The sequence below is a fragment of the Elgaria multicarinata genome, chromosome 4, assembly GCF_023053635.1.
Source record: "Elgaria multicarinata webbii isolate HBS135686 ecotype San Diego chromosome 4, rElgMul1.1.pri, whole genome shotgun sequence".
In the NCBI taxonomy this organism is placed as follows: domain Eukaryota; kingdom Metazoa; phylum Chordata; class Lepidosauria; order Squamata; family Anguidae; genus Elgaria; species Elgaria multicarinata.
The window spans coordinates 124,718,616-124,862,794 of record NC_086174.1 but is presented as its reverse complement, the minus strand read 5'-3'; the positions used below and the strand labels follow the sequence as shown (position 1 = coordinate 124,862,794).

The 144,179-nt window shown below is 43.1% G+C and overlaps 1 long non-coding RNA gene across 2 annotated transcripts; it reads right to left on the bottom strand.

Annotated features, from left to right (window-relative positions):
* Window positions 1-77,895: 77,895 nt before the first annotated feature.
* Window positions 77,896-116,338, bottom strand: LOC134398002 (uncharacterized). Of its 2 annotated transcripts, none has more exons than XR_010025395.1 (4): window positions 116,178-116,338; window positions 87,230-87,367; window positions 84,954-85,082; window positions 77,896-79,536 (listed from the first exon to the last, which is right to left on the bottom strand). It is a non-coding gene; the product is annotated as an uncharacterized LOC134398002 (long non-coding RNA). The 2 variants fall into 2 exon arrangements; XR_010025394.1 differs by lacking the exon at window positions 116,178-116,338 and adding an exon at window positions 89,088-89,160.
* Window positions 116,339-144,179: the final 27,841 nt, after the last annotated feature.

Genomic DNA, 144,179 nt, shown 5'->3' with positions numbered 1-144,179 from the left:
CAGCCCGTTGAGACGTATGGGGGAATGAGTATGAGCAAAGTGGGGTTAAACAAAGCTTAGAACAACCTTGCGTCATGGGCAAATATGACCATTTAATCAGAAGAATGAGCAGGAGTTGAAGGTCAGTTTACACTCGAAAGCTAAGATTTACTAGCCCATAATTGCCCGTTGATGTCACTGTTCACAGTGCTTCCTGAGTGTGTGTATGTGAATGCAATACAGGTAAATGTTTCTATTCGTTGAATCAAAGTTACTTGTTGTTGTTTTTTGTTGCTGCTGCTTTTTTATTTTATTTTATTTTTAAAAAATGCTTTCAATTATTTATTTTTAGCTGTTTCTGTTTTCCTATCTTGATTTTTGTCCCCCTGATTACAGTTACAGCTAAGTGCACAGAGTTTGGGCAAAAGGGGTCATTGGTTTAATGGCAGACATATAAGCATTGCTTTATGTCAATACGAGCCTATTGATCTAAATTCCTTCCCCTGTGTGCCTCAGTTAGTTTAAGTGAAGCTGCACCAGGACTAGGTTGACCTGACTGTTTCTAAGCAACAAAGCAAGCATGTCATGAAATTTACTGACTATAGATTATCTTTCTCCTTTAATGACATACAGTTATTGGAATTTCATTTCAAAGCAAACACATACTTCCTTTTTTTAAAAAAAAAAAACACCTATTTGGTCCTTGTTTGTATGGATCACAAGGTAACACTCCCCAAATTCTAGGAACCCACTCTATTTACAGTTTCTAAGAAAGCTAGCCAATATCTTGCATTTCCCCCCTTCTATTCAGGACCAGCAGTGAAGCACTGTTCCCTGCAAAGGTGCCACTCCAACAGTTTGTGTGAGAAGTCTCTAAGAAATGGGATGCCTCTGTAGCTAATCCCAGCGTTGGCGATATTTCTTCATGCACAGCTAAATGGACTAAGGTGAACAGGCGGCATGTGCTGCTCCATTCTAAATGAAATTAGACTTTCCCCTCTAGATTGTTGGATCACAACTCCCATCATCCCCAGGAAGCATGGCGAGTGGCAGACCAACAGAGCACCAGCTTGGTGAAGGGCTGTGTTATACCGTTGTTTCTTTCTCTCACCCCCAGAGGCAAGCTGGCTTCTGAAAAGACATGTGTGCTATTCACATGTTACATTGTCTGCCAAGAACCAACAGCCGGGAAGCACAACAAGGAACTCCACATTGAGAAAATGCCAACCCTGCCTTCCCATTGATGTCCTCTGCCCTGCCATAACCCTTTTTTCCAGCACATATCTCCTTAAACGAATCTTACCTCCATTTCAATGTGTTGTGTATAATGTGCTATGTTGAAAGGGGGGAAGATGGGTTTTGTGAAACTTCCCCTCCCTGCACAATAAACTGCCCCCCCTTTGGTGACTTTTTGTATCCCCTATCAAACTATTCACATGGATGTGAAGGAAACAAAGAATACAGAGGTGTTGCAGTCAAAGCACCTGATTGATGCTCCCACATCCAAATGCAATAGAATAATATGGACTGGAGGTGTGTTTGTCTCTGATCCAGGACATAATGGGCATGTCTACACCAGCCATTAAGTCCAGGCTGGTCTCATGTGGGTCCCTGTGCATCCCAGGGACAAGAAGGGAACACCACGGGCTTTCTGCTGGATATAAGGAACCGCGGAAAGCCCAGTTTCCCACCGTTCCGGGAGCATCCCACAAACGGTGTGGCCACCACTGGGTGGGGAAAATGTAGGAAAAAAATTCTGGGAGATAGGGTGGGGAAAATGTGGAAGAAAATTTCTTCACAACACTATATATAACCTCTGACTTTCCTTCTTAGAACAAGGAAGAGGCAGGTGCAACCTGGAGTGCACAGAATTTTCCACAGCAGCAGGACCCCAAGATTAGATCGCTCCTAATCTTAAATAAATGAGTTGTCATTCCCTTAAAAAAATATGATCACATCCCTGAAAGGGAAAGGTGGGCTTCAACAATTATACATAGTAGAATAGAATCAGGCAGTGCCATATTCTTCTTGATAGGAGCTGTGTATATTCAAATGAGCTTCTTGCTTCACACTCCATTCTCTGGATTATTACACAAATATTTTATGCTCTGGTCATTTTACAAGTGCATTAGCTCTTAGGAAGTGCAGTAGTTTTATTACTGTTCCATGAGACTGTTATAAAGAAAGCCACCTGGGAGGTTTAAATTTTATATTTTCAGCTGCACTAATTATTCTCCAAGGGATTAATTAGGGCAACTTTTTCTAGCTTTTCAACAAGTTTATGCTCACATTCAAGACTGATTTAAGAATCAATTTGAACTGTAATCACACACACCAATAACAACAACAACAAAATCCCCTTTCTCATTTCTTTAATGTAGAAAAGTGCTGATAAGGTAGTACAGGTGTCACAATTAAACTAAACCTAGGTATTGACACAGATTTTCTCTCTCTCTCTCTCTCTCTCTCTTAAAAAAGAGGTTCTCTCTTTTTCATTCGTTTTCTACTCTCATGGAAGGCTGACAGGAATAATTGTAGGTAAACATTCCGTGAATAAGATTAACATGATGGAGGTCAGAGCTATTTGTGAAGTGTTTCATTTAAGCATATCAGGTTAACTCCACGTGTGATGCCAGAGTGCATGTTCCCAAAGGGAATTTTTAAAATCTTAATTTCTGCATTTATTTAATCATGCCAAGGACCTAGCATACATTACAAGCATACAATTGTAACTAAAACTTGGCAACTGCTTAGAAATGAAGGGGGGACGCTGTTGATGGGGGGGGGGATGGAGTGGGTGCTTAACCCTTTTCCGGCCACACATTTCCCACTCTAAATCATCCCCATCTGCTTAACCCCAGCCTCCAGTTTCCAGGCACAGGTTTGCCTTTGCAAACGGAGACTGGAAGCCTGCAGGCAGAAAGCAGCTTGGGAGAAATGGAGCCAAGGTGATGGTTAAGAGTGTTGGACTAGGGACTCGGGAAATCTGAGTTCTAGTCCCCACTTGGCCATGAAGCTCATTGGGTGACTTTGCATCGTATAACTGATGTCGCGCCACAACACACCCACCCCAGGGATTTCTAAGCGTTTAGACAGTGCCACAGTAAAAAAAAATGAATACAAATACAGCATGATCTAAAATTAGGTGAGAGTAATTCAAAGAATAAATAAAATCTTGCAGAAACCGGGAATTTCCTGCAGAGAATATTCCACAATATGCTACCACCAAGAAGGACCAGGGGAAATCTACACTATAAGTTAAAACGTTATTGTTAGCCATTGTTCCATTATTAATTCTAACGTTTCTATTTTTAACTGAGCTCACTAACGTTACTTACCTTTTTCTGTAACGTTATTCTGGAGCACACTGTTTGGTTGCCCCGTTGCCTGATCCTTGATTCGGTCCTTTCTATGATCCTCCCAATGCCCAGACTGTCTCTTCTATGATCCTCCCACTTCCATTTTTGGTGATTTTGGTTGGATGATGGCACAGAGAGGAAGCTGTCCCAACCAGGAAGTTGTCCCAAACAGGAAGGAGAGTGGAGGATCACATGCCATTGCATTTACAACGCAACAGGGAATACAGTGATAGAAGACTGCACATTGAAAGCTAACAACGGTGCAGAAGGGTTATAACGGTAAGGTAAAACGGAACATAATTCACCTATAAAATGTTATAACTAATGAGTCATGTGACCAATGACACAATCAAAGCCCTATGTACCATTATAGGTACAGTAGTGTAGATTCCCCCCAGTCTGTAGTACCTATCAATCAGATCTGTCCTAATGATGGGCCTGAGAGCAGGGTCTCCGAAGCCTATCTTAAGATGTAGGTAAGTTCATATTGGTGAAGCTGGTCCTTAAAATAACTGTCCTAAAACATTTTTATTTTAAAGGTAGAATGATCATCATCAATGCAGTATAAATCGAACCTGGGGCTTTGCTAGACCTACCAGGTGTTCCGTCATTGAGGAGCGGTGAAAGCGGATTTTCCCATTCAGCCGTGACGCCTCATGCTCCACACCTGCCTTCGATTTGTGGTGGAAGTTTGCGCCGGTTGTGCTGCTGCCGCCGCGAGCACGGTTGCGCAGCCACACCGGCCTGATTGCCGCTGCTTTTTTTTTCGCTCGCTGCACGGTTTGCGCACGTCCGAAAGACCGCAAACTTGGGCAGCCGTCAGCGATGCCGGCCCCGGCGGCGGCGGCGGCAGTGGCAGTGCCAGCTGAAGTGCTGCTGGTGCTGTTGAGGGTCAACATTGATGCGCTCACTTCCTGATGGGGGTCGTGGCGGGTGTAATATGACCCGAGGTCAATCGTCTGCATGGGCACTCTGTGCCTACATCTCCCATCATGCCTCTGAGGTGTCGGCAGCGATGACCACCTCTGTGCCCTGTGCCCCATCCCAAGGAGCCAACCCACATCTGGCTGTAGCCATGGCAGCAGCCCACAAACAGCTCTGCCCTCTGCCAGCCTGGTACCCACACTAACAGGCAGCGTACAGCACCGCCATTATGCGGCCACGGTAGCTGTCCACCGCAAGGAGTCACCAGCCACTTTTCCATTCCTCCGTTCCTGCGCAAACTGTCACTGGGGGGATAAAAAAAAAAAACCACTAGAACAGGCGCACATCCCCCACCCATCCCCCACACACCCCAGCAGCACACTAGCCACTTTTCCGTTCCTCCGTTCCTGCGCAAACTGTCACTGGGGGAGTAAAAAAAAAAAGCCGCTCCGCTGCGCTGCCCCAGTTGGTGGACTGCGCGCAAATGGCGGAGGCGGCTTGACCAAAGCCGCTGACCACTCCCCCTTAGCACACCTTTTCCTGCCCAGTGCGGACCGCAGTGACCTCACATCCTCCCACACGTACTCCGAATTACTGCGGGACGGCAGGAAAAGGCGCACTAGAACTCACTTTTTTAAAGTCGGGAGAAAGAGTCTTCACCGCAGGATAACGGCGGATCCTCGTGAACGTCATCTGGAAGCCTCGACGTGACTGCGAAAGGTAACGCGCACTACAGCCTCATCTAGTAACGCCCTTGGAATCAAACTGGCAACCAATATGACTGGTGCAGAACAGGTGTAATATCATCTGATCATATTGCCCCTACAAGTATCCTGAGGTGGGCAGTGGAGCTGCCAGCCAACCAGGCACTACCAGCCAATCATTTCTGCAGAAAATTCATTCATGAACAAAAAGTTCAATGGCATGGATATTACATCATTGTTTTTGCATTAGATATAAGCCTATGATGATAGTAGGCTTATATCCAATTTAGTTCTCATCATATACACATATAAATTATTGTATTTAGCATAACAGGAACTGGGTGCATTCTGGTTTGGGACACATTTATACCAACCATCTAATCAAGCATAGTGAAAAGTGAAACCACACAGGGTTTCAACACTTTGTCCTTTCTCCGTCTTTCTTGTCATGAGCTAATGAGGAAAAATGGGAAACTAATTGTATTAACACGTGATTAATTGTAAGGGAAAGTTTGTTCTTAAAAGCAAATGTTAAAATTGTAAAGTAAAGTTAGCCTGACTGCACACCTTTAAAATTCTCAATAAAATGCAATCATAAAGAGGATGAAAGCCTTGCGTCTTCTAAGTGGAGAAATGATTTGTGTATTATTTTATTATACCATCTATAGTTTAATGTGTGTTGTGAAAGATCAAAGCACTTGTGTGGCAAATAAATGTTATACTCCCCATAATCAGTTGTGTGTGTGTATCTGACTGGTTTTCTGTTTCAATAAATCATCTTTTCTAATAAAAGGAAGATGTAAGAACATATTTGACATGCACTGAAATAAAGCTGGATGGGGACTACAAAGATGATAAATTAGAAAAGGGGAAGGCATTTAAGCCCAAAGTGCAACAGGATAAATTGATAACTCCAGCCATCAAAATTACTTTTCTTACATCTGTAAACTGCTTTGATGTACATTTCAGTATTAAGAACAAAGTGCTTGGTTGTTAGTTCTAACATTCTTTTAGTGGTGGTACATCGTCTTCCAATGATAGTCCAGGGGTTAAGACGCATCATTGCATATGACTACACTGCCTCTCCCTGGCTGCACCCAAAAATGTTGGGCTCCCAGGTGTAACTGTTTGGTTTTTCCCCTGGGGGGTGCTGGGCTGATGCCTTCTCACCTCCCAACCCCAAGAACAATGGCAAGGACAAATCTCAACTAACCAAGGTGGCCAGGACAGGAAAGTGTCTCTAGGACAGCCTTCGTCAACCTGGGGCGCTCCAGATGTGTTGGACTACAACTCCCAGAATGCCCCAGCCAGCTGGCTGGGGCATTCTGGGAGATGCAGTCCAACACATCTGGAGCGCCCCAGATTGAGGAAGGCTGCTCTAGGAGTTCATCTGGACTAAACTGAAACCTACAGTACTGAGGCCATACTGGACTAATATCACCTTAAAGTTACAGACTAATAATTCTGGGAGGGCTTTCCATAGGATTTCAATACCATGGTGCAAGAGTTCTGAAGGATGTTCTGGACCTGGAAGAGATTGTGGCAGGCAGCTAAGATTGTAGAAGAATGCACTCTTGGATGGATGATGGGTCCCTTCAATCCACTTCTCTTGCCCATCTTGGGGTGGTGCCCAAGAAAACATCTGAGGATGTCGCGTGCTGCTGCCCCTTGGGAAAAGAAAAAAATGGCGGGCTCAGCAGCTCTCTACTAGAGTCACCTCGACTGACGTCAAGATGAGGGTGGGATCTCGTGTTATTTACAATGCGAGATCACCCCTCCTCACACCCAGATTTCACAGTAGGTCTAAAAGGCCAAAGAATTTTCCTTCATGTTACCTCAAAGCACTCAGTGAGTTGCTTTTCCAGAGACGCTAGTGAATTTTATTAGGCCAGAGAGGAAAATACCAAATACGAAGGTGGCTCCCAGGTATTAAATATTTACAGTGGCTCATGTCTTCCAACCTAATAGAACTGATAACTTCTGCTTGGGCAGTTAATCAAAATATGCTCACCTCATTCCTGCTTCATGAGATGGTGTGGGAGATTCAGATAATTTCTAAATTGTCATAACAGGATAAGGGGGAAACCTAGAAGAGTTGCCCACCATCCAGCTTATGTCTTGGAAGACAGGGACATAATTGCGTAAATGGGTAATTTTCAAGTAATCTTCCAATGTTCCAGCCACTCACTCTGACTATTGAAGAGTGTCATTACCTCTCGTCCTTCCCGTGGTCTCCCCAACTCCATTCATCTTTTCTTATCTTCGACTGGTGACATTTTTTGAGTTTGAAAAGCAAAGAAAGGGCAGAAGACGAGATCTTTTATTAGACCAACTAGCTGTTTTAAAGTAGGAAGCTTTCCAACCTTATATGCCATGGCATTTAAAGAGTTTTTAAAATCTTATTTTAATCTCACTTTGAACCGTTAGCCAAGACCTTCATTAAGCAACATTAACTTAACATTCATAGCACTTTCAGTTTACAAAGTTCTTTGCAATGTTTTTCTTATGTACAACACAAGCAAGGTCCTTGAGTGGGTGGTTGCAGGCCAGCTCCAGACACTCTTGGATGAGACTGATTATCTGGATCCATTTCAGTCGGGCTTCAGGCCTGGTTTTGGCACAGAAACAGCCTTGGTCGCCCTGTATGATGACCTATGTTGGGAGAAAGACAGGAGAGGGAGTGTGACTCTGTTGATTCTCCTCGACCTCTCAGCGGCTTTCGATACCATTGACCATGGTATTCCTCTGGGACAACTCACTGAGCTGGGAGTGGGAGGTACTGCTCTGCAGTGGTTCCGCTCTTATTTGGCGGGTCGGATACAGAAGATGGTGCTTGGGGAACATTACTCGGCCCCATGGACTCTCAAGTATGGGGTCCTGCAGGGGTCGGTTTTGTCCCCCATGTTGTTTAACATTTACATGAAGCCGCTGGGCGCGGTCATCCGGAGCTTTGGAGTGTGCTGCCATCAGTATGCTGACAACACACAGCTCTATTTCTCCTTTTCATCTTCAGCAGGAGAGGCTGTGGATGTGTTGAACCGGTGCCTGGCTGCGACAATGGACTGGATGAGGGCTAATAAACTGAAACTGAATCCAGACAAGACTGAGATGCTGTTAGTAGGTGATTCCGCTGACAGGATGGGGAGTGTTCTACCGGTTCTGGATGGGATTGCACTCACCCTGAAGGAGGAACAGGTTCGTAGCTTGGGGGTTCTTTTAGATCCATCATTGTCACTTGAGGCTCAGGTGACCTCAGTGGCATGGAGTGCCTTCTACAAACTCTGGTTGGTGACCCAGCTATGCCCCTGTCTAGACAGGGATAACCTGGCTTCAATTGTCCATGCTCTGGTAACCTCCAAGTTAGATTACTGCAATGCACTCTACGTAGGGCTGCCTTTGAAGATGGTTAGGAAGCTGCAGCTCGTGCAAAATGCAGTGGCCAGATTGATTTCAGGAACCAGAAGGTTCGACCATATAACACCTGCTCTGGTCCGCTTGCACTGGCTGCCTGTATGTTTCCGAGCCCAATTCAAGGTGCTGGCTTTGACCTATAAAGCCTTACACGGCTTGGGACCACAATACCTGATGGAACGCCTCTCCCGACATGAATATACCCAGGCACTACATTCAACATCTAAGGTCCTCCTCCGGGTGCCTACTCCGAGAGAGGCTCGGAGTGTGGCAACAAGGGACAGGGCCTTTTCGGTGGTGGCCCCCAGACTATGGAATGATCTCCCTGACGAGGCTCACCTGGCACCAACGCTACTATCTTTCCAGCACCAGGTTAAGACTTTCCTCTTTGCCCAGGCATATGGTGGCACATCTTAATCACCCACATGTTTAGTGTTTTTTTAACGGTTTTTAATGCTTTATGTGTGTATGTTCTGTGTTTTAGAATTTTAAATTTTGTGTACTCGTTTTTATCTTAATTTTAGAATTTCTGTAAACCACCCAGAGAGCCCTGGCTATGGGAGCAGTATATAAGTGCAATAAATAAATAAATAAATAAATAAATAAGCCTAATCTACACCAAGCAGGATATTCCACTATGACAGTGGTATGAAAGCAGTATATAAAAGGCAGGAGCCACACTACTGCTTTATAGCAGTATTGAAGTGCACTCACAACAGTTGGGGCCCATTGACACATACCTTATACTGCTTTCATACCACTTTCATAGAGCTATAACCTACTTGGTGTAGCTCCTGCCTTTTATATACTGCTTTCATAGTGTAATATCCTGCTTGGTGTAGATTAGGACATAGTAAACCTTACTGGGAGCTTCTGTACATGAGCAATTTATTGCATGCTCCTGATTGACCCACTCATAAAAGTTTGTGGGTCCTGTACATGAAGCCACCAACCTCCAGGACATTTCCTGCACTTTCCTCCACTAATTTTGCTTTTTTTAAAAAAAAATGGAGATAATGCAGTATTTTAGATATCGCAGAATGTCCCCAGTGTGAAAAGCCGGTGTAGCGCTATAATCTTGCCTCTGGATGGCACTGTTTCATTGAATAGAATAGCACTACCAAGAGGAGAAGTTTTCAATTCAAAAATCACGTGGTTGCTATATAAAGGCACCAGTCGTAAATGCGGAAAGGCTCCAGAAGAAGAAACGCTGGTAAGGTTGCAGGGATTTTTCCTTAACATCAAGACACCTAGGTGTTCAACGAGACTTGTCCTAGGTAAATAGACATATGATTGTTTGCATAACCTTAGCCTCACAGTCACTTTGGCCTTAGCTAGACCTAAGGTTCATCCCAGGATCGTCCCGGGGTCATCCCTGCCTGCTCCCAGGATATCCTGTGTGTCATTTACATGAACAGGGATGACCCCGGGATGATCCCGGGATAAACCTTAGGTCTAGCTAAGGCCTAAGTGCAGAAGAGAAAGAGAAGTCCAAAGTTACCATTGAGCAGAGTTATAAGAATCTGATATTTCAATAAAAAAAAAACCAACACCCAATATTTAAAGTAGAGCTGAACTAAAATCCCCTCATGTATTCTCAGGCACAGATGCATGCGCAGCTAAAGTGGCATGAACATCTATAAACAAATGAACAAATATTTTAGGTTGGATCAAGGTTTAATCAGACTTAGAGTAGACCAACTGAAATCAATGAGACTTACATTAGTTATGTCTCAGTTAAATCTTAATGATTTCAATTGGTCTACTCTAAGTATGGACCCAACCCACTTATTTCCATTAAAGAGAAGTTACCATATATTAATGGCAAGACAAATACTAAACTACAGTTACATATTTCTAATAATGTAACTGTAATAACAATAAGCCTGTTCATTTTTAAGTAGCTGCAAAGACTTGTCTTTGTTGTTCTAACATTTTTATGAAGTACATGAATGTTGCTAATACAATGAAATTTGTCTCTAATAAAACTGGATTTAAAAAAACACCTAATATAGAACAAAATGAGGAGAAAAACATTCCTGTAATAGAAAAATGGAAACAACTACAAATTCAAGTGATTTCAGGTTGATGACAGAAAATAGTTATGAACAGACATCATGCAGAGCGTACTATTGTCCCCCTGTTATCTCTAGTCAAAGAGGTGATGCAGGTTTTTGAAACACTACAAAAAAGGCAAAACCCATGAACAGAGACAAAAGTAACAGGAGTCTGCAAATCAAGAATAAGTCCACTTTTAATCATTCAGGTGGGGAGAAACTATAGTCTGTCTCCAAAATAAGAATATCTCTTTTATTCTTTTTTTTTATGATTAAAAAGTAAGAGAACTTATTGTTACTTATTTTTGCTGTGGAGAAAATCGGAAGCCCATTTTAAATGTATATGTGTTGTTTTTGTGATGTTTGTTTGCTTGTCTGTTTTTTATGTTTGGAAATAATAAAAAGTTAAACATAAAAAAAGAAAAGAATAAGGCCACTTTTGTTCATTCAGGTGGGGAGAAACTATGGTCTGTCTCCAAAATAAGAAAATGGCTTAGTTTTTATCTTTGAATTCAGTGCAAGTAATGAAATGTAATCCCCCATCATACAATAAACACAAATGAGGGGAGTGTGTGGAACTGCACCAGCCACGGCTCCATGAAATATGTACCAATGGATGTGCATTGATTCAATCAAGATTCCCCCTTGCATTGAATACCAAATGCATGGCGGAGTGTGTGTGTGTGGGGGGGGGGGTATTCCGGTGTGTGTGTCAGCAGTTGGAGTGGGGCTATGAAGCACAATCCTGTGACTGAACTCCTACCCCCTAATATCACTGATTTCTAACTTTGACTTTAGTTCGATAGTTGAACCTGAACCGATCTGTTAAGCCTTCTTTCCTTTGCTAAAGTCCATTTCTCTAGGGATCCACATTCCTGTTCTGTTCCACCTTGTTACCATGTGGCAGCTATTCTCTGGGCCAGGTGGAATGGAGGTGGAGTTTGATGTTCAGGCTGATTTCATGTAGACTTTGTGCTGACAGCCAGTGAGGTGTAGTGGTCACAGTGCTGGACTGGGACTTGGGAGATCTGGATTCTAGTCCTGACTCAGCCATGAAGCCCACCTCAGAAGGTTGCTGTGAGGATAAAATGAACGGGGGAAAGACATGTAGGCAGACTATCATTAAAAATAACTATGTATGAGGATATAAATGTAATAATTAAATAAATAAGTAAATAAATGTTACCCTTTCCAACACTAGACAACACTGGCTTTCATGATCTTCCTTAACATGTTTTGATTAGTGTAATATATTCAAATTTCAGAAAATATCAAAAGGATGTTGTTATTGGCCTTTCAGCAAACCAGTTGACAGGGGAGAAACATCATGCCAAAAGTTTCATTCTGTCAGATGATTCTGAGCTGAGAGACAGAATCTAAACTTGGCCCTGACTCTGGGCCAGTTTAAATAATCACTTGCTGAAAAAGCATTTTCTGCCTGGCAGGCACCTCACGTGGAACTCATGTCTGAAACCTTAGTTACCACATGCATCATCCCACTTTTGATGAAGTGTTTCCAAACCAGGGCCTGCTGCTGCCAAGGATAAGTAGCAGCACTGGTGTGGAGGAGATAGAGCACCAGGGGTGGGTGGGCTGACCACATTAAAGGGGCTTTCAAACTAACATGGAATAACAACCCCCCCTTTTTTTTGGTAGCCTCCACATGGCAGTAGGAAGGTTTAAATTACCTCTAAACGGACATTATTTTAAAGCCATTCCTAGCAGCTCCATCTCGTTTTCATTTTTACTCTAGAGTAGGCTCAGGCCCCCAATACAGGTCTTAAAAGCCCCCTCCTCCCCGCACACACACTAGCATTCTGAGTTGGTTATCCTTCATTCCCCCCCACCTACTCTGGAGTAAAAATAAAAAAGAGATGTAATCGCTTGATACAGATTTAAAGGGAAGTCTGCTGTGGCCCTCTGTTTACTAGGCAGGCAGAGAGTATATATGTAACAAGAATTCTTGCTTTCTTCTTTGTGGAATTGTAAACTCATGCCTACATGTGGCTGTGTTGTTCTAGCATGAATAGCATATGCACCAACAACTTTTTTTAAAAAAAGAAAAAGCTAACAACTCCCACCCTTTGAGCCGCCAACTCCCAATTTTTCAGATTCTACACACCAAAGAAAAACCAAGTGCTGGTTTTGCAGCTCCTCCTGATACTTCAATCCTTAGTTATGAAGTTTCCAATAACGCTGCTGGAGTCCCTAAATCATGTTAAATTTGGGCTCTAAATTGGATTTTCAAACTTCAGAAGAAACGGCTAAGCAGGCTAACGCTCTTTCTTCTTATCTGGGATCACCAATGCTTACACTAATTTCGACAAGAATAATCTCTAAAAAGGCAGAGATTTTGTACATTAGCAACACCATCGCCATCCGTATCCTGCCTTCAGATCCTCTGTAGACTTTGCGTAGAAGGAAAAAGGAAGCCGGCCTGAGGCAGGGAGGCTGGGAAGTGGGACTGTGAGGTAAAGTGAGCAACAACGTATACAAAGTTAAATCTCAGCCTGGAGCACAGAATGTGATGTGAAAATTGATACCAGACTTTTGTTTTAATGAAAAGCCACTTAGGGAGGAGGGTTACAAAAGTCTGTGCCTAAATAAGGCAATAACGTTTTTTATATAACACTTCGGCTGCTGATTTTAACACATCGTTCTAGTTTTTTTATTGGGAGGGGCTGTTGGCTGCAGGCCTTTTATTTCTTTGCTTTTGAGGGACTTTGGGAGGTTTGGGCTTTGTTTTATTTGTGTAAATTATTACCAGTGTCTCTTGTTTCGCCCATTATTTATTGCAAAAGATATATATCCCCCCAACTACACCGAACAAGACAACTCTGCCACCTGGAGCACATACAGCATTGTGCTAACTGTTAAACGCCTGGGTTTTGGTAGTTGTTGTTTTAAAAAACTTCTTGGACAATTGATGCACAGGCAATGTATAACTATATCCCCGGGGGTTGGTAACAGCAAGGCAGCTGGGCTGTTGTGGATGTACAACCACTAATACATAAAATGAATAGTATCTTCCACATTAATACATGTTTGCACACTGCCAAAAGCATTGCTAACATAGTAGCACAATAATCCACACTCTGATAATAAACCTGGTGAGCATCATTCAACAATACCTTTCAATCCCACTTTATCCATAAAGAGATAACCCACCCACCGACCCACCATTCCCAATTTTATTCTCACAAGAACCTGGAGAGATATAAATGGCCCAACATTAACCAGTTGACTTGATGGCTGAGGAGGGATTGTTTTAGCCAAAGTCTTACAAGTTAAAGTAAATGCTCTACAATAGGGGTGTTCAACCTATTTAAACCAGAGGACAGAATTCAATTTTGGAGAAGTTCTATGGTCACATTTTAGTGGTGGCCCTGAAGGAGGACGCAAACACAAAAAGTTTTCTTGTAAAGCAATGATCATATGAAGCATAGTTTGCTTTCAACCTATTACTGGCAGGCAGCTTAACCTGGGAAAAAGAGAACATTGCGAGGAAAAATCTTGCTCAATAAGGTCCACAAGGCCTCAGACAGGGAAATACCACAGAGAACAAGTTGGAAAATTTATATTGAACTCTAAAATAAATACAATATCAGCTGATATGAATAGGCAGGATTAAAAGAGTACAGCAGCCAATCAGAATACAGTAAGGAATCACATATCATGTTCAAGTGTAAAACTATGAGCGTCATCAGACGAGTGTTTATCGCATGCTCATTACTTTCCACTTACGGTTTTTCATGTGACCTTTAGATGTCGCCATCCACCTCCCACATGTCTTTCGCTCCTTCTGGCCTTCGTTCCATCACAAAATAGATGCTAGTGAATCTGATTTATTTATTTTTTGAAACGAAACGTTCTGCCATTTCCTGCTGTGCAGGAAAAGCAGCATGATTAAAAAAACCTGAATGGTAGACATGGTCATTGTTTACTTCCTCTTTCTTCCCCTGTGTGAAGAAAGAGGAAGTACCATGGGGCAGAAGCAGGGAGGAAACCGCTGGTAAGGATATGTGTTTCCTCACCTCCATCTGATGACGCTCCAAAAAAGTAAAGGAAAGATGCTGGCCGGGATTGCTCCTGTGAGGGGGTAACCTCTGCTAGCAGAAAGCTGTGTTGGCAATGTATGCTTGTTTACTATAAGATGCTAGAGAACTTTATGTTATGAGACGGCCAACAAATGTTGTGAATCAATCTTCTTTTTTAACAAGTTCTAGTTATTGCCAACCAGATGTTGCAAAATTTAATGTGATCCTAAGTCCTGGAAGGGAGAACTTTTGAATGTAGATGGTGGATGCTCTGTAATATGAAAGCTCCTGGCAGGATGAATGCTAGGACATCAGAGAGAGGCTAGAAGGTCCCCATCTGACAAGTTGTCCACTGGTAGCCTTTGACATGGGGAAGCATTCAAAGGTAAATGTAGCAGAAATCCCTGCAACACAATATACTACTGCCTCTTTCAGACCATTACCACACATTTTGCTCACCTGTCAAGGCCTGATTTTATTGTTTTGTCTTTTGGAATCCTGGAGCTGAAACGCCATGATAAATAGGCATTTTTGCAGTAACAAAATTGCTCAGCATTAGAGGCTTTATAATTCAGCTAGACAATAATGTGTCTGATAGCAGGACATTATGGAGGATGAATTGCATAACTATGCAACATTATTGAGTCTTTCTAGGTAAGCATAAATGCTTGCAATGTATGATTAAGATCATTAGGAAGTGAATAGACTGGCATGTCAAGTATTATACACGGGATGGTTCCCCCACACTTAATTCAGAAAAAAAATGCAGCATTTAATTTTTTCTAGATATGCGACATGTTTTTATGTTTGTATGCTTTCTTTTCCTGTATGTGATCTACGTATGACTGTGGCTCAATTTACACTACTGCTTTACTTGGACTTCGAAAATGCTTTTGATAAATCCCTCACCAAAGACTCCTGAACAAACTTAGCAGTCATGGAATAAAAGGAGAGGTCTTCTTATGGATCAGTAACTGGTTAAAGAACAGAAAGCAGAGAGTAGGAATAAATGGCAAATTCTCCCGATGGAGGGAAGTAAATAGTGGGGTCCCACAGGGATTCTATTGGGACCAATTCTTGTTACTAGTTCATAAATGATCTGGAATTAGAAGTAAGCAGTGAAGTGGCCAAGTTTGCCAATGACACCAAATTATTTAAGGTTGTTAAAACACAAAGGGATTGTGAAGAGCTCCAAAGGGATCTCTCCAAGCTGGAAGACTAGGCATCTGAGTCCCAGTACTGGGGGGAAAGGTGAGATATAAATCATCATCATCATCATCATCATCATCATCATCATCATCTTAATTTAAAACAGTGATGGCAAAAGCATTTCCCTCAACTGTCAATTAGGGGTGTGCTCCGCTCCCCGGATCCGAAGCAGAGCGGGTCAGTGCGGACCTTCTAAGCCCAGTTCTGGAGTGGATCGGGGGAGGTCCGGATCAGCCCGAAGCGGTTCAGAAAAGTTTGAAGCGATTCGGACCATTCCGAAGCTTCAGAGCCAGGTAAGTGAGGAAGGGCGAGGGGGCTTACTTGGCTCCGCCGCCACAGTCCATGCGGCGTTGGCGGCAGAGCCAGGTAAGTGGGGAGGGGGGGCTTACCTGTCTCCCCCATCCACCGCTGCCATGGTCCATGCAGCAGCTTCAACTGCCACCCACACCCAAGGCTGGAATTTCTGGCCTTAGGTGTGGGTGGCAGTTGAAGCCGCTGCATTGACCGCAGCGGTGGACGACGGAAGGGGGGCTTACCTGGCTCTGTCGCCACCGCAGTCCATGCAGCAACAACGGCGGAGCCAGGGAAGAGAGGAAGGGGGAGGGGGCTTACCTGGCTCCACTGCCGCCGCAGTCCGTGTGGCAACAGCGGCAGAGCCAGTTAAGTGGGGGAGGGGGAAGGGGGCTTACCTGCCTCCAATGCTGCCACTGCCTCAGTCTGTGCGGCGGCTTCGAATGCCGCCTGCACCTAAGGCCAGAAATAGGCCGCGGCCTATTTCCAGCCTTAGGCCTGCGCGGCAGTCAAAGCTGTCACACAGACCATGGCGGTGGCGGATGGCGGAGCCACGTAAGCCATTTTTGGCCCCCATTTTGTCCCCCCTTTCCCACTTACCTGCCTCTGCCGTCCGCCACGGATGCAAGTAAGTGGGGAAGGGGGGACAAAATGGGGGCCGAATATCAATCTGGACCTCCATATCTCACTCTGGATCTGGTTCCAGAGTGGATCGGGGGAAGTCCGGATCGACCCGAACTGGTTCGGGCCCAATCCGGACGATCGGGATCCAAAGCGGTTTGGGGAGGGCGTGCACAGCCCTACTGTCGATACCCAAGAACCAACTGACTTGACTGTCTTCCATGAGCCACATTCCTCTGGCGGGCCACTAGTTATAGCTCCCAACTTCATTGGCTTGCTCTTTCAGTTGTCCAACATGGAATCAAGTGTGTGTTAAAAACAACAGCAACAACAACCACAACAACCTAACTTTGAATGGTGAATGTACTAACCACTTAACACTGAGGCAAATAATTATGGCTGCAACTCAGTTCCATTAAAAGGAATCGGGTTTTCCTGAAAGCTATAAAAAGCAGCCACAATTTGGTTCCATGTGGATGCTAGGAAAACGTTGATTTTACAGGAAGAATTCAAACAGCAAAAAACTGAAAGGTAAGACAGTTAATGTTTATTTGCTCTGTAAGCACTCTAACTTTTCTCTTGTTCTATTTCTGTCACCTTACCAGCCAAACCTGTAAGAGTGGCTGAATCTATTTTCAGCTTTCCCACAGAGACTGTCATAAAAAGTACAGACAAATATGCTACAACAAGTTATGCTGATATATATATATATATAACATAATTTTGTAAGAAGTTCAAAAGTTGGCTTGGAGGACTCCAAAAATTACTCTTCCTGTTCTTGGGTACTGGTCTATCAGATAGATCAGCTTTTCTCAAGCCCCACATAAAGACCCAGTTCACTCAATCACAGAGTGGTTTGTTGTGAGCCGCTGTGCCTGCCAGGCGCAATTTGTTCAGCCTTGGCTTATTGTGTTATCCGAACTCTGTTGGCATAGCTTGTTGGAGGGTTACACAAACCTCAAATAACCCATGAGCTGTTGTAGGGTTGTTTGAGGGTTGTTTAACTCTTCAACAAGCCATGCCTCCTGAGTTTGGACGACATGTGATAGGTTATGATTTATAAACAATACCCTATTTCTTTGATTCTAAGACGCACTTTTTTCGCCCTATAAACATCTCTAAAAATGGAGTGAGTCTTAGAATCGCGGTTGTGTCTTAGGGTGTTTTTTTCCTGTTGGTGGTACTGAAATTAGTGTGCGTCTTACAATCGATGGCGTCTTACAATCGAAGAAATACGGTATGTTTACATAGTTTGAGGCAGTGTAACATAACTTGCCAATGAGAACAAGATATATATACATCTATTTAAACAATTTTTGGCCTTTGCTAGACCTAAGTGAAAATCCGGGGGAGAGGAGGGGAGACCTCGCGTTATGAATAACGTGAGATCTCGCCCTCGTTTACACACGAGGTGTGACGAGCTCAAGAATAGAGCCGTCGCGCCCGCCATTTTTTTAATTCTTAAAGAGGCAGGAGCGGTCCATCGATCCTGTGCAAAGGTAAGTGGTTCTTTTAAATTTTTTACTAACTTTCCCCACTCCCCCCACCCTAGCCCCAATGGGCGCAGCACTCCCGGCTCCACGCGACTAATTGTGCGGAGCTGAGAAAAGCCACAGAAACGGGCCACACGCTTGTGGTCTCAGGCTCAGCCCAAGACTGTGAGAAAAAGCAGGCCCAAAGTATAGGGCTTTATCCCAGGGCCAGGGAGGGATGATCCCTCCCTGAGCCCGGGATCCCCTGCGCATCATCTGGACGCACAGGGGCAATCCTGGGTATCAGCCCAGGATAACCCCTGGTCTTGCAAAGGCCTTTGAGATTGTTTGGTTTTTTTCAGTTTGTGGTTGGAGGGTGTTTCACCCCAGCTTTTGTTGCAGTATTTCCAATCACCGCCTCCCCTTATTTAGGTAACTCTTTAACAAGCCATGCCTCCTGAGTTTGGATGACATGATAAGCTATGGTTGGACTTACTACTGACAAGAGCCCCCTGTTGTGTCTAGGGGGCTGGGACCATTGGAAGTGAGAATCTGGTTCTACACAAAACGTTGGAGATGAGTAGTTTATTTCAGTCTCCCTTCCTTGCATACAGCCTAAGGCAGACTGGCCCTTGGTTTGCCAGTTTAGTATAAATCCTGTGGATTACTTGTGCTTCATTCAGAGCATTGAGAAATCCTAGCCTGGCTTAAGGGATGGACCTATCACCAAGACTACACCTCCTGCTCTTCACCACTGCAACCTGCTTTTTCCTGTGCCCCTTGCTCTGGCCCAGACAATAGTGGTGGTGAGAAGGGGGAGGAAGAGATGCCACTTCCTGCTTGCTCATTGGCTGTCTTCCTGGCAAGCAAGAAAGTGGTAACAATGAGGAGAAGGAGGAAGAGGAGGAGCTGGTGACAATGGTGATAAGAAAGTAGTCCCACTGAGTGGAGGGGGAACCACTCACGCTGTCTTGCTCAAGAACTCTCCAAATCCTGGGAGTCAGCACTGGCCTTAAGGAAGCAGAAGTCTTCTCCACTAGCGCAAAGCCACCGTTGCAGATGACCTCTTGAGCTTTTACTGCATCTTCATATAAACACCAGTATTGCAAGCTGAAAAAGAGGAGCACCCTCAGGTCAGAAAACTGCAAAGATGAAGTTAGACCTAATTTTTTTTGGCACTGACTTAAACGTGGGGGGGGGGAAGGATTTATAAAGTGCATTCTGTATGCTTTAAAAAAAAAACAGTTGAATCAACAAGCCATTTCCTGCATTAATTTCCCAGCTAATGTAATTATATAGCCACAAGCTTTGGCTCCCGATCAGTGAAAAGAACAGCCAAAAACAAAAAAGAAGAAAACAACAACCCCAGAGCCTCAGCCTACCACATATTAATCATCACATCTGATCGAAGGAAATGGGCTTTGTTGTGGTTCCTGCCTTGCAAATCAAACCCGTAACCACAGCTGATGTAGCTGTGTTCTGGTGTTTAAAATATACACTGGTTTTATTTGTATTTCTGTAATGAACTGATATTACAGGCAGATTAGATGCATTCCTATTCACAAAAGGAGTCCTGCTGAACAAAACCTGCCTCTCTCTCTCTCTCTCTCTCTCTCTCTCTCTCTCTCTCTCTCTCTCTCCCTGTATTTTAACAGCATTGTCCATTGCCTTAGCTTTTTGCTTTTGGTATTGTTTTAAATTGTCTTCTTTTCTTTTTTTAACACAGAATGAAAATCATCAGGTTTGTATTCCTCAGATTAAAGAAACCAAAGAATGGCTTCCTTCTGAGCAATTTAGCAGCGGTTTCCATCCCTACCCCAGTAAGAAAATGAGTTTAATGATTTTCTCCCCCTACAATTTCAGTTTGGCTTCAGACATGCATAGCTTTTCTGCACCTGCGATACCAAGAAGCACAGGTTTTAATACAAATACCTCTTGTATTCCCAAGTCATGAAGCAATTACTGGGCAACATTTTGTACTCCTTGCACAATTCAGGTGGAGTGCATATTCAAGGAAATGGCACAGCTGGTGGAAAAAGTTTTGGTGGAGTTGCCATGAGAAACATACATTTTTATTTGCAACAGGTGTTGATTGGCTCAGCATATGCAGTCTGCTGAGTATAGGAATAACAGAAACAAGCCATAGAAATGAGGAAGAAATGCACCAGGATACATTCACATGTACTAATATGCAGTTTATATCATTGTTGTAGTAGTGCTTATTAAGTGCTACAAAGGGTGGAATGATTTATCATCGAAGAGTAGAATGCCAAAATGAGGTTCATCAGACGAGTGTTTTATCGCACACCCGCTACTGCCCACTTATGGATGTGTGCACATCCTTCAGAAGACGTCTGCCACCTGCACGCCTCCTGCTCCATCTGCTCATTTTTCCGTAGCAAAATAGACCCCATTTAATCTGAATTATTTTTTAAAACGGAATGTGCCGCGATCTGCTGTGTGCAGGAAAAGCAGCGTGATAAAACTAAACACTATGAGAGATATAATTCCAATCATCGCTGATCACTTACTGTGCTGGCTGGGGCTGATGAAAGCTGGAGTTCAACATCTGGAGGTCCACAGGTTCCAGCATAGGCTGCTTGCTCTGATCTCAGTGGGGCTGTGAATCTGGTCTGGGTTTTAGTCAGAACTGATCAGAACTCTAAATAGGTTCCACATCTTGGATAACTCCTTTAGAGTTCTGGCAGGTTCTGAGTAAAACCCACACCAGATTCACAGCCCCACTGACATCGGAGCTACCAGCCTTGACTTATAGGTTCCAACCCCTGGTCTAGTTGAACAGAATACATGGCATCATATCACTAGCTGTCCCAGGAACATAGGGAGCTGCCTAATACTGGCTCAGACCATTGGTCCATCTAGCCCAGAATTTTCAACACTGACTGGCAATAGCTCTCCAAAGTTTGAGGACAATTCTTTCTTCTCTACCTGGAGCTACCAGGAATTGGACATAAGACCTTCTGCATGCAGAGCGAGTGGTCTGCCACTGAGCTACGGCCCCTCCTAATCCAGGCAGAGGCCACCATGAGGGAGGAAGCAGCAGCCAGGCACCTCTCCACCGTGCCTGGGTCCAGCTCCAGCTGAGAGCCCCCTCCCTCCTGCTACCAACTGTCACTGCAGAGGCCACCATGAGGGAGGAAGCAGCAGCCAGGCATTTCTCCACCGTGCCTGGGTCCAGCTCCAGCTGGGAGCCCCCTCCCTCCTGCTACCAACTGTCACTGCAGAGGCCACCATGAGGGAGGAAGCAGCAGCCAGGCACCTTTCCACCGTGCCTGGCTCCAGCTCCAGCTGAGAGCCCCCTCCCTCCTGCTACCAACTGTCACTGCAGAGACCACCAGTGAGGGAGGAAGCAGCAGCCAGGCACCTCTCCACCGTGCCTGGGTCCAGCTCCAGCTGAGAGCCCCCTCCCTCCTGCTACCAACTGTCACTGCAGAGACCACCAGTGAGGGAGGAAGCAGCAGCCAGGCACCTCTCCACTGTGCCTGGGTCCAGCTCCAGCTGAGAGCCCCCTCCCTCCTGCTACCAACTGTCACTGCAGAGACCACCAGTGAGGGAGGAAGCAGCAGCCAGGCACCTCTCCACCGTGCCTGGGTCCAGCTCCAGCTGAGAGCCCCCTCCCTCCTGCTGTCCCCTGTAACTGCTGAACTTTCCAACTAAGATTGTAGTGCCTGAATTTGCTTTCCTTTTCCCCCTCCTCCTCCTCCCTCCCAATCCCCTTTCCTTTTGTGTCATGTCTTTTAGATTGTAAGCCTGTGGGCAGGGACTGTCAAGAAATACTTTTGTAAGCCGCCATGAGAGCCTTTTTTGGCTGAATGGCGGCATAAAAATACTTAAATAAATAAAAATAAATAAATAAAAATAAATGCACAGCGTGATGATATCACATCTACAGCATGTCTAGACAAGGCGATATCCCGGGATTGTCCCAGGATCGTCCCTGTGCGTCCACAGGGGATTCCGGGAGCAGGGAGTGATGATCCCTCCCTTTCCCTGGGATATGGCCCTACACTTTAATCCCAGTTTTTCCTGTGGTCTTGGGATGATCCCAAGACTACGGGAGGTTTGGGCCACCATCCCGGTTTGTCCCGGCTTCTCGCAAGTAAACACAAGGAGCCAGGAACTGGGCCCATCAGGGGTGGGGTGGGGTGATCAGGATTGGTTTTTTTTTTAAATGTACCTTTTGCATTCAAGCGCTCATGTGCTCTTTTTTGATAAAAAAAAAAACTAAATGGCGGGCGCAATGTCCTCTTCTTCCTGGGACGTTGCGCACCGCGTGTAGACACAGGGCAATGATCCCTGAAGTAGGTAAGTCCGTGATCGCCCCCTCTCTGGCCCTCTACACCCATAGAGGTTGACATGCCCCTAGTCTAGGAGAAGAAATGATAACTAGAAAGCATGGAGTTTCTACTGTTATAGTTTAGGGATTGGTCAAGGTGACCTCATAGGATTCCATCTGACTTTGTCATTCTTGACTCAAAGATTTCTGAAATCAGAGCCATCAGTGTGGGTGCCCTGGGGCAATATCTCTCAATCACAGAATCATAGAATAGTAGAGTTGGAAGGAGCCTATAAGGCCATCGAGTCCACCCCCCTGCTCAATGCAGGGATCCACCTTAAAGCACACCTGACAGATGGCTTAAAGTGTACCTGATAGCATACCTGACAGATTAAGACCTGATAAATGTTAATAGCTGGTAAGTTTCTGGTAACGTGTTCTAATTTGAGCTAGGATGGCCCAAGAAGGCATAGGTGATGGGCAGAGATAAGCTCATTTCTCTTCCCCTATTAGAGAAACGCCAACGTGGGTGAGTTCTATGTCTGCAGAAGAAAGTTAGTGCTGAAATTGGATCTCAAAAGGAATGAGGGAAATGACTTGACTCCCTGCAGGAAATTCTATGTGTTGAAGCTGTGGGGGAAAAAAACCCGCCCCAATCTTATGCTCAGCCTGCTTATACATGTGAATAAACCTTAGGAACATAGGAATGTACCTTATGCTGAGTCAGTCAGACCCCTGGTCCATCTAGCCTAGTATAGTTTTCATTGACCAGTAGTGGTTCTGCAGGGATTCAGGCAGAATCCTTTCCTGACTTACCTGGAGAAGCTGGGGATTGAACCTGGGACCTTCTGTATGCGAAGCATCTGCTCCATCCACTGAGCTATGGCCTCTCCCTTCTATTAGAGAAATGTTGAGCATCTCTAGTGACCTCCTTCTATGGAAAGTGAACCCTGGGTATGCATGAGCCCCTAAAACTTGGATCGGGTGCATGTGTGTAATAGTATTTTCCTTTGCCTCCAAAATCAGTTTGTAAAGCAAAGGAAATTGCAAATCCCATGTCCCCCAGGTCAAAATGATGCTCCATTTCCAGCAGAGGCCAATGAGTTTTCTCCTGTCTCTAGTGAGCCACCCTCCCTGCTGATGATCACATCCTGCCCCCTTCTCAAAGGTAAGTGGGAAGAGGTTGCTTGGGAAGTAGGAATTTGTAGGGTGGGTGTGTCAGTAACATGGGTGAAGCCCCATTTCAAACTGGAAGAAATTCAGAAGAGCCTGTGTCCAGCTCCAAATACTGTTTTTCAAACCAGGAGAATTCCTATTTCTCACTCTTTTGCTGGTCTGTGACTGTAATAAATAATTGATTGATTGATTGATTGATATTGCTCACTCCCAATTTTACCTCCATCACAAATCACAGTATATGTTCCATCTAGGGATGCATGAGGATTTCATTTTTGCTTCCAAAACATGTGAGCCTGCTCTGTTCAAAGCCCTGAACGTGAGTGTGAGCATGTGTTTGCCAAAAATATTCACAAATTAACAAAATATGCTTGTGTCAGTTAGATCTGCACTACTGCTTTATAGCGGTATTGAAGCGCACTAATAACTCTTGGGGCACAATCCACATTCCATCTACCGCTTTCATATATCCTGCTTTTTATTCCATATTTGACACATCTTTCCTTCATATCATTCAATTCCCAGTTCAATTTGCACAGATTTTCTAATTTAGGTGAATTTCCTCAGTAGACGGACTCAGTCCTGCTATGGAGGACATTTGCACAAATTTGGGGAGATTCACACAAATCTCCCGTTCAAACGCTGCTCGATTTGCGAAAGTTTCCAGTTCGCACAGGGCCAGCAGTGATCGCGAACACGAATGGGAATCAGGCAAGAGACGAGCTGCAAGTTGATGTTCAGAGTATCCTTGAACACTGCTACTATGAAGAATAGGGTGTGAAAGAAATATGAAGCTCTACATCTTTTGTAATGTCTACTTAGTTCAGGGATTGGGAAGCTCTTTCAGCTTGAGGGCCAAATTCTCAGGAGCTGAATTCTAATGGTGGACGGGGCGTAGGCAAAAGGGCCCAGGCTCAAATCACCCCAAAATACCAGCATATGGTAGCTTAATGCTCTTACTGCCAGTAACTAAGCCTTAGGAGAGATATTTCTGTTGGATCCTGGATTGGATCCTGGTTTTTATTTTTCCACTGTTTTTACAATTACCTGAGGACCTGGAAGAAGTGAGGAGTCAGCAGAACATAATCACTTAAAGGTCAACATTTTAGCTGGACACTTATTGAATGATTGAATTATTGTGGGGAATGTATTTTCAGTAATTAATCAATTAGTGATTGCATCAGTGTACAGGTCTGCCTATATAAGTAGCTGTGTTTTGCATGTTTGTTATTCCCTCATCTTACCCCAACTTGATGTATGCTGTATTGATTGATCGTCTATGAGTATTTGTACATGTGCTGCCATAACTAAATTATTACAACTGTCAGTAAAGGATTTACTTTTAACTTACAAGGAATCCTTTGCCTCATTGGTCTTTGCTGCGTCCTAAACTGAGAGCCGCTGCTACTGCTGCTAGTCACTGGTTCAGCCTGTGATTTCCCAACAATTTCAACCTTTCAGAATTGGGGAAAATACAGTGGAAAACCTGGGAAACATTCAAACAATTACTGTTCAGAGGAATGGTGGTGTGGCCATTAGAGGAACCCCCAAATGTTGGATTGGGACCCCAGGAAGGCCAGATTTGGTCTACAGGCTTGAACTTTCCTGCCCCTGACAGGTTCTAATAGATATGAAACAAAAGGAAGAAGGGACCTGGGAGGGAAGCAGAAAATACACGAATACAGGGAGAATTTGTTAAATGCAATATGTTCATTGAAAAAACAGGCAGGCACACAGATGACATCTATCAAATACATAAGGGCACGGTTCACTTACTTGAAAGTCAGTTTTATATACCATTTTCATACCGCTTTCATACCACTATAGCCTGCTTGGTGTGGCTCCTGCCTTTTATATACTGCTTCCATAACACTTCCATAGTGCAATATCCTGCTTGGTGTAGATTAGGCCCTAAAGAGCTACTATCTTGCAGTATTTTTTTGATTCCTTAAACTTTGAACAAGGGGCCTTAATGGCATATCACATTAGAAATTGCCATGGACAATCCCTTCATATTCAAAAGCCATTTGCTATGTGGCAAGGGGGCCGATGGGTGCATGGCACTCCCCCTATAGCTCTTTGGATCCTCTCTTTTGTCTTCATTCACTAAATAAATCAAAAAAATTAAAGAGAGCAGTTTTTCAACCCAGCATCTGTAAAGGTAAAAACAACAAATGCTATATCTAGGCACTTTGTGGAGATCATTACTCACCAAAGCCCTTATGTCTGCGTTTCATGCAATATTGCAAAACACATTCATTTGAAAAGACATACCATGACCCTACAGTCTTTTGTCAACCTAAACGTCTTGTGGGTTTGAGTAGTTGCTATCCTAGCCTAATGTACAGAACTAAGGCTAAGGGAGCACGTATATCAACCAGGCACCACTCATTAGAAGTAGTATAAAAAGTTAATATTTAACAACAGCAAAATATTAAAATAACTATACGCTACATTAAAGAAAGGAAAGGAAACTCTTAAAAGCAACGCTCAAGTAAGCTCAACGATACTCACCCAAAAATGAAGTTGCTACCAAACAATATGTTGTTGTTTTTTACTTTATTTTTTAAAAGCTGTGTTCAGTTTAATTTACTTTGGCATTCTTTCCACACCTATATGTTCTCAAATGTCCAACATCAGGATGATCTGTAGATTATGAGGATCTTGAACTGCGTGTAGCCAAGTACCGGTTGTATGCCAACATTTCCAAAATGAAATACAAACCCGATACGCCAGTGTCTTGAGACACCGGGGAGATCAGTTCTCCTTCACGACCACCCTCCGCCACCTCCAGCCTTCCTTCAGTGGTATCAAGTGCCTCTTCCTCAGGTTCACATTCTCACAGGTTAAGCAGAAACCTGTAAGGTAGACACTTCTTTGTGAAAAGCCTGAAATAAGGAAACAGACATTTTTCCTGGCTGTGTGAGTTGTTGAATGTGTGCCAATACAAGTGACCTGAGAAGCATGAGTAATATTTCTAAGAAGTGATGGCATTGGCCATGTGATTGTCTTTTGCCAACTAACCTTACCAATCCAAATACAAGGGGTTGGATCCAGGATTTGCTTACCGTGAAAGAAGGGACCTTGTGCAAGAGGAAGGCCTCTGCTCCACCTAATTTTGGGGGATCCCACACACACACACACATATCACAGATCATGTCATTTAGCAGGGTCTCCTGAATCTCTATTTATCATTTTCAGGGGGCTGGTAGGAAGGAGGAGGCAGGGAAATCCATTTCATTAACTCAGTTGATCCAGTTTAAAACTGGATCCAACCCAAGGTCAAGAGAACATAAGAACATAAGAAGTTCCCTGCTGGATCAGACCAAGGGTCCATCTAGTCCAGCACTCTGTTCACACAGTGGCCAACCAGCCATCGGCCAGGGATGAACAAGCAGGGCATGGTGCAACAGCACCCTCCCACCCATGTTCCCCAGCAACTGGTGCACACAGGCTTACTGCCTCGAATACTGGAGATAGCACACAACCATCAGGGCTAGTAGCCATTGATAGCCTTTGCCTCCAGGAATTTATCCAACCCCCTTTTCAAGCCGTTCAAATTGGTGGCCATCACTACATCTTGTTTTAATGTTTTAAGAGCACAGTCCTCTAGGACTGACACCTGATATTTATTTATTTATTACTAGCTGTACCCTGCCACACGTTGCTGTGGCTCAGTCTGGTTAAATTGAAAAGAAAGAAAAGACAAAGCGGATGTTTCTAATATGTTTAATTTCACAATGCTTGTGGATATACAATATTTTCAGTTGTTCCATTGTCTGTGTACATATAGAGATTGTCTGGTTTGCCGACTCTAGAACATGCAACATATAATTGTCCATGTGAGAAGCAATCTGTGTCTAGATCTAAACCGCACAATTCTAAAGATTGGCCCTGAGCTTTGTTGATGGTGATTGCAAACGCCAATCGAATTGGGAATTGCAATCTCTTAAATTGAAATGGCATATCTGTTGGAATCATAGGAATGCGAGGAATGAGGACATCTTCACCTTTGAAAGGTCCTGTCAAGATTGTTGCTTCTATGACCTATAAGAGCAAATAAGAGAGAACATGCAAATAGGAGAGGAGGCAGAGGCAGTGGATTGGCCTACTGTTTGGTTTTTAAAAAAGGATGTTTTTATGGTGAGGAAGTTAGTGAAAACTCCTGGCAGTTACCTTTCTTCAGAACGTGTAACTGTCACAGGTGTGATATCTATATTCACTCAGCCAATTGTGAGAGAACATGCAAATAGGAGAGGAGGCAGAGGCAGTGGATTGGCCTACTGGTTGGCGATGTCACAATGATCAGCAGGACTGGTTTCGAGGAGGCCTATTTCTTCAATTTTAAGACAAACTTTTGACCCCATATAGAACATAGTTACATAACAACGCTCGCGTATTCGAATGCAACGTTGTGTCAAAATTTCAAAGCAATCGGTGAAGAACTTTTGGAGATATAATGTCTGTTTCAAACAAACATTTACATTTTTATTTATATAGATTTATTTATTACATTTCTATACCACCCAATAGCTGGAGCTCTCTGGGCGGTTCACAAAAATTAACAACATTCAAAGTATAAAACAACAGTATAAAACCATACTCTAAAATACAATATAAAAGCTCAACCAGATAAAAACAGCAGCAATGCAAAATTACAAATTTAAAACACCAAGTTAAAATTTATTTATAGACTGTTAAAATGCTGGGAGAATAAAATGGAGAATAAGGTGGAGGGTTCCAAAAGCCAGGCAGTGAAGGAGGAGTGACAGAAGCATTTATAGCCTCTCCATACTTCATTTTAGCATTTTGTGCTAGAGAGGCCTCTAAGTCCACGCAGCTGGCTTACCTTCCTGTGAACTGGGACAGGAAAAGAGAGGCTTCTGGACCTAGCAGATCAATGTCCTCTTCTCTCCCCTCCCTACCCATTAGGAAAGTTCTGTAGCATCTCCGTTCCAAAGTTGGTGGTGTCGCAGCCTTGGAAGAGGATGGGGAGGGGAGGGGAGGGGGCATGGCCAGCATGCCCCCTTTCCTCGCCTTCCCATCCTCTTCTAAGGTTGCGACAACAACCTCAGAAAAAGGAGCTGCTACAGAACTTTCCATGGTGGCTAGGAGAGATGGGGGGAATCTGAGTGGTGGGGGTCCTCCCCCCAAGGTTGTAGCTCTGTCCACAGGTTTGGGGTGGGTGGGAATCCACCCTATACTATTGCCCTAGCAACACACTCCCAGAGACCATAGGATTGCTCTCTAAGGCCTTAGCTAGACTAGGCTATATCCCGGGGCGAACCCTGGGATCATCCCTGTGTGTCCACATGTGTGGACCGTTTCTGCGGCTTGACCCCGCTCCGCACAATTACTCATGCAGAGCCAGGAGCCGTGCACAGGGTACAGCGCTCCTCAGGAGTGCTGCGCCCATCAGGGTTAGGGGGGGAGCGGGGAAACAAATTAAATTAAAAAAAACCCACTTACCTTCTGCGCACAAGCGTTCATGCGCTGTCGTCGCTTTAAGAAAATAAAAAATGGTGGGTGCGACACCTCTCTTCCTTAAGTCGTCGCGCCTTACGTGTAAACGGAGGAGGGATCTCGCGTTAATCACAATGTGAGATCTTCACTCCTCCATTGCATGGTAAAAGGTAGGTCTAGCTAAGGCCTTAGTCTCTCCCACACACAAAAATATGCAATTAATATGGATGTGTGTGCATATGGCCAGTGGCTTGACACAGGTGCAGTGTAGGCCAAATTTTATCAGTCCAAAGGACTGTGAAGGCTTCCTGTGAAGTGAAACCCTTGCCGCATATGGGAGAGCTGCACCCAGAACTGCCAGTTTCAAGCAATTTCATTAGATCCTAAAGAACTGTGCTGGGAGTGGAGTAGTTAATCCTGCAAGGCAGGTCCTTCTTTTGTCCCAAAGATTTTCAGATTCAGGACTTCACACTACAAATTAGTGACTCCAGTGACCTGGATCAATTTAAGAGTACCTTCAGGTCAGTAGCTCTGAACATAGGAGACATATGAAAAAGCACAGCTCATTCATGCCTGAAACTCACTTCTAAGTCTGTATGCCATTAGTGATATTTAAAAGGTTTTGGGTTTCCAGCCAGCAATGGAAAGGGGGGGAATGAAATCTTAAGTTAAAAGAATATAAAGAGTCCGGAAGGATTAAAACAAATAAATAAATCTGGTTCTGACTCAGCTTTTGGCTTGTGCTACTCCATAATTGCCATAAATACTAACTTTGAAAGAATGCTAATTTGAACATAATTTGCCTCTTCGTGTTACAGAAGGTCTGGTTTCTAAATACAGAAGTTAATGAAATAAGCAATATATACTTGATGTCCACGGTGAATCTCCAAGTTACATTTGGAAGAATATTTGAAGTCTTTGCTTCCTGGCTGACCGTCTTGCCTTCTAACCAACTCCATATGAAAAATGCTTAGTAATAGAATGAAGGTTTTTCCATTTGCCCATATAGCAGTAGGCTGCAGAAAACTTCAAGGGAAACGCTTCCTTGGTATCAAATTTCAACACAACCTGCAACTATCTTAGAACCACTAAGCTTTGTAAAAGCCCTAAATGTAAAGAGGACAATTCTGGTTTTAGATATTTTTTTTAAAGCACAGTCTTCTCATTTCCACTTCTCAAAGTCATTTAATTACATAATTTTGCCAATCATTAACATAAAATAGGGCCATTTAATGCAAAGCCTCAACTGAGACAAGGATAGTAATGTTAAAAACAGCATATCCAGTTAAATTTAATGAAACTGGATAAAAATATTTATCTCTTGATTAGATGGCTGAAGGTGGCTTTGGAACATACTGGGCACAGTCTATAAGGCACTGCTGTTGTGCAGTCCTCCTTGATTTCAGCAGTCTCTCAGGAAAGTCTTGCACAAACTTCATTGATTGAGAATGGGGCAGCCAGCAGGGCCAGCCGTTCCATGAGGCAGAGTGAAGCAACTACCTCCGGTGGCAGATACTAAGGAAGACAAGGAACAGCGACGAAGCATTTAAAGACAAAGCTGTGTAAGACATGTGGACTGCCGGGTCGCCCTGAACTTCCCTCAAGCCAGATGTACACTTTGGACTCATCTACACCTAGAGCCCTTTTGAGGGGGGGGGGGAGAGATGATCACGAAGTTTTCTGCTTCAGTGATCGTCCCTCACAGGGCACACACCAGCAAGTTTGTCAACCGGACATGGGGCACGTGCCCGTCAGGGCTGGAGTGAGTGGGATGATGATAATGATGACGATGATGATGATGATGATGATGATTTTAAAAACACTCACTTTTCGATGGAGCATTTATATGCTCATTTTCAGTTTTTTTAAAAAGGCAGGTGCAACGTCCTCCTTCCTCCCGGGACGTTGCATGTCGCGTGTGGACTGAGGGGGAGGATCTGGTGATTAGCATTTCGTGAGGTCCTCACCCCTCCCTCCCAGAAAGTCGGGAGGTCTAGACATGCCCTATGAAAGCGGTATATGGAATGTGGATTATGCCCCAACAGTTGTCAGTGCACTTCAATACCACTATAAAACACTAGTCTAAGGCCAGACCTACACCAAGCAGGATATAGCACTATGAACGCAGTATATAAGAGGCAGGAGCCACACTACTGCTTTTATAGCAGTATTGAAGCACACTGACAACTGTTGGGGCCCATTGACGCATACCAGATACTGCTTTCATACCACTTTCATAGTGCGATACACTGCTTGGTGTAGATCCAGCCTACGTCTTGCCTCAGATGCTGTGGTGGATGCTGTTCCATCACAATAATGAAAGTAAAATTCAACTTCCAGACCGGATTCAAACTGTATCTTATCTTATTTACATTGCTGCTGGCTTGTTTCTTTTGCTGTTGTTGCATTGTGTTTTTAATTTGTTTTTATGATATGTTTTAGTAAGAAAGTTTGTTTTTAATTTGGGTTTTATTGTTAGCTGCCTTGAGAGGCATTTGTTGGCAGTAAGGCAGGATATAAATTAAATACAAAAATAATAGAGATTTATGAAAATTTCTTTCAATTTCTTTTTGATCATTTATCCAGTCGGCAACTTCCAGATCAAACACAGACTTGGAAAGTCCATACATTTCTGAGCTTGCAATGTGATTAGCAGAACACACACACACACCAAAATGCATCAACAGCAGGAATACATTTGAAAAATGTGCAGAAATACATTTTTATCAATGAGAGAAAAAATGTATACATTGCAAAGATGCTCACAATGGATGTGTACATTTGGAGAGAAAAATATGCATGAAAATAAACAGATTTTTATACAAAAAGAAAAAAGCCAAAGCCCACTGCTACAGACTTGAGTCAGAATGTGCTTTGAGATGGAATTTGGAGAACGTTGATGATCTCAAGTTTTTCTGATTCACACGTTCAGGCAGCTAAGTGTCTTGGGTAGCTCTGATGGCCAGAATATGCGTTAACACTAACCTGAAAATAATTGGAATTCAGTATTAGAAGCAATGCCTCAACTCTTAACTTTCTTTTGACTGTGATAGGCCAAACTGTACATTATGTTAAATGCATTTTTTGCATTTATCTTGACTGCTTCTTAATTCAAATGAGCAAATGCAAGTGCCCCTGATCAGGATTGGAACATGAGGCAAGGAGGATGAGTTTAGCCTGCTATTTTGTGTTTTTTTTAACAGTCAAGTTAAATACTAAAACACAACATGCATGTAACAGTGGCAAACCTACTAATTGTATTTACTATGGGTTGTTTAACTCACAATTAACCTATAGTATACATGTTCAGATGTCACATAGCAACCTCTGATCAGCTTGTTTAGGGGTTGAATGTTCAAAATGGCTACAGAATACACCCTGTATGCACTAGGGGTGTGATCCGCTCCGATTAGGAGAGTAGAAGCAGTAGCGGATTGGCCTGCTCCGCCTTACCCAGAGGCGGAGTAGGAGTGGACCGCGGACCCCTAGAAGCAAGGCGAAGAGAAGCGTCCATTTTCAGAGCGCTCCGGTTTCCGCGGAGCGCTCCGGTCGCCATCTTGAAAACATTTCGCCATAGGATTGCATTGCGGCAAATAATCGCGGATAACTACATTCTTTTTGAAGCTATCGTTCTGGAAATTCTTGTGCTCAGAGAGTCGTGGATGGGGGTCATTTTGAGACCACTCTCACCTCTCTGCGTCGTGCGGGTCGCATGCTATATTTTTTTGAAAATCGGGTCAACCGCGCAGCTCAAACGGCGTTTTCAGCTTTTCGCCCATAGGATTGCATTGCGGGAAAGACTCGGGCATAACTGGGTTGGTTTTTAAGCTATCGTTCTGAAAATTCTTGTGCACAGAGAGTCGTGGATGGGGGTCATTTTGAGACTACTCTCACCTCTCTGCGTCGTGCGGGTCGCGCGCTAGATTTTTTTAAAAAATCGGCGGGAAAAATACCTTTTTCAAAGGGCTGAGGGGCAGAGTCAACTCCCGGTCATGATCACATGATCCCAAAGTTAGAGGAGGGCATAGGCAAAATGGGTAACTTGGGATTCTGGGAAACTTCTCTTTCTTCATCTGAACGGACTTTTCCCAGTGTTTTTTAACACAGTAGCCCCACCAAATGCACAAACACAACCTGAAATCATATACTAAGCCAAGAATAAGAGATAGAAACACAGCACTGCTACCCACCCTAACTTTGGGGAACAACTGAAAAGATGTGGTGCAAGGGGATGAGCTCCCCTAGGGCATCTCATCGTGGACGTGCCCCCACTCTCTCCTGCACTGGAAGGCCATTAGAGCCTTCCAAAGAGAGTAAAACGGTGGAGCAATGCCTATCATGAGTCGAAGTGAGCGTTCATTTCTTAGTGGTGGAGCGATGCCTATTATGAGTTGAAGTGAGCGTTTACTTCTCAAGCTCAGAGCTGTTGGTGAAGCAATGGCTGTCTTGAGTTGAACTGGCAGCTACTTCCCCCTCCCCCGGGCACGTCCCCCTATTGCTGGTAAAAGACAGATATAGCCTTTTTAAAAAAATTCTTCTTGCTGTTTATTCAGCAACACTGCTGCTTTTAATTCCACCCCTCCTTTGTTTATTTATTGATTTATTCCATTTTATATGCATTACTGGCTTATCCTTGGCTCACTTCCTTTTGCCCCCATAAATGCCAGCTGCATGCCTGCCTGCCTGCCTTCCCTCCCTCCTCCCCTGCCGACCTCGCAGGGATGTTGTGTGTGTGTGGCTTTGACTCAGGGGAGAAGTCCTTCCTACGCTCACTTGGGGTTTTGGAAGTTCCAAATTTTGCAGGTTTAAGCCCCGCCCAAAAACAGGGGATGATGGGACTGCCTTGAGTCTCAGCGTGCGGCATATGTATCCCTGGATAAGCTGTCATGGTGGTGAGTTTGAGGGTTTTTTTTAACGTGCAAAATTGCCGGAGCTATGGAAAGGGGTGTTGGATTTTCATAAATTCCCCAAAAATCAGGGGATGATGGGATTGCCTTGAGTCTCGGCGTGCGTATGTATCCCTGGATAAGCTTTCATGGTGGCGTGTTTGAGGTTTCTAACGTGCAAATTGACGGAGCTATGGAAAGGGGTGTGAATGGGATGCCCGATTTTCAAAAATTCCCCAAAAATCAGGGGATGATGGGATTGCTTTGAAACTTGGCATGCGTGTGTATACCCCCATGAGGTGTCATGGTGCCAAACATGAGGTTTCTAACTTGAACAGAAAAAAAGTTGTATAATTTTTTAGCTTTCAATGCAACCCTATGGGGGGAAAAAACGGAGCTCCGATCCGGATCTGGAGCTCCGAGCGGAGCGGAGCGGAAGTGGGCGGAGCGGGGGCGGGGCGGAGCGGCCCGATCCGGGAAATGGTGGATCTGCAAGTGAAGCGGAGCGGGGGGTCCGTGCACACCCCTAGTATGCACTGCAGCAAATCGTGAGTTATTAATCCATGATTTGCTGTTGCTACATGGAAATCGGATCCACGTGTAGTTTGGCTGTTCATTGCTCCCTGTTCCTGCTTAGTTTACCACCTCCTTATCGACTAGAAACAACAAACTATTATATTATGCCAGGATGCAATATTTTGGCACAAATGTTTCAGATGATTATGTGAATCACCTGCCAGTTCTTCTTTACATAATTCACAAACACAGCATCAGATTGTGGTATGGATATGTGTACATAGCCAAATTCGAGCAAATTTAAAAGTGATTTATGATACATGTGAGTATGTCCCATCAAACTCAATGGAGCCTACTTTTGAGCAGAAATGCACTGGATTGCAATGTTAATAAACTGAAACTCATCCAAACAAGACTGAGATACTGCTAGTGGGTGGTTCTGCTGACTGGATGGGGTTGCACTCCCCATGAAGGAGCAGGTTCGTAGCTTGGGCATTCTCCTAGAACCATCTCTGTCACTTGAGGCTCAGGTGGCTTCAGTGGCACGGAGTGCCTTCTACCAGCTTCGGTTGGTGGCCCATCTACACCCCTATCTGGACAGGGATAACCTAGCTTCAGTCGTCCATGCTCTGGTAACCTCCAAATTAGATTAATGCAATGCGCTCTACGTGGGGCTGCCTTTGAAGACAGTTCGGAAGCTGCAGCTTGTGCAAAATGCAGTGGCCAGACTGATAACTGGTGCAAATCAAATCCGTTGGCTTCCAAATGTGGATTGAACAAAAACTCTAGATTCCTGATGGTATTAGACAGAAAGAGATGCCTTATAAATTGGTCCTTTACTGACTAAAGATTGTTTGTTGAGGATTTTGATTAAACCAGGTTAATGGAAGAATGTTTAGGGCAAAATGAGGAACTTTATGGCCCAATGGTTTCAGCTGGAAATATCTGAGCAAGTGTTTAACTCTCTCTTTTAAAATAAGGTCTGGATCATGACCGTAGGTTTATTTTTTTAGAATTAAACAAACCCTCAGCAGTACAATCCCATGCATGTTAACCCATCAGCAAGTCCTTTCTATTCAATGGGGCTTATTCCCAGAAAGGTGTGCATAGGATTGAAGCATAGCAATGCATCTTTACTTAGAAGTAAGCCCTACTGAATTCAATTGGGCTGGGTAGGATTGCAGCTTAAGAGTGCAATCCTATGCATATCTAGACAGAAAACCATCTGACAACATGCAGAATTCCCCAGCTGGCTTTGCTGGCTGGGAGTTGTCAGGCTTTTTTCTGCTTAAACATGCCTAGGATTGCACCCTAAATGTCCTCAGGCAAGGCTGTATAGGTAAAAGAGAGAAAGCCCAAATCTTAGCATGCTAGATGGTAGAAAGAAAGAGAAAATAAATCTCTTCGAATTAATAAAGATTTTGCTGGGCGAGCAATTTGTGGATCACAGTCAGAGCATTTAAGCGTATTCCAGTGAGGGCCGCATTTCAAAAGAAAATCCTAATGCAAATCATTTAAAGTAATGTTATGTAAATAAGCAGTAAGACTGGCTGCAGTTTCTACCCTAGTACTCTGTAATTTCCTTTGAAAGTCTTCCCTCTTCTCCCCTCCCCGATTTTTTCCTTTGCTTAAAAAAAAAAAAATCATGCACACACCACCGCTTGGAGTTCAATATAACCTCATTATGTCTCGTTGGCACTTTCTCCAGCACAGGCAACAGCTGCATAACTCTGATAAACTTGAGAAAGGCTGAAAAGACATGATGTTGCTTGAGACTGATGAGCAGACAGCTTGTAGGATGCTCTTTCCCTTGGCAACGCTTGCTGCAGTTAAATCTCACCCTGGATCTTACGACGTACAAATGCACTTAACAGACATTACATGCAGCGCTACGAGCAAATCTCTCGGAGGAGATACACTTCCATGCGGATAGACAGTGCGCCTGCTTGTCACAGCTACACCACATTAATAATGATGGAAGCTTAGTGTCCAGAGTGTAAAACTAATTAATAGGAAAAGGTGAACCAAGCTCTCTGAAGCCTAACACATTGTGAATATTTTTCGTCTGGTACAACTAACCACACCATTGCATTTTTCTAATACGGGGGCTGGCCCAAGAAATGTCACTGCCTGAGGTAAACGACAAGCAGTTGTTCAACACTGGCAATGGGACCACATCCTCCACTAGCCCTAAAGGGCAGCACGATAGCTTAGGGGGGGGGGTGTTGCAGGGTAAGCCATGTGGCACACACAACTCAATCATTTGACCCTCACCAGTGTCATTCCCTGTGCTCCATCAGCTACTGCCTGAGATGGAAGCCTCACCATACCTGATGAACACTATTCTCATAAACATCTGTGCTACATCCTCCTCCCTGGAATGCCACCCTAACATTTGATGCAGTTAAGGGATATAAGGAACTGCCTTATAGGGAGTCACAGCATTGGCCCGCTTAGTCTAAGGTCTGAGATAATTTTAATAGAAGATGCTAGAGACTGATCCTGGACCCTAATCCTGCATCCAAAGCATATGCTGCTCTACCACAAAGCCATATCTAATCGTATGTCTCAGACGCAGGGGAGATGATCCCGGACATACCTGCTTCCGCGATCATGACCCTGCATCCAAACAGCCGCATGACGTCCCATACGTCGCACCCATCACGGCTGCAAGCGAAAACTAAGGTAAAACAAATTAAAAGCCCTGCCCCTGCTCCCCCCGACGTGCCTGCATTCCTCCTGACCTGGCTTCTTCCCTCTACTCAAGGGGAGGAGGGTAGAATTTGAGACAGCCGATCCCAAGACCGTGGGAAGAATTGGGTTTTCCCAACCGGGGGGTGGGGGTTATCCCTGGGAAAACCCGTGTCTATCTCCCTCTGCCCCCCCACACCCATCCACCCCCCCCCCACACACACACATACAGGGTCTCAGCCGTGACCAGCCCGGACTATCGGACTGGTGTAGACATGGCTTTACTCATCTCATGCAGCAAATGATTTGGAAACATCTGATGCTGTAGCATTTTCAGTTCCTGGATGCCTTGGAAAAACGGTTCCCATAAGTGAGGAAAAACATCCCTCACATGTCTAACAGGTCAGAATTTGTTTGTTTAACAAAAACACAGTGATTGTAAACTTTATTATTGGCCCAATTCAGATGTAACAATTTCAGGCTGGTAAACCATAATTTCAAATTCTGGTTCGTAAACAAGCAGGGATTAAACCAGAGTTCCTCAGTTCAGATATAAGAGAAAACAATTATTTAAAGTCACCATAATAACAGTGCCATAGCCAGGTGCCCGACGGGAGGAGAGAATGGGCAAGAAGGGAGCATGAGGGAATACAGATCATCCTCAGACCGATAAAACATGGTGGTGGTGTTCTTGTTATGCCTGAACTGGGCCATTGGTATAAGTATTGACTCTTCTAACCCAGTGTTTTGTCTGAAATATCCCTTTTGAAAATGTCTTTTCAAACAAGCCCGTTTACATAAGATTCTAAGAAGCATCCGTGGAGATGTCAAAGTGAACCTTCTGAAAGCAGGAATTGCAGAAGGCAGAGCTTTAATAGCTATAGCATGAAACAAAAACAGAGAGCTGCATCATGTTGACCCGATACAACACTAGAGCTAGCTGAGACTGCTAAGAAGTGTGCACATTTCAAATTAATGGTCAAAAGGGTCATCTTTTTGCCATTCAATTCTTCAGTTGTGACATCATTTAAAATATCAGCTCCTATCAGCAAGGGCTTTATAAGGACCCTGAGAAAAATTCGGTGCAGATTTTTAAGGTCATTTTGACCCGAGGGAAATCTTAGATAGTAAGGTTTCTGGTGCAATCTAACTTTGATTTCTTGAGGGATAGCTGTTGTGAAGTCAGTCTGTTTATTGGAAGCATCAATGCATGTGTTTAAGAAAACACAACAAAGGCATTTTCTAGACTGCTGTATAAGACTGCCAATTTATTGTTTCAGGTGGCTATTAACATATTAAGACATACACCATATTAAACTGTTAATATGTTTAACATCAACTGGAAGCCTCTCTGAATTCAATGGGATTTCCTTCCAAGTAAATCTCTCTGGGCCTAATCTACACTAAGCAGGACATTGCACAATGAAAGCGGTATGAAAGCGGTATATAAGAGGCAGGAGCCACACCAACCAGGATAGCAGTATGAAAGAGGTATATGGTGGTATGTGTCAATGGGCCCCAACAGTTGTCAGTGCACTTCAATGCCATTATAAAGGAGTAGTGTGGCTCCTGCCTTTTATATACCGCTTTCATAGTACAATATCCTGCTTGGTGTAGATTAGGCCTAGGATTGCATTGATACACAAGTAACAGCAACAGTGAATGGCCCTGTTCAGATGGCATGCTAAGCTACGATGGTTAAGTATTTTGAGCTAAATGTTATGGCTTAGTGTGGCATGTGAACCATGTAAACCATGAGTTTGCATGTCATGTGAACCATTCCTAACCATGCTGGCTACATACCCACAGTTTAAACACATTCACTAACCATTTGCTGCAAATGGTTTAGCGACCTAACCATGGCTTAGCTTGTTGTCTGGCATTTCCCAGTTTCCTTAGCAGCTCAATTGTAGAGCACATGCTTTACATGCTAATTACCCAACTGAATGCCTTGCATCTCCTGGTAGGAGCTAGGAAAGACTCCTACCCAAAACCCTGCCAGTCAGTGTGGACATTACTGAGGTAGATGGACCAATGGACTAACTCAATATAAGGCATCTTCCAATCTCATCTGCCATCTTGACTTCCCTTACCGCAGACACAAGGGAGTAAAGCAAGACCTGGAATTGCACCTTGAAAGGTATTAAAAGCCTAGGAGAGTATTGGTGTTTTTTTTAAAAAGTACAGAAAAAGGGGGGGAAAAGAATGAGAAATGCAATTACTTTCATGGAAGCATTGGCTTAAATCCAACATATCATGAGCAGACCAAATTGCCGCACTAGTGGAGTTCTGCTACCTTTTCCCATTATGCAAATAGTTGCACAAGTGCTAGCAGAGAACTTTTGAACCTAAGATCTGTAACCAGTGGCTCAAGTGGAACTTCAGTTGGATTCTCCCCTTCTGCATACTGCAGTTTGAAATTCGGTTTCTGCGAAAGCAACATCGTTTGTGCTAGTGGAATGACACCGCTGGATATAACCATTGACACTGAAGAACAACGCCCTTTAATGAGAAGCAAGAATAACACAATATTGCCACCCAAACTGTTGCATTTTATGTTTGTTAATTATGCAGTCAATGGAGACTGGCCAGTGGCCACCCATTCCTAATGTTGATGGATTATTCATTTTTATAGAAAGCTTATTATGGACAGTGTGTGTGTGTGTGTGTGTGTGTGTGTGTGTATTTGTATGCATGTAAGTTCTTACATTCAAGCAAATTTAAATTCTTCTCTTCATATCAATAGTTTCAAAAATATGTATTTGAGGAAAAACAGTGTAACAACAGAGAACATGATCAATTTTTTATATATAAAATTGTGTATAGGGTGAAGGAAATAGACAAAGAGGACCTTTTCTCCCGCTCCCATAAAATCTGGTATTATTGAATGAATGGATTGGCAATAGATTCAGGACAAACAAAAGAAAGCATTTCTTCATTTGTGGTGAATTAGCTGTTGCAGGATGTGGTGATGGCCACTGTCTTAGGTGGCTGCAGAAAGGGAATTAGAGAAATACATGGATGATCAATCTGTGAATGTGGCTTGCCATGATGAATATATGCAGCCTTTGTATTCACTGGCATTATGCATACATTTCTATGTCGCCCATTAGCCAAAGCACTCGGCTGTCAAGCCCTACTTGTGAGTTGCATGGAGTCATCGGGTTGTCCGCTATGGGAATCAGGATGGTGGACTGGCAAGATCTTGGTCTAATATTCTTAATGAATAACTTGTGTTGTAGAAATAGAATGCAGGCAGTGCCACCCAGCTCCGAGAACTTTGAAGTAATATGAGAGGCTACAATGATCATTAGACATCAGTGACCTGTGTTTCAATTCGACTTTAAATTATTCAAATTGCCAGCTGGAGAGGTTGAGTTTGAGCTCAAGAAATGACCGACAGGAAAAGAATTGAGCAACCTTTCCTGTCTGCCTTCCTCTGTTCTGATGTGACTTGCACAGGTTGCTTTCAGTTAACAAAAACAAGGGAAGAAAGAGCCACAGAATTCTCCGGAATGTTTGATCATAGAATCATAGAATAGTAGAGTTGGAAGGGGCCTATAAGGCCATCGAGTCCAACCCCCTGCTCAATGCAGGAATCCACCTTAAAGCATCCCTGACAGATGGTTGATCCCAAAGCCCTCCATGTTTAGAGTATAATGTCAATGCGAGATGAGGGGGTGTGGCTAGCACTCTCCCCCTCCTCATGTGTGTTTAGCCTATACACTTTATGAACACCTGAATAGAGCTTTAGTGTCTGTTCTTTCTGATGGTTCCAGTGCAGAGATGTATGAGAAGTCCATTTCAGTTTGCAAATCATCAGAATTTGGCCCATCCAAAACCCTGAATGGGAAGGGCAGTGCGTTGTTTGACTAGGGTGACCATATTTGGGAAACCAAAAAAGAGGACACCGTGTGTGGGGGGGGGAAGCAGCTTTCTGAGTCCTGCAGAAAGTATGTTATTCCCCCGCCACCTTAAAGAACCCGATTGGAGTGGAGGAGTGGAAAGGATTTCATTCTGCACCACCACCATCCACTCCAATTGGGGCCTTTTCTATAATGTCCACGAATGACCCACTTTCCCCTTTAAGACCTCAATTGGAGCTTGGGGTGGGGGAATGACGTGCCTCAAGAAAGCATGTCATTCCCTCCTGCCATGCTAATGGCAGCCTTAAAGAGGAAGGTGTGTCATTCCAGGATATTATTGAAAATTATAGAAAATCCCCCCTGACACCATGGAAAGAACAAAAACCAGGACAAATCCGGGGAAATCCTGACAGTTGGTCACCCTATGTTTGACTAAAGCTTTGCACATCCCCAAACTTGTGCTTGTGTTCAAAAAATATATTTTGGGGTGGAAATGTACATATTAAAATGTGCATTTTCAACAACAAAAAAAGCATTGTCATGCTTTAATCAGTGGGGGAAAGTGCACCCTTTTGAAAAATGCACACTGAAATATGCAATTTTCCTGTCCTAAGAAAAAGAAAAAACAGGTTGCAAATAAAAATTGGAGGTGAGCCAAGCTTTGAAGTGGAATTGGGAGCATTTGAATAAGCTTGAGCCTCCCTAGATCTCCCATCCCTATTCCAATGAACAGGAACTCAGCAACACAATAGAGAAATAGCTACCACTCGATCTACTCACTTTGCAAGGTTACCTAAAGAGTTTTCATGGAGCTGGGATCCTCTTTACATCTTTACATTCTCCTTCTCTTAGTTTGGACAAATAAAGTGATCACTTTTCAATATGTAATATGCTAAACTCGGAATCATTTCCCCCCCCCCCGCAGGTTACATAGGAAAGTGCCTTATACTGACTTAGATCATGTCCATTTGGTTCATTACTGTCTACTTTGACCAGCAGTGGCTTTTAGGGGTTTCAGACGAGATTCTTTCCCTGCCCTACCAAAAGATGACAGGGATTGAACGCGGGACCCTTTGCATGCAAAGCTTCATGTGCTCTACCCACTGAGCTATGGCCCATCCCAAAGGCTTCCCACTAGGCCACCAGGGACCTTGTAAACACTGGATGTTCACATGAAGCTCCCCCACCTTTGGGCCTAATCTACACCCAGCAGGATATTTATTGCACTATGAAAGTGGTATATAAAAGGCAGGAGCCACACTACTGCTTTTATAGCAGTACTGAAGTGCACTGACAACTGTTGGGGCCCATTGACACATACCATATACCACTTTCATACCACTATATCCTGCTTGGTGTAGATTAGGCCTTGGATAGGCTCCCCCTGTTGAACTTCCCACACACAAAAAGGTTGTGTACTTTGTCCTACTCATTGAAGTGTCTGGGAACCCCATTCACACAAGAGTTCCATGTGCACTATATACATGAGACTCTTGTTCTGTCTTATTAATATATACACCATTATTTTGTTTGGAAAGTTCAGAGAAAAAAATTATTAATATGACTACAAGGCAGGTAGTCATATTAATAAGTAGGCTGAAACCTACTTAGCTTTATTGACATTGGCAACGTCATGTGGCCTCAGGCTGGGGTGGTGGTGAACCCCACGTTTTTCAATATGCATGAATGGGGGAAGTATGTGATCATAATCACCGGCCCAGCTTTTCCCCCTGTCTGTCCACGGCATTGAAGCTCTGGACAGAACTTGGGACCACATACACACTCTATGCACATATGCTGGATTCAGAGCTTCTAATTAGCAATTGGTCAGGGAGGCAGTGGGCGAAATACAGCCATTCCCCATGCACTCATTCAGAGTCTCACTCATTCTCCATCCACAGCTATCCACATATCCACCACTATGAACAGGGCTAATGCCTGCAGTTCCCTCTTCCAACCAGCATTCTGTACCCATTGAACTCAGTGGGGCTTACTTCTGAGAACAGAGTTGCACTGTACATGATGCAGGAAGAACTACAGTGCCTGACCCATGGTGCCCTATTTTGAACCCCAATGGCACCTGATTGGTGGCCAGTGGCAGAGCAAACCATAAAACTAGGGCTGTGCACCACCTCGGGCTGAGTCAAGGTGGGTCAATGGGCTCCCAGCCGGCCTTGTGCCTGGCTTTCCTGTGTGCTTGCCGCACACCAGCATGACGGGTGCCCAGGAACTCACAAAGGATGACCCATTTTGAGAAGGGGGGCAAACCTCGCTTCCAAAGCAAGGCAGCAAAGCCCCGAAGCACCCCGAGTCAAATCGAGGCCATTTCAGAGGCTCCGAAATGGCCTCTGAGGTGAGTTAGGGGGCTGTGCAGAGCCCTACATAAAACTTATTTTTGGGATCCCAAGAAGGGTTTCGACCTGCTTCCTCCATCAATCCCCCATCCTACTGCACATGGCAAACCTGCTTTTGAAAGGAAAGAAAATGTCAAAAGCAGATCTGACATGGGGCCAGTATTCAAGCAGGATAAACGGTGAAAAAACAGCTTTTTTTCTGTAAGGCTAAAGTAGCACTTTGGATCTTAGCCAGCAGTACCCGTCAGATGAATGGAGGCAACATGCATTTTCTTGCTAACAAAACTAGTGGTGGTACACAGAGGGGGGCGTCTCCGCTCTTACTGGTATGCCTATGTGAGATTGCTTTTAAAAAGACAAAGAAGTACCAGTTTGGCATTAATGGAGCTGGTCACAACATAGTATCCCAAGTGTGGAAAATTGGGCTGCTAATTCCCAGTGGCAAAATTCCAATCAATGAGCAGTGAAGTGGGGAACATGGTCATTTTTTATTTATTTCATAAACACAGCACTAAATTAGATGATTCCTGGGGGACAATTAGGAACAAGCCATATTACTTTTCTTCCCATGTAAAGCCTATTAAGCTTATTACACAAATTCCTTCAAGGCTTTAGGAGCAGAGCCTACACTTGATAGACTAAGGAACTTTCCTCCCAAAGCCGTTTACTCTATTTTAATGAGGCTTGTGAGCTCAGAGAGTTTGATTAGCCTGACGGGTGTTTTTTTTTTTTCTTTTCTTTTTTCCTTCTTCATAGCTTTCCCATTAGCAATTTTATCAGGAGATGAGAGCTACTAGTCACAGACTAACCTAATCATTGATAGACGTAGAGGCCAACACATCGCTAAAGCACAGAATTGGGAATCCGGAGGCATGAACATTATTTCTAGCCGTAACACACAGAGTGAGCAATTCCTAGTGAGATATTCTCCAAATTGTATTTTTAAAGAGCAATACAATAGTAATTATACTCTCACACATAGACTAAATGGAGGAGGCTCCTGGGAAGGCTGCCCATGGAGTGGGTGACTAATGAAAGGAATCAACATCACATGTTAGTTCGTTCAGTGAAGGGCCTGGATGTGAAGCAATTACAGATTTAATGTGGCCTGCACCCTGCCCTTTCAAAAGGAATCATGCGTGAGCATCCATACCGTTCCTCGGTGACTTTTGGTCAAAGACGTTAGGGGGGGAAATATGTAACGTGTTACAAGCGGCAGTTTCCAGTGCAACACTACCCCTAATGTAATTTATATTGCACTGGTGTAAATAACATCTAAGAAAATCTGCCTTACCTGCAAATGCTGTTGGCATTGTGCTGGAGGTCGTTTATGCTAGTACAATGAAAGGGAATCTCAAGAATGTTCCTGGCTACTTGATCAAATAAAAGCAAGCTGATTAAGCACTACAAAAATCATGTCTCCAAAAGACACATAGGTAGAGGTAGAAACAGCAACAGGGGTGCCCAGGTCTTGCCTTTACCTGCCAATCTATTTGGGGGAAAGGACACTTCAGGATTGGCTTCCTGTCAAAGTTCTAGTTGGCCAATTCCAAGGTACCCTCATGGGGTGTCTGGATGGGTGGTGACTCAGTTGTCAGGATGACATTTGTACTCACCTGGGCTCTCCAAGATTCACATATGACAACAGGGCACAGTAGAGGATACACAGGTCAATGAACTTCAATTACAATTAAGGCATATGATAGCCTAATTCACCAATTCCTGTTTCTCCTACCCACCATGAAATCCTTGCTGATGAACATACATATTAGACAAAGTGCTAGGTGATGGCAACAAAATAGGTAAGTATAGATGGCAGGTGTACAAAAGCCATCATTTGGCTCAACTTCTCAGTAACAATATGATTAAGAATGTGGGGGGCAGGCATGCCCACTGCCCCCACTCTCACCATCACGTACCTATCAGTCCTGTCCTCACCCCCATGCTGACCAGGCATAAAGAACAAAAAACCAAAAACTAAAATTAAAATAACAACATTAGAGCTCTTCAATTAGCCCTTAATTATTATTTTTTCGTAACAACTTAAGAAGAGCCCTGCTGGATCAGATCAAGGGTCCATCTAGTCCAGCATTGTGTTCACAGAGTAGCCAACCAGCTATCAATGGGATGGCCTCATGGATGGGCACTGGAATTTGTTCTCTTTGATTCCAGATATCACCATAAATCCAGTGAAACACTAATATACTCAACACAACTGTATAAATCCAGACGCATCCCATTCATTTTGGAAAATGCTTATCAGCCGAGCAGAATGAGTGAAAAAAAACTAAGAGATCTTCCAGGGAGACCCTGTTCTCTGAACCATCAACATCTGATGTGTGTTTGGTAGGAACTTGTGAGCGGTACTTCTCGGTAGCTGCACTCAGACTCCGGAATGTCCTATTGAAGGAATGTCCTATTAACGTTCTTGTTGTTTACCACCAGCAAGTTAAAAACTTTCTTTTTTTCAATAGGCGTTAGGCTAATTTGTTTTATTTTAACCTTAGTTGGTTTTTAACTGGCTGCTTCTATCTGATCTTCTATCTGCTCGTATTTGATTGTCATATTGTTTTTACATTGTTATCATTATTATGTTTGTTGTTATATTGATTGGCTATCTTTTTAACTATGTATTTTATTGTCTTTTATCATTAGCTGCCATGGACAATACATGGAAGGCCAGGGTATAAATTTAACAATAAATAAAAAATAAAAATACAGATTTCCAATATTAATAAGGTAAGGAAGCTATCACATTTAGAGAGTGATTTATCTGCTATTTTAACAGAACTATTTTTATATAGCCAGCCATAAAGAAAAGCATGCATATGATTCTAGAAGATGAAATATTTAAAAGGCTATGCCACAAGTTGTTTACATCAGTATATTTTTTGTCTTAGCTTCCACTCATTGGATAGTGCATGCCTCTGAAATGGTGGCCAGAATTATCCACATGCATTAGCACTATTTTGAGTAACGTTTTAAAACCAAATCCCTAACAGACGTCACAGATGTGTTTTGTGGACCGACTGAATTATAATAGGAATTCAGAATCTCCTCCTAATCATTGTGTAAGTGGTATTGAATTATGGCTAGAAATTACATTCAAAATTACATGGCAGACATATACAGCTTTTTACACCAAAGCAAAATCTTAAAAATGGCTTTTGTACAATTATCTCAAAAAGCCTCTCTTGCCTTCACGTAGGGCACTATTCACTGCCTGTCTTCACTGCCTGTCATATAAAAAAGCAAGGACTGGGGGGGGGGGAGGACATATTCAAGCTCAGATGAGCTGAATAGACTTGAATGGCTATCATCACTGGCCCCAGTGATAACTAGTTTCTTACCTGAGCTCAGCGACAAAGAAATTAGTCACAGTGTTCTTCTTTTCAAGAGGTTTTTTTTAAAAAAAAAAAAGTTCAGCAAGCATCGCTTGTTATAGCATTGCATTGGGTTTACTCATGGAGGTGGGCAAGCAGGAAGGAAAATGATGGTGATCAAGGCAAAAAGCAACAATTTAAAATGCTCATCCCCAACAGAACTTTTGATGCATTATAAAGAGAGAGAGAGAGAGAGAGAGAGAGAGAGAGAGAGAGAGAGAGAGAGAGAGAGAGAGAGAGAGATTAATGACAAAATTATATGTCCATTTTTTTTTGAGCCGAGATTCACAAGATGAGAATTCTTCATTCTTCAGTAGAAAATGGTTGTTTAAATGTAGTGAATTTCAGGAAAAAGAGGCGTTAAAAGACCCCATTTTTATCTGGGAAATGTTGGACAGTAAGTAATCCTGAAGAGGGCTCACAATCTCATTCAAGCATTTAGCTGATGAATCTTCCAAATGTTATTTAACATCAAACTACTGTTGGCCATGTACAAATTAGAGTGGGTGTGATGCATATGTCCAGCTGGATACACTGTCAGTCATTAGTAAAAAAGGTTAGTTGGGAAATTGCATGTATAGTCTCTCTGTGTTGGATTTTACTTTCATTATAAAATATATGTAATAATTGCTGTCATTATTATCTGATTTTATAATGGTAATTAGAAGATAGATAGATAGATAGATAGATAGATAGATAGATAGATAGATAGATAGATAGAATATAGAGATAGAAGATATAGATAGATAGATAGATAGATAGATAGATAGATAGATAGATGATAGACGAGAGAGAGAGAGAGAGAGAGAGAAGATAGATAGAAGATAGAGATAGATGCTAGAGATAGATAGATAGATAGATAGATAGATGATAGAGATAGAAGATATATAGGAGAGAGAGAGAGAAGATAGAAGATAGAGATAGATGCTATATATAGATAGATAGATAGATGATAGAAGATATATAGGAGAGAGAGAGAGACGATAGACAGAAGATAAATAGATGATAGATAGATAGATAGATAGATAGATAGATAGATAGATAGATAGATAGATAATCAGGGATGCAGCAGCTCTGGCCCATGGGCCTAACGTGGCCCGCAGAGGCTCTGCATCTGGCCTGCGGAGCCTTCTTGGGTTACTCCTTGGTGAAATCTCCCCTGGAAGAAGCTCTGCATTTTTCTCCAATCTGAGATCGAGAACGACTGTGGGAATACAAGAGTTGCTAGCACTGGGAAGAGCAGTCACTGTGCCCTGCAAAGCCAGGAACTCGTCTAGCACTGGGTGGAGTGGCCAATATTTCCAGCACTGGCCGAGACTTCCTTCCCACCCCTCTCACTGCACCCGATAGGGAGAGTGGGAAGCATGCATAAAATTATCCGGCTTACCTTTTCTGATGCTTACCTTTATCTGGCTGCCACCTCCAGCCCAGCAACGCTCATCCTCCAGGTTATGAGAAATATAAAATACTGCACTTTACTTCCACTCCCACTCCTCCTCACGTTTCTCCAATGGACTGCCACCCTCCAGGCAGTCTACATTTATTTACGCCTTGAGTTCGCAATAAAAGTCTAGCTATAATATACTCTGCATAGGGATGGAGCAAGGGGTGTGTGCATTTTTAGAAGCATTAGTATTTGTACCAGTAGTAAAATAACAATAACAATGACAATAATTTCACCATTTGTTGGCATTGTTTTATTTTATTTTTCCTAACCTCACAAGTGGGCTAATTCAAAATAAAGAAACAACCATCACAAAAATAGGCAAGAAAAAATAATGTGCACGAGGGAGAAGAAAATGTCTGGTTCAATATTGTCCTGATATTTGCTGTTCCAGAGCATTGCAAATCAAATCCAACTTTCAATAAACGCATTCATCTGTTGTCCATTGGTTGAACTTCTGTGGTATGTTGGTGTTGATCAAATCACAATATTCCATACTCTACCATTCTATTCCGAAATTGATGGGACAACAGTCTTCTTCCAGACATCAGATTTGGAATATTTGCCGCAAAATCCAGTGTTACAGGACAAGCCTCCCCCCCAAATATGCAAGAAATCCACAGGGCTGACCCAACACCTCCAACAAGAGACACATAATTATAAACCTGGCTTTACTTATATGGAGTTAAATACCACTGACTGGATCTTAAAATGTGTTTCTTTCAGATCAGTTTGTACTGGTGGGCATAGCAATCCTGAATAGGGACTGGGATGAACTGAGCAGTAGTTCTCCCACCTATCCCAAGCCTGAAGGGCTGTGTTTGTGTGTCGTGGGTTTTGCTGGGCCATTTAGCCCAGTGAAACACTATATTTTATGTTTTCCTTTCTTGAAAGCAATGGGGGAAATTAGCCAAATCAGCTCCAGACTGATGTAGCTGATGGGTCCCAGTGGATCAAAAGCTGTCCTGTCCCTGCCCCTGCAATGCCCCTGTTGGGGTCTTTACACCAACCACTGCCAGCAGGAACGCTGTCAGGACTAGCTATCTACCTCTGAGCTCTTAGTGGGCACAGCAGGGCCACACCCAATCCTATTTCTTTATTTGAACATCTTGTCTTAAATTAGGGTGACCATATTTGGGAAACCAAAAAAGAGGACACCTAGTGTGTGTGTGTGTAAGCAGCTTTCTGAGTCCTGCAGAAAGTACGTTATTCCCCCGCCACCTTAAAGAACCCGATTGGAGTGGAGGAGGGGAAAGGATTTCATTCTGCACCACCACCATCCACTCCAATTGGGGCCTTTTCTATAATGTCCACGAATGACCCACTTTCCCCTTTAAGACCTCAATTGGCGCTCGGGGTGGGGGAATGATGTGCTTCAAGAAAGCATGTCATTCACTCCTGCCATGCTAATGGCAGCCTTAAAGGGGAAGGTGTGTCATTCCAGGACATTATTGAAAATTATAGAAAATCCCCCCTGACACCATGGAAAGAACAAAAACCAGGACAAATCCGGGGAAATCCTGACAGTTGGTCACCCTACTTAAATCGTCTGTCCGCTTTTTTCGTAATTGTGGAAAATATCTCTTTCAAATCTAATAATAAAACCTAAAACTGGCTAAAAAAAACACCTCTGGTTTTGTTAGTGCCAATTAACAATTCACAATTATTTGTCTCCCTCCACATTTGCATCATAACAACATTGCAATTTTCTTTGCTTGGAAATAGTGGAACCTGGAGGATCCTTGTTGGTGTTGCAATACCTCTTCTCAGCGTGCATGAAAGAACAGGAAACACCACAAAAGCATCTCCTAGTCATTCCTAGGACCTATTGGCTCAGCCAGATATTATAACAAAACATAAGTGATCCTTTGGCTTGTAGTTCATAGGTTGTTATACAAGAGACTTCCTCTCTTAAACTGCTTTCCCCAAAATGGAACACCATGCCACTTGACATTCCCACCACTCATCAGGTCTATGGTGGTGCAGCACTAGGTAAGAAAACAGAACACTTCACCATTTGTTAAATGGCCGACTTGTTCACATGTCTCTGGGCTTCTATGCAACTATGCATAGCAGGAGGGATGAGAGACCAGCCGCTATGTCAGATTCTTTTGCACAGTCATTTGTACATAAACCATTGGCAGGAACAACTTCCTTACCCTTCGTCATTTCCCAAAAACAGTATTCTGATTCATAATTTTACAGGCATCATTCTGGCACAAATGCATTCCTTTGCCGATAAAGCTACCGGCTGAGCAATTCATTCCTGCAATGGTAGATACTCGTACCTCTGTAGGCCATTAAAGAGATGTGCAAGCTCTTCATCAAATATTGGACAAAGACTTAGTCACGCTGCCGTTCTTGTGCAAGACTGACTTTTGAATTCCAACACTGTCCTCCAGTGTGCAATACGTGCAACCCGCTCCTTAGATGTTTGTTACCTCACTAGCTAAGTGCCCATCAGTAAGTAGGACAAGAAGGGAAAAGGGGAGAGCACAACCCGGAGGCCTGTCCCATGCCATGCCAAATACCTCTTGTTATAGTCCAGACAATGGAGGTGGTGGTGGTAGTGGTAAGGAGGAGCAGTAGATGCCACTGCCCACTTGCTCACTGACTCTCAAGAAAGCAAGTGGTAGCAATGATGAGTGAGAGAATGTGAAGCAATAGCAGCTGGTAACAATGGTGTTGAGAAGGTAGGCTCAATGACAGCGGGACCATTAAGGGTGTCTTGCCCAGAGGCCCTCAAAAACCTGGATTTGGCACTGCTACTAGGCTTGAAAACCATGGGAGAGGACTCTCTGTGCGCCCCTCTGCACTAATGGATGGTTAGTACCTTTTCTGGATTTACCTTTTTGTTCTCATGCAGTCTGCCATTATTCACTCTGACTTGGACCTGGCTTCGTGAGATGAAGAACTCAGCTTGTGGAAGATCCCTCAGCGTGATCGTTAGGGATCCTCCCTCTCCATATCACAGCTCACCTAGCGTTTTCAGTGGGCTGGATGGGCTGATGTGGGAAGAAGGAGACAAGGAAATCCACTTCCACCAGGGTAAATCTGAATCTAACCTCGATACTTGAGGGAGCGCCTCTCCTCATATATGCCTGCCCGAGACTTGAGATCTGTTGGAGGAGCCCTTCTCCGCATCCCACAAGCACAACACATACGCTATGATGGGACAAGGGAGAGGGCTTTCTCTGTTGTGGAATGCCCTCCCCTTGGAGGCCCAACTGGTGCCAACGCTGGTTTTATTCTGGCGCCAAGTGAAAAAATGGCTTTTTAACAAAGCCTTTAATAGTTAAATTCACTAAGATGGCACATTGTTTTAACTGTTTTAATTGTTTACTGCTTTTAAATTATATGTTGTTTTAACTTGGTTCATAGTTTAATTTGTTTTTAGCTGTGTATATTGACTGTTTAATACTGTATGCTTTTATCTGTATGCCGCCCTGAGAACTTAATGAGATAGGGCGGGTTATAAATGTTTTAAATAAATAAATAAATATTATTTATTTAAAGTATTGGGACCTACTTTCCAATTTTAAAAAGTTTCCAGAGCAGTGAACAGAGGGATGTCTTTTTTAAAAAAAACATGCACACAATAAATACAACACTAAATAAAAGAAAAATAATAATATTAAAACAGAAAGCGTCATAAAATAATAATCAAGTAGCAAATAAAACAACTAATTAAATGACAGAAAAGCAGTATACAACAGAAGATTAAAAAGAACAAACCTACCAGCACTCACAAGAATAAGAATTAACTATGACTTAACTGATCATTAAAAGCTTAGGTAAATAAAAAGATATTTACCTGGCCCATAATATTAATGTGTCTTATCTTATGCTTTGGCAACAGGACAAGATGGCATCATTGACACCATCTTTTACGGAACCTGGAAAAAGCTGAAATTTGATCATGAATTTTAAAGTCAAGCTACTGGAAAATACTGGAGGTGGAATAGAATGGAGGGGAAAGGTGAGCTACAAATATTAAAGTTATAAATACTAAAACCCAAATATTAAAGTTATAACCTTTTAACCTGTTGATTGTTTTATGATGGTTTTAATTTTTGTGAACCGCCCAGAGAGCTTCGGCTATTGGGCGGTATAAAAATGTAATAAATAAATAAATAAATAAATGTCAAAATCCAATAGCAAAGTAGATAACAGATAGTGATGGTGCCCAGCTTTATCAGAGCTACTTAATAAATGTAATAAAGCTATTACAATTGGACACCGATTGGTCTCTTATTCACTCCAAGCTTTATACTTGGAACTTATCACAGAAACCTATGCATGAGATTCTCATATTATACTCGGCTTCAGAGACAAATAAGTATTATGCATAGTTGTGATCAGCCAGAAAGAGGTGGGCACCTGCCTTGGATTATAATCTGGCTACAACTTTATTAATATTTACAGGCATTGAGTAAATATGGGCAGGGGCAGAAGGGAAGGACGGAGCAAGACATTTTGCTGCTTGAGGAGAAGAACAAGATGGCATCCCCTCCGGTTCGATGGGCACTGACTGGACTGGAAGATTAATCTTACTTCACCGCTAGCTAAGAGAGAGCATCCTCCACTGAACCTGAGGGCAACAGGCTAGCTTAGTAGGGCACACCACTCTCTACATGGCACACCAATCTCTCCTCCAACACCTTGCTACTGCCTCCCAGCATCTGCTGCCTGAGGTGACTTCCTCATTCTGCCTAATGGTAGAGCTGGCCCTGGCAGGAAGCAAACTCTTTCTCCACCTCTCTGTGTGTGAGGAGCTGGTCTGGCTGGCCCTGCCTTTGGGTGATTGACATGCCTTCTACCTATGGCGAAGCCCTATTTTGCGGCTAAAGTTTGGCTAACCATGAGTACTATCCCAGCAAAGTCTGATGGACAGCTCTTACGCCACCCACCCCATGAGCAATTACAGGTGCCACCCCAGCCTGTTTGGAGCATATCCAGGCAAGTGGATATTTTCACCCTCTGTGGACCTTAATCCCTTCCACTTTAACTTTTCTACAACCCAAAGTTGTGAGCGGAATATGAGCTACGTGCATTTCCCTCCAAGGAATGCAAAAAACAAATCCCATTCTTGGCAGTGCAGGTGGTTCTGACCTTCCGAGCCGAACTGAGACCAAGGCCTAATCTACACCTGCCATTTATCCTTGGGTAGACCTGAGGTCATCCCTGCGCATCCAAATGACACACAGCTCCAAATCTTCATAATTTTGAAATCTGGAAATCCCATGTGTTGTCAGATTTTGCCCTTTCTCACTCTCCCAATCATCACAAGATTTCATGCAGAGTCTACAGCAGGGGTGTAGCAGTTTTGGGGGGACTTTTCCTGACTCCCAGCATCCCATACTGGTAGGTATTTCTGAGAGGGTACTCTGAGGATTAAAAGTGCTGCTTAACAGTATCAGTTCTACGTGCATTGGTAAACATACCAAATATTGTTTTAAATCCACCTTCACCAACCTGATACCCTCCAGATTTTTATTTTTATTTTGGACTTCAACTCCCAGCATTCCTGACTCCCAGCATCTCATGCTGGTAGGGGTTTCTGGGTTAGTACCCTGAGGGACACAAGTGCTGCTGAACAGCATCAGTTCTGTATGCATTGGTAAACATACCAAATGTTGTTTTAAATCCACCTTCACCAACCTGATACCCTCCAGATGTTTTGGCCTACAACTCCCAGCATTCCTGGCCATTGGTTATGCTGGCTGTGGTTTATGGGAGTTGGAGTCTACAACATCTGAAGGCACCAGGTTATGGGAGGCTGTTTTAAATCAATTACACTTTTCTTATTTCATCCGAATAAGCCAGCCTGGAAATTACAGCGAATACAATCAAACCAATCTTGCAGTGTGCTAAGTGTTCCAAATATCTCATAAAGATTCAAAGTGCTGTAGTCTAGAAATATAGAAATGTCATTAAGAAAATCCGATAAGGAAGACAAAGAAGGAGCTCAGTGGAAGAAACTTGAGGTCAACTGCATTTCCACAGGCCATTGAAATAATGCCATGCGAGTACTCCTCACTAATTCCCTGTTCCCAAGCTCTAACTTAAAAGACCTTTTACCTCTCCGGCATATTGTATGATGATGTAATGATGAACTGCAGCTCTTGTTATTGCAGATTCTGCTGTTGCCATAATCACTTACACCCTGCTGTTATGCCTCTTGTCTCTTGGTCCATCTTTTATTCATAGGGGAATAAATTATTATGGAATTAGTTAATCAATCTTGACACTTATCTGAAAGAATTAATCAATCAGTTCCAGGGTTGTTTACCAGGATGTTCTCTCCAAGGGACCAATAAATTATACATAAATACCTGACAGCAATTACTGGGAATGAGGTAGGGTTGCCAGACTCAATTGAGGATGGGACTCCTGTGCCTTTAATTGCCCTGCTCTCTATTGAAGCTGGCAACCTTAAGAGAGGCTAGCAGACATTGGCTTGGAAACTAAACTTACCATGTCCGAATGGCCGGGGACCTTACTAGCCAAGGTGCTACCTTCCTCCTTGTGATGTATTGTCTCAGTTCAGGACCTGCCCAATCCAGATACCAATAGAACAAAACAGCATGTTGTCAAACCAATGTTATCGAAGAGGACTTCCTGGCGGTAGGTCTTCCTTGATCGAAAAATAGCCTCAAACACATTGACCGTCTAATAATGGTGCAAGAGTAACATCAGTGTATTTGCTAGCACAATTATGTAGAGAAACTTGGTAAAAATGGAGTAGAATAGGTTACTAACTGCCTGCTAATTGCAAAGAAGCGTGAAACATGCCCTGACATGAATTAGGTTCTGTTGGAACAGATTCAAACCAGTATATGTAAGACCAGGCCCAGGTAGAATTTCATTTGTGCATTTATTTATTTATTTATTTAAATAAATATGTATAAACTACCTTCCAAAGCGGTGTACATCAAAAATTTAAATCACAAAATATAATAAAATAAGAGCAAAAGTAAAACTCACAGTTAAAACCACATAGCACCATATACACAACAGCCCCAGTAGAATCCTAACTCCATTGTAGGTCAAGGTAAAGAAGTGAGTCTTCAGGGCCTACTACAAGGAAAGGATATCAGCACATGCAGGCACATATACTTAAACTTATTTTTAGAAAAATGGGGGGTTAAGAAAAGTATTCACAGAAAAAGTGGATAGAGCATTAAACCCAAAGCCAGTGCTTACAGACTGAGGCCATAGCTAGACCTAAGGTTTATCCCTGGATCGTCCAAGGGTCAAACCTGTTCATCTAGGTGACACACAGGGGATCCAGTGCTCAGGCAGGGGCGAACCCTGGATGATCCCAGGATAAACCTTAGGTCTAGCTGTGGCCTGAGAGAACACTCACAAGGACGTGATCTCTGGACCTAGTCAAAACACTAGGTAGGTAGAAAACAGGATTCAAAAACTACTCCCAGATGCAAAAGGGGTGGGCCAAATTTAACATGTTTTGCCTGAGAATATATTTTGTTAATAGGAGATGAGTGTTCAGTTCTTGTCCTCTCTCTTCAAAGACTGCCTCCAGCAAAAAGGTTCATGCTAATCGTTCAATACCTTGTCTTCTGCCGCTATCAGCAAAGTCTTCCTCATGAAAGATCTCCAGAGTTTAAAGACCCAATCAGATGCAAAAAAAAAAAAAAAAGATCCAAGAGAGCTGTGTGTCCATAGTGTTAGCATTCTGAAGGCGCAACTTGAATGATCCTCTGGTTTTCCACCCTGCTCTTGCTGATGTGAGCAGCTTTCTTTTATTGATGGAAACTGCTGCTTTGCTTACAACAGTGGCAGTGCATCAGAAGCAGAAGCAGCAGCAGCCATAGAATACAGATACCCAGGGAAGCATCCAGGTTGCTCCTTAGAATGCCCTCGTTAGGGATGAGCGAATTAGCAATATTCAAAATTGCCAGGACTCTCCAAACATTACTTGCCGCTCATCTTGTGCCTGATTCCCATTCACTGCTCGCTCTCTCCACGTACAGGGGATTTTCACAAATCAAGCAGAAATCGAAGGGGAGATTTCCACAAATGAATGGGCATATTTTTTGATGAGATTCATTATTGCATCACGGGCAATTAGTCCCAGGCTTGCATCACAGACATGTGATGTTCCCTCTACATCCTGTTGTGGGGTGGAGGTTTACAAGGCAGTGCAGGGCCAGCGTACTCTACCCCCTCACTAGTTCAGAGGTCCCTCGGGATGCAAAGGAGGCCCCCCGCTGCAATACAATAAGGAGGTTGTATTTCGCTTCATCACAGACTTTCGTTTGGGTGTTATGGAGCATGCTGCACATCCCATCAAGGAATATTTTCAATCCAGTGAGAGGTATATAGAAAACCCCTCCCACAGTAGACTGGAGAACTTTGGAACATAGGAAATCTAGCACATCTGAGATGTAGGCTAGATCTGCACTACTGCTTTATAGCAGTATTGAAGTGCACCAGTAACTGATGGGACACATTGTACATACCACCTTCATGGTGTTATTTCCTGCTTTTTATGCCACATTATTCAGATGTAATTGTGGCCTGAGCTAGACCTGAGGTTTGTCCCGGGATCATCCTGGGATCATCCCTGTTCATGTAAATGACTCACAGGGGATCCTGGGAGCAGGCAGGGACAACCCCAGGACAATCCTGGGATAAACCTTAGGTCTAGCTAAGGCCTATGTGTCCTACAAGGTGTAAATGTGCAAGAGAGTATAAATGCACAAGAGCGATCATAACGATTTGACACAAAATGTCCACCTGGCCATTGAGCCAGGCTACAGAGCGCTATGCCATACTACCATCTTGCATGGGCCAAGGTCTCCAAAGCCAGGAAGTGGCGTCCAAGACAACTCTCTCTCTCTCTCTCTCTCTCTCTGTGCCTCCCCACACACACACTGGAGTCTTCTCCGAGTTTCTGGAGTGATCCCATCATCTGCCAGAAAGCAGTTGGTCCTAGGTCCTGCGAAATGTCTCTGCCCCCATTCCACTATATTGCCATTTTCATGTCTGGCAAGCTACTGTAAGAAAACAGCAGCAATAAATCACTACACCTTGGCATACAGTTAAAGATTTTATGTATTTAGCTTTGAAGATCTTAGCCATTTTAGATTCCAGGAGCTCTGGAAAACACTTCCCGTTTGATTACACTGTTATTATAAATCTACCTGAAAGCAGAGGCACTTTAAGATCTTCTACACCTACAAGTAAGTTACACTATCATTGTGTTTTGTTTTTGCATGTCATACTTCTACAAATCACAGGTAAGAAAGAGAGAGACTTACCATATAATTTGTTATGATAATGAAGGCATACACTAGTCAGCTATTACTGGTAAATAACTAGGGATCCTTTCATCTTCTGTCAAGCGTAGTGGTGTGGATTATGGCCCAGAAAGCTGCTATCAGCTCTCTCATTTCCTGTCACACACACACACACACACACACACACACACACACACACACAGCACGATGCAGAGAAAACAAATGCCGGTCTGAGTTGATAGGTGTCTGATCAAAGGGCCAAAAACTGTCAGAAACCAGCAAGACTTAGGAACCCAATTGCTCTTCAGTGCACACCTTGCCTTTGATCTATGTACAGTGTACACCGAAGATTCTCTTTGGCTAAAAGCATGAATAAGCTAGGCCTGTAATCTGGAAGGGACAGCATTACCCTTTCAGATAGTCCAGTCACTTTGGCAACCTAATTATTGCTGAGACACGGTGAAGAAAACATTCTGGGAAGTGTATTAAGAGAAAATATTTCCATAAACATCCTGCTTCAGACTCCACCTGGTGAGGTTTGTTTTCTCCCACCCCAGAGAAGATGAGTAAACAGGAACCAAGACCCGGTTCTGTATGAAATGCAAACGCTAAGCTAAATATCAGCGCTTTTTTAAAAAATGGAGACAAGGACTGCATAGTCCGAAGGAAAATCTATTTGGAACATCTGATATGCTGGCGGTGCAGTCTGACATGGCTGCGAAAACACAGATGGGGGCATTTGGGGTGTTTTGTAATTATTTTTTAAGAATATCAAACCAAATAGTGAAGAAACATTAATGTTTAACTCTGACTTTAAATTTCCCCCTTTTATTAAGGGTTTCAGAAAGCATGCATTTAAGAAGGCTAGAGTGTTTCATGTTGCTCCTGCTGAGGCTACGGAGACACTAACTTCATTAAGTAGTCAAGCTGATAAAGGACTTTAGAAGAATATAGATCCTGTAAATTATAGCTGAGCTAAAAGTGCAGTGAACCTACTCAACAAAGCTATTATTACCCAGCCAGGTTTGCTAGGAACATTATAGAGCCTTTTTTTAACAACAACAACAAAATAAACTCCAGTGAGATAAGTAATAGAAGTATCTAATGTAATAACAAACACTTCCCCCCAATGACATTCACATTCCCTGGGGCTGTCTTGACGGCGACGCATTGGCTCTGCGAGCCCCCCAAACCCAGCGCTTGCACTCCTATGGGATAGTCCCCACACTGAGGAGCAAGTGCGGTGTTTGTATCAGAGGAGAAGGTGCGGCGACGTCCCGGTGCACCACCACCCGGTGCCCCGCCGCACCACTGCACATCCGCCTGTTCCTGCCCTTGTTCTTTTACCTTTTTTCCCACCTTGGCTTTCCCTGCCAAGCATTTCCTCTCGCCACACCAGAGGAAGTGCGGAGGCACTCCAGCGGCCATTTGGCTCACTGGCCCACCCCTTCCTCCATGTCCCGGCCATGCCTCCACCGCGGCTCTGGAGTGGCCACAGATGGCAGATGTGCCATCGTCGCCTCACTCCAGAGAAAAAAGTCAGGGTAAGTCCCTGTCTTTTTTATTTTGGAGCTTCGGGGGAAAACCCTGGGATGGCTCCGCATCGTATATACAACACAGTGCCACCGTGGAGCCACCCTGGGGCTTTCCCCCGAAGACACCCCACCCCTGTATGCTTGATGCAGGAGTAAGCAGGGCAAGAACATAGGAAGCTGCCATATTTCAAGTCAGACCATCGGTCCATCCAGCTCAGTATTGTCTACGTTGACTGGCAGGGTTTCAGGCAAGAGTCTTTCCCAGCCATGACAGAGTATGAACCTGGGAATGTATGCACTTTATCACTGGGCAGAGGAAAAAAATCAGTAGGTACCAATTTCTTTCAATCAAACCAAATCAGATTGTATTTTACATGATTCCCACCCCCCCTCCAAATACTGGTGATATTATAGAAGATGTTGAAAAATGTGGAGACTAGGGACTAAAAATGACAGGGTCAGATTCAGGATTCAGCTGTGCTGAAAATTTCAATTATTCCAGTATTTCGTGGGGAGTGGCGGGGGGGGGATGAAAAATCTGGTGAAAGAGGCTGGGAGACGCATGAATTTTGGAGAGTTTTCTCCAGGCAAAAGTGTGAGAAAAGGTCATGCCTCATTTGCACGGAGAGAAAAAGTTCCCGAAAATAGGGGCAGGATCCAGCACAGCGCTACTTTCTTTTAGTCTTTTCTTTCTTTTATTCTTTTAGTGCCCACCAACTCACAAGACTCTCAAAATTCCAAATGTGCCCACCAACTCAGAGGTGAAGGTCCCCACATAATATCTGAAGAGGGCTTTCGTCTCCATCCAAATTGAAATCCCATTGATTTAAACAGGACTTAAAAGATGTGCAATTCCCCTGGACACACTAAAAGATTTTCTCTAAAATGGAGCATAGTATTTGCAACCAGCGTGCATATCCCCAAATATTATAGGATTACAAACATACTGAAGACAAGTATTTTCCATGTTGTTGTAGTATGAAAGAGTGTAAAAAAAAAAAAGATCAATGGTGCAACCTTATACATGCCAACTGAGATGCAAGTGAGTGCGATTAGGCTTACTCCCAGGTAAGTGGGTGCAGGATAACAGCCTGAGTTATCCACCTTTTTTCAACAACAAAAATGTCCAAATGACACTGATGAGACTATCCAGTGAGCTGTTCTCCATCCAGAAGTAACTCCTTGCACAACTGAATCTTAAATTAGAAGGCAAAATCAGAATCAAGTGCTTAATAACTAAACTCAATATTCAAGGCCAAAGTTTCTGGGCTGTCATCCAACCAGAGACATCCGTGGTCTCCCAGGCTGTGCCAGGGCCAGAAATGACTGATGTTGGCTGTGCAGTTGGCCAAAACGTTCAGGAGGTTGGTCAGTCTACTGCCTAAGTCCAAATTAAAAGGTTTCTCTGTGTGTGGTGGGACACACAGGCAAGAACAGCTGGTAAATGAAGGCTTCAGAACATGGAATGACTTGATTGTGCTATGATGGTGCCATCTAGAGGGCTGTAGAAATCATTGGCCCTTTGTGCTAGGTTCTGTACACAGGAAATATAAAGAGACAGTACGAGGAGAAATAAAGTAGCAGACTGAGCCGATTAAGGTCATGTGGAATTCCAGTCATAGATTAAAGTCCAACTTTGTTGTTCCTAGCACAAAAGTGCCACTCCACATCTAAATGAACCTCTCTCTCTCTTTCCATGGGTTGCATCCACTGTTAGAGTAGACCCATTTAAATGAATGGGACTTAAGTTAGATGCAAATATTGGATACAACCCAATATTTTCAAGCTAAGCAGTATAACCCATAAAATGCCATCACATATTACTATCAGTCCCACATAAAATGCATTTAGAGTTTTCAGTTCGGTGGTAGAGATTTAGCACAGATGATATAACAGAGAGAACGTACATATGGTGGGTGGAGAGGTCAGGATTGTGCTTCCTTATCCAGACACCATCCTCCATGAGTTCATCCAGCCTTGGAGAAATTGTGTTTCCACCCATCCTGTGCCAATCGTGGCCTTAAAGTCCCTCTTAAAACATTGGATTAAGAGGGCCTTTAAGGCCATGACTGGCACACAGGGGAGGCAAAGCGCACTTTCTGGGGCTTCCGTAAAGTGTGCAATTCCCCTGGCATGCCATTACTATGCCATTAGAGGGCCTTTAAGGCCTTGATTGGCATTGGGGGAGGGAGGCATATCACACTTTCTGGAGCCTCCAGAAAGTGTGCAATTCCCCTGGACACACTAATGTCATGCCGGGGGAATTGTGCACTTTCCAGAAGCCCTGGAAAGAGCGCTCCACCAAGCACTCAGCCAGGCCAGCTTCCAGAACAGAGCTGGCTGAGCAGCGCCCAGCAAACTCGTGGGGCAAGCACTCTGCGAATTCTCTATCCCCTATTCTACACAGACCCTAAACTAGACTTCCTCAACCTGGTGCTCTCCAGATGTGTTGAACTATAACTCTCATAATTCTGTGCCATATTTGGCTTTTTTTTTGCAGAATACACCTGCATATGGGGCAATTCTGTAAACTCCAATAGTGCTTGCAGAGCTCTGACAAAATTTTCAGTTGCACCTTACGTTTATGCAAGCAGTTGTGCAGACATAATGCACAACTAGTTTTAGAAGTGCAATATACAACCCACTGCACAATTGGTGGTGCAACTGCACTTGTGCAAATGTTAGTTTAGTTGCATTCTCCTCTTGTACATAGTTCGGAGACTAGTTTCCATTAGCACAACATCATCTGCACTACTACGTCAAAACGTGGCCTAAGGTGGGGTTGCAATAACAACAGTGCCAACATACAAATCTATGGTCAAATAAAATTTAAAAAATGAAGAAGTGGGTTCCCAAATGTTTGGCCTAAAGGTGGGTCCCAGTCTGTAAAGCTTGAAGACTACTACTTTATGGCAACTCATAGAAGATAATAACTTGCGCACATAATAAAGATGAACGAAACCAGAGTTCTTGAGTTCTGTGGAATATTCTACGACTAGAACTTTGAAGGCCAGGTCTCTGCAGCAACTGTGAAAGGGAGGAATCTCCAGACAAAGGCCACCACTACACCAACCAGGATACAACACTTTGAAAACAGTCTATGGAATGTGTCATGGGCCGCAACAGTTAAAAACTGTTATAAAGCAGCAGTGCCCAATGTTAGGCTATGTCCCCTGGGCCAGGATAGTAGCCACCAGAATGGGCGGACCAACTATTTAAGAATACTGGCCTTTCCCTCTGGAAACCTCCCATTCTGAGAAAACATTTGCTTTATTTGAAATTCTATGGAAACCCTCCTCCAGAGGAACATTGGGCTGAATTTTAAAAACCAAATCTTATCTAGCTTATAGCCGCAAAATAAGTTTAGAAGTATTTGAGGGTATTATGGCTTAAGAAATGTACTAGTCAGCAAAAAATTGTAGACATTTTACTGAGTTTCCATGTACGCATTACTTCTAGCACACTGCATTATGCTTAGATTTCTGCTCTTGCACCACAGGTACGTATTAACTATCTCCTGGAGACTAAATACCAGAAAACAGGTCATTTTTTTCAAAAAACATAACATGGCTTTGGTTTTCAAAGGAAGACGGAGGGAGGAAACCTTATTTCTGTGTGCACAGGTGTGCTCAGACAGACTAGAAAATTGAAATCCAATTTTAAAAGGCAATATTGGAAACAATTTGAACAGGTTCTGATGTTGCTACGGCTGAAATAACACAAGAAATGACTTGAGGGGCTATCTTTGCATTTTCACTCCAATCTGTTCAGCTGAAGCTATCAATATGGACTGGAGTGGAAAAAAACAAACTCACAGGTTATGTCATTTCATCCCTAACAAATGCCAACATTATTTCCAGCCATACCATTTAAATAAAACATCCTCTCAGGAGGAAAAAGAAAAAAGAAACGAAAGAAAAAAAAGAAAGAAGCAAACATAATGAATACATTTAGTATAAAACAACACCCTTGGCCAAATGCATGCTTGGGACAAACTGGTTTGACTTTCAAAGAATTATGCAGCGGAACATAATTGGATTCCATGTGTATAAGGCACAATTTAAAGATGAGATATTATTTTCTTGCACAGGAGAAATCCTAGACAAAATTTACTCCTTTTCTATAGATATATACTTCACACACTCTCTTATACATACACATACATACACACATTGTTCAAGGCATGTTCAATGAACCTGCATTGTTGGGGAGAGTCTCCCACACATGACCCCTTTGTTCATTGACTGGTAAACTCTGCCACAACGACACAGCCCTCCCACAGTGAATGTTCATTTTGTGTAAGCACACTTTGTATGGCTGAACAGGGTTAGAATGTAGAGCAAATACGGCTTCTCCAGGGATAAAATATTAGCACACTCAAAGCATGAACGATGGGAAGGATGAGGGATCCATTAAGACTCTTGAAATTTGTTGCTAAATTTATACATCCCAAATCTAAACACAGACCAGAATGCTGTTTGCTGCCGAAATCCATGCATTTGCGAAGTTTGTGATGCAGTTGAGTTCCCAGAATGATTGTCCCAGGGATCTTTTGTGGGGGAAATGAATTCAGGTAGTTGAATTCGGGTGCTTTTTCAGGGATGGTGCATGCTGAACTTTGTTGCCATGGGGTGTGGGCTTTCCTTTAGCCGTGTTTTCTCTGTCCTGTTTTATTTTGTCATGATGCAGAAGCAGCAACAGCTCAGCACCATCCCCACCTCACCACTAAAAGTAAAACACACACACCCAGTGATGTTGGTGAATTTCAGTCCACCAGGGCTAGATCTACACTACTGCTTTATGGCAGTATTGAACTGCACTGGTAACTGTTGGGGCACAGACACGTTCCATACACTACTTTCATAGTGTTACTTCCTGCTTTTTATTCTGCATTCATAATGATTTGACACAAGGCGTAAATCTGACCCAGGAAATCACAGAAACACACGTGCGTTTCCTCCTTAGAGTTGTCAATTCCAAGGGGCATGTTGGTCACACATCTGGTGGTTAATATAAGCTTTTCCAGGATATTACAAGTCCCTGTCTATCTAGTTTGGGCAGAGACTGAGATGGTGAGAACTAAAAGATGTGTGTGAAAGCCACCCCTGAATAATGCCTTCCAGGCCACATCTAGACCTAAGGTTTATCCTGGGATCATCCAGGGTTCACCCCTGCCTGAGCACTGGTTCCCCTGTGTGTAACCTAGATGAACAGGTTTGACCCCTGGACAATCAGGGATAAACCTTAGGTCTAGCTATGGCCCAAGGCCATTTCTACACCAGCCCAAAAATGCAGGCAGGTCACGGCCAAGTCCCTGTGCATTCAAATGATGCATAGGGACTCCCGGGAGGAAGGAGGGACGAGAATGGATTTTCCCAGGGATAAGTACTCCCTGGGAAAACCCGATTCTTCCTACAGTCTTGGGATCGTCCCGAGACCACAGGAGGTGTGGCCGCCCATCCCGGCTTCTTCCCTCCTCCTCACCAGTAGCGGGGATCAGTAGAGGGAAGGAACTGGACTGGGAGGAATCGTGAGTGGGGGGAGCGGGTCGGGGCTTTCTTTCTTTTTTTAACTTACATTTAGTTGGAGCATCTCCTTTAAAAAAAAATGGCGGGCGTGACGCGCTCCTTCCTCCTGGGATGGTGTGCCCGCAGGGGAGGATATCGTGATCAGGATATCGTGAGATCCTCCCCGCTCCCTTCCTCTACACCAGGGTGGTGTAGAAATGGCCCAAGTCTCTACACACAATCCCAGGTACGTCCTTTCCTTATTTAGACCATTTGGAAAACCCTGCAAGAAGGAAGACAAACACCCTTCATTTAAAGAAAGAGCAGGAGATGATGATGATGATGATGATGATGATGATGATGATGATGGAGAAGGAGGAGGGATGAAACTTGTCTACCTCTAGAAGTGCAATGTGGTGTTGTCTCTACTTAAAAATCAAACAATAATTGGGCCATATGTTATTATCTGCATTCTGCCCTGGGATGAGTAAGTCCACCTAAAATATACAATAAAAGTGAGCAAGAGATGAACCAAGTCTTATGCTACTCACTTTCTTTCTAAAGTCTAATTCAGCATGAAAGATTATATTTGTTGCAATGCAGAAACTGGTGAAGACAGCAAGAGTTTTAGCCGACCTGGCAGTTCCTATAAATTGAAGGATTATATTTTGGTTCTGCAGATTTTGCTATGCAAAAACTGAGCCTTTCCATGGATTTTGCAAGCTTTTATAAAAAACGAATCAGGGAATGGGGGATTCCATAGGCATCAGCAAAGAGGAAAATAAAGAATGCATTTCCTTCCATCTCGCATTTGGTGTGAAATATGCTTGAATTAAAACGAAAAGCATAATATTGCTTTCTTATCTATGAGCAAAACAGTATTAGGGTGCTGGTTTTATTTCAAAGGATAAATTTAGGTTAGTAACACTTGAGAAAATAAAAAGCATGCCCTGAACTGCAAAGTTTAGAACACTTTTCACACATCCCTTTGACTAGAGTAGTGTTAGGCTCTGAGAAAAAGCAAGTGCAACAAAAACAGCAACAACAACGTTTGCTAAGTTCAAAAGGATTTGGTGCTTGTATGTCCTGATCCAATCAATGGCTCCTTGCACATGTGGAAGCTTTGACATGTATACAGTGATTCTGATGCACAGAGGCGTCCCTGTCTGTTTCAATGATGGGAACAGCTCTGTGCAATATGTCGCTGTGTCTACAGAGACACCACAGACTGCATGTGCACATCATTAGACCATCCGTAGAAATTCAGAGCAGGGACACAGAATTAGGGAAGGGGAAGAAATTTATTCAGTCCACATTTTAATTAAATCATCTCAGTAGTTCATTGCTAGCAAATTGAATGATGTCATCAAATTGAAATGTGTAATCCAGTGATAGGCAATGTGATGCCCTCCAGATGTTTTGGACTATAAGATCCATTAACCAGCCAGCATTCCCCATGGTCAGGGATTCTGGGAATTGTAGTCCAAACCATCTGTGGAACACCAGGTTGCTAACCCCTATAATAATGCTCCCTCCCCCTTAGGTTTTATTCATATGGTGTTTCAGTACTCCATTATATGTTGAATGCCTATGATTAATTTTAAAAAATTGTTTTCCATTTTGAAAAGTGGTACCATGGACATTCTGAGAACTACAATTCACAAAGAAATACTGAATCCTGCTTTTTTTTAAGTTGGGGGTGCAAAGGCTGGTAAGCATCCAAGATAGGCCCTCGAAAAGAAGAGAGACATTTCAGGATGCAAATATTTTTATTATTTTATAACAAATGTCTCTTGCTGTTGCCAGTGAATTACAGGAGACATTTGTTAGAAGAATCTCTGCAGACTTTTTTATAACCCCTTGAAGAAGGCTCCAAAATAAGAAAAGAGGCCGAAACACATCAGGCTTTCTGCTTTGCAGAAGCAAAGTAGCTTTTGACTTGGGCCATGTCTTTACCAGGGAGTTATCCCAGGGTCATCTCTAGGTCGTTCCTGTGCATCCAAATGATGCACAGGAGATCTCGGGGTCAACCAGGGATGACCACAGACTTTCCTCAGCATAACTGAAACCAGGGATGTCCTGGTTTTTCGGTGGTCCTAGGACAACCCCAAGGACTGCGGCTGGTGTGGGATGGCCTCCCAGGTCCTAAAATGGGCATGGAGCTGTGCGGAGTGGCTCCATGCCCATGGGGGTAAGGAAACAGCAATTTCACCATCCCTTGGAAGGCGGGGGGGTTGGGCATGGAGTTTGGTAGGGGGGGGTCCTTACTTTTTCACCGTGCATGGATCCTCTTTTTTTTAAATGGCACCTGCGTTGTCCCTCTTCCCTTCTGAGACTCACATGGCAGTACAGGTGCTGGGGGAGGATTGCAGAAGCAGGTAAGTCCATGATCCTCCCCCCTCCCTCCTGCTACACCCTTAGGTGTAGATGAGCCCTGAGACTTTTCATTTTAAACTACTGCTTGATTTCTTGGTACAAAAAAATTTTTAGGACATTGTAAATATGAACTTATGTATCTCACACACAAATAAGGGTCAGAGTGACGAAGAACCATACTGATATAATCTTGTTATGTGCATCCCACTGCTCTGAGAAGTTCCAGGGATACAGTGCTTACCCGAGTTTTGGATAGGGATACTGTGAGCGTCAGCTTGGGTCTGAGAATTCGCTGGGCAGCCCCCTGCTCAGATCCCTGGACCTGGCTTGCAGATCCATGGGGCATGCCCATGCTCGTCGAGTGCCACACGGTCCATGAGCACCCGCAGCCGCCCGCTTCTCCTTGTGAGCTAACTGGAAGCTGATATTTTCAGTAAAAGCTGGGCTCCTGGAAGTGCGCCAATCCGATATTGCACACAAGGGTTGCCATAAATGGCCATTTCTGCAAGATTCGAGGCCTAAAGGGGCTCTTTTACAGAAAATGCCAGCTTGCAGCTGGCTCACACACAGAGACAAGCGCCGAGCAATCCAGGGGCTCACGCGGCCCAGCTCATGCAGGCAAGTGGCTGTGGAGAGGCCACGAGCACCTGCCGCTGCACACCCAGGTGAGTCCATCCATCCCTAGTTTTGGATTCCTTTGGATTCCATTTTGTGCTGCTGGCTTTTCCTCAGCTGTTTCATTCAGATATGAGGGGACAACTCTGCTGGGATCTACAAGGCAACAGAACGAGAAGCATGTTGGGGTATTATCCAGATTTTCATGAAATGGGCTTTGGTTTGCCAGGCACACCCGAAGCAAGAAAAGTGGAGTATACAGCACCTAAAAACCCACTTTCATGTGTCATATGAAAGTGCTTCTCATTCTGGGTGGGCGGAGTAGAACTGAACGCCATCAAACCTGTTCAGCGAATGAGAGAGGCTTTGCTTCCTGCACCTTTCCGCTCTCCTTGCTGTTACGGTGCTCTGAAACAAGGCTACATATTCTGAATCGCCAAAACAAGCACTGCGCAATTGCAAAGGGGAGAAGCATGACTGCTGCGATTTTGAAGCCCTTTCAATAATGGAAAATCGCTTTGGTTCCTGCTTCCGTTCCACATTTGAAACGAGCTGAATTACACAGAAGGAGAGCAACGACCATGTGGTCTGTAAATTGAAACTTCTGAGCTCATATGGTTCAGTGGGACATCGCCCCCTAGTGGGTGTTTTGTAGCACACGTGGCAGGAAATTCCGATATATTTTTCAGAAGAATCAGGTTTTCCAAGGTTTATTTTAAGCAGAATAACAGAAGGAAGGAGCGGGAGATGTGCAAGGGGAAGGAGAACGGGGCCAGGGGGGAGATCGCGAATGGTGGGGAAGGAGATTTTTTTTTAAAAAAACCTACTTACTGTTCCTGGCTCCTGCGCTGCTGCTGCTGCCGCTTTAAAAATAAATTAAAAATGGCAGCCACGATGGCTCTCCTCCAGAGCTCGTTGCGGCTCACGTGTGAATAAGGGCGAGATCTCACGTTATTCATAACGCGAGTTCTGCCCTCCACTCCCCCGGAGCTCTAGCAAAGGCCTCAGTCTGTTTACTGACAGCTCCCAGAACCCTGTGGTTCAATGGTCACATGTGCATCCCCATAGGTTCCTGCCCTTCCTTTGCCCAGAGCACATTGTGATTTGAAAGGGGGCTGGCAGTATGGTTGAAAAATTGATTTCTCAGTTTTTTGTATTGATTGCAGCCATAACTCACAAACCACTGTAGGTTTTGCCACTGATAGAAGCAACTAGATTTGCCAGAGAATCTGTTTGAGTCTTGCTGATGACCCAATTATGTTCCTGGACTTAACAATGTAAGGAACCACATGGCAAAATACCGAAGGGTAGATTTGGCCCAGGGTCTATCAGTCACCAATCGCTAAAGAAATGTGTGTTGCATTTAGCGTGGATATTGTTGTTTTTTAATAGCATGATGCCTGCCTTTGATTGTGGCCACTGTGTGCATTGAACTCAAACTGATCTGTAATCGGGGGTGGGGGGTGGGGAGTCGAGCTATTCATGAGATTGGCCAAATAAAGTATGTTCAACTCCACCTTTAAAGGCTTTATGGCTTATGCCAGAGCTATGTATGAATCAGCACAATTAACTTTCAGCATCCAGGCTTGAAACTTTTCAGTTGTATTCACAGTGTAAATTAGGCACTATGAATTATTCAGTCTGCTGCTGTCCTGTACCCTGTAATGCAAGCAGGCCTGTTCTCACCCTGCTTTGGCTATTACTTTCCTTACTGCTGTAGGCACCTTTGGATGACATGTCTTTCACAAATCTGACAGGCCATATTTCCTCACTTCAGGAAACTGTGTGCAAAATATCTTTCAGAACTCAAACTACTCGCTCTGCCTGCCCATCTTTGACAACCAGATGAATTAACAAATGTTCTGATTTGCCTGACGGTGGGATTTCTGTTGGCACTATATATTGTATCATTCATTAGAAGTACCAACAGAATCTAAGTTTTTCAGATGGTCAAAAACATTTTTTTTCCAATTTCACAAATGATTTAGCAACTGAAGTCTTCAAAATGGTGATAAATTGTACCTATGGAATCTTAATCTTCCACATAGCTCTTAAAATACAGATGTACTATGCCTTTTGGAATACTGCATCATTTCATTTTATAAGTGAATCCCAGTTTATCCACCAAAGAATAAAAAGAGTCAGGTTTCCGTTCTGTCTGCCATAGAAAGGAATTCAATGGCGGGTGCAGCTTTTACATTTAACATTGCTCTTTCGGTTGCATCCTCTCATAGGGCTTCTCCACAGTTAGCAAAAATCCCACAGCCTTATTGGGGCTTTGACTTCCGGAGTCTTTGCAGGTTTAAGGTTTGGCACAATACACACGCTCTCCCCCCCACCATCCTTATTTTTGCAGATTCCTTCCCATATGTTTCATATTTACTGCCAGTAGATGCTGCTGCTATATAGCATGTTTTTCATTCATAACTGCATTATTAGGGTTTTATAAAATGACGATTTCCATTTGAAAATGACGAGAGAGACATCCGATGTTGATGACATCATGAAAAGGACCCACAAACTTCCTTGAGTGACCAATCATAACCGTGCAATAAATTGCTCATATGGAGAAGCTCTTACAGTCCAGCTAGTCTTTACATTGCTCATGGGGCAAGATGCTAGACTCTGCCCATATGTAACTTCAAAATGCTGCAGTTTCCTCCTATATGGCTGTCCTGGGAAGCGGTGACCCATATCAGTCACAAGACAGCTGTTCCTGGCAAATGGAAAAGACCTTACTCATTGTTTTTTTAAAAAAAATCTTCTGGTGTTCTTCCTCAATCTTCCTTGTTTCTCCACCTCTCAAATGCTGGGGAAGGTTAGTGGTAACAACAGGAAGGAGAAAGCTCCACCAGCCAACAACCTACCTTCTGCTAACTGCTTTGCTAAAGGGGAGTCAGATATGGTTCCCTCCTTAGGACCATAGGAAGCTGCTTTATTCCATGTGAGACTATTCATTCATCTGGTTCAGTATTATCTGCTTTGATTGGTAGCAGTTCTCTAGGGCAGGAGTCCCTGACCTTTTTGGCCCTGTGGGCACATTTGGGGGATTTGAAAAATTGCTGCCACAAAATGCCTTATTAGTACATCACCGCTTTGGCATCTATCTGTCAGGTCTGTGGATCTTATTCAGCAAAAACATTTGGTGTCTATTGGACACCACAACATCTCTTTAGTAGGGGATTGTCTAATTTGGCTAATTGCTAGCGATGCAATATAGCTAATGCTTCTTTTAAACATAGGTTTTAGCAATGTCTAGTAGTTGCTTTTGGGGGGGAGGTTATTACACAGATAAATTTTGTACTGGAACAGTCTTTAACGTTCACTGATGTACATGCTCTTTTAAATTATTTACTTGTTTCATGGAATTTAACAAATGATCAGCGTTTTGACAGCTAAAAGACTGATATTACCATATTGGATGGATAAACACTCATTTCTGATAATGGAAGGGATTGAGGATCTTACAGTGCTGTCAATATTTAAGTGGACCAGAAAAAGGGGAGAAATGTTTCAGGATGGTGTAGACAATTTTATTGGGCTTGTTCACAATAAAATTGTCTACAGCATCCTGAGACATTTTCCTCATTTCTGGTTCATCTTGGATGCTTACCTGCCTTGCACCCCAATATTTAAATGAGTAGCATACAGTCACCACTTGTAATGGATACGTACATGGATATTTGGTTTGCTTTTGTTGAAGCCTGTGTATAATTGCTAGAAAACTGTATGCATGTCATATGTATTCACTCCTATGGATATATACATATCCATGTACTTATATTGAAAAGGGGAAGAGTTTTGCAGGTTCCCAGAGGCACCATGTTGGGAATCCCTTCATGTGTGCCATAGGAGGTGCCCATGGGCACTGTATTGGGTACCCCTTTATAGGCATCATTGAAGGTACCCATGGGCATTGCATTGGAGACACCTTCATGGCCACCAGTGGAGGTACCCAGGGGCAGATCCTTTAACTGGAGAGGACAGGGATTCAATTGGGGATTCAAACCGTGTGCTCTACCACAGAGTGAAGGTCCTACAATTCCCAAAAGTCCAAGGGCAACAAAGGGCGAGCCAGCATTTCAAGACTATCCAGCCCTCTTTGCCTTTAGGGATGGCTTCTGGATATACTTATACCAGTAGAGCTCAGCTGCTCATCACATGAACAGCACAATGGGTACCCAAGCTATTACCATTGACTACAGTAGCTCAACTCGTGGCAAGGCCATAACTGGAGCTGAATGATTTCCCGTTCAGCCCAGTTTAGTGCTTGATGTGAGAGGGAAAAGAAACAGGGATGGTTTCATTTCATCTTATGCCAGACTCAATTTAGCCTGGGGTCCATTTACCGTCTTTATAACTGTGTAAGCTATTTGCTAACAAGCCTGAATTAGTATATTCACCATTTGACATAATTACAGTAAATAATGTAACTACACAAGGTTTCTAATTAATATTGCACCAATCGCTTCTTAAGAATGCAGTAAAGTGTAGTGACAACCATTGTCACTACACCTTTGTGCATTCTCAAGAAGTTATTGGTCCAACGTTAATTAGAGACCTTGTGTATTTACTTGTATAAGCAAGTTCTATTGGGTGTTCATGTACTACACATTTACAGTAAAGGATTTATATTTTCAATTCTGAATGTCTAATTTTGCCTTTTGTAATATAGATCACTTATGAGTCCATTGATTTGTTTAGTTGGTGTTTCATATTGAGGGTCCCCCTCCTTCCTGCTTCATACTAATACTATTTATTAGATTTCTGAAAGCAGTATAAGGTATATGTCAATGGGCTCCAACAGTTGTCAGTGCACTTCAATACTGTTTGGGGTGACCATATTTTGGAAACCAAAAAGGAGGACAACATGGTCGGCCCCCAAAGGGGCGTGTCTAGCACCAAGGGGGCATGCCCACCCAAACATAGCCTTGGTCACATGTCTGATTTTACAGCACACATTTAAGACAAATCTGTTCTACAAAATAATTTTAAAACCTCAATTTTTAAAAAAATCCTAAAAAATCAATGGATGAATGGATCTGTTTCAAATTTGGTATGACTAAAGCCCTTAATAAGAGCTACCATTGTGCCAAGTTTCATGTCTTTTTATTTTAAAATGACGGTTATTAGCATTTTTGTTAATTCCCATTAGAGCTGCTCTTTGGCTGGGGAAGAGTGGAAAAATCCGGATTTCCCCTCCCTCTTCCAGATTTGTCAACAAAAACCTGGACAAATCCAGGCAAATCCGGTCATATGGTCACCCTGATACTGTTATAAAGCAGTAGTGTGGCTCCTACCTATATCCCTCTTACACGTTTATAACTTGTAGGGCACACAATAATATTTGTTGCAGTGTTTTGGATAATGTGGAATAAAAAGCAGGAAATAACACTATGGCCTTAGCTGTACCTGAGGTTTATCCCAGGATTGTCCCAAGGTGATCCATGTTCATGTAAATGACACACAGGGGATACCGGGAGCAGGCAGGGATGACCCCAGAATGATCCCTGATTTTCAAAAATTCCCCAAAAATCAGGGGATGATGGGATTGCCTTGAAACTTGGCGTCCATGTGGACACGTGGATAAGCTATCATGGTGCCGAGTTTGAGCTTTCTAACGTGCAAATTGACGGAGCTATTGAAAGGGGTGTGAATGGGGTGCCCGATTTTCAAAAATTCACCAAAAATCAGGGGATGATGGGATTCCCTTGAAACTTGGCGTGCGTGTGTATACCCCATGAGGTGTCATGGTGCCAAATGTGAGGTTTCTAACTTGAACAGAAAAAAAGTTGTTTACTTTTTTAGCTTTCAATGCAAGCCTATGGGGGGGAAAAACGGAGCTCCGATCCGGATCCGGAGCTCCGAGCGAAGCGGAGCGGAAGTGGGCGGAGCGGGGGCGGGGCGAAGCGGCCCGCTCCGAAAATGGTGGATCTGCAAGTGAAGCGGAGCGGGGGGTCCGTGCACACCCCTACTAATTTCAGTACCACCAACAGGAAAAAAAAACCTAAGACACACCCGCGATTCTAAGACGCACCCCATTTTTAGAGATGTTTATATGGGGAAAAACGTGTGTCTTAGAATCAAAGAAGTAGGTTACTGTCCTCAAAGCCATGCTGGGTCAAAAGGAAAAACTTTCTGGTAAAAACAAAACCTGAGAGCTCAGGGGAAGGAAAATTGAGTAGGCCAAGATCTTACTCTTTTTTTGGTCGTCCGTTTGACTACAGCAAATGAAACAGTCCGCTTATGTTTAGTATCTCTTCTGGCACTAGAGCACACTGACACAATTTTCACTGCTTCAACTTTGCTTTAAAAAAATCTCTTTGAGTTTTCACCATTCATTTCCCTATATTTGGCTTTGATCAGTGAAATGCCAAACCCCATTCTTTTTGTCGGGGGAAATGTTTCTATTCCACACACAAATGTATTCGATAACTCAGCTTCCCAGTTTTGCTTCTATATTCTCTTGTCGTTGCTATGTGTCTTTGAGGAATGGCAAATGCACAACAAGTGAAGAAGCTGTTAGTGTGATGATAGCATTAGTAAGGTAAAATATGCATTGCTTACCTACCCTGCTTGCAATGTCTGTATTGTGCTGGATGGCCGGTGTCAGCAATTTTAGCTACTAATCGCTATGGAAACATAAAAAGGAACTTAATGACACTCAAAAAAGCAAAATCCTGATACTATTGTTGATTGCTTAACAGCTTAGGAAGATAAATATTCAGATACAGGTGCTTACGTTGGCTGAGGAAATGCATTACTTCTATCACACATGCTGATTTTTTTTTAAAGGCCAACATTTATAGCAGAACATGAAGGTAGGCAAAACCTAAACATAACAGTGTTTCCCAGTTTCATTTTAAACATATCTAGCAATTTTCCTGGCTTTCTCCCTTGTACATTCATGCTGATCCAGAAGAGGCGCGGAAGTGTAAGATGAGAAGAGGCACTGAGAAGGGATTATTTCAAGGGATCAACTTGAAATATATTACAGCACTCAAAATCTAAGGCTGAAAAGTCTTAAGGAGTAGCTTGTGTGTAAACCCGGCATTGAAAGGCAGGAAAGGAACCAGGTAAGAAGAAAGACAGCTGTTTTAACTTGCAAAAGAAGAATAAAGCTCTACAAAATTATCAGACTGATGATTTGGAAACGGTAAAGAAGAACCTTTGGTCTGTTCCAGCAAGGCAGTTCTTACTCATGATGACACATAACCTCCCCATAACCAGTTGACCTTTAAGGTCTTCAGAGGAGACCTAGGGCATGTCTACACCATGCATATATCCTGGGGTTGTCTCTAGCTCATCCTTGTACATCCAAATGATGCATAGGGGATCCCTGGATCAAGCAGGGACAACCAGAGACTTGCCCTGGGTTAACTGGGACCACGGATTTGATGTTTTTTCCGCAGTCCCAGGACACCCCCGAGGACCATGGCCGGTGTGGTGCACGATCATGGGTCGTCCCTTCTTCCCCGCGAGTAACAAGGCTCTGGAAACAGGCACAGAGCTGTGCAGGGGCAGCCTGTGCCCATCGGGTGTGGGGGGAGCAGTTTCAAGTTGTTTTTAACTTACTGGTGGAGCGCAATTGTGCTCCTTTTCCGGGGGAAGGGGAATGGTGCCCGCAATGTCCCTCTTGATTTCCTCTTGATTTCTGGGACAATGTGCGAGTGTGTGTACACAGGGGATGATCCCGGAAGCTGTAAAGCCCGGAATCTTCCCTCCCCACTCCCAGAAGTCTCATAGGTGTAGATGAACCCCTGGTTGGCTGCTCCACAACCAACAGAATGTTGCTATATAACACCTCAAAAGTGGGTCTTCTCAGTAGTGGCACCTATCCTCTAGAACACCCTTCCCCCTATGGTTTGGGAGATGGGAAATCTGGGCTGTTTTCAACACCACCTGAAAACATATTTGGTAACACAACCTTTCCCTGGCTCATAATTGCCATGATGTTGGTCCATTTTACTGTCTTTTCTTGTTTCTCTTGATTTACACTTCTTTTTGAAAGCTGAAATGTTTTAGCACTGTCTTACACACACACACACACACACACACACACACACTGTGATGTTTGATTTTTGTATGTAAATCACTTGGGGAGCAATCCGATGTCCCTTAGAAAATGTCTGGGGGGACATAAGATTTTTCAGTTTTCGGACTCCGAGCTCACAGACAGCACTCCGAGCTGGAAGTCACAGAACAGTGCTCCTGCCGCCTCTGCCTCCCCCCTCGTAGCCAGTACAGAGTGAACTGCAGTGCAGTAGCTGCCTCTCTGTGCTCAGTAAACCAAGCGCAAAGAGGGCAGAAAGGGGGCATCCCGGGGGTGAGGAGAGGAGGAGACTGTGGAAGCTGGTTTAGACAGTAAGCTTCATCCCACGTACTTGTTTCCCTCGAATTATCCCTACAGCACTAAGCTGTCGGCGTTGTTGTTATTATTGCTTAATCACACCCCTGGCGGCAGCACTTTGCAAAGGGTTTGAAGGAGGGGAATGTAAAAAAAATCATAAAAAATCAACGGATGACTCAATCCGATTCAAATTTGGTATGCTTAAAGCTCTCCTTAATATCTATTACTGTGCCAATTTTGATGTCTTTATCTTTAAAACTTATGCAGATGTAAGCATTTGTTTAATTTTTCTCAAATCCTGCTCCTGCACCCCAGTGGCCACTCGGAAAACAACAAATGATACGCCTGAAAAGTAGTACCAAAATATTGCACTTCTTTTGGCTTTATAGCACAATTAAAGCAGGATGCATGGGAGTACTTCACAGTCAAGGCAGATTATAAGGTGGAAAACTTCTGAGTCCTTTGCACGCAATTCACAGTGATTGCACAGTATTACCCTGGTGTGATAACGCTCAGTGTCATAAGTCCCACGCAGCCTTCCCCTCATGCTTTGAAACCCCCAGCTAGACAGCCAAAATAGGCCATCTATCCAAAAAAGCAGGGCGGACAGAGCATGGAAGAGAGGATCCATCTTTGTGTTGCAGCCACCCCCACATAGGATGCTTGTAAGTCCCCAAGTTCAGGGGTTTAGGAGTACCCAGGGTGCACCCTATAGGATTGTGCCTTTAAGAAATGTTGCTATATTAAGCAGTATATATACATTATTAATAAATAAATAGAAATAGAAGCTACATAATGAGATGCCAAAGACCAAATGCTAGAGAGATATTTTAAGTGTTTCATTTTATAAAAGCAAAGTATGCCTAACAATACAAAAAATGCTATTTTTATCAGATATCTTGCAATGAATCCAGACTAAGTTAGACATGTTTTAATCCCACTGAAATCAGTGGGATTTTATTTACTCATGACATAGAATCATAGAATCATAGAATAGCAGAGTTGGAAGGGGCCTACAAGACCATCGAGTCCAACCCCCTGCTCAATGCAGGAATCCACCCTAAAGCATCCCTGACAGATGGTTGTCCAGCTGCCTCTTGAAGGCCTCTAGTGTGGGAGAGCCCACAACCTTCCTAGGTAATTGATTCCATTGTTGTACTGCTCTAACAGTCAGGAAGTTTTTCCTGGTGTCCAACTGGAATCTGGCTTCCTTTAACTTGAGCCCGTTATTCTGTGTCCTGCACTCTGGGAGGATCGAGAAGAGATCCTGGCCCTCCTCTGTGTGACAACCTTTTAAGTATTTGAAGAGTGCTATCATGTCTCCCCTCAATCTTCTCTTCTCCAGGCTAAACATGCCCAGTTCTTTCAGTCTCTCTTCATAGGGCTTTGTTTCCAGACCCCTGATCATCCTGGTTGCCTTCCTCCGAACACACTCCAGCTTGTCTGCGTCCTTCTTGAATTGTCCACTGATATCCACTGATTTCAAAAGTGTGACTCACTTATTAGTTTGGTTCCAAGCTACTGATCTTAGGCATATGCAAATATTGCCCAATTTAATCCTTTAATTGACCCAAAAGCCCAGTGAATAATTCAGATTTCTTTAATTGAATAACAGTCCTACATCTATAAAAACCCATCTGGCAGAATCAGCAACACACACTGGCAAAATTCTGAAAGTAAAATTCATCAACCAAGGCTACAAGTGCAAACTCAGTACCATAATCCCTCCTAAAAATAGGAGCACCACTAGGTGTGATGCAGAAGATCTCTGATCAGCACCGCTCTCTTTTTTTATTTAAAGCAGCTATAGGAGGGGTAATTAGATCAGAGCTTCAGTGTTGAGAGAGGAGGTTTAACCCTTTACCCCACACTACTTTCTAGATTAAACTCCCCTCCCCTTGAAGTTGCTACTTACCCTGCAAGGGGGGGGGGAAACATACACCAAAGAGCAACTTCATTGTGATTTTCAGGGAAACAGAATGTGAGAACCCCAAGCCCCGCCCCCTCCACAGCTCTGATCCTATTCCTCCATAGCTTTTGTTTTTTTAAAAAATTGACATATAGGAAACACTATTTTCCACACAAGGCATTTATTGTGCACTCATCATTCCTTACTCACAGTTGTTTACAGGTTCTATAGACTATGCCTCTGGTTTCGGCATTTATTTATTTATTTATTACATTTTTATACCACCCAATAGCAGAAGCTCTCTGGGCGGTTCACAAAAATTAAAACCATAATAAAACAACCAACAGTCTAAAAACACAAATACAATTGTGTTTTTATTCAATTGCTGCATTCAGTTGTGAAAACAAAAGAAAGTGTGATTTTATCTTGTGTCTTTGATTTTGATTCTACTGTACCACAGTGCCACCTAGAGGTTACATAGTGGAAAAGCAGTGTAGTGCTCAGATCTCAATTTGGTGCTGAAACTAAATTTTGATGCAATGGATTAACAGCTGATTAACAGCCTTGTGTACAAAGCACTTAGTCTTATGTTTGATTTGGAAGGGGGCATAGCTCAGTGGTAGAACACATGCTTTGCATGCAGAAGGCCCCAGGTTTGATCCCTGACATCTCCAGGTAGGGCTGGAAAAAGTTCTGCCTTAAAAACTGGAGAGGTACTGCCAGTCAGTGTCAACAATGCTGAGCTAGAGGGACTAATGGTCTGAGTCAGGAAACTGTAAGGCAGCTTCCTCTGTTTCTATGGTTTCTTTTTTCCTTTTCCTTTTTAAGTAGTACTCAAATAAAAAGGAGACTAACCCCACTCAGATCACAGAAAAGTTGTCCAGGCTCATTATTTCAATGACAATAACTTATCTTTACATTTTTCTCTTTTAGGAATGTGGTGAAGTCCTGTTTCAATAGATGTCCACATAAAAACTAAGCGGTAGGTTTGAACAGAAACGGGATTTTATTCCATAATGTTCAAGAAATGTTTTAATTTTTAAGGCTTCCCTTTTCGATCAACCATCTCTGCAACCTAGCAGAAAACATCCATTGCATCACTCAGACAGATCCCTTCCTTTGTGGCAAGGTAATAGGATATTTCCCTCAGGTCCAAAGTATTCCAATGTCAGAAGGTGGTAAACAGAAAGCCAGCAGGCCAAGGTAAATTTTCACTCTTATCCACTGGGAGTGAAACAGACAACTCGTTATTTATTAGCTTGGCACCCTTTTCCCAATGCGCTGATCTAAAAACACAGGCACATGTTATCTAGCAGAAGGCAAGTTGCCAAAAAACAGAAGTTACGCTTGCCAACCGTTCTGCAGGCCACACTGTAGAACACGACACGGACAAGAAATGAGTGGAACAGCCTCCTCTAGTAGTAGCTTTACTTCCAGGCTGATGGAAAGAGAAGTAGGAAAGTGTGAGTGTGCGCCTGTCCTTCCACATGAGACAGACCTGTATGCGCTTCTCTTACACACACATATGTGTATGTAAATCCTGATGTATTTACATCAGGGGGCATTTCTAGACACATGAATTAGCAGCCGGTTGAAACCTATATTCCATAAGAATAGTAATGCAATCTCCAAATCTGATACTTAAGTTTGACTGATCAACCCAAAAAAACACAATCAAAACATGATATGTCAGATTCAGTTCCTTTCCACAAACATTTCTTAATCTGTTTTGATAGAAAAGAGATCCAGATTAATTATTTGTTTTTAATCTGACTCTCCACTTGACATATGGCACACTCATTAAGTTCCCTTTTCTTCTGCTAACAACAACAAAAAACCTGTAAGAAGAAGAAAAGAAGCCATTAAACATTTATGATATAAAAGTACTGTACATTTTTTAAAAAGTAAATTGCCCTGGATACACTGCCCCCCATAATATGCTGATATTATGTTCTAGAATATTTGCTGTTCTTACCAGATCCTGGTTTGTTTTTTTCTTCCTTTACAAGGGAAATGTTATATAAAAATATATAAAGATCAAATGGTCTGGTTACTTTTCCACATCCTCATCTTTTAAAGCAAATAGGATGTTATAGCGATATTGAAAGACATACAATTTACAACAAAATAAGGTTCTGTTTCTGAGTGCCTGAATACAAACCAAAAAGATGGGAAAGATAACATAGATAATTTGCTTCCTAAATTGCCCAGAATATTGTGATATGCTGTTAGCTTTTGGATAGGAAAAACTGTCCCCCAGAATCCATTATTATATATATACTTGATAAAAGTCACTATATAGTTATTTGGAAACTAGAGATCACATTCTCAGATGTGGCTGGTTATTTGAAATCAGTATATAAATTCAGGGCTTTCTGCACCTCCCTTACTGGCAGCTTCCAGACACCCTCAACTTCTTTACGTCTATACATCTTGTTCTGAAAGAACACACATCTCCTTCTCTCCCAAAGCCTCACAGAAGGTTTTACAGCTTTCCTTTGTCATTGACCTCACTTTTTCTCGTCTCCCCTGCCCTTCGGGCCAGGAGAGGCAACCTGGTGTACTCCAGGATATTTTGGACTACAACTCCCAACAGCCCCGTGATGGAGCTATCCTCCAAAACTCCCTCAGAGGATGCATGAGCAGAAGTACCTCAGATGACGTTCATGGTGTATGGGTAGGTACATATTGGGAGAATGAACCTACTCATTCACTATGGGTATATAGTATGAACTTACCCATACATTACAATTGTCATCTGAGGTACTTCTCCAAGTGCCTCCTTTGAAGGAGTTTTGGAGGATGGCTCCATCACATATTGCAGAGAAGGCCTTCTCAGTGGTGCCCCCCCCCAAACTATGCTCTCCCCAGTAAGATCCGCCTGACATAAACATTGCCATCTTTTCGGCGCCAGGTTAAGATCTTCCTCTACTTCCAAACATTTGACAGCATATGATCGGGTTTACAACAGCTCCTGGGATTTCTTATTATTGATTGTTAAAATTCTTTATGTTTTTATGTTTACTTTTTTATGTAGTATGATACTATATTGTATTTTAAGGGTTTAATTTTTGTAAACAAATGTAATAAATGAAAATGAAATGAATTACGAGAGCTGTAATCCAAAACATCTGGAGGGCTTCAGGTTGGAAGGCACCACTAATTAAGGGGGAAAGGAAATTCATTGAGTATAGTCCTTACAATCAATTAGAGTAAAATAGGGTAACCATATGAAAAGGAGGACAGGGCTTCAGTAATGTAGAAAAGGGAATTGCAACAGGTGTCAATTGAAGTGGGTGAAATTCCCTCTTTATCACAACAGTTAAAGCTACACTAGCTATAGTAGAGTGGCCAGATACAAAAGAGGGCAGGGCTTCTGCAGCTTTAACTGTGTTGATGAAGAGAGAATTTCACCCTCTTCAATTGACACCTGCTGAAATTGCCTTTTCTACATTACAGTTAAAGATACAGGAGCCCTGTCCTTCTTTTCATATGGTCACCCTAGAGTAAAACAGTTGAAGGAGAAGCTTCTTAACAATTGAGAGAGTTTGGGTCTGTCAGTTATGTAGTAGAATCATCACAGGGGAAAAAAGTGGGGGAAAACAAGTGTTCATTGGCATGTGAGCAAAAGCTTGAAGTGGTTTCACATGGGAGATAAAGAGAAAACATTGTTCAATGACATCTTTTTTAAAACAGGAATTCTTTGCTTGTTGCAATTGTTAATTTAGTTTGTACATGGGAGCGTTGAACCACAGGCCTATGAGCCAAATTTGGCCCTCCGGGGTTCCCCTGATGGCCCCTCCCCCTTCCCCTTAGTCCCACCTTTTTTCCTGAGCATTTAGTGATTTCCTGGCTTTGGCATACTTTCCCCACTGTAAAAGGTTGAAATGTGTCTCCCAAGGCCTCGTTACTGGCAGTAAGAACATTAAGCAAAAATGTGCTGGTATTTGGGGACCACCCACTTTGTCTTTGACCCCACCCCCTTTTGCTTTTGGCCCCACCCACCACTGGATTGTGGCCCCAAGGACCTTCTGTCTTCCTATCATGTCTGAAACTGAATTCGGCCTTCAAGCATAAAGAGGCTCAACTCTTAAGGCAAACATGAATGAGGTTCAACACTCCTCTTCTACAAGAGAGAGAGAGAGAGATTGATTTATTCAGAACTCAGTAAGTTCAACATCTTTTAGTCCACAGATGGCCCTTGATCAGAGGAACAATATATGTGATGAAGATAAAATCTTTAACACAGGAGAAATAAAGAAAAATATAATGTGCTCTACACTCTCCTGCTTTAGTTTTTTCAATCCCTGGCTTTACACTGATGTGAAGCAACTGATAGCTCTAATGTAACAGAAGTGACATTCATTTCCATAGGTCTTACTTAAATAGGACTAACGGTAGATACAACCCATAGGGCTACACCGAAATTTCATGGTCCCAAAGTAGACAGTGAAGTGTGGAGGCCATTCGACTAAGATTTTTGGAGGATGCAAATTCACCACCATCATGGGGGGCGGGGGGCCTTCCCTGTAGTAGTGTGGTGGGGATGGAGCTGGACTGTGGCCACCACTTGGCAAAATAAAATAGGACAGAGAAACCACTACTAAAAAAATAAGCCCATCCCATGTGGCAGCAAAGCTCTGTGTGCACCCTCCCAGGAAAAATACCCAATTCCCCCCACAAAGATCCCTCAGACAAGAACTTCAGAAGTCCTTGTTCCAGACCTAGTCCACTGTGTTGGCAGGTGAGAAAATATCACCTCTCCCTCACAAAATGCATTCACGTAATACGCCTATTCAACGTTTGGTCTTCCATTTTGTTCCTCTCGGTGAGACTCAGGCCAGAGTTACACCCAGCAGTTTTTAACAGTGTATGCTATGTTTTTAATCAGTTTTATGTATTTTATGCTTCTTGTTGTTCCCTGTCTCGATCCAATTGGAGAGGTGGGTAAGAAATAAATTATTATTATTATTATTATTATTATTATTATTATTATTATTATTATTATTACTACACTATGAAAGCAGTTTGAAAACGGTATATGGAATGTGTCCTGGGCCCCAACAGTTGTCAGTGCACTTCAGTACCGTTATAAAGCAGTAGTGTAGATCCTGCCTCTACTATTAAGTCATGACAATCTTCCACTGCTCTCTCTCAGCCCCAGGTGAGCTAGGCAACCCACCAACCTCCTCCCACAATCCTTCCTTCTTGCCCCCTTATAGGGTCAAGTCCTCCATTACAATATTTTAAAAAATTATATCATCTATATAAAAAGCTATGGAAACTGGCAGAATCTCTGTCATTTAGTGACCGACACCTGAGGTAATCAGAAAGGTAACATAGTAGTAATTTCAATAAGAGAAGTAAGGAGTGGGAGGAGAAATATATCTTAGAGGTTGATTTAACCTCTGTTGACACTACAGTACATTTATGAACCAATATTGATCTCTTTATTCAGTTTATTAGCACAACAGCAACAGCTGATCAATAGTTTCTTTCAAAATCTGCATTCAGACCTTGCTTTTTGCTTCGTATCATTTGTGTTACCATTTTGTAACGTAAGGAACTATATTATTATTTCAAATTACTTCTAAAGTTACGTAGACAGGTTGTAGGCAGATTTATGTCCTGGGCCTCAAATCTTCTAAGTGCCTAGCAACACTCCTGAGAGCTTTGGCTACTAGGTGGTGTAAGAAATGCAATAAATAAATAAAATAAACACCCCTGCCTAGCACCCATCACATGTTGGAACAAGCTCTCCTTGGTGACCATATGAAAAGGAGGACAGGGCTCCTGTATCTTTAACAGTTACATAGAAAAGGGAATTTCAGCAGGTGTGATTTGTATATATGGGGAAGCTGGTAAAATTCCTTCTTCATCACAACAGTTAAAGCTGCAGGATCTATAGTAAAGCGACCAGATTTAAAAGAGGGCATGACACCAGGTTCTCCATATATACAAATGACACCTGCTGAAATTCCCTTTTCTATGTAACTGTTAAAGATACAGGAGCCCTGTCCTCCTTTTCATATGGTCACCCTACTTGGGACCTGCGTAGGATTCTGAAAGAGTGTTTTTTTTCCTGTCCATTCTTGCTTCCTTTTTCCAATACCTATTTTTGCGAACCCAGAGAGCTTCGGTTATTGGGCAGTATAAAAATGCAATAAATAAATAAATACCTTTCCTTCTGCTCCCTCAAACTCTCCACCAGTCCCCTGTTTTTATCATGTTCTCCAGACTTACTGCCCACCCTGCTTCCTCCAAACTCTGTTGTGGGCTCATCCTCACCGGAACAAGACATGTATTTGTTTATGGAAAAGAAGTATAAATCTTCTTTAATACCTTTTCAGTCTTTTAACACTACGGTGAGATTTCTGAGACCTCCAGCTCATCCCAGTCAAGAGAACCTCAGCCCAGAACCTTAACTCAGTTCGGCCTATTTTTCTTATACCACCCACGCACCCTGCTGAATCTGCATTTTTCAAAATGTCAGGGGCATTTCCAGGGCACAAATCGTATCGGTTTGCACAGCATGTTCACGTTAGGATAGATTATTATATATATTAGTCCCTGGCCCTCAAAAAACGGGAACCTTATCCAAATCAGTTTATAACAGTTTTACGTACCAGGTGCTGTGGTTGTCACCCCTGCACCCCTGCACCAATATTATAATAATAGCCTAATAAGAGAAATGAGCTCCATAATTGCACATTTGTTCAGTGACCCCAACATTTTAAATGTCATTAAATGTACCATTTGTAAACCAACACCATCACCACCTCAGCTATGTGCTCAACATATCAGAAAATCACGAGAAAAATCTATTTTGTAATCCACTGTGGGGCATTATCGTTCTTAAGACCAACCAAAATGCCACAAAAGGGGGAGGGGCCATAGCTCAGTGGTAGAGCACCTGCTTTGCATACAGAAGGTCCCAGGTTCAATCCCTGGTATCTCCAGGTAGGGTGAGGGGGGGTGAATCCTTCCTGTAACCCTGGAGAACTGCTGCCAGTCAGTGTTGACAATACTAGGCTAAATGGAGCAAGGGTCTGACTCAGCAACATAAGGCAGCTTCCTAAGTTTCTAATAAAGATATTACCCAACTGTGTGTTTTGTTTTGTTTTCTCATGGACCAGCGAGCCTATAATTGTCTCCGAAAAATGCTTGTATCTGAAGGCAACTTAGAACAAATCTGAAATTATCGATGATTAAGGGATCCCTCTTCCATGGAAAGACAGGGATCCCATCCACTCACCTTTCATGTCTGAGCAACAGCTCCACCTGCTGGCCAAATGGCTAACAGAGATGAGGAAAAATATATAAAATGGCTCCTTGTAGAGGTTGGGGAGAGTTTCATTGCATGGTGTTGCCAACTCACAGTCACCTATAGTACCAGCAAAAATGAATTTTAAAAATTAAGAGAAAACTCAAGATTGGTCCAGACTCCTCAAAGTATTTTATTACAGAAAGGAATTTGTTTTAAAGGGTTGATAAGTGACATTCAAGCTTCAGGCACCAATTTTAAAAGCGATTTGTTCCTTGCTTGCAAAGAGAATGAGTGCCTCTATAAAACAAAAGGCCGCAAATCCTTCTCAGTCTTTTCTGAGCAAAGACTGGGGTGTATGCCATCAGGGTGTATAAAGAGCTAATTCCAGCTTTTTTTAAAAAAAAATGGAGAAAAACAGAAAGCAGAATAATTACAGAAAAAAAATCTCCCATCTCATATGACCACAATGAACATTCCTGTAGATAATGAAACTTGTCCAATTGCCTGCTAAATTCAGGCTTTCTATGAACGTCCATTTCTGCCAGTTCTGTTTGCCAGTTCCAAAGATTTTAATGGTTTATTTACTTATTTATTAAATAACTCAAAATAGATTTCTGTAGAATTGTAGAATATAATTGAAGACATAACAATCATGTAATAAAATACACAATAAAAACAATAACATAACATAAAATCAATAGGCATACTGACAGAACATAAAATATAATATGAATGCAAGAACTAAAACTTGAGATACAAGTTTTAAAACCATACCACAGGGATTATAATAATAGGACTTAAATTCCAAAAACAAATTAGTAGGACTTAAATACTAAAAAGAGCCTGGGAGAACAGAGAAGTCTTAGCTTGACATAAAAAACAGGGGTGTGCACGGACCCCCCGCATCGGCCTGCTCTGCTCTGCGCCGCTCCGCCCATACTCCGCTCCTCTTCGCCGCGGAGCTCCGGCTCCAAATCGGAGCTCCGCAGTGGAGGGGAGTGGTGCCAGGTAAGGAGGGTGGGGGGGTTTACCAGGCCCTGCAGCCGTCGCCACCTGTGCGGCGACGGTGGAAGAGCCCGGTAAGGGACCAAGGGGGAGGGGGGCCTTACCTGCCTCCGTCCACGGTTCGTCAGCTTCTTCAATTGAGCCCGCTGTTCAGCCAGGAAGTCTGGGCCGCACTTCTTGGTTGAACCGCAGGCTCAATTGAAGAAGCCGAGGGACCGCGGACGGAGGCAGGTAAGGGAGAGGGGGGTTTACCGGGCCCTGCCGCTGTTGCTGCATGGGCGACAGCGACAGCGGCAGGGCCCGGTAAACCCCACTTACCTTTCCAGCGGAGCTCCAGATCGAGGCGAAGGATCCGCCTTCACATCGATCCTCTTTGCCACGCTCCACCGGCCCCCCAATCCTCTTCACCTCCGCCTTAAGGGGAGGCGAAGCACCCCGCTCCGCTTCTAATTCGCCGGTCCGATTAGAAGCGGAGCACATCCCTAATAAAAAAGATATCAATGTAGGCACCATACAAGCTTCCTCTGGGGAAAGCGTTCTAGAACAAGGGGGGCCACCACTGAAAAAGTCCTCTCTCTTGTCAGCGTCCACCAAGCCTCTGAATGAGGGAGACCTTGAAAAAGGGCTTCCTCTGATGACCCTAAGGCATGGGCAGGTACATATGGGAGGAGACATTCCTTCAGGCTATGAGGGCCCAAGATTGATATCGTTTTGGAGGTCAAAACCAGCACTTTGAATTGGACTCGGAAAGGAATTGAAAGCCAGTAGAGCTTTACAACCATAATGCCTAGTCCCAGTTAGAACATTTGCAGCCATATTTTGCACTAGCTGAAGTTTCCAGGCCATCTTGAAAGGCAGACCCATACACAATCCTTTAACGACCATTCTCAGATCATGGGAGAGGCTGGATTCTCCCAATAATCAGCCTAAACAGTCCCATTTTGCAGATATAAATAGATTCATAAGAGATTTCACTCTATTGGAGCTGTCTGGTGGACACAAGAAAGGCTAGTCTAACATCACTCAAACAGGCTGTTCAGGTCAATTCTATGTGGTGAGAGGAAGTCATTCTATGGTTTAACCACTAGATGGCATTGTCATTTGTTACTGATCTTTGGGTTGCGCTGATAATGCACCTTGCATCAAGATTCCCTAATTACTTTTGAGATTTTCTTCTTCTTTTTAACGGCTACCCAGCTGGTGGTCTTCAAAGTCTCTCATCAATAATGACCTGATTATGCGAAACTTTCTTTTCATACCTGTTCTCTGTGAGAACATTGCTTCGTCATGTGTTAACAGCAGCTGTCACCCAAAAAACTCACACATGACGATTCTGCAAGCATTTGCCCCTCCACGGGTGTCATGAATTGTCCCTGGATTCACTAACACAGAAGGAGCTATGGGAAAAATTATAAGTACATAGTTAGTGCCAATTATTTTCAAAACCTTTTCACGATAGTCACCAATACTGGCTTCTTGGTGCCAGGAGGAAAACAAATGTGTGTGTTGGAAGAGAAAGAAGAACATCATTTATCAGCTCTCCATAAAATGGTTTCTTGAAACAGACCATCTGTGATCTCTCATTAAATCCATTGCCAGCATCGCGTGAATAGCCTCGTGTGGTCCAATAATCCTTAGTGAATAGAAGTTGCGATAGTGGGCCAGTTATGGTCCACTCTTTTTGTTATCAGACTATTTTAATAATATTTGAGGATCCGTTTTGTAAAGTCCCAGGAAGTCTCAGTGAAAATGGAATACCTACAGTCTAGAGTGAGTGGAATTCTCAATATTTTTGTGGTAGATAAAGGAAACCTAGTAGAAAGCTTAAATAAAAAAAATGTTAAAAAAATAATAATAAAGTAAAATCCCACTATGGGCTGAAATGTATCTCTGTCCCATTATGATATTTATCTTCCCTCACATAATGCCCATGAGAACGCAGGATGCTGTCTTCTTATCTAACTGAGCCACTGGTGACCCTGGGCTAATCACTTGACCTTCTCCTGCATCAGTCAAGGTGGATGGAAAATTGAGTGGAACAGCACCCTGCTGAAATCAGATGGTGTAACTAAGATGAGGGGGGTGTGTGTGTGTGTGTGTGTGTGTGTGTGTGTGTGTGTGTTTTCTTGAAGAAACCTAAACTGCAACAGAAAAATAAATAAATAATTTATCCTGAACTCTCAATTGGAAGAAGTCAATAATTTACACTGTTTACCCAATAGTTTTATGACTTGATATTCAGAAAAGATCACAGCCCTCTGAGACACCGTCTGCATAATTGACGTGTTGGTTCAAGCTCCTCTCTGAGATTCTGAACTGATTAAAAGTTTTTCTTAACTGTTTCAGGTAGTGTGAAAAGTAAAAAATAAAACCTAAGCAAAATCAGGCTTACACTAAAGGACTTCTGAGTTTCTTCCTCCATATATATATATTGTTATTTGGCCCAATATAATCCAGTGATGCTTTACATCAAAGAATTCACAGACATGAAAAACCATTTCTGTGTATGGAGTGTGGAAAAAGCTTCCGTCACAAGTCTAACCTTTCTCAACAGAAATGCAGACACCACAGAAATGAATTTTAATACTGTGTTTTATGCTTTTTATTTTTAATTTTTTTTGTATATTTGTTTTTAATGTTTACTGTTTTTACCTTTTGTAAACTGCCCAGAGAGCTTCGGCTATGGGGCGGTATATAAATGGAATAAATAAATAAATAAATAAATGTGTCAACCTTTGCCTTTAGAAGAAGAACATAAGTCCTTTTCCAGATTTCATTTAAAGAATAAAAGTACACTGTAGATTTTTGTCTGGTATATTTTTACAGGAGATTTATTGGAGAATATTGTAATGAGCAAGCTGTGAACTAATATCTTTGTATCATTTCATTCTGTCATTCAGACATCTTCCAAAAAAAAGTGGATAAATTAAAATAATGTAACATAATAATAACGTAATAATGTAATGTAATAATGTTAAAATAATCTACACCAAGCAGGATATGACACTTCGAAAACAATTTCAAAACTGTCTATGGAGTGCATCATGGGCTCCAACAGTTGTCACTACTGTTATAAACCATTTTAAAGCAGTAGTGTAGATCCTGCCTTTGACTCACCATGACAAAAACAACCTCCAATCATTTTGACACCTCAAAGTTTCACAATGGCAATCTTTCAGAAATGAAATGCTCTAGGTTTTTTTTTCTCCCTTTCTTTCCCCATCAGTGGCTGCTAGTGTCTAATACATATATGTATACATCAGCCTTTGGCCCTTCTACCAAAGTTGTGACATAAGAATAAAACAAATAATTAGCCAAACAGCCATATTTAATCAATTAACATCATAATAAAGTCCACTCAGGAGAAAGGACAGCAAAAGAAAAACCAAAACTATGCCACTCCAGTAGCCAATCAGTTCTAAATAAAAATTTAGCGCCAAAGAGTGGCTAGCCTGAGCCCAGTGTGATCTTTCACCAAATTGGCTGGGTGGGCAGGTTGTGCTAATTGGGAAATATGGTGACTGGGCCTTCATAAGCCCTTCTCTTGTCTCACATTTCGTTTCTCAAGAAACCCAGGGCCAGTGCTCATATCTCACAGGGCTTCATGAATGAAGGATCAATGTTTTTCGAGCAAGGCCCAACCCAAGAAGGCTTTTCCTTCCCCCCCCCCCCCGGCATCCTCCTACCTCCCCACAGGCTTAGCCATGGTGGGTGGGTGGACGGCCTTTTACATATATCCTATTTGCATCTGTTTTGTTTTATGGTGCCCTTGTGATTGTAGATATGCTTTGTCCATAGAGGCTTGGTTAACGCAACATGCTAACCCACCATATCTGAATGCAGTGCATTTTCCGCAGGCTGGCTTGTTAACCATGCAGTGTGTTTTATTTTTCTTGAACAAGTCACCTTGAGGATCCTTGTTGGTGGGTTGTTCAGGGTGGTTAACAAATCACATTACATGTTTAATGACATAATAACATACCCTGCAGAAAATGTGCTGCATTCAGACGACACAATAACCCATGGTTCAACAACAACTCACACTGGGTGGGTTACCGTGTTGTGTCAACCCAGCCTCAGTATCCTTTATTTAAGCTTTCTTTTTTGCCTCAGCATTTTGGACTGGTTCTGTGTGCCTTCCTTTGTCGGTTTGTTCACTGCACGGGACACACAGTAGTCACATTGCAAATGCCTCATTCCCATACATTGTGAAGTGACTCTTGATGAAAGCTAAGAGCTTGTTCTTTCAGTCTCATCCATTGGAGAAAAAGTGCTGGAGCTTTCTCCCCACAAGACCCCAGCAGCAAGAACAAAAATGTGACTTCAAATTGTGCTACATCTGGTCTTGGACCCAAATGCTCTGAAGAACCACTACAATGAATACAAAACCAAACATGACTTCCTCTCCCCATACCACAACAGTCATGCAGAGCAGTCAAACCCTTCAAACATTTGATCAAACTCCAACCAAGTACAGTTGCCTATATATAGAAATATCAATACAGATATATTCATACAGACACAGGCATGTATAATAACACAAACTCACATGCATTCCTTTTATATGCTGTATAACTCATGTTTTCATTCTTTCATTAGATGTTGAGCTCCTACTTAGATTATTTTACTGTAGATGTTCCACAAGCAAATGAGTGATAGACTAGGAATTATAATTAGTGGATTTCTTTATTTCTATATTGATTTTGTTATATGGTTATGTATCTTCTTTTTGTTGCTTTTATTTTTAACTTTATTTCAAAATAAAATAAATTTCCATGAAAAACACTTTGGAAAACCCACCCATGTATTAAGACCCATACTGGCTTCAGTTCCCCTTTGAGTTATAGCCGCATTTTTTTAAAAAAAAAAAATCTTAAGGGAAATATTGTTCTGAGTTCCAGATTGCATGCTACAATAAATCCACAGCTACCCAAAGCCACATCTCCCTTGTAATTTTTAAAGAAGACATGTGAGATGTTGTCATCCTGGGCCGCAGCTAGACCTAAGGTTTATCCTGGGATCATCCAGGGTTCGCCCCTGCCTGAGCACTGGATCCCCTGTGTGTCACCTAGATGAACAGGTTTGACCCCTGGATGATCCAGGGATAAACCTTAGGTCTAGCTATGGCCTTGGTCACCATTTCCTTGCCTAACCCCCAGCCAGCAGCTGGGGGTAGTACCTCTAGGTAGGCGCTCAAAATGTGTATCTGTGGAGGGGAATAGGGCAGTGCTGTGACCCTGTGTTTACCAGGAAGGTCTGAGGGGGAAATGTAACCACATTTAGCAGAACATGGTTACATTTCCCCTTCAGACCTTACCAGTAAATATGAGGTCACTGATGTAGGGACCAGGGCCGCAATGTGCCCTGGCCTAATCTACACCTGCAGTCCTTTAGGGAGTGGGGAGGGATGATCGTGGGGTTTCCAGCTTCTGAGATCATCCCTCAGGGGCCACATGCCAGCGAGTTCTCCCAGAAGTAAAAAGGGACGTTCTGGGATGACATTTTATTCTTTCAAAAAGAGGAGACATTTGTGCAGTTGCTCTGGTGCGATCCTGCATGAAGGAATGATTTTGTTAAAAAGTAATAATAACAAACCCAGTGCTGGAAGTCGCCAAGCACCATCCCAGAAATGGCAAAAATGCTCCCCCTTCACCCCCAATGCTCATGGACTTCCCGCGTACAGCTGCGTGCCCATTTCCTGAGCCCTGCTACTCGTGAGGAAGAGGGAGGACTGCAGGAGGGAGACCCACACCACCCACGTTGCTCGGGATGGTCCCGGGATGGAGGGAAAAAATGGGACAAAAGCAGTCCCAGCTGTCCCAGGAGAACTGAGTGCTCATCCCTGGTTCACCCCGGGCTCAGCGGTGCGTCATTTGGACATGCAGGGATGACCTCATGACCACCCCGGGATAAATGGCAGGTGTAGACAAGCCCCCTGTTTTACTCCATAGATACAGCTTTTAAATTCCTGCCAAGGGCTTATTTGGAGTGGGAATGGAGATATTCTAAGCAATAGAATGGCATGACACACATCTTCTTTAACTAAACAGTGTTGAGAAGTCATAGGGGAGAAAGTGAGCCAATGGTATCCTTGTCTCCATCGTATAATGTACTTTGAGCCCAAGTGTACAGGGTTTTTTTTAATGCTATGCAGGACTGGAAAGGTCATTGAAGAGCCCCCAAAGTATATACAATGTATGTACTTTCAGTGTTCATCAAGAAAATTAATGTGTGATTCCCTTTAGCTGACCAATATTAACCATTATTAAAGGTCCTGCTTGTAGGGGACAGGCTTGCTTCAATGACAAATTATCTCATTTGCAGTACTGTCCAGAAGTTTCCTTTATTCCAAAAACCACCTTTTATGCCAATTACTCATCATTTTCTTATAATACCTTCATGACACAAAATATAAAATTGTTCACAAAAACATGTCCTCCACACCTTACTCAACAAAGATGATGGTGGAACTTGGGTAATTGTTATGAGGTCTAAGTCACCTCAGAGGTTCAAACATCCAGACTAATTCTGTGGATTCAACAAACCAGAACTCAGACGCTAAGCAGTCGAGAAGACCTTCATACTCTGGCTTCGATCAATTCACTAACCACAGCAGCCGGCTTTCCTCTCAAAGATGGGTGGGATCATTCTGAGCTGCTGCGTGGTAATCTCCACCGGTTCCACCCATTCAATTCTGCCAATTCCAAGGTTGGAAGAAAGGCTGGACAGTTGTTTGGCAGTTGTGTGATGAAGGCACCTTAAAGTCATAGCCACATTGGGCCAACCTAGGAACTTTTCCTCCCCCCTCTGCCATTTCCTTATTTGAAGAGGGAAAGGAGAGGGGGGCAGTGGAGGCTGGTAGCTCAGATTTCCATGGGGCTTTGAATTAATTCTGGGTTTCAGTCAAAACTAACCAGAACTCTGAAGAAGTCATCCAAGGTGCTGGACCTATTTTAGGTCTAGACTCTAGAGTACAACAGCGCATGCTCCCCCCACTTCCTGGTCTAGGCCTCAGGAAAGATCAGGGTAGATAGGAACAATGGGCATCACCTCCTGAAGCAGCCCATGCATTTTCAGTCCATGGCACCCAACAGCACACACTCCCCACCATCACCACCTGGCTTTGCAGTCAGGAAAGATGAAGTGAAGGGCACCCAACAGCCCACGCTCCTCCCCACCTGGCCTTTCACCCAAGAAAATCTGGGTAGTTGGGAAAGTCTGTTGCTACTGTCCAAGGGCTCTCTGTGCGGCTGTGCCCAATGGCACATGCTCCCTGCACCCAGGTGTTCCCTCAGGAAAGACTGGGAAGGAGGAATGTTGGACACCATTGCCCAGAGGTGTTCCATGCATTTTTGGGAAGTAACACCCAACAGGGCAAGCTTCTCCCACATCCAGCCTTCCTTTCCTCCCAGAAAGACCAGTGGTGAGGGTGCTGGTGACCTCAATTTCTGGCCAGAGTTTTTTCACCCCTTTTCATACTCATATTTGATTGAAGGGTAACTTCTTTGGGGTCTGGTTCTCAAAGGAACCAAGCCTTCATTCATCATTAAACAACTTAGCCATAATGATCCTGTTCAGATGACATGCTAAACCACGGTGGTTAAGTATTTTGAGCTAAACATTATGACTTAGCATGTCATGTGAACCATTCCTAACCATGGTGGCTACATAACCACAGTTTAAACATGAGGTAATTCCTATCTAGTGACACTTAGGGCTTTGCTAGACCTACCGCCTAATCCGGGCGGGAGGAGCGGCGAGCCCGTGCTACAAGTAGCATGGGCTGTCGCGCCTGGCTAGACATGGACACGATGGGGGAAAGCAAAGCCCCATCACGTCCGCCATTTTTTTTTAAAGGGGCCAGACACAGGAACGCTCCTGTGCTTAGGTAAGGCCCTTTTTTAAAAACACAAAACCCCAAAACCTTCTCCCCGCTCCCCCGTCCCTGACCATGAGTCGTCCCCCCTCTCCCGCTGGCTTTGTTTCCCCCCCATCCCCACCAGCTCCGTTGCCCGCCCACCAGCTCCCTTCCTGCCTCCGATCTTCCTCCCCCACTTCCCCCTGGCTCCGATCTCCCCCCCCCCACCTCCCTCGGGCTCTGATCTCCCTCCCACCTCCCCCAGGCTCTGCTGCTTGTCCCAGCTACTCACGAGTAAGCGCGGTAGCCGGGAAAAGCGATGGAACAAGCTAGATGCCCGCAGTCTCGGGCTCAGCCAAATCCCGGGCCAAAAGAGGTTCCGGTTAGCCCGGGCCGAAGGAGGTTTCAGCCCTGCCTGAGCCCGGGATCCCCTGTGCGTCATCTGGATGCACAGGGGCCGGGCCGGGGCTCGTACCGGGCTACCCCGTTGTCTAGGAAAGCCCCCAGTCTACTGTAATCTGACCTACATGGGTCTACCTTTAAAGAATGTTCAGTAATTGCAATTGATTCAGAAAGCAGGGAATTACCTGGGAGTCAGTTCCTTGAAGCATATAATGTCAGGTTTACAACATCTTCACAGGCTTCCAATTGGTTTCTGGGCCTAATTTAAAGTGCTGGATTAAAGGTTTGCCTTTTAAAAAAAACTTCTAAAAGTGTAAGAGAGCGGTAGAAGGTTTGTCAGAGGCATTGTTGCCCATGATATTCAATAGCCTTTTCTCCCCTATCTGTTGCTTTTGGTCAAACAGGTTGTGTTGGATTTTCTAAGCACCATTAGAGGTTTTGACAAAATTTTCTTCACCTTGCATATAATCTCTCTCTCTCTCTCTCTCTCTCTCTCTCTCTCTCTCTCTCTCTCTCTCTCTCTCTCTCTCTCTCTCAAAAGAGTCTCTGAGCTCCTCTAAATGAGTGAACTATTGCACACTCATGATTGGGCACCCACAAAAGTTTGCGGGTCTAATAAGCAACATCATGAATGGTCAGTGCCAGATCAATGTGTCAAATCGTTACAAATGTGGAATAAAAAGCAGGATATAAAGCAGTATACGGAATGTGGATTGGGCCCCAAAAGTTATCAGTGCACTTCAATGCTGTTATAAAGCAATAGTGTAGATGTAGTCCAGGATGGCATCCATTGGAAATTCTGTCATGAAAAGAGCCACTTTTAAAGTGGTAATATCTGAAAAAAGTGGGATCTTCTGCCACTAGATGGTGGTGTCTTAATGGAACTGAATGGAGGGGAAGTATTCGATTCAAACCACATGGTTGCCCCTCTCCATCCATGTAATTAAGCCCATAACAATTGTGCCAAAAAGCAGGAAGCACAAATGCCTCGGGTAAGCAATGTGATTTCCCCTTAATGTAAAGAAGTCCTCTATTTCTGATGTTAAATACTGCTAAACTGATTTTATGGTCAGTTCACTTGTTAGTTTTTTGTTTTTTGCTTATTCCCTTCAGCCACTTAGTGTAAGCATTATTAACAGTATAGTTTATTTATTTTGCTGAAAAATTGTCTCTACTCAGGATTGGTATGAGCCAGGAACTCAAAGATCAGAGTCATAACTAATTCCAATATCGAAAGCTTTAAAATGTAGCCTAATAATGTGTCGTTGTCAAGGACTGTCAACTTTAGGAGTTGCCCTTTAATGCTACTCTTGTTTCCAATGTCTGGTCTTTGAAAGCCATTTGGTATGATTATATTCAACCTTCTTTTGATATTTGTTTTTAACTTTTGTATATTGCTTTCAGAATGGTTTTGATACAGACAACTGACTTGACACCACAATCTTATTTATTTATTTCCTACCATTTGGATTAGAAGCCCTTGCATGTTAATCAGAAGTAAGTCTCATTGAGCTCAATGGAGCTTACTCCCAAGTAAGCACTGGAAACACCTAGGATTATACCAGCATAGCAGCTTCTGCAATAGCAGGAATATAGGATTCATCTGCAAAAATAACATCCAAGCCAGCCTTATTATTATTATTATTATTTCTAATTTTGAATATCTGTATTAGAGAGCAATGTGCTATATTTTCCACAGAAGCTAATGCTATTTTTCTTGTCCTGTGGTTTTCAGATAATATCTCTCCAGCTTCAGCAAAAATATCCTTTCAAAAATCACTACTTCTGACATGGAAGTTGTTGATCGTTTTCTGAAAAGAAAATCTATAACGTGACAAAATTGTTGTTCTTATTTCACATTTAAATCACATCTCACTATAAGATTTTTTTCAGCTGTTTGGCTGTTTCCCCCTTCCCCCCACCCGCACCTTGATCAATTTTTTTTACTCAATTTTAGATGTACAGCACTCTCCTAACAGTGTTTACTCCAGTTTATCATGTAATATTGGCAGCCATCATGTGACAATTTATGGAATATCTTCACAACTTAACTATTGTTTTGCTGAGTTGCTGCTGTTATTCAATGAGAAGGGATATTTCTAGAATTAATATGGTTCTTTTCTGACGTTGCAGGAGTCACTTCTTAAGATAAACATGACTTGTTTTTATTGCTTTTATCTTATTGGTTATGATGGAGTCCCAAACATTGGAAGCAATTGTACATGTACCAGGGTTTTTTTAAAGCAAATTTTCCAACTGCACAAATATCCTGTCACACACACACACACCCCTCGCTGCCCCCGCCCAAGCCAAACACATTATTTCTCTTTCATGACTGGACAGATTATCACCAACACTAGTAGCACCTTTAACTTAAAGACAGATTGATAGGGCCATACAGGTACCCAGGAAAAACACCACTGGTTGTCACCTACAGCCCCCAATTGAAACCACTGCAACAGATCATCAGTGAACTCCAACCCATCATCAGCACAGATACTTCTCTCACACAAGCCTTGGGAGGCAGAGCAGTCCTGGCCTACAGACAACCTCCCAACCTGAAGCAGATGCTAACCAGCAATAGGACTCAGGACAGAGACACAGACAGAGGGACCAGACCATGCAATAGACCCAAGTGCCAATTCTGCCCCCACATCTATTCAGGCAACACTGTCACAGGACCGAACAACATCAGTCACACCATCAAGGGCTCTTTCACCTGCATCCTTATATAATTTGTATTACATGTCATCCCTGACTTTGTCTATTGTTAAGTTCTTAATAAACACATACACATAACATGTGTCCTTTTTCCACCACTTTTTTCAACTGCACATTATCAGATTTCCAACTGCACATTTTTCCCCAACTGCACATTTTGTGTCCAACGGCACACTAAAAAAAAACCCTGACATGAGCAAAATCTGAATCAAAGACAATAGAGCTGTCATTCCCAGCTTTGTGATTTGCCCATGTGGGAGGGTCTTTGCATCTACCAGCAACCCCCAGATGAAGACCAGAGACAGGAAGCAGAAGGTGGAAATGGAGGACAGGCAGAGCTGTAGGTGTGTCTGACAGTTAACAGTGCAACAGAAGGAATACATCGTAATCTGAAGTATGCTTAAAACATCAAGCTGTTGTTACTAGTCTGGCTGTAGAGCCCAGTTTTCTTTTGGGTAACTGTGTGTATATATAAAATATATGGTGGGACAGCAGTTATAACAACCAGGCCTTGCTCACAACCAGTCATTTTGTCTCCCAGTTTATTTCGGATCTGTGTCACTTTTGTATGTGTTTGCCCATAAAACCTCTTTGTCCCATTTTCGCATTAATCTGCACAAAAATTCACATTTAAATAAGTATTTAGATGTTTATTTTTTAAAACGGGACAACAGGGCTTTCTTTGTTGTGGCGCCCTGGTTGTGGAATGCCCTCCCCTTGGAGGCCTGTCTGGCACCGATGCTGGCTTTGTTTTGGAGCCAAGTTAAAATGTGCCTTTTTATCAAGCCTTTGAGGGCTAAATTTGCCTATAGTTTTAATTGTTTTATTGCTTTTAAATTTTCTACTGATTTTAGTTTGATTAATGGTTTAATATGTTTTTTAGCTGTGTACATTATTTATTGTTTTACACTATTGAACTGATTTTATCTGTACGCCGCCCTGAGATCTCAATGATATAGAATGGGATACAAATGTTTTAATAAATAATAAATAAATAAATAAATGTTTTCACAAAATATGTGTTTCTAAGGGCACAATCCTATAACTGTTTAGTTGCTGGGAGTTTTAGGAGTTTTTTTTCTATCTAAACAGAGATAGGATTGTGCTCTAAATGTACTATTTCTCACAACATCTGAGGTCATGGATGGCTATGTGCACTGGTAAAACAGACGTTGCGTATACTTGAGTACTTTTCAAAAGCTACCCTTAATTATCTGGTGTCATGAACCGATGCAATCTGTACAGCAAATTGCAGACCGCATCATCCACCTAGCCAATAAACTACTCTCTGGCCCTGTTGATGACTTAGGGTGGCCAGATGATCTAGTTTACAGAGGACAGTCCTCTGCTTTGGACAGTCCTCTATTTGAAGGTGCCCTCTTATTTAAAGCGATGTCCAGTCCAAGTCTTGTTTAAAGTCAAGGAACCACAAGGAGGGAGCCCACAGGCCTTGAAGTTATCCATAAATACTTAGCACATGGACAGCAGATTGTGCAAGCACATGGGGCAACTAGTCAGGCTTCTCCTCTATGGCAGACTGTATTTTTATTTAAATATTAATATTTCTAAATTTGCACCTACACATAGAAATGTGCATACGACATATTATGCAAATTCATACCCACATTTGTCCTCTTTTTTTTTTTTTTTGGTGATGCGTTTCCTGTTAAGTGGCACCTTAAGCTGACTCCACCTGCCCAACCTGGCCATTGGATTCTCCTGGACAGAAAGTATAAGAGGGTGTTGCGTTCTAGGTAAGCTTTACCTGAGCAACATGGAGCGTCATCACAAGGGGGGGTAATCACATTTCCTTACCGTCACTTCTCCACCTGCGTGTTTGTCCCTCATTACTTCCTCTTTCAAAAGAGGAAATAAACAACGTGCACGTGGTCCATTCAGAAGGCCGTTTTGGTCATGCTGCTTCTCTGCACACAGCAGGAGATAATGGCAACTTCCGTCTCAAAAAATGAGTCAGACTTACTGGGGTGTTTGTTTTTTTTTGTCATGCAAAGAAGGCAAGAAGGTGCAGGAAGTGTGTGGGAGGCAGACGATGTTGTGAGATGGACCCACGAAAATCCGTGAGTGCCCAACAACGAGCGTGCAATAAAACGCTTGTCTGGTGGTGCCCCCATGGGCTTCCTGAACTTTGGTTTATTCCTGTATCCTTTGATTGTACTTTCGTTCTCATATCTGGCTTACTCCTCAATCCTGCCTCCTGGTTTGTCCTTTGGGCCTGACTTACTCTTTGCATCTGATTCCTGGCTTTCTTCCTCAATCTGATACCCTGGGGTACTTCCTGGCTCTTGACTCAGACTGCTGAATAGTATTTTTAAATGCTATTTTTAAAATATAATTTCTTATATAAACTGCAGATGGCAGACATTGTCATGGAAAAGGCATTCCTGTTTCTCTACTGCTAAGGAATTATCATCGTCACCATCATCATCATCCCTTGCAGATTTGAAGAAATCTTAGACAGCACCACCCCTGCCATGCAGCAAGAGGAAGTGACCTACTTCAGGCAACTGCACTATAAGATGAACTTAGATGAAAGCAGCACGGCTTTTTAAACTGTTGGATTTGGGGGGAGGGGGCACTGTGCTGCAGGCAACAAAATCTGGGGCGGGCAGAACTGATCTCATTCCATTAATCATATGGATTTTGGTTATTTAATCAATCAAATTATTAACATTCGCAGGATGAATAAGCTGAGATTTCTTTAATTGAAAGTAACAAGTAAGGCTGCACTGCTTATATATACATAGGCTCCTGCACATGTAGGCAAGATAACCTGCAGTCTTTTGCCTACTGCCTCTGATTGCAAGCTACCGATAGCATGTTACCAAGCCTACATGCTTTGGAGTCTGCACACATGGTTGGACAACTATATGTGACTCCCTGTGTGTGAAGCCAGGCCCAGGGATGGGGAACTGCTAGCAATATGTTGGGTGAGTGCAATTGTGCTGCCACATGACATGGTCAGTGTACATGCATTTAGAAACTCCGGAAGTGATATGGGTTGTATTCCTAAGCTCCATTGAATACAGTTGCGCTTACTTCTGAGTATATATGCATAGATTGCACTGTAAATCTCAGTAATTTAAAAGTGTGATTTTTCTCTCTGGCTGAAGCTCAGAAGGACATGTTCATACAAGCACTGGAATGCTGTTTCCCAGCTAAGAAAGTTGGGGGGGGGGTTTTGATCCTGTTTCCTTCATTCTATCTGTGAAAGGGACTCTGGTCCCATAGAGTCTTCTGCTTTGAAAGAGAGGAAGGAAGTGATCTTCTCCAATTTTTACTTTCCCCTTTGCAGAGATCTCCCAACCTCTGCAGCATTTGTTTGGGATGCAGGAAGGAGAGGAGATCAGAGTGGTGGGAGCATTCCATTATCTGCTGAGGTAACACACCCACCAATGGAGTATTAAAGCTCCATCACACCAGGGGTTAACACGCTCCCTACCGTCGCTTCTCTGCCCGTGTTTTCATTCCTCAGTTACTTCCTTTTTTCAAAAGAGGAGGTACACAAGGCGCACGAGGCCCATTAAGTCCGCTGTTCTAATGGTGCTGCTTCTCATGCACACAGCAGGAGAGAGCAGCAATTCCGAGTTTAAAAAAATATCTGACTTAATGAGGAGTTTTTTTGTCACACAAGGAAGGCCAGAAGGGGCAGAAGGCACGCAGGAGGCAGACGACATCATGTGAGGGACTTGAGAAAACTCCATGAGTGCCCAGTAATGAGCATGCAATAAAATGCTCATCAGAAGGAGCTTTTAGTTAGGCATCAAGCCATAATGTTTAGAAGTCCACCCTGTGTTTTTTCTAGTGGTTCTCAAACTTGAAACTGGAGCAGTCCCTACCCACACTTTACTTAGGACTTTCCCTCTCCGCACAAGGTAGACCTGGTCTGGCAAGCATGAAAGATTATGATAGGCTCCAAGTACATGTTGACCCTAAAGTTGTTTCTATTATAACATACTCTACTTAGAGCACTTTCTTGCATATTCCAAGGTCCCTGAAGATACTTACAAAAATATTCAGCTTGGAAAAAATTAGGCTAAGGGGAGACCTGATGGAGGTTACAAAATCGTGCATGCATGGTGTGGAGAATGTGGATAGGGAGACATTTTTCTCCCTCTCCCATAATACTAGAACCCAGGGTCCTCCCATGAAGCTGATTTATGGGAGATTCAGTACAGATAAAAGAAAGGATTGTTCACACATGGCTTAGCTAAACTATGGAATTCGCTACCACAAAATGTGGTGATCGCCAACAATTCGGATGGCTTTAAAAGAGGGTTGGATACATTCTTGGAGGAGAAGGCTATCAATGGCTACTAGTCCTGATGGCTCAGTGAAACCTCCAGTATCAGAAGCAGTAAGTCTGTATACTAGTTAGTGGGAATTGTGGGTGGGAGGGTGTTATTGCACTGTGTCCTGCTTATGGGTTCCTAGTCAACAGCTGGTTGGCCACTGTGTGAACAGAGTGTTGGACTAGATGGACCCTTGGTCTGCTCCAGCATGGCGTATCTTAAGTTCTTATTCAAGGTGTTAAGATAGTGCTGTTCTTAGATGCAAGTGAACATCCTGTTGCTGCATTTTTGTATTTGTTTTCTGTGCTCCCTATACTATGTCTGGGCAACTAGTCTTCCATTATTGGAGTTTAAGCTAACTGATCAACCGAGGAGAGGCCATTATGCAGTTACAAAAATATGTAATGGGGGAAAATGGGAATTAATTGGAAAAGTCTGCACTGCAATCGCACAAGGGGCTTTACAAATAATTTTTAAACACACACCAATCAATGTTCCTGGGAAACACATTCATTATACCGAGCTGGCAGAGGTTTCACTTCTGCGACAATCCTTTTTATTAATGCTAATGTGCATCTGCAATAGGTGGCAATATCAGAATGGACAGACTTTTTGTGGCGCTTTCGTCAGTTTGCCTTCTTCGTAGCTATCAGAATGGAAATCAAAGGCAGTGAAGGAATGTTGATTGGCTCTCCCGTATGAAGGGCTGGTCGGCACTTAGGCTGCGGCACCATTAATGCCATTTCCAGAACCATACTGAACATTAAATCAATATTGATGTGCTTATGAATGCCATGTGGAAGTCGCATCGAAAAAGGAGAAAGGCACGCTTTGAAAAAGAAAGCACTACTTACACTGAAGCCATAATGAATAAAAAGAAATAATGACAATAAATAATGGGAAAGTACGTAACACAGCTGTAACCATAGTAACATGACCAAATGAATAATTCACCATGAGTAATATACTTGATGAATCCTTGGCAATTTTTCTGCTTCACAAATGTATGCTAGCAGTTTGTGATTTCCTCCATACACTGAGGGCACATTCTGCTGGGATGTTCTCCTATACAAGCCCCTTGAAATGAATGTCTAATAGGGCTGGTGCAGGAAATGTTCATAACCCTTACATTTGCCTTAATTTATGGAATTCAGTGCCACTGGATAAAGTGATGGCTACTATGTTACATGGCCTTAAAAAGCAGATTAGTCAAATTCGTGGAGGACAATATGGTCTTTCAGTGTCTAGGGTGAGATCTATACTAATGGTTTACAATGTTAAGGAAGGGTTGTGATAACTTATTGGGTCACATGATGCTATGGTTCATACATTTTATCGTGGTTGTATTTTCCTTCCTTCTTTCGTTGTATTTCTTCTGTTGTGATGTTTAAATAGCATTGCAAGTGTTCCTATGTGCCCCCTTACGTTGTAATAGTTGTGTCTCACTGACTTTGGAATGGTCAATTGTCAGCCAATCGCTTTCCTGAGGGCGTGGATACTTCCTTTCGGCACCTAAAACTAGTGCACTATAAGCTCCAAAGGGCTTGAGGGAGGAAATTTTAAAAAATCATAGCAAATCAACGGATGACCCAATCTGATTACAATTTGGTATGCCGAAAGCCTTCATTAAGACCTGCCACTGTGCCCATTTTGAACTCTTTATCTAAAACTGACCCAATTGTAAGCATTTGTTTACATTCCATTAAAAAAACCATAAAAAATCAACGGATGACCCAATCTGATCAAATTTAGTATGCTGAAAGCCCTCCTTAATAGCTATCACTGTGCCAATTTTTTACTCTTTATCTTTAAAACTGACGCAGATATAAGCATTTGTTTAATTTCCATTTTTAAAAAAAAATCAATGCGGGGTGGGTGGGGAGGCGAAGCCAAGAGATCAGGAAGTGGGCAGAGCAAAGGGACCAGCAACTAAGAGGAAGTACAAGCTACAGCGATAAAACAAACAGTGTGTCCTGCTCTAATCAATGAATACCAGGAAAGCAAAAGGTTAGTAACGCGACATTATTGGAGTGTGCCCCGTGACGTTTAAAAACGACACAAATTAAAACTTTTCCAGTGGTAGGAAAAAACGTAATAAGCAATAGTGTAGAAGATTATTAGGTAAATGGGGTCTTCATATTCAGAGGCACTATTAGTATCCTATGCACGTTCGGGAAGTGGTGCCTTACCTGGCCTATGCCTCAGGAAGGACTTGCGCCAGATCTGCAACAAGCAGGATATAACACTTTGAAAACATTTTGAAAACTGTATCTGGAGTGTGTCCTGGGCCATAGCTAGACCTAAGGTTTATCCCTGGATCATCCAGGGGTCAAACCTGATCATCTAGGTGACATACAGGGGATCCAGTGCTCAGGCAGGGGCGAAACCTGGATGATCCCAGGATAAACCTTAGGTCTAGCTGTGGCCCTGGTCACCAACAGTTGTCACTACTGTTATAAACCATTTTAAAGCAGTAGTGCAGGTCCTGCCCAGGATCTACACTAGTGCTTTTTATTAGTATTGAAGCACATTGATAACTGTTGGGGCACATTATGTATTCCATATACCACTTTTCTAGTGTTATTTCCCACTTTGTAGTCCATATTATCCAAAATACTGCAACAGATGTCATTGTGGGTTCTATTAGGAATAAATACACAAGAGGGATATAGCATCACCATGATGGGATTGTATCGATATGGCAAGAGGTGTAGATCTGGCCCAGGTGGGTAACAGAATCATCACCAGTGCCTGAAGATGGCCCATAGGTGTACACAACATGTTTCATTAGGGTTTGCACCCAAGGATTTTTTTTAAAGGTGGACATTTATTGAATACTCAGTCATAAAGGACATTACTTTTATTCATTTATTTAGTAAACACTGTAGACACTGATGCCCTACTCTGCATTCAGCTTCCCTGACCATGGGAGGGCCATTGCAGGTGAGGGTTGTAATGAAGAGGAGCTTACAAGGTGATATTAGCCTTCGGGGAAGGGGCTCCTGGCCTCTTTGAAGTATGGCTCCCAGCATAGAGGCTCCCACCAGATCAATTCCTTTTTGCTCCTGCTGGTGGAAGCAACAGTGCAGTTCTTTGGCACAGTGGTGCAGCAGCCAGAGGGCAACCAGAGGACCGTTCCTACTGCGTCTGGATCCCCCTCTGGAACCCTACTCATTGCCCCCCTCAATTCATGCTTATTGCTTGAGACATTAGGGTGTGCCTGGGCATGCCCAGCACAGCCCTTGTGCATGCCTATGAGATGGCCCATGTACTTTTCCAGAAGTAGCGGGGGGGAAACCCTTAGCGATGACAAGCCAAAACAACCCAGGGGTCCGGTGGAGCATATTGGTGCATGCCAGGCACCATTTGCCTCTTTACCCAACCAGGTGTGCATTGTTGTGTAATCCCAAGCTGAGCAGCATGGCTTGTTGGAGGGGGAAACAACCCTCAAATAAACTATAGGTTGTTGATGGGTTATGAAAGTGGTTTGAAAATGTTATATGGAATGTGTCATGGGCCCCAACAGTTATCAGTGCACTTCAATACTGTTATAAAGCAGTAGTGTAAGTCCTTCCATGGTGTGTCCCTTCTATAGACAGGATTTGTTAGCAAATTATTTGACCTAAATTCATTGAGATTTGTTGACTTAGATTTTCTGCTCCTCAGCCTCGGAATTTACAGGTGAATTATGAATATCTTCCACTGTTGCTAAAAGAAAGAGTAAAAGATGAAGCTCTGGAGTTTGTTGTATTAAAGAGCTCCTCTTAGAGGAAGTGCTCGTGATGGAAGTAAAAAGCACTCAGATATATTTGTCAATACAAATGTTACTGTCTTAGATTGTTATTGATCTACTGAAACTGCCACTTTCATGGTGCAAGTCTGTTCAAAAGAGGAATTCAGGCTGACTCGAGTTAGATTCACATTACTACTTTTTTGTCTTCAATTTGTTCAGGCTTCCTTTCCTATCCCTATGTGGATTAAATATGTCTGTACAAAGAGATGGATGAGAAATTCACTGCATGAAGTTGTTGTTGTTTGTGGATTTATCCAATTTGCACTTCCCGAGCCTTGAAGCAATTCAGGACAAAATTGCATTCCAAAGTCCACATTTTTGTGAGCTCTCCAGTACAGCTGATCTGTTTGGGAAATGCACATATAAAATGAGCATATTAGGGGGAAATGTGCAAAAAAAATATGTGTATATTTGAGAAATTGGCATGCAAAATACACATTATATCAGTATAACAGGCTGGGGGTGGTGTGTGGGTCACAACAGTTGGGGACACCATTACCTTGGATGTAAACCTTCCTCCATCCTCTAACGCTGGTTGGTCCAGCCTTAAGAGTGGCCATGTGTCCTAATTTACAGACGACAATCCTCTGTTTGAAGGTGACCTCAAACTGAAGGATTGTCTACTCCAGACCAACTGGTTTAAAGAAAAACAATCATTAAAGGGGGGAAACAAGGAAGGACCTTGAAATTTCCTGTCAACAACTTCGACACCAGACAGAGCAGGCCCACCGCTCACAGCCTTGCCTACTATGGTATTGTATTTCTATTTAAAGTATAGTAAATGTGCATCTATGTATATAAATTAGCTTATGCAAATGGATGTCCTCTTTTGTCCTCTTATTAGTGATGTGTAAGTGGCCACCGTCCTTCACGGAGGAGGACCGCCAGAGCAGGGTGAGTCATGGGCCTGTAGGGTGGATTCCTGCATTGAGCAGGGGGTTAGACTCAATGGCCTTTTAGGCCCCTTCCAACTCTACTATTCTATGATTCTATGTAGGCCTCTGTGCCCCCAGTCTGTCATAATGACAGGGAGCATCTTGGTTTTAGTATTACTAGAGCTTGGGCCATTTTCACTATTCTCTTCACTGCCCTTTTGAACTAAAGATGAGATGCTGAACCTGCTACTTACTTGTCCTTCACATCCAAATCCCACATGGTTTTACAATCCACCAATGCAAACAAGTCAGAGGATTACAACACCAGGTTGTAAAGAACTTGGGTGGCCTGTCTTTCTATATCTGCTTTTAAAGTTTAAATGGATACTGTTGTTTTATACTGTTTTTATATTTTTGATGGTTTTAAATTTTGTATACTTTTTAATGTTCATTGTTTTTAACCTTTGTAAACTGCCCAGAGAGCTTCGGCTATGGGGCGGTATATAAATTTAATAAATAAATACATAAATTTAATAATAAATAATCCACCACTTTACTCCACAAATAAGGATCTTTGTCCCAACAGATAAGTTACACACACACACACACACACACACACACACACACACAGAGAGAGAGAGAGAGAGAGAGAGAGAGAGAGAGAGAGAGAGAGATTTCATTTTATTTTAATAGAAAAAGCATTGTGTTTATTAGCTTCATTAGCGGTTAAGCTTTTGGCTGGCTTAAGAAAATACTGTAAAAAAAAATTGACTGACCTAAATTCCTTGTGGGATAGATTTCCCCACCCCGGCTTTCTATTGCACAGACATACAGAAGGCCACCGTGGGTTTTGCACTTGGCACACTGAATAGTGATTATAGATTGAATTACGTGAACTGCAAACTGATTGGTTTTACATCTACTGAATTCCTTTGCTACGGCTGCCACCCCTGATCAACCCAGAGTTGGTTAGAGAGTACAACCTTCCGTTGCTTAGCAATTGAAACTTGCTTCATCCTCTTTGTCTGGGTTAAAGTTGCCAGAATCAAAGTGGGACATGGCTCCCGTGGTTTTTTGATAGTTATGAATTGGGAGAGGAGTGGGTTCTGGAACATGCTGTGTTATCCACCTTTGTATAACTGCAGCAGAGGAAGCTGACCAGGCATTCTCCATCCACTAGCCCAACCCTTCCATTTTATATCCATCATTTAGCCCTGCCACTATTCGCACTTTAGAGGAGAAGAATGGGGTGGGGAGCTATTCACACATAGGATCCCCTTGTGATTTAGAACCTACGCAATTGTATGAGGATGGACTACTAGAATGACCATTCTGCCACACCCGACAAAGCCTGGGCCTGGGGAGGTAATTGCAGGCGAGGTAAGGGGAGAGACCTGCCCAATTGTTATTGGGTGACTTTGGGTGGTACCACTTGGATGGGAGGGGTTAATGAGTGTCCCATAAATAGGCACTTACCCCTCCCAGATCCACTTTGGGACTTCTAATTTTTCCAGAAAATTTGTTCCATCACATTTATGCATCAGTTTGCATTTTGTTTTTCTTAAAACACCTGCACAAACGTTTATATGCATGTTCATGTAATGCATTTGTAGTTTCGAATGCGTTTTTCAAAATATAAGCATCTTTGTATGCATGTAGCCAAACATATGCATTTCCCCCCCCCACCAAGCGATTTCCTCGGATATAATGCATTTTTGTGCATGCTTTCTCCTACTATACTTATTGTTTCATGTGCAGTTTTCTATTCACAAATTGCACTGCAAAATTCTGAACCGTGTAAATACTGCATGTAACTGCATTCTGGGTTATGTGCAAGTTCAGGAAGTGTTTGGCTCCCTTCCAAAAATGCTCCCACACTATCTGGCACCCAGAATTTATTAATTTAGTACACCCTTATACCACTCTGGGCTGTTCACAAGACAAAACTTAAAACCATAAAATACAACAGCACAGCCAAACCTAATATCAAAATCATATGTTTAAAACATAATAAAACCAGAGTGAAAACCAAGATAAAAGCCAGCAGCAGTGCAATAATCTCAAATGCACTAACACAATTTTAAAACTAGAACACTAAGGGCTTTGCTACACAAGGTTATTAATCCGTTGCATCTACCTTTTTATTATTACACTTATATCCTGCCTTTTTTCCTCTTGCAAAGAACCCAAGGTGGCTTATGTTATTCCTCTCCATTTTATCCTCACAACAACCCTGTGAGGTAGGCTAGGCTGCGAGTCAATGACTGGCCCAAAGTCATCCAGTGAGCTTAATGGCTGAGTGGGAATAAGAACCCGGATCTCCCGAGTCCCAGTCCAACACTCTAATCATTACACCACACTGGCTCTTTTTTGGTTTTGTCACAGAATTGAGATCCAAGCACTACACAAGGAATGTTTCCTTTCCTGCTTTTCAACAACATAACCTCTAGGTGGTAGTGTGGTATAGCAGAATAATGCAAATACAGAAGAGAAAACAGTGTTTTCTTTCATTTTCAGAAATAATACCCCATTTCCCCTGCTCTAAAAAATACTTGTGGGAAATCCTGTTTACAAAAAGAAGCAAAACTTGAGAGTCAGAACCACGAGCAGCATATGATTAGAGGACACTAAATGCCTCATATAGAAAAGCTCTCAAAAGCCTGGAGGGGAGGAACACAATATGCCTGGTAAACCTCTCTGATTCCAGCTGAGATGCTGGCTTGGGCAGAATTTAGCAGCATCCCTAACAATAATATTGTGCGCCTATAGACATCATTGTTACACAACATAGTACAAGAAAAATAATAGGAAACTGGCCCCTACTATGATTTGACTTATGCTGCTCAAACACTAAAACCAATGGAACGCACACAAATAAATGCCCACTGCGGAAAGACTAGCATATATGGAGACTTGGTGATTTCTATCACTTTCTGAATTATATATGACCCGTGGGTGTCTTATCACACATGTGCAGAAGATAGCCAAATAGGACAGGACAGCATCTCTGGATGATTGGTGGAAAAATGCAAAACAGCCACATGAAATTGACTTTTTAAGTTACTCTCTTTTAAAGTGCCATAAATTCAGCCCCAGAAGGAAGAAGACATCTGTTTCCCAAAAGAAGGCATTGTTAATTGCTTGATCGTGACTGTATTTAATCTAATATAGTTAGAACATTTGTGGGGAGGGGAGGCAGAATTCAATATCAGAATCTTAGTTCCTCTTACACTACTGGACACAGCAGAATCCTTGATGCAGCAGATAGGGGTGTTTACAAGAATAACAAGAACATCATCATCTGAAACAGAAATCAAAGGACACAAGTTTAAATGGGACTGATTACGGATTGTCCTAACCAACAAGATAATTAAATCTGTTATCAGTGTAACAAACCAAAAGTGTCTGAAGATAATCTGTGAGAAAGGTAATGATCACACAGAGACTGCTAATGCATTGAACTAGATTACTAGACCAACTTCAATTAGGATAAACAAATGCATGATTGTTGAACGGCAGCAGTAGGGGCAGAAGTCCTGTTGAATATATCAGGGCTGGGGGACCTTCAGCCCGTTGGCTGAATCCAGCATCACTCCTTACAATTCAAGGAGATGGGAAAGGAGCAAAGAGGCTGAGGGCACAGATGCTTCACCCACCTCTTTCCATAGACAACATGGGGCAGATAAAGCCAGCTGCTGAGTGCAATTGTTTTGTGCTTCCCTCTGCAGTGAGAAAGGGGCAGGCTCTGTCTGTGCAGAGAACGGGGGGCAGAGTGATGTCAAAGGTGGGCTGAGAAAGGCCTGCCCGCTTGTGTCATCTGGCCCCCGGATTGGTCCTAGGAGACAAATATACCTGCACATGGTTGCTAATCTTACCTCACTGAGAACTATATGAATTATAAACTGGTGGGTATCATCCATCCCGTTATGTATGAAGAGAACAGGATGCAGAGACTTTCTACATGTGGAGAACTGTGAGAAGCAAGGGACATCATAATTGAATATCAAATACATTTCCAACCAGCCACATACCACAAGTGAAAAGGGCCTCCCTTCAGGCATCAGATGCTTCATCTCTGGCCATGGTGAATGGCCACTGATGCACTGATCTTGATGCACAAGGATGCTAAGGTGAAAGAAACCAGTCCTTCTGGTACCTGAGTCCCAAACGTCATCCATCAGGGTGACCAAAGCTGTTTCGGTGCGAAACACAAGCTAGAATCAAAATTGAAATGGTCTAGAACAGGGATGGGCAACTTGTGGCCCTCTAGATGTTGTTGGACTGCAAGTCCTATCAGCGCTACCCAACGTAGCCAATGGAGAGGCATGATGGGTGTTGAATCCAACAACATCTGGAGGGCCACAAATTGCTCACTTCTGATCTTAAAAAACAGTGAACCTGTTCAGAAGACAAAACAGCCTTAACTACCATGGTTTAAGATGTCTTCTGAACAGGGCCACCACTGGTCAAGAGTGTCTGGAGCTGCACGACAACCACCTGCTCAAGCACCCTGCCTAAGAAGGATGGATTTATGATGGGCCAGAAATCTGATTAACCCTCAGAGTCCAGAGTAGTGTTGTTTTTAGGAATGGCTTCACAACCACATCTTTTAAGCAAACAAATTACTCCCTTTCTCAAAAAGACATGTTTAACTCCCTGGACACAGCTGGTAAAGCCAACTTTGCTTGATAACCTGAGCCATTGTGGAATGGTTGAATACAGTATATAGCTTTGCTTCTTCTTTTTTGCTTTTTGCTTTTATGATCCATGGTTGGAAAAACTAGTCTAGAATTCATACACTTAAAAAAAAAAACACAAATGACTAAGGAAGTATGAAAAAAGTGATGGTGTTTTGTTGTTCTGTGCTATAAATACTCATAAACTCATCTCCCTTCTCCTCTACAAATTCTTTCATGCCGCCGTGTGGTAGCTGCTGAAGCTTTAAGGCTGAGCTAGCCATTATCTCTGGAAATGTGGGTTTTGACAAGATAACAGGACTGCAAGGATGACAGCATTTACAGAGAAGGATCAGTGGCAAAAGGGATGCCTAATCCCACCAAGCCTGCTGAGTCAAGACCAGAAATGCCCCTCCCCCCCCGCCCCCGTTTGGAGCATAACTGAGGAAGAAAATACATTCAAAGAGCCTGTGAGGAATTTGAAAAGGAAGGAATGGTGGAAGGGAAATTTAAGCACCCCTTTCTGCCTCCAGGTTCCACTTTGACAACACTGGCCCTATACAGGCATTTGCCTGCAATGTGGATATCGTTAAAGTGTAGGGAGGGAGATGTGTGAGCATGTGCACTGTACCACCCCCAAATGTACCTGGTCTCCAGCTACATCTAATATCTGAACTGGGCCTTGTGAGCACATTCACCTTATCAGGGTTCCAGAACATGGGAGCTTGTAAGCATGTTCAGCTAAGTCCCTCTTCAGATGTTTGCACTCAATGCGTAAAGAGCTTTAACATAGCTGGGGGTGTTTGGGAGGGCTGCAGAGCTGCTCACATACATCCTGTACCCACTTTAGGTGGAGCAATGTTGCAGGTAAATGCCTGCATAGGGCTACTGTTATGAGGAAAACATGGGGTTCCTCTCATAACATCTAGCTTCACCCTTAGAGGTGCAACAGTCAAGGCTGCCATTTTTCTCAGGTCTCATTGGCCCAGCACTGTTCCACACTCTTGGTTTGTTCCTTTAGGTTTAACTGCCTTAAAGGTGCTTTGGGACAGTGGAGGCTGGTGGCTCCGATGTCAGTGGGGTGATAAATCCACTCCAGGTTTCAGTCAGAAATCCAAAGGAGTTATCCAACGTGCAAAACAACTTTAGAGTTCTGACTGATTCTTACTGAAACCTGGAGCGGATTCACCACCCCAGTGACATTGGAACCGCCAGCCTTTACTGGTTTGGGGGAAGACACCTTGAACACAGCTGTGCAGATTGTAAAGAGCTGGTGCCCAACCCATTGTGAGAGTTGTTTATCAAATCACCCTCCAAGGAGGTCAGGGTAGCATAAATGGGGTTTACCCTCACAGCAACCTTGAGAGGTAGCTTAGAATGAGAGCCAATGACTGGACCAAGGTCACCCAGGCAACTCAGGAAGCTGCTGTGTACTAAGGCCATTTCTACACCAGCCCAAAAATCTGGGCTGGTCACAGCTGAGTCCCTGTGAGTTCAAATGACGCACAGGGTCTCCCCGGAGGAAGGAGGGATGAGAATGGATTTTCCCAAGGATAAATACCCCCTGGGAAAACCTGATTCTTCCTGCAGTCTCGGGATCATCCTGAGACCGCGGGAGATGTGGCTGCTCATCCCGGCTTCTTCCCTCCTCCCTGTGAGTAGCGGGGATCAGTAGAGGGAAGGAACCGGGCCGGGAGGAATCGTGGGGGTCGGGTTTTGGGTTTCTTTTAACTTACATTTAGTTGGAGCGCAAGTGCGCTCATCTCCTTTTAAAAAAAACCTCGGCGGGCACAACACCCTCCTTCCTCCCAGGATGTTGCGCCCGCATGTGGACTAAGCAGAGGATCTCACAATCAGGATATCAAGAGATCCTCCCCCTGCCAAAGTAAGACTACTGGACCATTTAGGTCACTATGCCTACACTGACTGGCAGCAACTCTCCAAGTTGTGTCTGGAGACATTGCAGATTGAATCTGGGACCTCTCACATGTGAAACATGTACTCTACCACTGAGCTACAGACCTGCCCCTTGAGCTTCATGTCATAGTAGGGATTTGAACACAGATCTCATTTAGCTGCTATTAGCTCTCCTCTGCCTCATACTGGCTGGATATACTTCTAGCCCATGTGAGAAAACCATGAAGCAGGGACTGACAAGCACATGTGCCAAGGTCCAGGTTGTGGAAACACACTGCCGCTGTGCTGCGTCATGGTCTAATTCTGGGACCCTTAATAAACCTTGGCATATATATCTACCACATGGCTGGTTGTGTATCAAGTGCAGCAACTCCTTTTCTACACTATTGTGCTGATGTTCCTTCATTTTACATGTACTAATAACTTCCATTATGCTAGCATCCCTCTCCTGGGTGATGTAGCTTAGTAGTAAAGCACATACTTTGCATTTTTTTAAAAAAAATGTTTTTACTATTTTATTGCTTTTAGTTTTTATTGTTTAAAATTGTTGTACACTGCCTTGAAGGCTTTTAGCAGTTAAGGAGTTATTCCCAGTTGTACTCCATGACCCCCTACCAAAGGAAGTGTGGCAGGTGGCTACCAGGAAGAGGGCCTTTTCTGCAGTGGCACCACAGCTGTGGAATGAGCTCTCTAGACAGATCTGTCTGGCACCTATGTTGTGCTCCTTTCAGCAACAGGTGAAGACCTTTTTATTTTCCCAGCATTTTTGTGTTCTAGTTATTTAGCGCTGCTGTTTTAAATCTGTATTTTAAATCTCCATGTTCCGGCTGGGTTTTATTCTGGTTGTACTTTGATATTGTAGTTTTAAGCTTTTATATTTTACACTGTTTTACACTGTACCTTGAGGTTTTAGTTTTTGTGAACCACCCAGAGAACTTCTGCTATGGGGCAGTATAGAATCATAATCATAATCATAATAATATACTTGCACATTCAATCCCTGGCATCTCCAGGAAGCACCAGGAAAGGCTCCTGCCTGAAATCTAACAGAGTCATTGCCAGTCAGTTGAGACAATACTTAACTAGAAAAACTAATATTTTGGCTCAGTATAATACAGCCTCCTATAGTCTCAATAGATTGCTGAGCAGAACTCTGAATCCCTTCGAAGCTGTCCGCACTATTGCAGTAAGAACAGCTTGTTATCTATAAAATTCTGTCAGATTAGGGTGTGTCGTTGTACCTCACCCCTCCACTCCGCCAAAAAGTTTAATATGTTTCCTGGGCTGATTTATTTGTTTATTTATTTAGACAGAACTGAGTTGCTGCTCGAAGCAAAGTTTAATAAGAGCATTAAGCAGCAAAATTATTTAAAAGCAGATCTTTTATGTAAAACAATTTGCTTTGAGAAGATCTTGTTTTGTTAACATAACTTCAACTGCATTATGCTCCAGCACTGCTGTTTTGTGCTGCAATTAAGCGCTGATCACATTACATGAGAGATTATACTATCCTATTTACAGTAAATAGCTTAAAGTAGAGGGGAAACAGGAAAGGCTCTGTTCATGAATGATTTACACTCGGCTTCTTCTCGGGGTTTTGCATTATTCAAATAACAAGAAACTGTGCTTAGAATACTAACAACTTCTTGTAATTTACTGTATGCAGTAGGAGGCACACTGGCTTCCCAAATTGTCATTTAATATCCGGAAGCATCACAGAAGAAATTCTCCTGCTTGGCTTGCCACTTCTTAAGTGTATTCTTATTATGACTGTAGCAAACTGGGATGCAAATGAAACAAAACATACAATTATGTAAAACTGCTGCCCTCGACTAACAGGTTGGGGAAAAGGCCAAGGAACATCTCTCTTTCCAAGAGCCAACAAAAACCGTCTCATAACCTATTTAGCAGGGCAAATCTTTCCTTTCTTTTTTTAAACTCCAAAAGCCACGCTTGGGAGCGAGCATCAAAGAAGATTTGCCCCCACAGAAAACCAAAGACGGTGGCTGGGTTCTCACAACACACTAATTCACCATATTAGGGTGACCATATGAAAAGGAGGACAGGGCTCCTGTATCTTTAACAGTTGCATAGAAAAGGGAATTTCAGCAGGTGTCATTTGTACATATGGAGAACCTGGTGAAATTCCCTCTTCATCACAACAGTTAAAGCCACAGGTGTCCTGCCCTCTTTTAAATCTGGTCACTCTAGTATAGCTCCTGCACTTTAACTGTTGTAATGATGAGGGAATTTCACAATGTTCTCCATATACACAAATGATACCTGCTGAAATTCCCTTTTCTTTGTAACTGTTAAAGATACAGGAGCCCTGTCCTCCTTTTCATATGGTCACCCTATCTGGTAACGATATACAAAATTGCCTTAAAAGAAGTGAAGACAATATATGTTAAACCTGGAAAGAATTTGGACACTATTTTAACAACTAGTAATGCCAGACCTTTTTGGCAAGTTTGATCACCTTCTATTGTCCAGACCCCAGCCTTACAACCATAGAATCACAGGGTTGGAAGGTACCCTCAGAGGACATCCAGATTAACCCCTAAATTTGCCACAATACAATCTAAATATCTACAGCAGAAAATGTCTCTGTAAGTATTTATTAAACATTATTTGATAATGCTTATATTCATCATAGCAAAATCCCTGGGCCAGATCGACACCAAGCAGGATATGACACTTTGAAAATGGTATCTGGAGTGTGTCCTGGGCCCCAACCATTGTCACTACTTGTTATAAACTGTTTTAAAGCAGCAGTGCAGATCCTGCCCTGCTATCCCAAGTTTTTATCAATTCTTATGTCTGAAGTATACAAGTCTTTCCCTTGGTGACTGACTGTATAAACCAGCCTTCCTCCACTTGCTGCCCTCCAGATGGTTTAGCTTTCAACTCCTGTCAGCCAAAAAAGAGAATGATCAGGAATGCTGGGAGATGCAAAGCAAAACGTCTTGTGGGCACCAGGTTGGCGAAGGCTGGTAGAAGTCCTGTGCTCCATCTAGCTGAGTGGTCTTGCATTGAATGAGCACAAGGGTATATGCGGAGGTGCTTGTTTATCCATGGCTTGCTGGAACCTTGAGCTCTGTATCTAGCGGTGTGGGAAAAGCAAATAACCTTGGGTTGAAACAAATCAATGATCAACAAAGCGAGAGAGTAACACCACAACGTGTTTACAAAGCCTTCTCACTTTATGTTGCTCCTCGGTAATCCTCTTTTTTTTGGGGGGGGGGGGGTCATCTGTTTTTGCCATCACAACCAAAGCAACCTGTGCACGTATAACCAGGGCCCCTGGAAAAGTGACTCTCCCACCAATCAGCTTCCTGGGATGACCCCAGGTTCTAGTATTATGGGAGAAAGAGCACAATGTCCCCCTATCCACATTCTTCACACCATGCATAAATAAAGGCCTGTTCATATGAACCACAGTGACATGAAGATGCTTCCTTGTGATTTCTTTCCATCCTAACAAAATAATGATTAGAAGCCCAGACTCATGTGTCCAGGACTAATCACATGGGTCCTTCCTATTCAATTAGCACTCAGTTGGGGGAATTAGCGGCATCATTAGCCATTCCCATGTGGTTCTGGGGTCCCAAACATAACCACAGCAGTGTGGGAACAAACCCCTGGGAAGCAGCACCTGTGTTTCTGCAATTTATGGACAAGCCTGGAACTCTCCACTGTCTGATGTTGTTTCCTCGTAGCAGGATCTGAGCAGTCTTGAGGCCAAAACAAGGGTGTAGCAGTGCAGAAGCTGGAGATGTGGAACAGTCACCGGTACAAAGACATTTCCAGAGCTGAGGATCTGTCACAACAACTCTAGCTGTAGCTAAACAGGAGCCAAGACAAAGGGGACAGAAAGCTGCTGCTGCTCAACATGGATACCAATTGAGAGCTGTGGTGCCAGAAAAGGTCAAAAGACTATGGGCTCATCTATACCAAGCAGATATTCCACCATGAAAGCGGTATGAAAGCAGTATATAAAAGGCAGGAGCCACACTACTGCTTTATAGTGGTATTGAAGTGTACTGATAACTGTTGGGGCCCATGACACATACCATATACCACTTTCATACCACTTTCATAGTGTTATATCCTGCTAGGTGTAGTTGTGTCATGGGCCCCACAAGTTGTCACTATAAAGCAGTAGTGTAGATCCTGCAGTGCACTTCAATGCCGCCATAAAGCAGTCGTGTGGCTCCTGCCTTTTATATACCGCTTTCATACCACTTTCATAGTGGAATATCCTGCTTGGTGTAGATGAGCCCTGAGAGGTTTTATGCTGGTATAGCCAAACCCTCCATTTCCACAAGTGTGTTTGGGCTTTTTGTGGGGCCTGAGCCCAACCTACCTCACAGGGTTGTTGTTATGAGGATAAAAATGGAGACGAAGAGGATTTTGTATACCACCTTGGGTTCCTTGAGAGGAAAAAAAAAAGGTGGGATATAAATGCAATAAATAAATAAATAAATAAAGTAAATTTATTTCCTGGTCAGCTGGGAGAAAAGGTGTACCTAGTGCCTCCCATCTTGAGAAGTCTCCTTCTCCCAGATAGACCTGGGCAGGATCTACACTACTGCTTATAACGGTTTATAATGGTTATGACAACTGTTCAGGCCCAGAACACATTACAAATACAGTTTTCATACTGTTTTAAAAGTGTTATATCTTGCTTGGTGTAGATCGGCCCCTGGTTCTGAAACGTCTTTGCAGCTAGGTGAACAGTCTTAGCTGCTAGGGACCATGAGAGTGAAGGGGGAGAATTTGCATCCACAATCTAGTGTAGGGATTCTCCCAGGGCCTCAAGCAAGGCATATGGGCAAGTCAGGGTGCTTAACAGGTTCCACAAGTGTGCTCAGGCTTTCTGCAGGGTCCCAAGCCTCTTCCTCTCACAAGGTTCCCATAGGGTCCAGGTCGGAGTTCTTCCAGACCACCCACATGAATTATACCTCAGGAGCTTCAGCAGCGTTCCATTAAATTCTGCAGGACCTCTCCAGGATGACACCTGAACCTGGGTTTTGTTAATTGCAGCTTTTAAAACTACAAAAGCAAAACCTTTTAAGATGTTGGGCATTTTGAGCCCTCTTCTTTAAAAAACAAACAAAAATAGAACTGTCCTTGCCTTATCTTTAACCTCTCTGCTCTTGCAGTCACTGCTGTTTGTGTAACATAACTTGTTCTGGACTGATCAGTTTGCCTTCAACAGTTTCCCACACTAAGATAAATCATGTATTATCTCCCTTTGTTTATCCAAGGAGGTGGTAACGTATACAGAGCCAGGGACAGGGCTAGGGACCTTATTTGGCAGCTAGATATGTGCCAGAGATTTGTGGAGTTGTTTACCTGTCCCAGCATTCCACCGCTCTGATAATCTCATCATGGTAAATAATCACAATACACTGAACTCTTTTTAAAAAATAAATAAATCACTGACATTAATAGTAGACTTGCATCATTCTTTAAAAAAGAAGATATGATTGATTCTTCCTCATTGCATATTGTTTCTCATACACAAGAATCTCTCTCATTTCAAATTTCTCATTTCAAATACACCCTTTATGTTAGTCTGAACATATGGTAAAGAGAAAGGAAACCCAGGTAGTTAACGTGTAAACTTCTCCACAGGGTTTAATGCATTTAAACGCATTGTGTAGCCAAGGATGTACCTTTGGTGTAATTGTAATTCAAAGCAATGGCACTTTGAACAAGACTGGCAAAGTACACACAAACAAACCTGTTTCTGATTCCCAATCCCTGTCGTAATTTTATGCCATGTAATGCAATTATGTGTATACAAAATATATCCATCCGGCAGGAATCTGTATCGCTTTCCATTAGTGTGAGGCTATGATGATTTGTGCTGGATCCTGGAATGTTTTATAGTGTCTGGCATGATCGTGCAGCACTCTGAATAATCTTTGTTGAATTAAAAAGAAAACTGAACATCTAATCTGTTTAAGATTTGGCTTCAGTCCAGAATTCCAGTGGGTGGAATTCTGCTCACAGGACTCTTCCGCTGGAGGATGAAGGGGATGAAACAAATTTCACGGATTCCTCCTTTTCCCTGTAGCCCTTCTCTGCCCCCTGAACATTGCTCTGGAGGATTGGGGCACTCTTTGGAACAGTGTAGGAGGTGGCAAAAGGGGATGCAGGAGAAATCCAAGACAATTGCCCTCCTTCTTTCTAGTCCATACAAAACCAGTGATGGGCGAATTTACCCTGAGAGAATTTGTTATTTACTCGGAAAGTAATGAATTCATCTATGTTAGCTCAGGTGAAAGTTCTCCTTAAATATAAAATCTCATTCACCATATACAAGTTTTTGCACACGCTCAATATCAAGGGGCATCTTGGGAGCTGTCATTTGGAATTCTGTAGTATGTCATGATGTCGAGTGCCACATAGGATGTGGCTCTTTTGATTGGTTGTTTACATGTGGCCTGCCTGCAGGACAATATCGTGTGATGTTTACGTGCCATTGACAATCGCTAGTATGAAGATGGACCCATAGGGCCCTCCTCCTCCTTGCAGTGCCAGAGCTGTGGGAGTAGCAGCAGTGATGACTGCTTCAAGTACATTTTGGGGGGGGCCCTAGGTAGTAAAATGACTGAAAATTTAGGGGGATCTGCATACAAAATTACAAAATTACTTGTAATTTTAATTACAACTGATTTAAAAATTGACAGCATCACTATACAAGATGGTGCATCTTCCTCACATGTCGAACCTAAAATTGACTCACTCAGAAGTAATCCCTACTGATTTAAATGACTTATGAGTGCAATTCTATATATGTCTATACTGAAGTAAATCCCATTGAGTTCAATGGAACTTATTCCCTGGTAAGTGTATATAGGATTGCAGCCTAAGCATGCTTGGAACTGCAGCTTTTACAGTGCAATCATATGCACAAATACTTGTGAGTAAGCACCATTGTACTCACTGGGACTTACTTCTGAATCTATTACAGCTTTTCCTATATTTTTCATCTGAACTCTCTCAAAAGAGAAGCATTTATTTATTTGTTTATTTCATTTATATCCTGACTTTTTTTCCTCCAAGGAACTCAAGGCGGGGTACATAATTCCTCTCTCCATTTTATCCTCACAACAACAACCCTGTGAGGTAGGTTGGGCTGAGAGGCTGTGACTGGCCCAAAGTCACCCAGTGAGCTTCCATGGCCAAGTGGGGACTAGAACCTGGATCTTTTGACTCCCAGTCCAACACTCTAGCCACTAAACCACACACTGGCTCTCATGCAGAGAGGATACCCCTTAGAAAGAATAAATGAAAGCAAGGCATCCCCAAGATCCCAGCGTCTGTATTTTGCACTTTTTGAGTCAGCGTCTCTGGAGTATGAAAAGATCCAAAGCAAGGAAAAGCAATATTGTGTGTTTCAGACAGCCCAGCTTTTATCTCAGCTCAGCAAGAATGCACTCGACCTCAGATTGAACTTGTGGCTCAGAAATTGAGAAAAGCCACTATGCTGTAGTGTTTAGCTCAAACTAAACAGAATTTAAAAGGGTGTGTTTTTTTGGGGGGGAGGTGAGGGTGGAGTTATATTAACAGAGCAAAGCCAGGCAAGGAAATAATCATCATCCGCTTATTATTTCAAGGAACTGTTTCTTATTTCATGTTAAAATGAGGCTAGATCTTCACTACTGTTTTATAGCAGTTTTTAAGTGCACTGATAACTGTTGGGGCATATTACACATTCCATATACCACATACATAGTGTTATTTCCTGCTTTCTATTCCACATTATCCAAAATACCACAACAAATGTTATTGTGTGTCCTAGGAGGTATAAATGTGGAAGAGGGATATAGTGTTACCATGGGCATGTCTACACCAAGGGGGGTGGAGAGGGAGGATCTTGCGATATGATGATTGCGAGATCCTCCTCCTCAGTCTACACATGGCGCACAACATCCCGGGAGGAAGAGGATGTTGCGCCCACCATTTTGTTGGGTTTTTTAAATGAAAATGAGTGCGGGAGCGCTCCAGCACAAAAGGTGTGGTGTGTGTGTGCTTTAAAAAAAACCCTCCTGCTCCTCCCTCTCCGTGCCCGGTTCCCGGCTCCTCGCAGTTACTCACAAGGAGCCGGGATGAAAACGGAATGCCCAATCACACTTCCTATGGTCTCGGGACAATCCCGAGACCGCGGGGGGAAATGGGATTAAAGTGTAAGGCCATATCGCAGGGCAAGGGAGGGATCATCCCTCCCTGCCCCTGAGATCCCCTGCGTGTCATGTGGACACACAGGGATAATCCTGGGGCGATCCCCAGGATATCACCCCATCTAGCCATGCACCATGATAGGATCGTAATGACTTCACACAAAGGTGTAGAGCTGCTCCATTATTGTACACTACAATTTAATATATTGCCATGCCTATGTTCAACCTGTGGGCCACATTCCTTTAGTCCACAGCGCTCCAGAGTGCTCCACCCACTTTTCCCACCACCCAGCTGATCAGCTGCAGGGCAGGGAATAGATCAAAGTTTCCCTGCTGCTAACAGCAGCAAGGAAACAATGTTTTAGATCAGGATTGCTGGAAGGACGAGGGAAGCTCTAACCTTGCACCCTCCCAGTGTTCCTGATGCATGGATTGCTATTAGCAGTGAGAAAACAGCAATTTGGACGAGGTGGGCAAAGTTTTAGCCTCATCCCCCTCTACGACAATCCCATCCCCTGATCTCAGGAGGCAGAGAGGAGTGGTATAAACATCTCCATCCCAGCATACTGTGAGTGGGTACAGGAATGGGTGAGTGTGTGCATGCCCGAAGCACATGTGTGCATGTATGTGCGTGTTTAGCCTCCAACCTACTACCCAGCACTGCATGTGGCACTCAGGGCCAAAAATGTTGCCCAGTCCTGCATTACAAGGACAGTATAACCATCTTCATTTTAAGAAGACTTCCTCAATTGTTTTTATTGGTATTCTGTTTTAAAACACTTTTAATATAGTGTTTTATTCATTTTTTTTAGCTTTTATTGTTTATCGCTCCAGACTCTGTTTAGATGTGGAGCAGTATATAAATGTTGTAAAAACAATAAATTAAAAAATGATAAACAATAAAGTACTGCTAATATTCTGACATAAATAATATAACATCTTCTTATGGTTTCATGATGTATTCCTTTTTAGGTGAACACCCTACTTAATTCAATAAATTAACAGAACAGAGGACTCCCGAGAGGGTAAAAATAGAATGGAATGCTGGACCAATATACACCTACGCACACCATTGCTAATCACACCCATGAGCATACAATTTTTAGGTGACTCTGAGCTGAATTATATAACAAAAAGCACTGTTAGCATGATAGCAGCACATAGTCCAGCTAATTCCTCCCCACCCCTTTTTATTTTTAAGGAACTAATCCTAGAAACTTTAATTACATGGTGATGTTTCTAGAGACATTGCTTCCATATTGTGGTGCCAGAAGAGCTTATCCATATAATCCCATGATAATGTTCCCCCAACATTTTTCTTAATTCATTACTCCTATGATTCCCTAATAGTGGTTTCTTTGCACAGGTATATCCCCATATAGTAGTAGTGGATAGGGGGAGGGGTATTTTGCCACAGGAAAAGGTAGCCTGTGACCCCAGTGCCCCATTGGTATGGCCATATGTTGCATGCACCAAGTAAGGATATTAAATTTATTTATTTATTTATTTATTTACTTACTTACTTATTTGAAAAGGCAGGACATTATGAGTGCCATCCAACAAAGCCCAACTGGTCCCGTAGTCTATTTTAAGCCCTGCCTGGCAGGGTGGGAAGAACTTCCAATGATTTTTAGCCCCCTAAATGCGTTTAGACAGGCTCAGAAGTCTGCATGGTTCTCCTATCTTCAGGTTGTTGTTGTTGTTGTTGTTACATTTATATCCTGTCTTTTTTCCTCCAAGGAACCTAAGGTGGCATTCATAATCCTCTTCCTCTCCATTTTATCCTCACAACAACAACCCTGTGAGGTGGGTTGAGCTAGGAGTCTGTGACTGGCCCAAAGTCACCCAGTGGGTTTCCATGGCCGAGTGGGGACAAGAACCCGGACCTCCCGACTCCCAGTCCAACACTTTAGCCACTACACCACACTGGCTGTATATAAATATTGCATGCCGAGTGGTGAGAAAATGTGTTGCTCTTACAATGTACACACTACCAGGCAGGTGGCATCTGGATCCCACACAACAGCTAAGCAAAGGACCGCGTATTTATTTGTGGTGGAGCAGGGTGGGGAGAGATTGTCTGGGTTAAGCCATAGGTTAATGTTCTGCTTCAGAAAAACTTCACCTGGGAAGTCATCCAAACACAACGAAGTCATACTCGGTGATGACAGGCAATATTTCTCAGCTGGGAAAATCTATTTAGAATGTGCTCGTTTATCTTAGATACATTTTATGTATCTTTCAGCAGTGCTTTCCAAACAAATTCTGGGCAATGTCTTGATATTTATCTGTTGTTCATTTCTGGAGATTTTCTTTATTGCATCTGTCTATGGAGAGCTCAGGAAAATTCAGAAGCTCAACAAGGAAACATGACTCGGTGTGTCTCTTTCTGATCTTCAAAAGCATAAGTACATGAATTCAGTTTTGAGCAAAGTAAAAAAGAAGCTTTGTCTCCTTTCCACCCAGGAATAAGTTGTCTATTAGGGGGGTGCACGGACCCCCCGCTCCGCTTCACTTCCAGATCCGTGATTTGCGGATCGGGCCGCTTCGCCCCGCCCCCGCTCCGCCTATGTCCACTCTGCTCCGCTCAGAGCTCCGGATCCGGATCGGAGCTCCGTTTTTTCCTCCCCATAGGCTTGCATTAAGCTAAAAAAGTATACAACTTTTTTTCTGTTAAAGTTAGAAACCTCAAGTTTGGCACCATGACACCTCATGGAGGTATACACACGCATGCCAAGACTCAAGGTAATCCCATCATCCCCTGATTTTTGGGGAATTTATGAAAACCAGGCACCCCATTCACACCCCTTTCCATAGCTCCGTCAATTTGCACGTTAAACATCTCAAACTCGCCACCATGAAAGCTTATCCAGGGGTGCACATGCACACCCAGACTCAAGGCAGTCCCATCATCCCCTGATTTTTGGGGAATTTATGAAAATCGGGCACCCCATTCACACCCCTTTCCATAGCTCCGTCAATTTGCACGTTAAAAATCTCAAACTCGCCACCATGATAGCTTGTCCAGGGATACATAAGCACACCGAGACTCAAGGCAGTCCCATTATCCCCTGATTTTTGGGGAATTTATGAAAACCGGGCACCCCATTCACACCCCTTTCCATAGCTCCGTCAATCTGCACTTTAGAAACCTCAAACTCGCCACCATGATATCTTGTCCAGGGATACTTACGCACGCCAAGACTCAAGGCAGTCCCAGCGGCAGAGCCCGGTAAAGGACCAAGGGAGAGGGGGACCTTACCTGCCTCCGTCCATGGTCCGTCGCTGTCTTCAATTGAGCCCGCGGTTCCACCAGGAAGTCTGGGCCGCAAGCGGCCCAGACTTCCTGGTGGAACCGCGGGCTCAATTGAAGACGCTGACGGACCGCGGATGGAGGCAGGTAAGGGAGAGGAGGGCGGGGAGGGGGGTTACCGGGCCCTGCCGACGTCGCCGCATGGGCGACAGCGACAGCGGCAGAGCCCGGTAAACCCCACTTACCTTTCCGGCGGAGCTCCAGATCGAGGCGAAGGATCCGCCTTCACCTCGATCCTCTTCGCCTTGGCCTTAAGGGCAGGCGAAGCCCCCCGCTCCGCTCCTGCTTCTCCGGTCCAATTAGAAGCGGAGCACATCCCTACTGTCTATACATCTAAGTCCCTCAGTGGTTGGGCAGTGATGCTGGGTCAGTTATAATGCAGATGTGTAGTTACATGGAAGAAAAGCACCACTAGACGGAAAAAGAATGGGAGGCAAGCTCTGGTGCTGCTGAAAACAGTTAAAATCTTTAATGGTTCTTTTTTGTAAAAGGCTCGATGTTTTGGATTTAACCAAATCCTTCCTCAGGAGCTACGACAGATTTATTTATTTATTTATTACATTTTTATACCACCCAATAGCCGAAGCTCTCTGGGCAGTTCACAAAAATGAGATTTTAAAAGTTAAAAATACAAACAGACAAAGGGAATAACACCCGTACCTAAACAAACTTTGTTTATGTTTTTTGTTGCTTGCATAGCCAGGATTTGTTTTTAAGAACAACGGAAGATTGTTTTGTTAAAATATTTGACTTTAAATACATGAAATGTTGTATAGAAATCTACAAAGAATGACATGAATTACAAACCCTCTTGAAAATTATATAAAGTTGCAGAGCACACAACGTATCGAACATATTATTAGGTATGCAGTAGATCTCTATTTTTATAAACTGGAGATGCTCAGCTGTGCATCAGCAAAGTAACGGATAAAAGCTGTGTTCGGTGGGGTGGGGTGGGGGATATCAGATTGTCCCACCAACAAAATATTGCACTTTGGTAGGGAAATAGGTTGCTTTATAATGAACACACTAAGAGGAAGAGGTCATTTGGCTCCTACACAGCAGCTAAGTTAGGACTATACATTCATTATGGTGGTGACGGTGGCATTAGGATTATCTTGGTGAAGCCATTGGTTAATGTGACATTAATGTGAGCAACAGAAGAATGTAAGCCTATGTGGCAGGGTCTTGCTATTTACTGTTTTACTCTGGACAGCACCATGTACATAGATGGTGCTATATAAATAAATAAATAAATAAATAAATAATAATAAGAAGATGTGGTAGACAATCTAGCACCTTTGGTATGTGGATGAAGTAAGTCACCATGAGCCTGAGAAAGGTTTTCACAGTGTCCTCACACGCACACACACCCTGAAGAAGAAATTGCATCTCCAGATATTATACCCCATGACATTTATTTTCTAAATACCCCCCTCAATATTTCTTCTGGTGCAAAGATATCTGCTGTCCTTTAATCTTCACATCAAACACAACTATCCAATTTGCTATAGTTTTGCTGCAATGAAGGGACGTATTACAAATTTTAAAAAGCTGCTGTGCTTTTCTATTTTAGAAACACAAATCAATATTCATGGCCAAATTTCATATTCAAGGCTGCATAACCATGTAATGGACTTAATCCCTCAGCATTAAGGCAACGAACTGGTGAGCATACTAAACCACTACCAAGAATGCTGCTAAGACATTAGGAAGATTTAGAATGGAAGGGATTCAGAAATGCAGGACAGTTGTTGGAAAATTTTGACCCAATTTATCTTGGCCTAAGGTGGCTTTCTGAACATTTCATTGCGTGATCTCATTTGTTGCTGAGATCACGCATAGTTCCACACAGAAGCAGTAGGTGAACAAGACCAAGGGCCTTCCTAGACGAGGCCTTAGCGCGCCTTCTGTCCCGGCTTCCCTGCTGTGCGTCCAGATGACGCACAGGGGAATCCGGAGACAGGCCGCGCTGAGGCCTCCTCCAAGGCGCCATAAGCCAATGCGCTTATGGCGCGCTTTTTCCTCAGCTCCGCCTAGCGACTTCCGAGGCTTTTCGCAGCTCCTCGCTTACTCGCGAGGAGCCGCGAAAAGCCGCGGACCTGGCACAGCACTCATAGGAGCGCTGTGCCCATCGGCGGGGGGGGCGAAGGATGGCAGGGGCAAGGATGGGAGGGTGGGTGGCACGGGGGGAGGGCGGGTGCGATCGCACCGCCGCCGCCTGAGCAAGCAGGCTAGCGGCGCTTGCCCGGGCAATGCCGCCCCATCCCAGGCATTGCCCGGGCAAGCGCCGCTCGGCTGCTTGCTCAGGCGGCGGCAGCGCGATCGCACCCGCCCTCCCCCCGTGCCACCCACCCTCCCATCCTTGCCCCCCCCCCCCCGTTTTTTTTTTTTTTTAAAAAAACCCACTTACCGTCTCCGGAGTCTTCGGGCCACCCGCGGCCCCTTTAAACAAAAAAAAAATGGCGGACGACGCAGGGCTTCCGTCCTCCCTGCGTCTCCGCCGTCTGTAAGCCTGGGGGAGGCACGCTAACGGTAGCGCACCTCAGCCCCGCCTCCCTGCCGGCGTAAGCCGGCAGGTCTAGCAAGGCCCCAAGTGGCCTGACCTTTTTATTTTCTCAGCATTTTAACACTTAATTTAACTTAAATTTAAACTTTGCTGTATTAATTCTATATTTTAACCTATATCCATTTTTGCTGTGTGGTTTTAATCCTGGTTGTGTGTTTTTATATTGAATTTTGTATTCATGTTTTTAAGCTTTTCATAGTTTTAATTTTTGTGAACCGCCCAGAGAGCTTCGGCTATTGGGCAGTATAAAAATGTAATAAAGAAATAAACAAACTGCAGAGTACTCGTAGAGTTCTGTAACAGTGCATTTATGAGCAGGTAGCACATGCAATGTGATTTCCCCATCGTTCAAGAAAGCTTTTATCAGGGTGGGGTGAGGGTGGGGAGGAAGAGTAAGAATGAGAGCTAAGGTCTTTCATCAGTTCTAATTATGTACATAAAACCTTATTGCTTTCCATTACTTTTAATATTTATTCTTTGAAGTTATTGAATTCATTAGTTGGGCTGGAAGATGCCGAAATGTAGCTGAATAAATGGAAGGGCTGATCTAAGCTCATTCAATTACAACAGAGTGAAAGCTTAGTTTCAGTCCAGTGCATTTTGTATCATCAGTGACTTCACTTTCTTTTGGAGAAATTCAAATTTGATTGCAGCTTGGTTTTTTGTTTTGTTTTGGGGTTTGTTTGTTTTTAAAGATTTATCCTCTGGAATAACTCAAGAATAGCCCTTTCATTTGGCAATCCATTTGAGCAAACACTTCAAAGAAGGCCGTATATATAACTTTTAAGGAAGATACGAATTTGATTTGGCTCTGTTCATGTTTCCACACGTCTTTATGTCCATATGATGAGGGAAATGACTTGTGTCAGAGGACGTGTGAGACAGTAACAAGCTGATGGTCTATAGACATTTGACACACACTTGAAACGGCCAGGCCAAGTCCGAATAAAGCAACTACAGTGCAAGATATACAATTTGAAGGTTGCACAATTTCTCTAAAACTAGGTTGATCCAGCCAAAGCAATCAAAAACTTTGATACACAGTGGGTGGAATGTCATGTGGGCAGCAAACGCGGAACTGGAAGTGTGGGCCATGCCTCATACACACCTATATAATACCCAGATTGGACATAATCAGATGAACAGCACTTATGTTTTGGCTAAAACTCTGTTATGCTACTATCGTAATGCTGGGTGACTGACCCTCCAGTCAGAACAAGCAGAAGATAATGGGGTTATTTTCCTGTTATGGCTACAACAAAGTTTCACGAGCCATGGCTGAACATTGTTCAGTATGAGTAGTTTTCTTGAGCTGGTAATGCCATGATAGCAAATGCATGCTTCTCAAGGACTTTTACTTTACATGAGTCCCAACAATGACCCTGAGGGAATGAAATCACAAGTTCGAACAACAATTCTATATAGCCCCAGAGCCGAAGCTCTCTGGGCGATTTACAACAATTCATAAAAACACAAACTGCAACATAATAAAAATAGTCTAGAATTTTTAACATACAATTTTCTGTGCGGAGCGCACACCCCTATAAACCAATGCTTTTGCAACATAACTGGGTTTGGATTTGTTTCAACCAGTTCTGGATGGGGTTACACTCCCCCTGAAAGACTGTTTTCACAGCTTGGGGGTGCTTCTGGATCAGTGGCTCCAAATGACAACTTCGGCTCATTCGACAGCTACGCCCCTTCCTAGAGTTGCGAGACCTAAAGACGGTCGTGCACGCACTGGTAACTTCGAGGCTCAACTTCTGCAATGTGCTCTACATGGGGCTGCCTTTGTGCCTAGTCCGGAAACTTCAACTAGTTCAAAATATGGCAGCCAGGCTGGTCACTGGTACACCTAGAGATGACCACATTACACCAGTTTAAAATCTCTTCATTGGCTGCCAGTTAGTTTCCGGGTGAAGTATAAAGTGTTGGTTATTACCTTTAAAGCCCTACTTGGTTCGGGTCCAGGCTACCTGCAGGATCACCTTCTCCCATACAATCCACCCCACACACTCAGGTCCTCTGGGAAGAATTTACTTCAGTTAACCAAAATTAGTCTGACAGGTATTACCCAGAGGACTTTCTCTTCTGCTGCTCCCAGACTGTGGAATGGCCTGCCGGAGGAGACCCGTCAACAGTATTTTAGCATTTAAGAAAGCTATAAAGACTGATCTATTCCGGCAGGCCTATCCAGTGGATTTTTAGGATGTTTTAATAATGTATACTATGTTTTTAATTCAGTTTTATGTATTTTATACTTGTTGTTCCCCGCCTCAATCAAAATTGAGAGGCAGGTAAGAAATATTATTATTATTATTATTATTATTATTATTATTATTATTATTATTTGCTAAGGCAATGGTAAAAAGTGGTTTGCTAGCAAAATTCAGCCGGACCTAATTTCAGCAGCAAATCACAGCTTTTCCCCATTGCCGCAGCAAGCGCTAGCAGCAATGGACAAGCAATTGTTTATGCTAGTACAGCATCATTAGCGCTAGTGCTGGGGCACAGTTGGTTCCTACCCAATGCCACTAAGTGCAACAAAAACTGGATCACAACATGAAAAGGAGCGATTGACTGGCATGTGGGCATACAGACCCACGGCAGGGGCACTCTTTCTACGAAGGTCAAATATTTCTCTTGTTCTATAACTTGCATATTGGAGTATGTCTTGTCTCTGCTGGTAAAGTTTTGTAAGCACACCCTCTATAAATTTAATTGGAAACAAAATGGCAGCAGAATTAAGCCTCAATGGAGAATTAGCAGCCTCTCTTAGGTTCACAGTCCTTAGATCAAAGAGGTACCATGTAGCATTTCCAAACATTTAAAGATCATGAGCTCTTCGAACTCATTACAATTGGGATAATTCAATAACCCTTTACACTGGGATCATTCTGTACTCTTCAAAGGAGCTTCAGCAGTGTATCTATCATCCCTTTAATGGCCATATCAAATTAATCAGAACTAAATAATTTGTACTCCACTGATGCACGTTGGGAAAGGGTAATGAAAAGTAAGGTATTAGATGGGATTTCTCACCGCCAATATTTTTCTGTTCAGGGAACAGGCACTACAGCAGAAAGAAACATACTAATAGCTTATCAGGGAACATCTCCACTGCAAACAAGCATAAAGGAAATCTACACAGTGTTGGATCCCAGGGCTAGTGCTGACATTGTTTCTGTACTTTTGAAATGCTGCCAAGCTATAAAACTGCCCCTGTGTTTGCAACAGTGAGGGAGGTGATCCTGTGCCTAAGTGTCTGTTCCCTGGCTTGGTTGGTGTCGTTTTCTCATTCTCCCCAGCCCTCTTCATAAGAACTCGCCCTTCTGCCATGCCACAGTAATTTGTTTCTTTTTTAAAAAAAAATCACAGCTATGAAAACACAACGGAATCGCAAAGGAACAAATGCATAAGGACCATGACATAGCCACGCTGGTAACAGAGGGGGGGATGGGTTTGCCATCCCTTTTGTTCCAGACAGAATGGCCAAAGGCAGCAGAGCAAGAAGCAGTGGAAGGTAAAATGCCAGCCTTGTTTGATGTCAGACCATTTCTAAGCCCAATTCTAAATGCTGGTAATAACCTACAAAGCCCAAAATGATTTGGGATGATTTACCTGAAGGTATTTCCATATATACCTGCCCAAACCGTTTGATCATTCTCTGTAGCACTTCTAAGTAAGCCGCCACTGAATGAGGTGAGGCAGATGGCTGCTAAGGAAAGGGCCTTTCCATTGGTGGTACCCCAGTTGTGGAATGTCCCTTTCCCATAAACACTTTCCTGGTGCCTCCATTGTGAGTGTTTTGGAGGCAGGTGAAGACCTGGGGCGGATCTACACAGCGTACTGAAGGCGCTTGCGTGGGCCTCCAGTGCGCCCCGAAAACGATTGTGTAGATCCTGCCCTGGAAGAGGCGGAGGAAGAGGCGGAGGAGGAGGTGGCTGGGGAATCCGGCCGCGTCTTTGCCGTCGCCGCCGCCGAGCACCTCCCCGCCGGCCTCCTCCTGCCGGCAAAAGAGCCACCCGGGTTGGAGAGCTCGGTGGAAGAAGCCGCCCCGCCTTCTTCCGCTGAGCTCTCCGACCCGGGTGGCTCTTTCGCCGGCAGCAGGAGGCCGGCGGGGAGGTGGGCGGCGGCAGCGGCAAGGACGCGGCCAGATTCCCCAGCCGCCTCCTCCTCTGCCTCTTCCTCCGCCTCTTCCACCAGGATCTACACAATCGTTTTCGGGGCACACTGGAGGCGCACGCAAACACCTTCAGTACGCTGTGTAGATCCGCCTGTTTATTCTCCCAGGATTTTTAGCTTATTTTCACAGTCTAGTTTTTTGTTTTTTTTAACACATTACTGTGTTTTTAGATTTTTGCACTGCTACTGCCTTTTATCTTAGTTTTTAACTTTGGTTTTATTCTGTTTCAAACATTTGCTTTTTAATTTATGTTTTAAGATGCTATTGTGTTTTATGGTTTAAAATTTTGTTTTGTTTTCAACTGCCCAGAGAGCTTCAGCTAATGGATGGTACAGACATGTAGTAAATGAATAAATAGTTTGCACCTCCCCAAAATTAAATGGTAGACTTTAAGAACATCAGAAGAGCCCTGCTGGATCAGACCGAGAGTCCCTGTAGTCCAGTACTCTGTTCACACAGTGGCCAACCAGCTGTCGACTGGAAACCTACAAGCAGGACCCGAGTGCAACAGCACCCTCCCACCCATGATCCCCAGCATCTGGTGCACACAGGCTTACTGCCTCAGATACTGGGGGTAGCACACAACCAACAGGGCTAGTAGCCATTGATAGCCTTCTCCTCCAGGAATTTATCCAACCCCCTTTTAAAGCCATCCAAATTGGTAACTTTCTCTACAAGTTGTGACAGTGAATTCCATAGTTTAAGTATGCACTGTGTGAATAAATACTTCCTTTTATCTTAAAATAGGTTTATTTACAAGCACTGGGTTAAACAGAAGTAACACCTCAGAAGTAAGCATAGGGTTGCAGAGCACTTCTTTCCAGTTTGCTGTTTTAGACTTTAAAAAAAGCTTCTGAGTGATCACACTATTAAAAGTCAGTTCTATATATGTTAACTCAGAAGTAAATCTCTCTCTGTTCAATGGGTTTACTCAAAGGTAAGCATGCATCTGATTTTAGTATGACTTGGGTGTAAATGCAGTTGAAATCAATGGGATTTACTCTTAGGTAGGGAAATCAGGAGATCTGTAGTTTATGAACTTGGAGATGCACAGTTTCGCATGATCAAAGGAAAGGAAAATTGATCCTTCACACTGGTGGACTATTAGGAAAAGGGGTTAAACGGGGAAATTAAAAAATTCCTAAAATATCAAGTGATGAACTGATCTAATTCAAACTTGGCATGCTGAAAGGTCTACTTCAGAGCTATCACTGTGCCAATTTTGATCTCTTTATCTTTAAAAGTGAGGGAGCTGCAGGCAAGGAGGGTGCATTTTCCACATTTCTTTTAAGGTGAAAATGCCTACTCAGGAGTAAGAGCATAGAGTTAAATGGTACCTCTCTCCCTCCCCCTTCATGTCTGAGCAGAGAAGCACCCCACCCTCCTCTTTTGTTAGCGAGACCGCCCTTAGACACACATGCCTCCAACAAAGAATGGGATGGTCGGATAAAACACAACGACAGCAATACACAGGAGGGAGGAGCACATCTATTTCAAAGGGAGGGAAAATAATCCAGACTTTCCCCACTCCAAAAAGAAATGAAAGATGGAGGGGAAGAGGTGAAATGAGTGCCGGACGTGGATGACATCATGTGAGTACCAGACTGCAAAACTGCATACCAGCCATCATGAATGTGCGATAAATAGCTGGTGCAATAAATCATTGGTGTCATGGAGCCCTTAATCCAACTTTGAATGAAAGAAGAATGTTTTCCTGCTGTGTGCAGGAAAAGTGGTGCAATAAAATGGCCCCTGAATGGGCCACGTGGTCTTTGTTTACTTCCTCTTTCCTCTCCTGGAGACAAGGCTCGCCTGGCACCAACGCTGCTATCTTTCCAGCGCCAGGTTAAGACTTTCCTCTTTGCCCAGGCATATGGCGGCACATCTTAATCACCCACATGTTTAGGGTTTTTTTTAACGGTTTTTAATGCTTTATGTTTGTATGTTCTGTGTTTTAGAATTTTAAATTTTGTATACTCGTTTTATCTTAATTTTAGAATTTCTGTAAACCGCCCAGAGAGCCCTGGCTATGGGAGCGGTATGTAAGTGCAATAAATAAATAAATAAATAAATAAAGAGGAAATAATGGACAGAAGCAGGGGCGGAGAAGCGACGGTAAGGAAACGTGGTTTTCCCCTGTGCGATGACAAATCAATAGGTGGCAGAGGAAGTGAAGCATTAAATCACTGCTAGTTGGCCACTGTTAAACTTTTGCCTTCTGTAGAAATAATTTATTGTTGTCAGATTTAGGTAAAAACTAAAGTGTTGATTTTATTGATAGGCATTCCATAAAGGGGATCTTTTTCTCTTTCTTTTTTTTCTTTTTTGCACCAAAAGCTTTTACAAAGATCAATTTTCATCTTCAAGGAGTGGAATTGACAAGCCATTCTGACATTGCTAAAGGAGTGAGTGGTGGTGAGGAATGGTTGGTTTGCTTGCTTATTTGCTTGCTTATTTGTTTTCTTTCCCCCTTTCTTGAAACAATAAATTGATTGTGTTTTTGAGTAAAGTGCTAAATCAGAACCCACTGATAAAAGAGTTTTTATAGTTGTTATGAAGGTAGCTGTGATAACAAGAAAGAAAATAAACACTATTGCTCATCAGTGTATTTATTTTTTGTTTATTTATTTCTAGAAGGATTTTATTTATTTTTTTGCAGAGAAGATGCCATGAATTTAATCAGTGCAGGAACATTTTTGTTTGATAGAGTGATGGAAGCCTTCCAATCTGCTGCTGTCATTCGGTATCCTTTTGATTCATTAGGGGTCGAGGTAGATGAAGTTCCCACTGAAAACAGGAGCCTTTCCGCAGGATATGCCATTCAAAAGTGTGCATGTATTTAGATAGGGCAATAATACTGCCATGAGTTCTGCTGCTCTCTTCAGATGTTATTTCCAAGTTTTTTCTGGGGAAAAGATTGGAGGTTCCTTGCTCCTCCCCTGAACCCCACTCCCAATCTTGCTCCAGGTACAAACCTAGAAAGAATAACACAGGTGAACAAGCCCTTAGACTTGAGGCTGTTTGGATATGCTATTTCCAATAGGTGATGTACTTGTTTATGTAGAGTGTGTTTCCTGCCTAGGTTCCAGCTCACATGCTATAGCATACTCCACCATCATCAGCTCACCATTATTCTATACATGCACATGCACACACTATAGTTGTAACGTGCTGGGTCAGCGACAACTCTTACAGCCCACAGTGTCCATTCACACAGGGAAACATAAAGAACATCTCAAATGTCTGGCCAGTTTTCTATGGCAAGTGCTGGCTGACAGTGTCAAGATAGATACTTTCTAGAAAGTGCTGCTGCCTCTAAGGCCATGCATGTGTGGCTAGACAGACCTAGGCTAGATCTACACTACTGCTTTATAGCAGTACTGAAGTGCACTGATAACTGTTGGGGCCCATTGACACATTCCATATATAGCTTTCCATATCCTGCTTTTTAGTCCACATTCATAATGATTTGACACAAGGAGCTCCATCCGACAAGCGTTTTATTGCATGCTTGTTACTGGGGACGCACTGATTTTCTGCAGGTCTCTCACATGACGTTGTATGCCTCTCGTATGCCTTCTGCCCCTTCTGGCCTTCCTTGCGCCGCAAGAAAAACCAGAAAAAGTCTGGTTGCTGCTCTCTCCTGTTGTGTGTGGGAGTAGCAGCGTGATTACAACAGCCGACTGAATGGGCCTCATGCTCTTTGTTTACTTCCTGTTTTCATTGTTCACTTCATGTTTTCATTGTTTACTTCCTGTTTTCAAACAGGAAGTAACTGAGCGATTAAACCAGGAGCGGAGAAGCCACGGTAGCCAGCGTTTTTTCCCAGGTGTGATGGAGCTCAAGGTATAGATCTGGCCCTACTCTTCTGATGACTGTGCTTTTAACAACACAGTGGTATTTAAATAATACTCATGTTACCCCCCTTTCTTACATTAAGTTGTTTGATTGATTGATTGATTGATTGATTAATCATATTTCTATAACACCTTTCTGAAGCCAGGATCAATGAGGCTCGTCACATATTGCTAAATGCCTGGGAAAAGAGAAAAGTTTTAACCCGCTGCTGAAAAGAGCAAAGTTGGTGCCAGGTGGGCCTTGTTGGGGAGTACATACCATAATTGTGGGGGCACCACTGAGAAGGCTTTTCTCTGAGAGGGCACCTGGAGGAGGCCCTTAGATGTTGAACATAGTTATACAGGTCGGTTCATGTCAGGAAAGGCGTTCTGTCAGGTCTTGTGGTCCTGAGCTGTGCAAGGCTTTATCTCCATCAAGAAACTGTGCACTGAACATGAAGAATACAAAGTGAACCACGTTGGTAATTTGAAAATACAGCAGGTTTGGAAATGGTGTATTTGTTGTACAGCATTGACTGAGATATTTCCTGTTGCTTTTTGTTCCCAGAGTCATATACAAAAGTAGGAAGGTGAAGTCAGAGCAGGGCATAAGGACACAGTTTCATTTTCCTTCATGTAGGAGTCCCAACCTGATAATAAAACTCCTGTCTGAAGAAATATTGGTGTACTGCAAAGTGAAGCAGTGTAATACATCCCCACTTCAATCTGGGGCCATTTTAGGCCTGAATTTAATGGGAACACCAAATCCCAATTGCACAGGTTCTGCAGATAAAATGCACAATAAATGCACACCAACATAGAGGTTAGTGTGCAGTGCAGCCACATCCTAAGGGTAAAATAATGTAGTTTTATACCGTAATACGGATACCTAAGAGCAGGCAGGTAGTGCACTGACACCCAAGGCCCAGTGGGGTCTTTTGATGTGGGCTTGGGAACATATAACCAGTCTCCACAAAACAAAAAGCAAAAATGTTATGTCTAGTAGTGCTTTCTGGACTGCATGTAAAAATGCTCTGCAGAAAGGTTACTTTTATAAAGAAGCTTGTGTTGGATTTATGGGATACCTCTGAACTAATTCTATCTAGATTAAATCAATTTGAAGTAAAAATTTGCTTCATATTTTCTCATTACCTAGTAACTAGCAGATCTAAAGAAAAGCTGATCTAAGGAAAAGCTATCTGACAATTTAAGCGAAACATAAAACACAAAACTGGATATAGAAGGAGATATATTGGCAGGCAAGAGAACCTCCTTTAGCACTCAAGCTGATTAATAGGCAATAAACTATGTCATAAAACCATGTTATGCTCAGAATTTGTCTTGAGAACGGTAAGGCAGAAAATGATCTGAAAAACAGGATACCTGAAGCAAAACAAGCAAACAAAAAACATTTAAAAGCATTAAAAGGAGTATCACTTCAACGGTAGATTTAATAACAGGCTTAAAGCATTTCACAGTTGTGTGAGATACATTAGACGTAATGAGACATATAATACTTTAGAGAATTGATTAAAAGCTTTCACAAGTTATAGAACTGTACTTTTATTAATTACAAAAATGCAGATACTATAGTTACCTACAGGCTGGATTTGATTTCTTCATATTTGTGTTCACAGAATATGTTTACTTATCCTTTTACTGAAGAATAGCCCAAACAAAACAAAATAAAATCTGTATCAATGTCTAATTGTTGCAACAGGGAAAATAACAACTAGCCATATGATTTTACAATATTAGCTGTTTTAATCACGACTGTGTAATCATTCAAAAATATTTTAAATGATTTATGACCATTTTCATTCTCAGTCGCGTAGCCACAATTCCAATTTATTCTTTAAATAATGCTTGAGTACGGTTTTATTAAGTGAAAAAGCTTAAGAAAGAAACCCTTTAAATGCAGTCCATATAAATTATCAGGCAGAAATGAAGGCAATGTTTGTTTACTCAAAATCTCATGTGGAGAAAGTTGCATAAACCTCAAATACTTTCCGAACAAAATTATTTTTTAATGCCTACATTTGACTGTTTTCCACAATAGATTGTACAGATCCACTCACTGTTTGGCGGAAGAAAATACAGCTCGCTTTGACACAGCCAGTCCAGCCACTTGGGGCTGGAGGGGGGTGGAATCTGTGATTAATTCTGATTGATCACTACCTCAAGCTTAGGGTCACTGTACTTTTTAAATCACAAAGCAGGGAAGTAGTAATATTCCACTGGCCCTCAACTATCACTCTCATGGAAAAGTAATGAAGAGATCTTACCTGCCAGCATTCTGCCTCAGTATGTTGCCATTTGCTAAGACTGGGGGCTCATCTACACCAAGCAGGATATTCCACTATGAAAATGGTATGAAAGTGGTATATAAAAGGCAGGAGCCACACCAAGCAGGATATAGCACTATGAAAGTGGTATATGGTATGTGTCAATGGGCCCCAACAGTTGTCAGTGCACTTCAATACCTCTATAAAGCAGTAGTGTGGCTCCTGCCTTTTATGTACCACTTTCATACTGCTTTCATAGTGGAATATCCTGCTTGGTGTAGTTGAGCCCTGGAAAGAGGCATCAACCATACACACCTGCAAGATCAAATTATATGCCAATTCCTTCTTTTTTCACATTTTGAGTTAAACATTCCTTTATTCCCTAAACTAGGAGAACACACAACCTAATTGAGAAAGTAGTATCTCTTCTCAGCTAGATGCCATCTACCCAACATGCAATAATTTGTTAAGGACTATGGCACCGTTTCTGATATCCCTTTGCCAATAGCTACCTGGATGGATGCTGTTGTGATGGAATGTGCCCGTAAACAAGAAGCAACAGGGATGGGAATGTATATTAACGTTAGTTGGCTGTGAAAATCCTAGAGAGAAACCAAAAATATTTCGCCTTCCCTCTTGGCTGTTCCACCAACTACTTGTAGTGAAGGTGCTTCTACTGAGCTGGGCTATCACTGATTTTTCTGCCTTTATTAATGGAGTTACCGCCACATTTCAGGACCCACAGTCTTGTTAAGGATGAGAAGGTCCCTGATCCCGCATGGTGTTCTTCTAATTGTCCCAAATTCTATGCCAGCTGCAGGTTTGAGGTGGTGACTTATGTCAAGATGTCCTCCACTATTACCATTTTACCTCCGCCCTACTGAAAATTCATCCCTGCATAGAATCAGATTTACACCGTTGTCTGGTTCTCCAGCACTGTTGTGCAGGAACACTGAACATTGAACTTCGAGCCATGTCCTTTCCCCTGGCCCCTCCCCTTTCCTCTGACTGCCGATAATTTGATGGCTTACGAGTTCTATCACAGTGGAGATCACCATTGCACCCAGGGACTGTCTATACATCTTCTAAGCCCTGCGATGGCTGTAGATAGGCACTGTGTCAATTATACAATGCAGCTGCCGTTGCCACTGCAGGGCTTTTCCCTGAAGTTGCACGTAGGAAAAGTCAGGGACTTATCTCAACTTTTCCCGAAGAAGTGAGGTCAGTATGACCCTTCTGCTGCGTGACCTCACTCTAGGGTTGATCTGGGGGTGTTCCTGAGTGGATGGCAACTGGTGATTGGTTGCCAGAAGCCAAGAAGAGGGTAGGGCGGGCTCCAGTACCCAGATGACCACTGGGAAACCCCACACTCTCTCCTGGTATGTGGATTTCCCACCTCCACCCAACAGCAATGATACCGTGGGGTTTCAGGTGGGAGGAGTGGCAAAGCTTTGCAATCAAGACAGGGCCCCAGAGAGGTCCTCCTACCCTCAGTGGTAATATTTCAGCATAAGGCCTTGTAATGGGGTGTTCCAGAGGCACGATGGGACAGATCTAGCTTTGGATCCATTGGATTTAAAGCTGCTCTACTTCTCCAAGAGGAACCCAATCCAGATTCCTCACCTATACCAACCTGTAGCTGGAATGGGAACATCTCTTCTGTTGTAACCAATGCAACTTTCCACCAGGGGAAAAGGAGAAAATAAGCCCACCTCCACATTCTACCTGGCCAGGGCAAGCCAGTAATAGTTATGAGGTGGTAGATCCATCTCATCACTCACTCACTTCGAACTCACTTAAATCTGCTCTGCAAGTCTCCACTAAGATCATTAGGACTTACTCCCCATACATATGCATAGGACCACGGCCCTAGAAGGTGGAAAGGGGAAGGATTTATTATTTCTGCTCAAGTTTAAATGTCTATTTTTTAAAGGTGTCTTTTAAACCTGTGCAACTTGAATCAGTGCCTAAAGATGACACTTTCAAAAGATAACCCCAGAAAGGCAATTATTCCTTTTCAGCCAAGAGACTACTTCTGGTTTCATCTTTTAATCTTAATTGGTCCTTCATCTCCTTTTAATGCCTTGGAGCATTAGCTATTTTAGATAGCTGACCTTGAACTGATGATCTTAGACATATCCATACAGTGCTCCCCACTGCTCCCGTTTTTCTCTCTCTCGTGTGTGTGTGTGTGTGTGTGTGTGTGTGTGTGTGTGTGTGTCTGTCTGTTAACACTGAATTCAGATTAATGAATCCTAGCTTCAAAAACTGATGGAATACTTGGTTTTGAACACTGTGCTCAAATTTACTTTTAAAAGTATATTTTGATTGATTTGACCATTTGGCTTTATAGACTTCAAATATTTAAACATTTCATGGGCTCATTTCTGTCTCTTTATTACCAGAACATCACTAAAAAACAAAGACAAAAAAAATTATCCTATATTACTTCTAAAGATAATCCTGTACATTGCTAAATTAGCATTAGCATCTTTTGATATTAACAGACCAGTGGGGTGTCTTCATGGCGCCGCGTTGACACCGCGTTAAGAACCTAAGAAGTGCCCTGATGCTGGATCAGACCAAGGGTCCATCTAGTCCAGCACTCTCTGTTCACACAGTGGCCGACCAGCCATCGGCCAGGGACCAACAAAGCAGGACATGGTGCAACAGCACCCACCCTCCCATCCATGTTCCCCAGCAACTGGTGCACACAGGCTTACTGCCTCGAATACTGGAGATTGCGCACAACCATCAGGGCTAGTAGGCATTGATAGCCTTTGCCTCCAGGAATTTATCCAACCCCCTTTTAAAGCCATCCAAATTGGTGGCCAATTTGTGGTAGTGAGTTCCATAATTTAACTATGTGCTGTGTGAAGAAGTACTTCCTTTTATTTGTCCTGGATCTCCCACCAATCAGCTTCATGGGATGACCCCGGGTTCTAGTATTTTGAGAGAGGGAGAAAAATGTCTCCCTATCCACATTCTCCATACCATGCATAATTTTGTACACCTCTATCATGTCTCCCCTTAGCCTCCTTTTTTCCAAGCTAAACAATCCCAGTTGATGTAACCTTCCCTCATAGAGGAGATGCTCCAGCCCCTTAATCATTTTAGTTGCCCTTTTCTGCACTTTTCCCAGCTCTATAATATCCTTTTTTAGGTCTGGTGACCAGAACTGTACACAGTGTGCAGTGTGGTCGCCCCATCGATTTGTAAAAGGGCAGTATGATACTGGCTGTTTTATTCTCAATTCCTTTCTTATAATTCCTAACATGGAGTATGCCTTCTTTACAGCGGCCACACACTGGGTGGACATTTTCATCAAGCTGTCCACCACAGTCCCAAGATCTCTTTCTTGTTTGGTCACCACCAGCTCAGATCCCATTAGATTATACTTGAATTTGGGTTTTTTTGCCCCAACGTGCATCACCTTATACTTGCGTACATTGAACCGCATCTGCCATTTGGATGCCCACTCTCCCAGCTTGGAGAGATCCCTTTGGAGCTCTTCACAATCCCTTTGTGTTTTAACAACCTTAAATAATTTGGTGTCGTCAGCAAACTTGGCCATTTCGCTGCTCACTCCTAATTCCAGATAATTTATGAACGAGTTGAAAAGAATTGGTCCCAATACCGATCCCTGTGGGACCCCACTGTTTACTTCCCTCCACCAGGAGAATTGATCATTTATTCCTGTTCTCTAACCAGTTACTGATCCATAAGAGGATGTCTCCTCTTATTTTGTGATTGCTAAGTTTGTTCAGGAGTCTTTGGTGGGGGACTTTATCAAAAGCCTTTTGGAAGTCCAAGTAAACCCTGTGCTTTCCCTCCCCCGGGGTGACATCTGTTAATCCCTATTCCGAGGAAGGAACACAGGGTTTCTGGGTGGCCATCCAGGGACTGGAGCCATCCATGTCCTCTTCCTGGTGGAAGGTGACCAATCACCGGTCTCCTTCTAACAGGCACTGCCTGGCCACACCTTTGCTGCGGCTATGGAGCTAGCCTTTGGGGCTGTCTGGATGCCATCTTGCGCATCCTTACCTCACTCCTGAGAAAATAGTCAGGCTAAGTCCCTGACTTTTTTTCTCTGTAGCTTTGGTGGAAAAGCCCCAGGGTGACTGCGTGATTGCAGCGTCGTTGTATAATCAACATCACACCACTGCGCATCCACCCCAGGGCTTTCCAAGCATTTAGACAGACCCACGTTATGAGTTTCTGGCATTGAATCTTCTGGCATGTTGTACGGCTCCAACACTTTGAGCACAAGATATGGTTAAGCATGGTACCCCCATGCCATTAAGACCCAATGTGGGTAGAAATGAATAAGGAACTGGCGTGTGAACCCTACAATAACCTCTGGGTTACCCTCAAATACTTGACAGTGCCTTGCACCCATGAAATGTTTTGACTGAAAGCAATTCTGTGCTGTCTCTTAGAAGACACTCCCCTCGAAGTCTGGATGGATTGGAGTTGGAGTGATCCAAAGATTATTGTGGCATACAGACCCTTAATTGCTCCCCATCCCGCACAGTCCCCTACCGTGCTACCTTGTCCTTCTGAGCCATTTAGAGTGGCAACTAAACTGAGGATGCATGAGATCACATTACGCCAGTCCTTTTACAACTTCATTGGCTGCCAGTCCAGGTCCGGGCCCAATTCAAAGTGCTGGTATTGACATTTAAAGCCCTAAACGGTTTGGGGCCAGGTTATCTGAAGGAACGCCTCCTCCCATATGTACCTACCCGGACCTTAAGATCATCTACAGGGGCCCTTCTCCGTGAGCCCCTGCCAAAGGAAGTGAGGCAGGTGGCTACTAGGAGGAGGGCTTTCTCCGCTGTGGCACCCCGGTTGTGGAACGAGCTCCCCAGAGAGGTCCGCTTGGCGCCTACACTGTACTGCTTTCGTCGCCAGCTGAAGACCTTTTTATTCACTCAGTATTTTAACACTTAATTTTAACTTAAATTTAAATTTTACTGTTTTAACTCTGTATTTTAATCTTATATCAACTTTGCTGTGTGGTTTTATCCTGGTTGCGCTTTTTATATTGTATTTCGTAATTGTGTTTTAACCTGTTGGGTGTTTTACTGTGGTTTTAATTTTTGTGAACCGCCCAGAGAGCTTCGGCTATTGGGCGGTATAAAAATGTAATAAATAAATAAATAAATAAATGAGGGACAGAAAGATCATGTGCCAAATGGGTTGGGTCCTGCCACAACATTTTCTGCCTACAGGAAGGGACGGCAGCAAGCTTTACAGGAGTGGCTATTTTAGCGGTTTCTACAAATGGTGGGGAGCACGTTTCCTTATCATTGCTCTCTTCCTGGTTCTCTTCCGCGTTTGAAATGAGCACAATTACACTGAGGAGAAAGCAACGACCACGTGGCCAGTACGTTTCAAAGGGGCAGTGCCCTCTAGTGATCATTTTATAGTGCAACTTCAGAAGAGTTGAGTTTTCTGAGGTTTATTTTGTGACACTAAAACTGAGAGAAGGAGCAGGAGATGTGCAGGAGGCTGACTGCGTCGTCAAAAGGACCTGCAAACATCTGTGAGTAGCCAGTAATGAGTGTGCTATAAATTGTTCCTTTAAAAAAGCTATAGGACTAATATAACACTATCTGAAAGTGTAATGGGACTTACTTTTGTATGGGGGGGTCGTTCTGTGTGGCAATGGACTTACTTATGAGTAGGCATGAATAGGCGTGTGTTGTGCATTTCTGAATGGCCTGTTTTGACTCTGATTTTGGCTTGAATTCCCTACTATCTACTTAAAATCGATTTTAAAAAAAACCAGTTCTGCCCCCACCCACTTTTACTTTGGTCCTGCTGATGGCTGTAACACAGCCCAGACATTCTTTTTCTTTCCAGTTTTGAACGTCGCCTTTGGTCTGAAAAACTGTTTTTCCATCTCTTCTCTGTGGCCCTATTCAGAATGAAGCCTGGTGTGGCATTATGATACCAAGAAGCAACAGCCCTTGAGTTGAGCTTTTAAAAATCATCACAGCTCTCATAATAGAATATAAGTAGCCAGGCAGAAACAGTTTGATCCAATGAATTATGGGTTGTGGACTATGGAGATTGGAGTTCAATCTTCTCCCAACTTTGAAGTGAAAATTGCCCTTCTCAGCCTTAGTTCCATATCTATAAAATGGGAGTAATAATTACAATGTCAATTGGCTTAATGGCTTTGGCATAAAGATAAATTAAAGCCGTTTCCATCCTCTTCATTGTCGTCATCTCAATAGTTCAACACAGATATATATTTCTGCTTAAGAAAAGAAAAAAATAATATCAGATATCTCTAATTATCCATTCCTTTCTATATTGAAAACACTAATGGTGTTAGTCTAAAGGCAAAGAATCGCCCTTCAACTATGGTACTGACATCTACCAGTAAGGAAAGTCCAAAAAGAATCCAATGACATCATACCAAAATTGCCAGCTGAAATATATATATATATATATATTCTGACTTGATTTAAGCAATCTAAAAAAAGTATACAATTTATTTATTTATTTATTTATTACATTTTTATACCACCCAATAGCTGAAGCTCTCTGGGCGGTTCAAAAAAATTAAAACCATAATAAAACAACCAACAGGTTAAAAAAAATTGTTCTGAAAGCTTTAGAACTCCCCTTTCTAGTCCCAATATTATTACCATTTAACTTTAAAGATGACGCTAGAGACACGGAAAGGTGGAGGCAGTAAAAGTAGAAAGCAAAACTAGAATCCTGTACTATTAGACGGCCTTTGAGAGCAATGTGTCTCTGGCCATGGCTATACAAGCAGGATGGAGGGGGATGATCTTGCGATATGATGATTGCGAGATCCTCCCCCTCAGTCTACATGCAGCACGCGATGTCCCGGGAGGAAGAGGATGTCACACCCACCATTTTTTTATCGAAATGAGCATAGGAGCGCTCCTATGAAAACGGTGAGGTGTGGTTTTTTTTAAAAAAAAGACCCCACTCCCTACTCCCACCCCTGAGCTCCATGACTCATGCCTAGTTCCCAGCTCCTCTCAGTTACTCGCGAGGAACCTGGACAAACTGTGACGCCCAGCCACTCATTCCGCAGTTTCAGGATCATCCCGAGACCATGGGAAAAACCGGGACAAAAGTGTAGGGTGATATCCTGGGGCAAGGGAGGGAACATCCCTCCCTGCTCCCGGGATCCCCTGTGTGTCATGTGAATGCTCAGGGGCGATCCCAGGGCAATCCCTGGGATATCGCCCTGTCTAGACATGCCCTATATTTCTAAAAATCAGGG